The 141,688-nt window shown below is 40.6% G+C and overlaps 10 protein-coding genes and 1 non-coding gene across 17 annotated transcripts in view; 9 read left to right on the plus strand and 2 right to left on the minus strand.

Moving 5' to 3' along the window:
* The window catches only part of tfe3b (transcription factor binding to IGHM enhancer 3b), a 10,459-nt gene extending 9,686 nt beyond the window's left edge, over positions 1-773 (plus strand). The window contains exon 9 of the mRNA XM_003442626.4: positions 1-773. This exon is cut by the window's left edge and continues 1,507 nt beyond it. The gene's annotated coding sequence lies outside the window, so the exon portion shown is untranslated.
* On the minus strand, positions 209-4,393 carry si:dkey-245f22.3 (uncharacterized). Its single transcript, XM_025907457.1, has 5 exons — positions 3,002-4,393; positions 1,684-2,631; positions 1,501-1,605; positions 1,191-1,418; positions 209-1,087 (listed from the first exon to the last, which is right to left on the minus strand). The coding sequence occupies exons 2-5, from the start codon at positions 1,817-1,819 to the stop codon at positions 813-815; spliced, it is 744 nt and encodes a 247-aa protein (XP_025763242.1). The 5' UTR covers positions 1,820-2,631; positions 3,002-4,393; the 3' UTR covers positions 209-812.
* A 2,345-nt stretch (positions 4,394-6,738) lies between these two features.
* cxxc1b (CXXC finger protein 1b) lies at positions 6,739-14,520 on the plus strand. Its single transcript, XM_019358637.2, is given in 15 exon segments — positions 6,739-6,998; positions 8,329-8,444; positions 10,790-10,890; positions 11,010-11,146; positions 11,340-11,495; positions 11,663-11,809; positions 12,059-12,166; positions 12,274-12,336; positions 12,338-12,453; positions 12,571-12,778; positions 12,871-12,981; positions 13,063-13,112; positions 13,196-13,292; positions 13,409-13,561; positions 13,928-14,520. Coding segments are annotated over 15 exon segments (1,713 nt in total). The 5' UTR covers positions 6,739-6,995; the 3' UTR covers positions 14,075-14,520.
* Positions 14,521-15,895: 1,375 nt separating this feature from the next.
* LOC102078851 (uncharacterized) lies at positions 15,896-29,391 on the plus strand. The gene is made up of 17 exons (XR_002062132.2): positions 15,896-16,100; positions 16,606-17,180; positions 18,382-18,522; positions 18,675-18,810; positions 18,910-19,196; positions 19,294-19,376; positions 19,528-19,571; positions 19,777-19,917; positions 20,013-20,093; positions 20,179-20,199; positions 20,292-20,384; positions 22,463-22,624; positions 22,723-22,902; positions 23,039-23,119; positions 23,210-23,293; positions 26,528-26,620; positions 26,701-29,391. It is a non-coding gene; the product is annotated as an uncharacterized LOC102078851 (transcript).
* Positions 29,392-30,408: 1,017 nt separating this feature from the next.
* ccdc120b (coiled-coil domain containing 120b) lies at positions 30,409-45,295 on the plus strand. 2 transcript variants are annotated; one of them, XM_005450175.4, is made up of 10 exons: positions 30,409-30,933; positions 38,286-38,385; positions 38,741-38,871; positions 39,493-39,594; positions 39,744-39,864; positions 40,055-40,114; positions 40,312-40,465; positions 40,610-40,711; positions 41,056-42,093; positions 42,518-42,895. In XM_005450175.4, exons 2-10 carry the CDS (start codon positions 38,337-38,339, stop codon positions 42,606-42,608), a joined length of 1,848 nt encoding a protein of 615 aa, XP_005450232.1. In that variant the 5' UTR covers positions 30,409-30,933; positions 38,286-38,336; the 3' UTR covers positions 42,609-42,895. The 2 variants fall into 2 exon arrangements, with proteins under 2 accessions (XP_005450232.1, XP_003442781.1); XM_003442733.5 differs by lacking the exon at positions 42,518-42,895 and adding an exon at positions 42,914-45,295 and having other exon boundaries at positions 30,411-30,933.
* A 1,240-nt stretch (positions 45,296-46,535) lies between these two features.
* LOC100693513 (SRSF protein kinase 3) lies at positions 46,536-56,361 on the plus strand. 2 transcript variants are annotated; one of them, XM_025907459.1, is made up of 15 exons: positions 46,536-46,694; positions 47,689-47,834; positions 47,916-48,024; positions 48,112-48,199; positions 48,481-48,568; positions 48,723-48,829; positions 48,962-49,127; positions 49,268-49,293; positions 49,400-49,456; positions 50,423-50,756; positions 52,592-52,689; positions 54,489-54,596; positions 54,734-54,803; positions 54,880-54,972; positions 55,147-56,361. In XM_025907459.1, the coding sequence occupies exons 3-15, from the start codon at positions 48,020-48,022 to the stop codon at positions 55,329-55,331; spliced, it is 1,425 nt and encodes a 474-aa protein (XP_025763244.1). In that variant the 5' UTR covers positions 46,536-46,694; positions 47,689-47,834; positions 47,916-48,019; the 3' UTR covers positions 55,332-56,361. The 2 variants fall into 2 exon arrangements, with proteins under 2 accessions (XP_025763244.1, XP_003442672.2); XM_003442624.4 differs by having other exon boundaries at positions 46,537-46,694; positions 47,583-47,834.
* A 101-nt stretch (positions 56,362-56,462) lies between these two features.
* On the plus strand, positions 56,463-63,537 carry comtb (catechol-O-methyltransferase b). Its single transcript, XM_003442623.5, has 6 exons — positions 56,463-56,610; positions 57,738-57,909; positions 62,474-62,591; positions 62,689-62,882; positions 62,979-63,110; positions 63,200-63,537. Exons 2-6 carry the CDS (start codon positions 57,739-57,741, stop codon positions 63,377-63,379), a joined length of 795 nt encoding a protein of 264 aa, XP_003442671.1. The 5' UTR covers positions 56,463-56,610; position 57,738; the 3' UTR covers positions 63,380-63,537.
* A 326-nt stretch (positions 63,538-63,863) lies between these two features.
* grm6b (glutamate receptor, metabotropic 6b) lies at positions 63,864-81,513 on the plus strand. 3 transcript variants are annotated; one of them, XM_005450169.4, is made up of 12 exons: positions 63,864-64,518; positions 65,430-66,022; positions 69,292-69,508; positions 70,978-71,113; positions 71,274-71,428; positions 71,723-71,863; positions 71,950-72,150; positions 72,920-73,059; positions 74,084-74,707; positions 74,775-75,086; positions 79,877-80,154; positions 80,301-81,513. In XM_005450169.4, the coding sequence occupies exons 2-11, from the start codon at positions 65,486-65,488 to the stop codon at positions 80,114-80,116; spliced, it is 2,703 nt and encodes a 900-aa protein (XP_005450226.1). In that variant the 5' UTR covers positions 63,864-64,518; positions 65,430-65,485; the 3' UTR covers positions 80,117-80,154; positions 80,301-81,513. The 3 variants fall into 3 exon arrangements, with proteins under 3 accessions (XP_005450226.1, XP_005450225.1, XP_025763243.1); XM_005450168.4 differs by having other exon boundaries at positions 63,865-64,518; positions 79,877-81,513; XM_025907458.1 differs by lacking the exons at positions 63,864-64,518; positions 65,430-66,022; positions 69,292-69,508 and adding an exon at positions 70,422-70,696 and having other exon boundaries at positions 79,877-81,513.
* On the minus strand, positions 81,226-86,808 carry traip (TRAF-interacting protein). The gene is made up of 16 exons (XM_003442622.4): positions 86,607-86,808; positions 86,254-86,372; positions 86,104-86,161; positions 85,926-86,009; positions 85,742-85,781; positions 85,516-85,643; positions 85,328-85,422; positions 84,982-85,095; positions 83,552-83,639; positions 83,367-83,456; positions 83,191-83,279; positions 82,924-83,085; positions 82,749-82,794; positions 82,533-82,631; positions 82,389-82,439; positions 81,226-82,192 (listed from the first exon to the last, which is right to left on the minus strand). The coding sequence occupies exons 2-16, from the start codon at positions 86,349-86,351 to the stop codon at positions 82,085-82,087; spliced, it is 1,350 nt and encodes a 449-aa protein (XP_003442670.1). The 5' UTR covers positions 86,352-86,372; positions 86,607-86,808; the 3' UTR covers positions 81,226-82,084.
* A 431-nt stretch (positions 86,809-87,239) lies between these two features.
* Positions 87,240-95,291, plus strand: mon1a (MON1 secretory trafficking family member A). Its single transcript, XM_019358636.2, has 6 exons — positions 87,240-87,562; positions 88,048-88,199; positions 91,229-91,612; positions 91,700-92,465; positions 92,774-92,921; positions 94,273-95,291. Exons 2-6 carry the CDS (start codon positions 88,076-88,078, stop codon positions 94,411-94,413), a joined length of 1,563 nt encoding a protein of 520 aa, XP_019214181.1. The 5' UTR covers positions 87,240-87,562; positions 88,048-88,075; the 3' UTR covers positions 94,414-95,291.
* Positions 95,292-95,535: 244 nt separating this feature from the next.
* On the plus strand, positions 95,536-115,666 carry mst1rb (macrophage stimulating 1 receptor b). 3 transcript variants are annotated; one of them, XM_003442620.5, is made up of 21 exons: positions 95,536-95,810; positions 98,322-99,626; positions 104,607-104,783; positions 104,869-104,991; positions 105,891-106,061; positions 106,166-106,326; positions 106,618-106,753; positions 106,846-106,982; positions 107,323-107,502; positions 107,669-107,768; positions 109,005-109,223; positions 109,321-109,467; positions 110,423-110,576; positions 110,754-110,843; positions 110,971-111,186; positions 111,290-111,370; positions 111,563-111,744; positions 111,880-111,989; positions 112,098-112,263; positions 112,426-112,562; positions 113,725-113,956. In XM_003442620.5, the coding sequence occupies exons 2-21, from the start codon at positions 98,421-98,423 to the stop codon at positions 113,954-113,956; spliced, it is 4,125 nt and encodes a 1,374-aa protein (XP_003442668.1). In that variant the 5' UTR covers positions 95,536-95,810; positions 98,322-98,420. The 3 variants fall into 3 exon arrangements, with proteins under 3 accessions (XP_003442668.1, XP_005450224.1, XP_019214178.1); XM_005450167.4 differs by having other exon boundaries at positions 95,537-95,810; positions 110,974-111,186; positions 113,725-115,661; XM_019358633.2 differs by lacking the exon at positions 95,536-95,810 and having other exon boundaries at positions 98,421-99,626; positions 113,725-115,666.
* The last annotated feature ends 26,022 nt before the right edge of the window (positions 115,667-141,688 follow it).

Here is a 141,688-nt window from a genome sequence, read left to right on the forward strand (position 1 = left end):
TTGATAAGTAGTTTCTGCAGACTAATGTGTGTTGTCAGTTTGTCTCCATTAACCTTTGTGATCACTGAATAATTTTTTTAACCAGTTAGCATGTTCTAATAAATATGTGGGGTGTGTTTTTTGTTGTTTTTTTGGATGATGAAAAGTGATATAATCTAATAATGGATTCCTGCTCATTGTAGTCTGAATTCAGTTGGCTCAGACCTCCTTTTTTTTTTTTTTTAAACCAACCACTAGTCTCACTTCTGTTATAACAATGTATGATGTTTTATTGAATGAAATCTCAATGCAATTATTATTCCATTAAATAGTCACAAATGTTAGGTTTTTTTTCATCACATGCTTACTGAACCTTGTGTACAGTTAATGAATGTGTGTTTGAGCATTTTTTTGTTTGTTTTTTCTAACACTGATGCACTGTTTTTAGTTAAAACAGCCAAAAACATATTTAAATCATAGCTTTGAGTGGCATTGATTGGTGGTTACAATTATTTTTTTAAGCTCTCCACTGATCGTTCAGAGCGTTGGAGGTACCTTTCAGCTTAAAGCAGCTCCACTCCGTCACTCAGCGTTGCTCGTCGTGTTCCCGTAAATCACAGAGTAGAACTTCTGTACCTTTTTAGCTTTTACTCTTCTCCACAATATTAACCCTGTCTTAACCAGGCATATACACAGTGACTCATACTCACACTGACTGTTAACTACAAACCAATATGTCTTGTCACTGCAATTTGGCTTTGAGAAGATTTTTAACAAATAAATGATTGCCATCGGTTTGTGTGTGGATGTGCCTTATTTTCTGGCAGTAGGCGTCAGTGGTAAAGCATCTGAGAGATTTCCATAGCGAGGTCCAGGCATTCTGTAGCGTGGAGGCACAAGTCGCACAGTGGACAGTCGCTCTGGAAGCAGCGAGAAACACCCAGACACCCGCACAGGTTGCAGTGGTGCATCACATGCAGGAGAGGCTCGCAGTCGTAGAAGGACGAGCAAAGCCACCAGGCGCACCCGTTAAACCCCCTCAGCGTGGACAGGAGGCAGTCCAGGGGGTGGCAGAAGAGGCAGGCCATGAGGATCGCAGCACAAAGGTCTCCCATAGAAGAGAAGGGTTAGTGAGGAAAGATGCAGAAAGAAAACAGATATATGGGAACAATGAGATGAAATAGGATTTCACTAAAGTCTATTGTCCTTACCCTCTGCGCCTGGGTCGGTGTGAGCAGAAGTGGTTTTAAGGCTTTCTTGGCTCTTGCCCTTTGGTTTGGGTGGATGGCTCAATTCATGGACTGTGCTGACCTCCAGAGAGGACGGCAGCAGGGCACTGCGAGGTTTTGGCTGCTCCTTTTCCACAGATTGTGGACTGCAGTTAGGTACTGCTCTGGTCACTCCTGACTTTGGTATATTTTGCATGTTTTTGGGAGCTTCTGTGTGAGACAGAAGAAATTTGTTGTGGAAACATTTTTCAGAGGAGAAAATTACAAGTAAAGAACTCACAGGTCAGCGTACCTACTGTTCTATGGGGGAAGACATTCGCAGAGAGGTCCACTGAAGATAGTTCAGTGTCCTCAGTGGAAATCTGCTCTGAAAAACTATTGACTTCAGTCAAAGATTCTGAAAGCGCAGAAACAAGGAGAAATCAGGGTACTAAGCATGTGTGTTTTCATTAATACGTGTTTCATGTGAGCATACCTGTAAGGTCTGCAGTGGAATCACGTGTAACAGGCAACTTTGAAGTAGCAGGTAGTGGATCGTGGACCGCTGCTTTGTCAGCATTTCTATCGTACGCTTTTTCAGTCGTATCTGCAGAATTGAGCATGTCATCCATCGTGGCAATCACCTGAATATGTCATCTGCCTCTGTCTTTGTAAAATATGGAAAACAACATTTAAATTACACATTTAATTAAAGATTATAGCAGTGAATATTATGTTTTGATCATTTCTCCTCTTAAACTGGAATAGATGACTTTGTAATGCTGTAATGAAAAGCCATTGCCATCATTTTGTGCCACTACCAGAGAGCCAGAGTCTCTGGCTGAGGTTTTGTAGCTGTCAGTAATGAGTGGACATCTTGGGAAGTTAATCTATTATTTATCTCCATTTTAGATACATTTATAATGTAGATGAAAGCTAGTACACTCATATCCTGACAGCAATATGAGGAAGTGAGATCTTGAGTTTGCACTCATTAAAAATTAATTTCTTGAAGTAGTACTTACCTTCTTTGACATTTTTCATACAGAACATTTTATCCACATTTCTGCTTTTTGATGAAATTTATGAGAGAGACAATCTACAAGGTAAGGTAAGGGGGCGCGAGAATAAATCAAAAACAATGTAGTACCAAAAGTAACATATTTAGATTCGGTATATTTAATCAATTTGAAGGTTTGTAGTCACAAGCCATAAATACTTGAACACTGTGCTTTGGAAATATATCAGCATCTACAAAGTCTGTCCAGTTTATCTCTCCTTATTAGCTTCATAGGAAACAAGGCATACTTACATTTCACAGCATTTTGTAGAGGACAATCCAACACGCAGCCTTAATCACATCTCTCAGTGGTGGAGGTGTAACTGCTGCCATGGTCGTGCACGATCTCTCTCTCTCTCTCTCTCTCTCTCTCTCTTTCCCTCTCTGTGAGTGTGTTTGTGTCGGGTGAGTCGGTGAGACGGACCGAAAATGTAATATATTTGCTTTTGTAAATAACTTTTTACGTCCTACCTAATATTAGTGGTACTTTTATACTACTGTAGTGCCTACATTTACTATTAATAAGCACATCTTAACAAGAAATTGTGAAGCCATATTATTGTGTCAGCCTATCAGTGACTAAATGGTGTGTCAACCAATGACTGAATACATATATATCTCAAAAGAAAGAACAAAAACTCAAAATTTAACACTTGATAGGAAAAGACACACTGCTGGAACATGTTATCATTAGCAGGGATCGTGTTAAGGAATGCAAACAAGGAAAAGAAGAAGCTGAAGTATGCCAACTTACTCAGGTACTGGACGGAAAGTCAGGGGCAAAAGGTTTGATGGAGTGATGACTCCAAATTTAGTCTAAATCATCATCATCATATGCAGAGGAGGTCAGGAGAGCGCTACAGCAGTGAGTGTCTACAGTCGTCTATAAAACATATTGGAGGCTCAAACCAACTGTCAAGCATGCTGGTTTAAGGGTGGTGATTTGAGCTTGTTCTGCAGCCACAAGAGATAGTCACCTTGCAGCTGACAAACTCCTCTGTATGCCAAAGTTTTCTAGAGTCAAATGTGAGGCCGTCTGTCCGACAGCTAAAGCTTCTCCTAAATTAGGCCATGCAACAGGATAATGACCCCAAATACAGCAGCAAATCTACAGCATGGAAGCCCAGACCTCAATCTGACTGAAATGCTGTGTATAAAGGAATGCTTGCAATGCTTGAATTGAAGCAGCAGAAGTTACTGCTGCTAACTGCTGGTTCTGTAAACTACTCAAACATAGAATGATTGCGATATCGAACTAAAACAAATGCCTGAATCCTAAATTGTGGATATCCTATTGTGGTGATCTGAAATGTAACACTAAATGTGATTCAGAAAGTTTTCCTTTGTATATATTACTTTGCATCCAGTGGTTAATATATACTAAAGAGTATATATTTTCATTATAGTCAACAAAAATTGGGACTAAAATCTGGATTTAGATGCATGGAAACCTCTTGTTTTGTGCCATGTACTGTCACATATGCTAAGCCTAATTACACAATGATAGCCTGAGCCTATTCTTGTTAAATGATGAAAAACTCAAAGGGCACGTTTCAGCAGTGGATCTGTGTGAAATCAGCAACTTGCAAAACTAAATCAAAATGTGGACTATTGATTCTAAAAACAGAAATCGCGATAAAGTTCAACATTCACTAAAACCGCAATTCAATCATCTGAGAATCTTTACTCATGAAATTATAACGGTTAGATGAATTTATATGCAGTGATTTACTGATCAATGATCAAAGGGGAGATTTAGGCCACAAAGATTGTCATGAAAAGTAGGGGGCATCTGATCTCCTGTAACCTGTTGAGCTAAGCTGTCTTTCCAGCTCCGCCCTCTGATTTAAAAAACTTATGTTGTCAAAGTTATTTGATTGCAAATGTATTTTGGAAATCTCGCCGTACATTTTTCAATGTCAGCAGTGTGAAAACCTGCACTGATCTGACCTAATTTCTTCCTCCTCTGATTCCTGACCTTGGAAGGGAGAGAAATATATTTTTGTTTTGTTTTTGTTTGTCTTCTTGTTTTATTTAATTCCTCCTGGGATTTGGATCCAACAAGTAAAGAATGCATATTATGCACACACACAAACACACATGCAGCTATTACCCATTTCTTGTATTCTTGAATAAAGACATTGATGTGACACATTTAAAATGCAGTCAATTGTTTTTATTGTTATATTATTAAGAGAAAAAAAAGGTGGGGGTGGTGGGGGAGAAAGGAGTAAAGGGGAAGAAAGGAGGTAAAGAGATAGAGGAGAGAAAACCCCAACAATCCCCTCTGAGCAAGCACTAGGCGACAGTGGATAGGAAAAACTCCCTTTAAAGGAAGAAACCTATGACAGAACCAGGCTCTAGAGGGGGCAGTCAACTGTCGGGACCGGTTGGGGGGTGAGTGTGAAAAGGGGGGGGGGGGGAGAAAGGAGGTAAAGAGATAGAGGAGAGAAAACCCCAACAACAATCCCCTCTGAGCAAGCACTAGGCGACAGTGGATAGGAAAAACTCCCTTTAAAGGATTAAAGGAAGAAACCTATGACAGAACCAGGCTCTAGAGGGGGCAGTCAACTGTCGGGACTGGTTGGGGGGTGAGTGTGAAAAGGGGGGGGGGGGGGGATGGGAGAGGTGTTAGTAATTAAAGGGGGAGGGGGGGATTAAGTTGGAACGGAGGTGGAGGAAGACGAGGTGACATCGGCGGCAGTGAAAGAAGGAGTGTCCCTCCTCCGGAAGAAGCGGAAGAAGCGTCTTTTCTTCTTCTCCAGATGCTTTTCTATGAGCACTTTTTTCTCGAGGATGAGGATTTTCAACTCCTCGATTGTTTCTGTATTTTGCTGCTCCAGTTTATTGCATTTTTTCTCCACTTCTTCTAATTCAGCTTGTTTTTCTTCCAACCTTTCTTTCAGTACTTTAGATGTCGCCTCCTGTTTTTGCAGTTTTTCATTTTCTCCTTCCAGCTCAGTTACTTTGTACTTCATTTTGTTATGAAGTTCTTGCAGCTCTTGATAGTTCTGCAGTGTCTCATCAAACTTTACCTGCAGCATCCTGTCTTTTCCCTCCATGTGCTGGAGTTGGCACTCCATGTCTCCCTGCTTTCTGTCCAGCTGCTTTTTCTCTTGGAGGATTTCTTTATTTTGTCGCAGAGCTTCATCAAGCTTTCCTTGCAAGCTTTCATTTTGTTGCTCGATGCTCTGAAGCTTGCAATCCATTTCCTTTTGTTTGATCTCTTGTTCCCCTTTCTCTTGAAGAAGCTTCTCATTTGCTTGCAGTGTGTCACCAAGCCTTTTTTTCTCAATACTGTACATTAACTCCATGTCTAGGAGATTGCGGTCCATCCCTCTCTTCTTCATGTCCTCATGTTTCTTCCCTTGGACAAGTTTTTTATTTTGTCGCAGAGCTTCATCAAGCTTTCCTTGCAAGCTTTCATTGTGTTGCTTGATGCTCTGAAGCTTGCGATCCATTTCTTTTTGTTTGATCTCCTGTTGCCTTTTCTCTTGTAGAAGCTTTTCATTTGCTTGCAGTGTGTCACCAAGCCTTTTTTTCTCAATACTGTACATTAACTCCATGTCTAGGAGATTGCGGTCCATCCCTCTCTTCTTCATGTCCTCATGTTTCTTCCCTTGGACGAGTTTTTTATTTTGCTGCAGAGCTTGATCAAGCTTTCTTTTAAGCTCCTGGTTCTTTTTGTCCATGTCCCGGAGATCCTGTTGTTTCTCCTCAATAATAGCTTCCTTTTCTTGAAGCTGGTAGGACAACTTTTTTAATTCAGCCCTGTTTCTCTCATTTTCCTCCATCAATAACTTAACCTTCTCTGCGTTCGTGAGCATTTCATCCTCCATTTCTTCCAAGCGCTTTTCCTCTATTTCTACTTGGTCACACCAAGGAAGAGAGGAGAGGTAAGGGTCTAGTGGCTGATCCCAGGGAACAGCGTTGGGGTCAACTTCTTGTCCCTTTGGATATTCTGTTTGAGACATGTTGAGTCTGGAAACAGTGACTATGCAAAGGATCCAAATATTTCAAAAGGCTTTTCTGGCGAACGGTTCAGTGCTGCAAAGATTGCTGCGAGAAACGGACTAAAAGTCATTGCGTTTCACCGCTATTTATGGGTTTTAAGGATCAAAGGACCAAAGGATCAAAGTGGTGGTAAGATTCTACATGTGCGTGACGTCATGATTCTGTAAGGCAATGAGGTTGTCACATGATATTTTTGGAGGAGGGCAACACTTCACTCGTTGCCTACTGGTGGTGGTCAGAGGGCCCGGTGGCGCCAGTGTCCGGCAGCCTCGCCTCTGTCAGTGCGCCCCAGGGTGGCTGTGGCTACAACGTAGCTTGCCATCACCAGTGTGTGAATGTGTGCGTGAATGGGTGAATGACTGGATATGTAAAGCGCTTTGGGGTCCTTAGGGACCATAAGGGCGCTATATAAATACAGGCCATTTACCATTTACCATTTTCAACTTGGACAAATTATCAGTAAAGTTTCAATCTCTGTTATTTTCCCCAAAAAACGTGTTGTCGCAATAATGTTTTCTACGGTCATTGGTGCCAACAGATGGCGGCAGTTTAAAGTTGGGTGTTACTCTGCCCAGGCTGCTACCATAGAAGAAGAATGTAGACCAATAGTACTTTAACGATTTCCGCTGATCGTTTCCGTGTAAATCTTAGCATTGCGTTAGCCGTCAAGCTAAAAGTTTAGCTTCATACAGCCATATTTTCAGAGTAACAAAATATTTAAACGGTCTCAGATCATGGTGAGTATTTTGAAAAAAATATTTATATAATGTGAAGCCTATGATGTGGAAAGGCTAGCGAGCGTAATTTTGCCTATTGTGTTATACACGGGTGCTTACATCCGAGTAGTGTTGATCTTTTCTAAGGTCCATGGGTTTATCCAACAGGCAGCTAAGTCACCGTTATATCTTTAATTTTGTGTGCAACATCTTAATGCAAAAAAACAACAACAAAAAAACAAATCAAAGCAACAAAACAAAAACTAAACAAAAAACACAATGCATTTTTAAGCTCTCTCTGCGTTCACAGCCTCTGCAAGTGTCAAACTTCCTCGCTTTAGCTGATGCTAACCAACATTAGCGCTTACGGTTCGTATATAAACGCAACTGTCAGCCCTTCACTTTTGGTGCCGACAACATTTTAAGCATTTTCTACAGTTTGTGAAATGGTCGTCATTGGCATTACATGCCAGTAGTGTTCGCTAACTGACTTTACCGGGGATTATATTTATTACAACGTTACTGCGTGGAAGTGATCATAGTGTACGCATATGAACGTGAGTGGTAGGTGTTATTAGTGCGACTTTACCCTTAATTAGTTTTCCCAACGAAAGTAGAGTATTTTATGCGACGTGGTTCCTAGACCAGTCCCAAACAATTGATCGCGTTCATTAACAGACCAATTCTCTCCAAAATTTTAGGGTAAGCTAGAATAGGGATATGGTTGCAATAATACGAATAAGAGCACAACAGCATATTGACAATGGCGAGAACTCTAATATTTACATTGTGTTAGTGCACCCATCGCTCCGCGTCCTGACCCTCATCCTTAACGCTACATTGATGTAGAGAGTCTCTGACACAGCTGTGCTCTGCAGCCCAGACACCCTGCTTATCTGTGATTCGGCCAGACTGGTGTTGAACTCCTCCAAAGACATGCGCGGGGTTAGGTTAGTTGGCTGTAGGTGTGAGTGGTTGTCTGCGTCTTTCTAATAATCCTCCGACAGCCTGGCGACCTGTCCAGGGTGTACTTTTGCCCTATGACAGCTGGAATGCACCCTGAATAAAATAAGTAGGAGAAAATGAATGATGTTTATGAACTGCAGTTAATGTAGTCAGACAATAGGCCACAAGTCTTGGTCCAGAAGCGTACTAAGATTTAAAAACTAAAATGTTGGCACTGGTGTTTGAAACAGTATACTGTCAGTAAGACTGGAGCAACTGCACACAACTGGAAACTAATAACTAGAGTAGCTGAGTAACATTTTGTTACTGCATCCATTTAGCCAGGTATAATTAGCATGTCTGCATATATGTCCTTTCTAATGTGGTTCTATGTGGTATGTTGTAGGACAGTGAAGTGTCTGACACGGACCATGTACCAGTGCCTGAGAACACTGGTATGGAGGGGGAGAACGCACCTCTTTACTGTATTTGTCGGAAACCAGACATCAACTGCTTCATGATGTAAGTATATATCAGTTTTATATTTGCAGTACGTGCAGTAGGGCTGGGCGCTAGCTTCATCAATGTTATCAGCGATTTTTTTTCAATGAAGATCTTCTATTTCAAGAAAACTACCAATAATGATATCCAGAGATATAGAAAACAATACCGTAACATTTTATTGATGCTTGCAGTTTGGAGGCAGCAGTATTTGCAAGTGTAACTAAATTCCAGGCATTTTCCATCCTTCTTTTCCCATCAGCTTTTTTCTAATTGTCAGTGTGAACCAAGGTGTCAGCAGCAGCATTATAGTGCAAAAGTAGTGAAGCAGCATATATCAAATATAACCACAAAAGTAGCCAAGTTAGTGTTTTTCCTGGAAATTTTAAGTGAAAGGATAAAGTAACTGCTTAACACTTTAGTTTAACAATGATTAATGAAATGTAACGGTGTAACTCATCAGCAGTCTGCACAGTATGGTCACATATTAAAACTGAAGAATATTTTGTACTTGTTGTACTGTTTCATCATGGGTCCAGTTTTTACTAGAGATGGCACGATACCACTTTTTTATGACCGATACCCATATCATAAATTTGGATATCTGCCGATACCAATATGAATCTCATATAGTGTATTTTATAATCAATAAAACTCGTACTCAAGTTTTAAAAAACAAAACATTAAAGCTATTCTGTTATACCTGCATGCAAAAAATACACCGCACCCAAAATATTTCATAGTTCAGCAATACTAATCAATCTAATAAACTTAAACCTACACCATCCTCCCTATTCTGGTCTTTTAAAGAGTACTTAGGTTGTTTAATATTTCCCCTATCTAAAAGGGTTGCCAATTCGCAGCAAAAAACATAGGGAACCACCCCCCACCCTCCACCTCATAATACTTAATCAACTTTAATTTAATGCACGTGTAAAACAAATGCACAGACATCAATTATATTTCCACAATAATTAAATAGATTCGACATCTTTCCTCAGCAGAATTGCAGACTGCACAGATGGTACTTTCCCAAAGAAAAAAGGACTATAGCCTACCTGCCATTGGTTTCTTCTTTCTGGCGCAAAGTGGGCGATAAACAAACAAGAGAGATGGGATTTAGTAATAATAATAATAATGATAATAATGTATACTTTATTGATCCCCGTGGGGAAATTCCTCTCTGCATTTAACCCATTCACTCAGTGAAGCAGTGGGCTGCCATTGAGCAGTGTGTAGGGACGGTACCTTGCTTAGGGGTACCTCAGGGTAGCCGTTCAGGGGAATCGAACCCCTGACCTTCCAATCACGGGGGCCAAAACTTTACCTACTGAGCTATCCCTGCCCCGAAGACCCATGTTTCCGCCCGGGGACCTTTCGCCTGTGAGGCGAACGTGACAACCACTACACTACGGAAACCCCGAAGTGATGTCAGGAGTGGGATGTTTGCAGGAGTTTGCAACAGAAAAGCCGATTAGCCGATCATTGATCAGTTTTATGATTTCAAGTAACAACAGGAGAGGGAGGGAGAGAAGAAGAGGCGGTCGCTCCATATATCGCTTGTTAAGCTTAGCGTGGGAATGCTATACAAACATTCAGAAATGAACTTACACACTTGCTTTACTTCTCTGGGATAGCTTTCTCGGAGATGAAATGCCGCTTTGGAAGCACATAGCGGCTCCAAATGCTCAACCAGACCGCCGACAGGTCTCACACATCACAGCCGCTCTATCACGTGATGCATACTCCTCCGACGTGCTAAGGTCAGGAGCTGGGTTACGCCATGTTGCAAGTTTTGTGAGATGCTTTTGTGATATTTAATGGATCGGGTTACATTTTTTATTTCTCTCCGATATCCAATCCAGTAATTTAGGTCAGTATTGGACCGATACGTAATATCGGATTGGTCCATCCCTAGTTTTTACCCAGGTGCTTAAAGCCCTTCTTTACCCTCTTGTAACACCAACGGTAATTTCCAACCACTCTTTCCTGTTCCTGTCAGTCGGTACACAACTAGTGAGTGCGTGAGTGAGGCCTGGGGGGAGTAATTTCTTTACATCTGGGCCACACACCACCAGCTGCTAGTATCTCCTCCTCCATAGCCTTGTTGTGATGTGGGTTCTTTTTGCTCTTAAGCGGTGAAAACATGTTTGTTGTTTCCACTTTTATTGGAAAAAGTTTTCTTATGTTTTTTTTGTGTGTGTGTTGCTATCTTGAACATTGTCTTTTTAGATCCAAATTTGTCTTGGTCTCATACATGATATGACATTTTTATGTCACCTCAAAATTTATACCTGTATTGTCATGTTTAATATGGCACAGAAGAAGTATTTCATACATTAAATGCATTTTTTTCTCTGTGACAGTGGCTGTGACAACTGTAATGAGTGGTTCCATGGCCACTGCATTAACATCACTGAGAAAATGGCGAAGGCAATCCAGGAATGGTACTGCGTGAGATGCAGAGGTGATGATAATTATTTTTTTTATTTTTTTTTTGCTTTTTAAAAAAAACAAAAAACAATCTGTTTCTTTATTTGCCTGGAAATTAACAAGATTCCTTTTCCTTGTATTTGTGATCACCAGAAGAAAACCCCTTGTTGGAAGTAAAATACAGATCAAAGAAAAATCGTGACAAGGATCCCGACTCTGACAGAGGTGAAAGACAGTACAGCACTCCAAGTACTCCAGATTATAGAAGTGAAAGGCGGCGTGGATCCAAAGTAAGTTGTATTATTGTGGTCATTATAAGCAGAGATGGATTCGCTACATGCATGGCTGGGGTTAGCTGATCTTCCTCGCATCCTTATGGAGTGATGGATAATTTTGTAAAGTCTGTACATTTTTTGCTTTGAGTTTCATTTTTTATTTTCCAGGATGTCCTGACTCATATTGCCTCTTGTTAATTTCCCCCAGGTAAAGCGTTCAGTGAGGATGTGCGGGGAATGTGAGCCTTGCAGGAGGACTGAAGACTGTGCTCAGTGTGATTTCTGCAAGGACATGAAGAAGTTTGGAGGCCCCAACAAAATCAGACAGAAGTGCAGGTTCAGGCAATGTGAAGTGCGAGCCAGGGTAAGTCCCTTTAGCTCCATAATGTGTTAACAGTGCCTCATATATTGTAATAGTATAGTAATTATACATTAACGTGCAAGGGACATCAAAAGTAGGGTGTAAATCAAAAGGTTGTTTTTTTTGTTTGTTTGTATGCTTTTCTAAATTCCTATCAATCTTGTGTTCAGAAAATGCTGCGTGTGAAGGATGAGGAATTCTCTCTGAGAGAAAGGAGGGACAATTCCCACCACAGACGGAGGCGGTACTCTGAGGACTACGACAGCGAGGCAGAACTCTACCAGCAGTACAAGACGGCAGGACTGGACGACAGCATGGTAGGAGAACGATTCACATTACGCTGTTGCATATTCAATTCAGTTCAACGCCATTTTATTTATATAGTGCCAAAGCACAACAATAGTTGCCTCAAGGCGCTTCATACTGTAAGGTAAATATTAAAGAGAAAACCCCAACAGTTAGATAGCCCCATATGAGCGAGCACTTGGCGACAGTGGGAAGGAAAAACTCACTTATATAAATCCACTGCTTTTACATGCACTCACTCAATCACTCCTCTTATGCAGGCGTGGGCCAGTGAGGACGAAGACGAGGTGCCCTTCAGTCCTGTCATGCGTAAGAAAGCTATAAAGGTGAAGCATGTCAAGAGACGAGAAAAGAAGTTTGAGAAGAAAGTAAGGCTGGTTTTCTCATAGAAAATGTTGATATTTTAAGAGCTGCCGCGTGTTAAAATGGTAACATCTGTTTTTGAAAAAAAACAAACAAACACAACAACATTCAGAAGGAGTCACGTCGCCACAAGCAGAAGCAGAAGCACAAAGACAGAAGCAGGCACAGCGAGAGGGGGGGATTTGCGAGATAGCGGAGGTCAGCGTCAGTGCCTGGGACCGAACTGTGTGGAGGGAGCAAGACCCAACTCCAAATACTGCTCTGAGGACTGCGGCATGAAGTTGGCCGCCAAGTAAGACTTTCTTTTTGCTTTTGTTTTTTTCTCTTAACTTACTGGAAAAGCGTTTGGAATTTTCTTTCACATTTTTACTTCACTTTTTTAAAGTTTTAAAATCTTTGTTCTTGTCAGCCGGATCTATGAGATCCTCCCTCAGCGTATCCAGCAGTGGCAGCAGAGCCCCTGCATTGCCGAGGAACACGGTAAGAAGCAGCTGGAGCGGATACGCCGGGAACAGCAGAACGCCCGGCTCCGCCTCACCGAGATGGAGCGACGCTTCCACGAACTGGAGGGCATCATCGCCAAAGCGAAGCAGCAGGCGGTTCAGCAGGACGAGGAGGTGAGCGCACATCTCAGGCATTGATTGTTAATTTGAAACTGCAGATGAAGAACAGAGGGAACACCTAGATTTGGTTTGGTTCCTGCTTGCAGGTAAATGAAGGCGACAGCGAGGACACAGATCTGCAGATCTTCTGCGTGTCTTGTAGTCACCCGATCAATCCAAAAGTGGCACTCAGACATATGGAGAGATGCTATGCAAAGGTGATCATTTCTTTCATTTCTCTTGATACTGCTGCAAGCACATTCTTTACCTAAACACTTATTTTTCTGATTATTTAACAGTATGAGAGCCAGACCTCCTTCGGGTCAATGTACCCTACAAGGATAGAAGGGTTAGTGAAGTTCATTGCTGCCTTTAAGTTTTTTGAATGTTTCTGTAGTTGGATGATTTACTAAGATGACGTTTGTCTTGCAGCGCAACCAGGCTCTTCTGTGATGTGTACAACCCACAAAGCAAGACATATTGCAAGAGGCTTCAGGTTTTGTGTCCAGAGCATTCCAGAGATCCAAAGGTCAGAAAAACAGCTTTCTTGGTGTAAAAGCAAAGAAGTGGCGGGGGGAAGCCACTAAGCGTAAAGTCCAGTCAATGTGAAGACTTTAATCTGTCTTTCTTTTGATCGATCCACAGGTGCCTGTGGATGAGGTGTGTGGGTGCCCTCTAGTGAAGAATGTGTTTGAGCTGACAGGAGAATATTGCAGAGTCTCCAAAAGGAAGTGCAACAAACATTACAACTGGGAAAAGCTCAGGAGAGCCGAGGTGGACTTGGAGCGTGTCAGGGTGGTGAGTCCAACTTCACGATTGATGCAGTAGTTTGTTTGAACTGTGCAAGCTTTCCAAAGTCAAAGAAAGTAATGTGTCAGATCAGGTGAGATGTTGGGCAGCTTCCTGGGGAATGCAGGTAATGGACCAAAAAGGGTTTGGTTACAGCAGCTTTTTTCAGCTGAGTAGTAGAAATGGGTGGGGGGGTCGCCCAGCCTTTACATTCACCTGTGCAAATTAAAGGACATAAAGTAGGCAGAGCAGTAAAAAGTTGAAGATCCTCAGCTCAATCCCAGGAGACGGAAATCTCTTTGTGACTTTGTCATTTTAAATAACTAACACTGGCTCTTCCACACTGGTCTGTTTCTTTTCCTTCCCCCCACACAGTGGTACAAGCTGGACGAGCTCTTTGAACAGGAACGTAATGTCAGGACTGCTATGACCAACAGAGCTGGTCTCCTCGCTCTGATGTTGCACCAAACTATTCAGCACGACCCGTTGACGACCGATCTCCGTAGCAACAAGGATAGGTAGTCAACTCTGCTACTGTTGGATCTGTGGATCACTGTATATTTGGGATGCACCAATTGTCAAATTTTGGACTTCTTGGTTTTTTTTACGTTTGATTCCATAATGTGTTTCAGGGAAACAAAGAAATCTTCATGATTTCTTTTTCTTTAAATTTTAAACAGAAACATCACCCACCGCAATCAGTAAATGTGTCATTTGCCAGGCAGAACAGCTGGAATTAACATGTTGGTGCACCCGTACTTTACATAACATGAGTTTTGAGAAGTAAGGGGTATAAACATTAACAACCAATTTTTTGGAGGCTGATTTTCTAACTAGATAATTATTTTAAAAATGTGTGTATGATAATATATATTTTCCTGATAGTAGTAGATGAACTACTGCTGATTGAAAACTGCTCTTTTTTTTATGTTTACCCTGAATAAACACCTGAAACCTGTTGTGTATGAGGTGTGTGTGTAAGAGTTATGTGTTACTTGTTCCTTCATTTCTATACTTTCTAAATGTGACTATCAAAGTTTATAAGAATGATATATTAATGCAGCTTCACTGAGAATGTTTATGTAGTGTGAAGTGACACATACATACATAAATAAATGGATATAATGAGAGGAAAAAATAAAAGCTGCAGAAAGACTCCACTGGGAACTGAAACTGAGGGTACTGCAATGCAGATTGTGTCCTTTAAGAAGAGTACTCACACTTAAACACTAAAGACTCACTTCAGTTTTTTACATGTGCCAACCTTTTCACACTGGACAAAAACAAGCACCAGTTTTGTAATTGTACACATTTTATGTTGTATATTTTTTTAAGGGAATACCCTATTTTTTGTGATTGTGTGTATAGCACAATTCCTTTTACAAAGTTTTTGCATTCAGGTTTGCCTTCTAAAATCCTACTTCAGGCCAGAAGATGTTGAAATCCAATCCAACTTTATTTATAGAGCGCTTTAAAAAGAACATGATTGACCAAAGTACTTTCCAAAGAACAATGATAAAAGTTAAAAATGAATAAGATTAATAGTAAAGCATGTATAAAATAGACAATAAAATATCCAATAAATAAAATTAAAGATAGAAAGAAATAGAATATTGTCATACAATAATTAACTAATGATTTTTAAGATGTGCTCTGGTAAATTCCCTGAAAACTCCAAGATTATGTAGCGCCTCAAAAAGACGTCACAATCCTAATATTTAATATTTTAATGGTTTTTAAAATCTGATTTCAGATCGGTCTCAAACGCAGCACAGTTAAAGGGAAAAGACGATGGCTACGAAAATGACACTTTCGGGATAAGAGGGTTCCCTCCCTTCCGTCTTTTGTTCAGTTCTCTATTTAACCCCGCCCCCTAGCCCCACCCGTCCAATAGCGCTTGAGCGAGTCATACTTGAACTAAGGTACAGTTTAATAACGGTGAACAAATGTAAAAAGTGGTAGGTGGTATTACAGCATGGTGCAGTCTATATACAGCTAGCTTAAACTGCTCTGCGGTGATTTGGCACCAATATGGGGTACATTTTTCACTTAGGTGTTACAAATTTAATTAAAAAAATGGAACCGAGTGTTTCTTAAATACGAAGGTATTTTTTAGGTGAGCATTTTTTTTTAAAGTTATATATAAAAAAGCAAATATAAGCCTAAAAACTATGTTCACTTCGGAGAAGACGGAGCGGTGCCAGTTAGTTGCTTTTGCCTTGCTGTTGGCAGTGAACACATACACACGCGTGAAATAACGTTATGTACTCATGAGCGCTTTTTGTCCCGCACCTAATTTATACACACACACACACACAAAGGGGAGACCCCACAGAACACCTTCACCGCATCCAACAAACAGTTCCGTCCTTCCCCCCACAAGCTAGGGGGAGTTATATCTTGAGTGTTCCATCGTCTTTGATTGTGTCCAATGCCACCGTTTCCGTAGTGCTAGGTGCATGGTAGCTAACAACGTTAGCTCTAAGTGAATGGGGAGAGCTACGTGTTGAAATCAGTGTCCCAAACATCTGAGGAATATTACCTAAAGGTGTGTGTGGGTGCGTGTTTTTTTTAAAAACCCAAGTGGCCACAAACCTTTGTAGTCCGGTAGCGACAAACAGCTTCTATAAACATTTATTTCAGTTTATCGGATTAGAAATCATCCATGGAGATATGCGATAGCTAGCGGAGGCTAACGTTGCTCTCGCTTATATTGCTTTCACTTCAGCTAATCTAGCGTTGATGTTACACTGCTGTTTAGTGTCTCGCTAATCTCAGTGTCACCAAAATATCCGTACTGCATGTCAAACAATGAGAGAACTTGAAACAGTAACAAAACTTAGCAGCTTATGTTAGCTAGTGCTAACGTTTTGTTTGCTGGCTAACATTGCTATATTATTGTCCGAGCTAATTAACTGTGAATAGCTTTATTTCGAAACTAACTTTACAATTTCTCAGCCATTTAGCTGTTTTAACTGTACATGCTGTATAGGTCATAAGGCGTACTTAGATCATTTTTATAATCAGCCTCTATCTTTTTTTCTTCACCACAGGCTTTGCCATGATAAATTGACCAGCTTTCAACCACAGCTGCACACCTTAACCTCAGAGGCCAGGACATCCAGGGACAGTGTGAACATACACATCTTTAAATGGGATGCAAGACGAACTATAGACGACCGATAGCTTAAACTTGTGCATCAATGGATGAGGAAACGCTTGAAAGCCCAATCCAGGGCACAGAGACTGTGGAAGAAGATGCAGGACAAAACGCAGAGAAGAACAGCTGTAAAGGAGACACTGCAGAAGAGGATGTAGGACAAAGGTCAGAGAAGAAGAGCAGTGACATAGATGAGACATATGAACCAGCCCCAGAATCCTCAGATGGTGTAAATGCAATAGGAAGCCCCAGCTCTGGTCCCATGAAAGAAAAAGCAACAGAGGAGAAAGAGGAGGCGAAGTCTTCTGGTGGTGAGCCTCCTGTTGACTGGTTTGAGCCACTTGAAGATGATGACGACGATGCTGAAAGCAATGATAGAAATGATCCAGAGGAAGAGAGTCTGGCAGGAGAAAGTGAAAGGAGCGAGAGTGTGGGTGGCAGTGAGAGCACCTTCAAAAAGATATATCAGTAGGTTGAATAATGTTGTTCTTACTATCCTTTGTGGTTTGTGGTCATGGGATGCTGTTGTAATATTTACTCACAAAGTTGCTTTTTCTCTAGCATGGTATGCCCCTGCCAGACAGCAAGGTCCAGGTGATCAGACTGTCACATTACTGCCTAACAGATGTACAGTATTGTGCAGAATTCTTGAGACACGATCATTTTTGATATTTTACAAAAGAAAATAGAAATTAGGTGCAGTGAATTTAGTGAAATGTGCAAATATACATACAGTATTTTAAAACAGAGTTTGTAAAATTCTAACAAGCTTGAAAGTTACAATTTGGTTTGACCGAAAGTTTCAAATTTGGATTCATCACTCCATAAGACTCAAGGTCCACTTCTTGTGTAAATTGGCTTCCACCGTTCCCTTCCTTAAGAATGGCGTCTTGACAGCCCATCTATGTGTGTCTGACAAGACTTCAGCGAACATCACTCAGGTCCTGTTTCAGGTCTTTGCTGAAATTTTTCCTGTTTCTTGAGACCATGATTTTCAGATTCTGTTTATGATTTTTTTTTAGGCTGAGACATCTTTTGTCTTCTGCTTGTCCAGTTTCCTCAAACCACTAGTAACAAATAACTTCCAAAATATACCTGCCATGTTATAGAAAACTCTAACTTGCATTTTATTTTACTTGATTGATTACTTTCCTATTGTGAGTAGGTCTGAAAGAGGTTCAGAGGATCGACATATCTGTGTCACCGTGTAACTGATTGATGAAGCCAGCAATTTGGGAAAGGGTTTAGGTCTTTTGCTGTAATCTGATAATGAGCAGCATTATCTTAAGTATTTTTGGACTAAATTTAGATGCTATGCTGGTGAGCAAGCACAGGGTCCACATTTTTACCATTGTTACTGCAGGGCTGGCAGTGGATATGCATGCGTGCAAAGATGCTGCACAAGCTTTCTGACCATTTTCAGCATAAGTGTATTTTCAGATATTCAGAGGAGCTACCGATGAAAACAGGGCTTTAAATGTCTTATTCATTTGAGCTCATTTGAAACTTCAATGCAACTTTGCCTCTATCTGTGAAAAGAATTTTTATTTATTATATTATTATTATGACTCATCATGTTTCTCAGGGTGATGTATGTGCAGTCTCTTTTCCCTCAATGTGATCTAAACATTTCTAAAATGTTTGAGTGTGTGTCTTCTTTTAAATTCAGGCTTCATGCACCCCGTCGTAAACGATCGCACCCTGATGAGGGATGGGTTGAATGCCCTGCACTGGGGGAGGGCTGGAAGCGCAAAGAGGTCGTTCGGCGCTCAGGATCTAGTATTGGCCAAAAGGATGTATATTACTTAAGGTAAATACGGCCTTGTAGGAATAAAGAATCCACCTGTACAGTTGTTGACATATTAATGGTGCTAATTTTTATACTCCTCCTGAAGCGTGCACTGAATATCAAAAGAACATTTTGGGGTTTTTTGTGGTTGTAATTATTTTTCTCCTTTGCAGTCCTCGTGGTGATCGAGTGAGAAGCAGAGTAGAGCTGATTTCAGTGCTGGAAGGACAGGACTTGTCTAACTTTGAGTACAAGACGGGCAAATTCTACGATGGCGAAACACCGCTCCCAAAAATTCGAAGCAGAAAGGTGTCACCTGGTGTTTTTCTTTGTATTTTAAGCGTGAAAGCACTGAAGATTTGCACTGCATGACTTAGAGTCTGCTCTCCTCACTCTCTCATCCTTTAGAGAAAGGTCCGCGAGCGATCGTCCTCGGAGTCCAGCTGGATGGAGAGGGGAGAGGGGGCAGACACTCCTGACTCCCACCACAGACTAACCCCAAGCCTCGGGTCTAAAAACGCCAACTCCAATCAGTCAAATGCCCCCTTGAACAGTACAGTGGGATCGCCCAATCAAGGGTCTCACAGTGAGGATCCACCTGCCGAGGATAAAATTAAACTCCCTGGTCCGTCATCATCTCAGCCACGTCCGCTCCCTTCCATAAATGGAGAGATCGGGTCAGAGGACAGCATACTGTGAGTCTGTTACTACGTGCAACATAACACCTTAATTACAAGTGTCAGCTTCTTGTGATAACTGGAGAGAGGGGGGGGTCATCATGTGTGTCTGCAGGATCTGTGCCAGATGTGGCATTTCCTTCACAGGCACGTGGTACGACAAACAAAGAAAGAGGCCCTGCTGTCCCTCCTGTTGGGGTACGTTGGTGCATAAGAGTGTAGAATTATAAGTGAGAGGCAAAACTGCATCAGATATATATCTGACATCAAAGGGAAACAGTTGGCTGAAGATGGGGTAAAATATGGATTCTCCTTGTAACATTACTACAATTTTTTTCCCCACTTCCAGCAGCGTCAAAGACAAAAGAACACCCAATGATTCGCTTCAGAAAGGTAATGTGCTGCGTGCAGAAACACATTGTAACTGCCAGACTAATGCTCGAAGGGCGCATAGTAATATTGAAATGCTCTTAAATTCATTTCATTTTTCTTTAAAATTCTGATAAAAACTGTTGCCATGTGTTATAAAATCCACATTTCTCATGAATGTCATTAAATAAGCAAACTGTCTTTCTCCTTGTGTCCATGCCACATGTAGTGGATTCCTTGTGGTCAGTGTGTGGGATGTCATAACACCGTCAATTGTGGGCAGTGTGCCAATTGCAAACATGGGCTGCAGAGCCCAGAATCCCGGAGACGCATATGCCGAAAACGCAAATGTATATGTCCCATTCGCAAGGTAAACAGCTACACGCTGATTTTTATTTATTTATATACTTTTAAATTACTTTAGCATCAATATTGCTTTCTTATGCATTTGTTATGGTCTTCCAGGGCCCTGGAAGTGGAGGCTTCATACAGCAGAGGCCTTACAGTGACGTTTCGGAAACATTTGACGACAGCATGAGTTTCCAGGTACAAAGTCTGTATAGTCTGAATTGTTAACACTTTGATTGGCTTCGTTTCCTGTATTTTCTAAAATGTTCATTTGATTTTGCAGGGTGAAGTTACAGATTCACAGGTAACACTTTTCTGATCTTACTAAATGTGTTATTTATAGCATCGTGCTGAACAATTATTTTCCTTACTCATACTGATGTCGTCTTCACACAGCACCCCAGTCTCAAAAGCAGTGATACGGAGAACTTCTCAGTCAATGTGGATGTTGATGATGAGGATGAATTGTCAACTGATGACGATGATGATGTGAGTGTTTTAGGTTTTTTTCTTTTTTAACATTTGCATAAAGGAATATACCTTTACCACACACAGACGCATGCACAAACACATGCACAGACACACGGTAGTGACGCAATTCATTTAGGCATGTATACATAGTCAAGATGACCGACTGAATTTCAAACCAAGCATGAGAATGGAGACGAAAGGTGACATTAATGATTTTGGACATGGCGTGGTTGTTGGAGCCAGACGGGCTCAACCGAGTATTTCAAAAACTGCTGATCTACTGGGATTTCTCCACACAACACACATCTCTAGATTTTACAGAGAATGTTCCAAAAAAAGAGGAACTATCCAGTATGCGACAGTTCTGTGGGTGAAACTTCCTTGTTGAGAAAAATGGCCGGGATGCCTTGAGCTGAAGGCAAGGAAGCAGTCTGCACAGAGGGAACAGTAACTCCGATGACCACTTGTGACAACCAAGGTATTCAGAAAAGGATCCCACAGCACATCAGTCCTTGAAGTCGATGGCCTACAGCAACATAAAACCACACTGCATGCCTCTCCTCTCAGAACAGGAACATGGAACTGAGGCTCCCCAGTGATTCATAATTTCTGCTACAACATTCAAACAGTAGGGTCAGAATTTGGCTTAAACAGCATGAAAGCATGGATCCATCCTGCCTTGTATCAACGGTTCAGGTTGGAGGTGGTGTTAAAGTGTTATGGGGAATATTTTCGGAGCACACTCTAGGCCCCTTAGTACCAACTGAACACCATATAAATATTGTCAGTGTTTTTTGCTGACTGTTTCCATCCCATTATTACCACATTGTACCCATTTTCTGATGGCTGCTTCCAGGAGGATAATGCACGATGTCACAAAGCTCATATCATCTGAAACTGGTTTTCTTGAGTTCACCGTACCCAAATGACGTCCAGACAGGGCTCCTTTGAGATGTGGTGAGATGAGACATTTACATCAGGAAGGTGCAGTCAATAAATCTGCAGCAACTGTGTGACTAGATCATGTCAATATGGACCAAAATCTCTGAGGAATGTTTCCAGCACCTTGTTGAATCCGTGCCACAAAGAATGAAGGCAGTCCTCAAGGGACAAGGGGGCGCAACACAGTACTAAAAAGTTGTACCTAATGAAGACTTCAAGTTCAAGTAGAGTCGAGTGAAAGTTCGTTAGTGTTACAGTTCTGTTCATGCTGCACAGATCATGCTGAACTGCAACATAACAACTTTTCATGTTAAAAAAGGGACACTTCTTAAAAATACACGCAACAACTCCCAGCTGATGTGAGGACTCCTCTCAGGCTGTGATGGGTGGGAGAGAGGTGAACACATTTTAGGAATATATACTCATTGGTCAAGTTTCCATCCACGTTTAGTACAATTTTTAGCAATATTTCCAGAATGTGTAAATAAATGCAAACATTATTCACAACTGCTATAAAAATATTAGGCTTTAGGTGGATTGTGAACAACAGTTGGGGGCACCAATTCTGCAGACTGGTGTCATTAAACTACTGCAGAAGAAGAAGCACTAGCCAAACCTCAAAGAATGGAAAGCCAATATGGGAAAACACAATGACATTTCTGTTTGTGCTGTTTATTAATTACAGGAAAATTACAGCCTCCACATTGTTCCACATCAGTGGGATTGCTGTTTCACTCAGGCTGATTGCAAACAATAGCTTTTCTCCCATATAGACAACCTCCCCTGTACCCTTAATGATTTTTGACACCTCAGCACTAGTTGGTTAAAGACTATTTAATGTCGAAGTCAACTGCACATGCACCTCCACCGGGGTTTTCTGCTTGCTGTCTTTTTTGCCTTTAGCTTTCTCTTTATTCAACCAGTTAATTAACCACAATGTTTCTTGACATTTAAAAGGGAGACAGTAAACATTGAATTTTACACAACCTTTTTTACATTTTGGAGATTTATCGTGGAAATAGAAGTTGTGTAATTCCTCAGACACCTTTTGCCCATAGTACCCCTTACTTGTCGCACATCTTTGACAAAATTAGTGATTTCTTCACTGTCGTCTTGTTATTTTGACCCAGTTGTGTGAATTTTCTTGTTTTCAGTGGCACAAAAAGCGGAAGCGACGTTCCTGTGGAGAATGCAAGGCCTGTCTCTGCAGGAAAGACTGTGGCACGTGTGATTTCTGTATAGACAAGCCCAAGTTCGGAGGCAGCAACAAGAAAAGGCAGAAATGTCGTTTACGGCAGTGTCAGAGGCAGGCAATGGTAAGACTCCGACAGATGCAATTTTGTAAAATAGTTTTTCAATGACACTGATTCTTCCAGTATTTATTTAAGTAAAATCCTCTGCTTCTGTCTGGCAGAGGCATTTGCTGCCCTTCCAGATGGGACAAGGTGACTACGGACCAGATGGCCCGCTACCGCCAGGCCGGCCTAGACCTCACTACACATACAGTCGCAAGTTAGGTTTAAAGAAAATCAAAGAGTCTCAGATGGGCTATGATTTAAGCGACAATGAAGATGATGACAGTAATTTACAACCAGTGAGTGCCCAAAGCCTTTGGTCATTTATTTTGTTTCCTCTTTGCTCATAATGATTATTTTTGAGGTAAATGGGCAGCGACGACTCGATCACCCCATTAATTGTGAACCTGACCTGGTTTTGCTCTGCTGTTGTAGATTAGTTGGAGCTTGTCACCTGTGAAGTCTAGCAAAAACTTTTTTGACACGAATGTGAGAAACCACCAATCATCTATGCAGGTTTGAAATCAGATCTCAGTCTACACATATTTTGATAAATGCCCCCCATCTCAAACAGAAACATGATTTCAACGTAACGCTGTCTTTCAGCAGTTGAATGATTCCGAGTTTGGAGTGCGGAATGGACTGTCAGACGGCGTCCCTCACATCAGCAACCACAGCAACCCCCACCAAGTAAGTTTAACTTAGACAAACAAAAGCGTTGCTCTTTCTGATCCTCACAAATGGATCCACATGCTCTTTGGAGCGGTTTGCTTTAAATGTCCCACAGCTCTGTTGTAAACTGTTGCACTTTTCTGACTGATTGTGTAAAAAGCTATTGCTGACAAATGCCGAACGATGGCACGATCCTGACTCATCACAAGCCATCAGAATCCTATTTACACTTTCGTATTATGAACACTTACTTACTGGAACCCCGTTTTCTTAAATCTGTGGTCTTCTTCTTTTTAACCTTTGTTTGGTAATGAAGTCTGAACCAGTAAAGTGTTTAATGTAAGGGTTGTTACTTCTTGTTACAGTTCTCGTGGTCCTTCGCTGTTGTTTCAATATTTGACAGCATCACTCAAATGAAGCTTTTGAGCAGTTTGCCTTTATTGCAGTTTTACAGAATAGAAGCATGAAAGACAGAAGGGTTACAAAATGTAACAATGCCTTCAAAATGAATGGATAAACCAGAGATGTTGCAATGATTCGGTTTGTGTCTAAAACACTTGGCACAAGGCCACCCACAAAAGTTAATGTGATCTGTTGTAATGTAATGGCTGCATTTTGCTGCCAAGCTGTTTGTGCTCTCTACTTGTCACCACCCTCTTCTTGGCTGTCCTTCAGTTTGTCCTTGTGGTCACTTGTTTTGCCAGTCAGTTTATGGACAAACATATCTGATTTTCCATGATCTGTTTCAAATATGATAACAGTCAACGTTTGTTTGGCCCTTCCTTATTTAAACTATGTGTAGGGAAGAGTGTAGATTTCCTTTTTTGACACTTCACCAATTGTTAAAAAAGTGGCCCTTTTCATACATGCGTCATTTTGTTCATGGTTTTCGTTGAAGCTATTTGATGTTTTCCAGAGGTGGTGTGGGTGTATACAGATACAGTTGCTAGAAAAAAGAATTTCTGCATTTGTCATAGCTGGTCTGATCTTCTTCTACGTCATAATTATAGACAAACGCAATTTTGCTAAAGTAACAGCATAGTTGTGCACATCGTCGGCGATCGTGGCTCAAGAGTTGGGAGTTCGCCTTGTAATCGGAAGGTTGCCGGTTCGAGCCCCGGCTTGGACAGTCTCGGTTGTTGTGTCCTTGGGCAAGACACTTCACCCGTTGCCTACTGGTGGTGGTCAGAGGGCCCGGTGGCGCCAGTGTCCGGCAGCCTCGCCTCTGTCAGTGCGCCCCAGGGTGGCTGTGGCTGCAATGTAGCTTGCCATTGTTAAGGTTCAAAAATTGGAGAAAAGGAGTACGGAGGGCTCACAAGCAAATAACAACTCTGGTCCAGAAGATGTGATCAAAGCGAAGATTTATTGATTACACGCGTGGAGTGTGACGCTGGGCAAAGTCAGCGATCGAACTGAACTTACAATAATTAGACAAAGGTTTTATATGGGTAAGACAACAAAGCCCCCTCTTTTGCAAAGCAGACACAATACAGCTTACGTCAACCTAAACCACAAAATGTTCCGTTAACTTTTAACATAGTTTTTAAGAACATTACGTCTCATCTCCATCCCGGTGTCGCACCATGAACGCATTCTTATCTCCCAGAACATCAGGTGCACTTCCTGTAACCATCTGACAGTATGCCGGCACAATTTGCAATTGCAGCAAAAACACATCTTAACTTCTTACCTACTATGGTGTGTACGTGTGTGTGTGAGTGTGTGGGTGTCTGCTGTGTATGCTATGTATGTGTCATGACCTGTCCTGCACCCCGGCTCACCTCACACCTCTCGTCCTAGCCAGACATAAGGCCTGCGCTCATACACAGCTGAACTATGTGTGACTTCTAGACTAAATGTCACACTCAAATGATGCTACTCAAACCATGAAGGAAACTTACTTAAACTGAACATAAATGAAACTTAAAACTTACTTCAAAGGATATAAGTGATAAATGATACAAACTTAAATCTTAGCTCTAAAGGATATAAGTAATAAAAGATAAAAATAACTCCAGGCGTATGTCATGCAAGCAGGTGTGTTGCAATTCCTTTCAGAGCTCCTGTCCTCCTCACCGTGTATTGGCTGATCATTAACGCCTGCCAAGAGTTTCTGACCCTCACTTGACCAGGAGCCACAGCTCTTTAATAAGCTCAAATGCAATCATGTATAAAAGATTAAAATCATTTTCATAACAAAGGTTCTTTCTTCTCAGATCTGCCAATATGTTTGCTCGTCTCCATTACAGTTTAATCATTGAAAATTACACTGATCAGCATACTATGTGGAAGTTACAGATTACATAATGGCAAAAGCATTCTGTCAGACCCCTCACCATCACCAGTCTGTGAATGTGTGTGTGAATGGGTGGATGACTGGATATGTAAAGCGCTTTGGGGTCCTTAGGGACTATTAAAGCGCTATATAAATACAGGCCATTTTACCATTTACCATCTTTATATACCACAGTGTTTAATAATTCAATACACAGGCTAAAAAAACCCCTTTAAAACAATAGACTGTAAATAAAAGATGGCACCAAATAGTTTTTAGCAAATTGAATTCTTAAATTTAGCTTCACAACCATCAATATCTTTGTTTGTTCTTATTTATTTTTTAAATTTCTTTTAGCCATAAGTGAGCATATTTGGACAAAAAGTTAGAGTGCTGAATTGTAGTTAGCCCCCGCAAGATGTGCTGGCATGGTGTATGAACTGTATGGATGTGTACAACAGACACAGCTAGCTGCTAAGTAGTACAAAGTAACAGTTTAATAATGTTAAATTATGTAAAATTCACCCACATACAGTTGTAATGAAAGCTAAAATTAGATATAGAGGGGTTTTTTTTGGGGGGGGGGTGTTATTTATTTAATTATTTAACCAGACTTTAACATTTGGGTGTTTTAACATGAGATTCTGTGGGATCTCGCTTGTTTTATGAGCCAGCCTCAAATAGCAACTTGAGGAACTACAATGTGCGGAGTTTCTTTGTGGGCTCCCCAGAGGCTGCTACCCGATACCTCACATAATCTCCATTAGCAGCGTCAGAGGTTTCCTGTAGCTGCAGACTTCTGCAAAGGATTCATTTCTGTCCACAGATGGTTTCAGTTTATTAATAATAAACTGTGTTGTTGGACTCTGACACAATTTGATGTGCAGGTGTGGGCTGGGTGTAGTTTAATATTTATAATTTTGCAGTGAGTTAAAGACTAAGGCGTCACTCTCATGAGACCAACTTTGTCAATACAGGAGCAGCAAAACAGATGGGATGCAGAGAGAGCACAAAGTGGCAGAGAAGCTACAAAGCAAGTTGTTGAAGAAGAGAAAGATGAGTTGCCCATGGTAAGTGTCCTGCTGAGGCTACCCCCGCCCCCCACAGGCAATCATATGCGTATGTATTTTTATTCGTTTGTTGTCTGCAGATTACACAGATCTTCAGTTTGGCTGATAACCCAGTTGGGACTGGTGCAGATGCAGAAAACCACCTCATGAAACTACTAGACTCTTTACGCTCCTCTGTACTGCCCATATTGTGGTATGCTATAATGGTGGAGGGCCCGCAGCTGCAGCTCATCCAGTGTTCTAAGCAGTCCAGCATGACCGACACCATGGTGCTAATCGACCCGGGCTTCTTCTATCAGGTCACCGTCCAAAAGCAACCGCTGCTCCCCACCCACCCGCTGTACGACTGCTACCCAGCACGTCTAACCTCGGTGACTGAGGTGGTTAATTTGCTTTTTGGGTCTGGAGAAGTACTCTGTGTGCCAGGGGGATGCCTCCCAAAGAACCATTACATTATAAAGACCCCATCATACTGGAACGGTCATCAACATGTGATTTCCTGGTTAAGAAGAATGTGGGCATTTGTAATAACTGCAGAGCACTTCAACTTTAACGTCATCACAGACAGAAATGGAAAATAAATGTGAGCAGAGTGGAGACCACTGGTTTTCTAGTGACACTTTGTGCAATTTTATTTTATTTTTTGGTGATGATGTATATCAAAACTTTACAGACTTACCTCTGGACTGTAAATGGTTTATTTTAAGAATCACCAAAGGCATTTCAGGAGTTGTGACATTATAATCCAGGCGTGTTTCTTCTCAGACGTTTTATTATGTAGGTGTAGGGCTTTTCTACTTGACTGTTATGTGTCTTGGCTTTGGCAGTGTGCTGAAGTCAGCCCTCTGTGTGGTTAGTGTGCTGTTGGTTGATTCACACTCTTACTTGAGGAATATCCCTCACCCTCCTTACCACTATTACACATTTTAGTAGCCCTTTCAGACAACTGTACTACTAGAAAATTAGCCCACGTGTTTGATTCCCAGCATTAACACTGTTGTCATGCTACCGGGTTCGTTCATACTATATACAACAAAGTTAATAGAAGATTTGTTTTGGTAAAAACAAGTGTGCACCTCAACTGCTTTCTTTTTTAATTTAATAATATATTCATTAGTGTCATCACTGTTGTCACTAACACTCCATTTATTAGCACTCCATTTATTTGCATTTTTGCATTTGCTCCCAGTGATGATACTAAGGCTGGAAAAATGTGAGGGAATTAGAAAGGGTACCCGGTGGCAAATCAGATGTGTTGATCCATCTGATGTGGTGACCACTTGGGAAATAAGGGAGCTGCCAAAGGTACCTTTCTATTAGAACTAGTTATTTAAATTGAATTATGTGATTATTTCAAATTCATGACCATTCATACTGGATTGTAATGATGACATGTTGATTCTGGGCTGAAATTACAAGCATTTTTTAAATATCTTAATCTGATTGCAAAGTAGACTATCATTTGATTAGCTCTCCCACTGAAGGCAGAATGTGCTCCTAGCATCAGCATGTGTGGTGTGATGAATTTCATACGACCTTTAAAAATGCATTGAAGTTGTCCCATGACAGGAAAAAAAGTACAATTACCTTTTGAGGTTTGTTCTCATAAATAACTAACTTTAATCTCAAAACTTTTTTTTTTTAAACAGCTGTTGGGTAGGTCAGCTTTTTTGTAAACCTAACCTACCCTCCTTTTTTGCTTTCATAGGGTGAGTTTTTGTTATCATATTGCATCAGAAATATCTGAAAAGTGGGAAATATATCATCACAAACTGACCTAGTATGGATATTATGCTAAATTTGTATTCACCCCATTACTATGACAGTCTAAAGTCATTTGAGCAGAACCCACAAGCTATAAGTAGGAGCAAGCCACTGTTTTAAAAAATATCCAAGACATCTGAGATAGTAGTGATTTTCCAGAACATACAGTGACATTACTGGTCAAATATTTAATTGAATATTCCCCAAATAAAGAGACAGTGTGGATGGTTATGCAAAGTAAGTATAAGTAACACTTAAAAAAAGGTACCTTTGTGTAATCCTATGTTGGGGTTGTTGTACTTGTAATTTCTCTCAATTTTAGCCCAATTTGATGTCTAGTGAGAATATTTCACACTATATCTACTGAAAACTTTATTCAATGACCCGGTATTTAGACTTGACACTAAAAACATTGTAACACCTTTTAAGATCTCAAACAAAACAAAAAAAACAGATGAAGATGAATGTAGTTAAACATTCCTCACAAATCTCAAGCTAAAACCCAGCGACAGGATTACAGTTGTTGTGACTGGCACCATGTTAGCTGAGAACAGTAAACTTTCCTTAAAGGTTTAGTTTCGGTTTTTCGAGGTTTTTATTGTTTTTAGAACAACATGCTCTTGTCAAAGTGATGATGTAGCAACAATCATCGTACAGATGACTCTGAAATAATAATATCTGAAATAATAATAAGCACTTAATGAGTCTTCTTCTGTCTCTGTTCTCGAGTAGTATAACACTTGGCCTTTAATTGTATTTTCAGCCATATAATGTGTTTTGTTTTTGTTTTTTAAGTGTATAATAATTCAGTTTTTACCCCCCATTACAAACAACCTCCTGCAAGTTTTAACAATGTGAAATTTTATGCATTCTTGATGTGATTTTTTTTTTAAATGTTGTTTTCCTCAAGTAATTGTGCATATGTTGAAATATTTGGGAACAGTGGGTTATTCCTTTAAAAAATATTGTTATTTAGTCTTTGAATTAAAACATATTTGAAGAACTGACACTGGTTTTCCTCATTTCTGGTCATTTTTGTCTTTGAGTATGTAATGTTTGGTGATAATGTTAGAATATTTTGTATTATTTTACAATTGATCAAATGTGTCCAAATCATCAACTGAGTAGAATTAATTGACTTAAACTTTATATGCAGTAACATCAATTTATGTGGTTGCTGTCTGCTAATTATTGAGTTTATGGTTGAGTCAGTGGAACACACAGCCTAAAGAAAACATATAGCCTATAAAGCTAAGCAAGTCTTAAACATACTTTGATCAGTTAATATAAATCAGACTCTAGAGAGAGTTGATATACATTTGACAAGAAGCAGACTTGACTGCAACAGTGTGATGTTCAGAGTTCAGCTGTGCCTTTAACAAGCAGTTATCACTTTGTCGGTTTTGTTGATCGTTCTCATGAGCGGTCAAAAGCTTTGCTATGAATTCTCTTTTCAAAAAAAGATGCTCCAGCTTGTCCTGTACTGAACAACATAATCAAGGAGGAATCAAAGTGCTGTACTTAGGAACTTTCTGACGTAAAACTGGCCCTTTAACCACAACTTTCAGTTTCTCCTCTATGATGTGTTGCCAGGGCTTTAGTGCAGCTGTTGTTTGAGAATCTCTCGCCTTTAACTTTGTCTTCAGAGAGTGAAATGTGTGCTTCAGTCGGTTGGTAACAGGTGTTTAACTTGCCCTCTTTAAAAAGTCCTTTTTTGTGTGGAGCCACTTTTTTCTCCCGTTATTTGGTGATGTGTTAAAAAATATTTTAATTTGTATAAAGCCGTTTCTGTATCGGATACACTTCTTAATACTTACAGTGAATTTTCTTAAAACATTTGAAGCCCTGAAATTAGTCCAATATTAATCCAATCCGAAACATTAAAAAGTCAGCACTTTAAATGAATTTGAATGCGTTTTTTTACACCAATATACATATACCAATACACGTTTATTACTATTGAAGTTATTGAATTAAGGATGGAAGAACGCAATTAACTTCCCATTAAAAAGCCATGTTGGGCTGCTATAATTTTGTATGGTGCGGTCCAATTTAACTCTGACATAGAAAGCAGTAAAACTAAAACGACTATTTTAGTTTTTTGAGTTGAACGTATCAGTTTTTAAATCTGGAAAAAGTCTCTTGGGGGTTTGGGGAGGGTTACCTTGCTGCACATGAATCCACGCTACTGTGCAACACCTGGGTCATATTCGTATTAGCGGATCGAGTGGCGCACATTGAAGGCATGTACCATCTGGGGAGGGGCATCGTCGCTGTGGTCGTGGTGGAGTCAGCTGGCTGTGTGAAAGAGAGCGTTTTCATGCCGTGCAGAAAGCAGGTCTGTTGAGATGCGCAGAGCTCCGACGCAGCGGAGGTCGCGAGGCTGCTGGTGAATTACAATTGGGATAGTGAAGCATCATGAACGGGCAGCTCTTTTCCGTGGATCTCCGCACATTTTGCCAATAAAAACAAGCAGGAATGATTTTCCTCCCCCTGCTTTCGCTCCAGAGAACCATGGAGACCTCGCAAGGCATCAGTCATGCTCTCTGGTAAGAGGGGATTCTGCTCCAAGATGTCCTTTTCCATCCTAAATGGGCGTATTAATTAATAGCTACCAGTACGGCTTTTAAAAATGATATATTTTCTCTATAAAATGAAATGCATCGGCCTAAACGCGAGTCCGCAAGACGTCCTCGCATCTGTTCACGCATTTAGCTCGTGTGAAAAGACGTTTGTCATCGTGGCGGGCTGTGACACACCTGCGATGTGTTATCGCTTCCATAATGAGTCCGGTGCGTTTCATTATCAGCCGGTGCGCCGCCGTCTGCAACGGCTATGCAGATGCGGGGATCAGCGCAGACTGGATGTGCGAACGCGTGCTTTATGTTGAGCCAAATCACATGTCCGTACGATGAATGCGAGGACCGCATCAAGTGAGAGCCTCGCGTTTGTGTACGCGTTGTGCCAGAAAACAGTGCAACGGGTCGTTTGTGTGGCACGCTCGTCAGGAGGCAGGGGGTGGCAGAACTGCAAGAACGTCTCAAATTCAATTTTTAAAGGAGTGAAAATGTGTGCCAAGCTTCCCGGGAATGCATAACTTCTCCCCTGTTGCTGCATTGTTATGAAGCAAAAAAACAGACCCGAACATCTTGTTACTGCCGTCTCCTGGGCCTTATTGCTTCTCTCCTCTCATTTATTAATACTGCTCGGTCACATGCAGCAGCGTTAAGCTCCTATTATTAACAGATCCCTGAGCGAGCCTGTCCGCCAGGATCCCTTTTGGTGGGGTGGGCTCGTAAAAATGTGTTGGTGCCTTTTACAGTGAGTCACTGTACTCCACCTTTTCGCGTTTCTGGGAAACACCTCTGTTTTTTACTAGAGGGTTTTCCTTTGAAGCCTTATGCTCATTGCTCCTATTTTATTTACAGTTGTTAGTGCAGGGAACACCAGGACATTTACAAGCAAAGGGGTTGGTGTGCTGGGAGACCATTCTCATGCTCAGTTTCCTCTTGATCACAGGGATTAGGATGAAACCAGTCATGTTAGTGTTTCTGTTCACCCGTACAGTACAAAGCACTCCCTTTGGCCTTTGTGTTTCAGTACAGTTCAGTCACATTCCATGGAAGTGGACTTTGACCCAGATAGCTTTGTCACAGTTGCATTTTTTTAATACTTACATTTTTTAACTGGTTGCATCAAGGTTACACTATTTTTTTCCTTCCTTTTAAATGATCCCCTTAAGACATGGGCTGACACAAATTTGAACATGTGGTTCTGTAGTTGGTGAATGACAAAACATGCAGGTAAAGTACAGTGTGAAAAGAAACACTGGCTGCTTGATCTGATTCTAGTCATTTCACTACTTCTTACTAGCACAAAGACATAGAGTTGCAATGAGAAACATTTAGCTTCATCTAAAGTATCTTGTTGCTAGAACCAGGGAATAAAGTCTGATCAAGCGACTGTAGTACTACAGATGGGGGAGCATATTCACCTACTTTTCTTCAAAACACAAAACAATCAGATCAAGGTCCTTTTGTGTGTAAATATTGAATGTAATGGCGTGGCTGCTGTGGCTGCACTTCATAAGTCTGAGCGAAACAAAAGCACTGAACTCTTTCCAGAATCAGCAAAGTGGATTACAGCAAGCCACAGAGCATAAAAACAGCTTTGGACATACAGAAATCCCTCCAGGTGTTACAGAGCAAAGGAAAAATGTATAGCAATAATCCCCTCGGACATTAGAGTCACATTCCTTTCTTTATTACTCCACCCTCCTCTCCTCCAACCTCAGCTTAGCGGAATCCAGGTGGATAGCAGTCACTGGGCTTTGCTTTGTTTTGCCTGTGGTAGTTGTGTCAAATGTAGAAAGGTGAGCATCAAGGCCCGGGGAGGGAGAGAGGACGAGCTATACGATTGGTCAGCCTTGGCTAAGCTGCCCTGCCTTGTGCTGATAAGTGCATTATAAATCAGTATTTCATGGATATAGAGAGCAAAACGAAGAGATCACATTGGTGCGCGGGGTTGGTTGGAGGGTCACCTGACCCCTGCATAAGCCCTCCATCCACAGTTGTAGGGGTTGCCCAGGTGGAGGCAGCTCTGAATCAGCCGTATGTCTGACCTTGTCCAATCTCTTGTTCGTTGAATCATAAATTACATCTTCCTCCTTCTTACATTTCTACTCCCATCCTCACCAGCAAATCTCACCAATGGCTCTACAGTGTCCTTGGGGTCTGATAGTCAATGTTTGGGAGTTGCATTACTGTTCTCCTATAGATTAGATCAGTATGGCTTTAGACATGGAGAAATGCTGTCCTGGTACACCAGTGAAAGCAGTGAGGTACTACTTTGTAACAACTGACACAGACAGTGGTGCAAACTGTAGTTTTTAACTGTCTGCTGCCTATTAACTTCTCAGGAACCAGCGTGGGATCCTCATGCTAGCCTAACAGGAGCTGTGTAGTCGTAACCCTCCTCTGGTTCACATGTGTAAGTTGACAACAGCAGCAGCTGTGTCAACACCAGCGGTCAACATGAGGGCCGCTGGCCTCACCTGCCCATAGCTAGCTGGAGGTGAGGTTTCAGCTGCTCCTTTATACCACAGCTGCCTGTTGAAAGAGACCAATAAACCTGCTGTGCAGCATATGGTGGTGCTGCAAAAGCTCCTGCCGCACCGTATTAAGACATGCAGTTTTAAGTCTTGAATATGTGTATTATAAATTCTCAATAATAGTGTTTCCTGTTCCCAGGACTCTTGGGCCACATGAAAGCTGACAGTAGAGAGAGAGTGAATCTGTTTAAGAGCCAAGAGCCATCGTGTTTATCAAGGGAGACGACGCATAAAACTGTTGCCTGTAGGAATGTAGCTTTGCTGTGAATATTTCAAGCTAATATGCATCACTTCTAAGCTGAAGAGAGAGCATTATAGCTCCTTGTGTGGACACAGGAGGATCAGAGCTACGGTACGGGCTTCAGTGTTTAGCCCGTCTAGAATATTAAACTCCTCCTCGATTTGCATTTGAGTGATACGAGCTGCACTGGGGCAGCTCGCTCTCATTGCACGGCTCATGTTTTAATCTACACGGCTCCTTCAGTGCTATCTGTACCACCATCCACAGCCCGTACGCATGCTCGGCCAGCACGTGTTTGAAGCTGTGGTGTTTAAAATCTATATCTCCTCAGATTCTGTGAGGGCGGCTGTGGTTCAGGAGGTCGTTGTCGTCTGTTAATCAGAAGATCTGTGGTTCAAGTCTGAGCTACTCCAGTCTGCGTGTTAAAGTGTCTTTGGGCAAGATGCTGTACTCCTTTGTGGGTGATAGAAAGTCATCAGAAGTATGTCATGTAGTGAAAAGAGTTCATGTAGTAGTGCATTTACCATCTCACTCATGCTTTCCTCTTAAGTGTGTTGCAGTCTTGTATTGTCACACCTGTGCCTCTGCACAGCAGGTGCTTACAAAGCTGGCACTTAACTTGAAGTAGCGATGCAGCTGATCCCCTCAGGTGTGTTATCTGTTAAGTGTGGCCATGGTGGATCTGTTGCAACTGGTCTTCACCTTTCCTCTAGCTGCTATTGCACAGTGATTACTGCTATGGTGTTTTAACCATAGCCCCATTGTGGTGTCTTTCCATTCTCTTTCTATAGTTATAAACCCTTTTATAATAAGATGCACTGTACGTTCAACTACTGCTGAACAGCAGGAAAATTTAATGGAAAGCAGTAAAATGCTAGTCATACACATGAGGCCCATAGCGACATGAGGCCCATAGCGACAGGAGGCGTAATCGCGTTAGAGTAGTCTGGATGTCTTTGTTGAGGAATTGCTGCAATGCTATGACTTATAGCTGTGACTTTGCCTTTAGATTCTGATGGTATATATTGCCCTAAAGGGGGGTATGAAGAGCAGGATGTAATGCTTTGGAGTTCCTTGCTCAGTGTGCATCAGTAGAATGAATCAAGGGAGACACAGTGGTGCTATTAGAAACTTCTTTCTGAGATGTGATGGTGCCAAGTTCAAACCTTCCGCTTAGCTCAGCGATTCAAAACTGCATCTATGTGTGGATGTGATGGTGGCCTCCACCTCTCACTCAAGACTGCAGGTTTGAAAAGCAGTAGTAATTTGGATTGGTGGATGGAAAATAAATCAAATGTAAAATGGGCTTGAAACTTGCTTTTCTTTTCTTTTTTTCTTTTGAATACTTCACAAATGGATAACTACTTTTAAATTTCATGTCATTTAGGTGGGTAAGGGATGGTGAATAAAGGTCTTTAAAAGGTATTTGTTAGCCATGTCTGCTAACCCTCCCATAATAGGCCGCTTTTACCCAGAAGACAAGTCTAAATAACTGGAGGTTGATAGCAGAAATTCCTTCTACACCTGAAGGTCAGGGTGGCTATCAGGTGGGTTTCACCCTAATGTAATAAGCTGGAATGTACAGTTATTTCTATTATTTCAAAGTAAAGCAAATGTACTAGTTGGCTTGTGGCTTTCTGTGGACGAAACTAATGGTACAGTTACAAAATACAAGCACAAAACACAGAAAGGGGCCATTGCAGAATGATTTTAATTTTCATTCAAAGACATTACTCTGAAGAAACAACCCGACATTAACAATTACAAATAACAGAGAAAATTATCCATTTGTGAAGTAATTACACAAAAAAATGATATTGAAATTTTCAAACCCATTTTCATTACGGTCACTTTGATTGAGGTCTTCAATTTGTCATCATAATGCGCTGCCAAAACACGTGTCTACCATATTTCAGCTACTATTCAACTGCATAACAGAAACAGAACGGATTATTTCACACACTATTTTATGATTTGGTGTCACCAATTTATGCGGCACTGAATTCCTTCTTCAGTACATAAATTAAATGCAGCTTGCTAAGGTATTAAACTTTATCTAAGTAAGAGGAAGAATGTGTTATTTCTTGCTAGGATGCTCATTGTAAGACTATAAAAATGAAGTGTGAGATGTATTGTTATAGTAGCAAAAATGAACCAGTGATATTTGCACTGAGGTTTTAGTTTTTTATGATGACAGAGTGGGCACATTTAGTTTTGTTTAACAAAAACAAAAGGGGGGGATTGCACTGAATTTCCTTGGAAATGTTTTGGTTGCTAGACAAAGCCATTCTTAGGGGCATGGCAGCCTTTTGGCTCCAGCTGCCCAGCGACAGTCCAGATGAATACCAAATGTCTCAGTCTCCTCTCGACTGCTTCTCTCTGTGGGTTTACTGTTCGGCTGTTCAACAAAGAACAGACATGACACTGCCTTGTACACTCCCAGGTGAAAATCCCACTCGGTGTATTAGATTAACTGAAAATTTAATCATCATGATTTTGTGTAACAGGATTCATGTGATGAGCTTTTGTCTGCCACTTGCTTGTGTGAAAGGCTCCTGTTTGTCTGTCAATGGGAGGTCAAGCATGCCGGGGGTTTTCGCATGCACGGGAGCAAACAGCACTTACTGGTTCACTTCCAGAACAGGAGCCAACGCAAACTCTGGAAGTATTTCAAGTATGTCTTCACAGAAAGTGAGTGTTGTGTTGTTTGAGGCAGGAAAACAGAACTCTAATGTTTCTGGCCTGAAAAACCCCCAAAAAGCTGAGCAGAGCTCTGAGACAGCTGCTCAGACTAACTGATAGATAAATGTTTCCTTTTGAAAGATGGGACACTGGCAGAAGCAATCTTTGGAAATGGTAATTCTGATCCAGCCCTTGAGGCCTTCCATCTAGATTTGTGGGCTGAATGGAGCCGTTTTATGATTTACTCGACTGGCAAGAAGACAGCAGGATGCTTATTTACGGCAGCGATTTGTGAGCAACGCCGAGCGAGAGGCTTTTGGCAGAAAACGCGATCGCTATTTTTGGATGTCAAGTCTCTACTGGGCATTACGGAAGAGGCTTTGTTTGTAATGAACCTCCATTATGTAGAAGAGAGTATATGAACCGTGGCTCACCTGCAACAGTTTAGTAAAAACAGTACATGTCTTAGTTTTCCCCCCCCGATTATCTGTTGTTCCTTCTCAACAGATAAATAGATGATTATATGTAGAGGTTTTAAAATGATGTGAGTTTTGTGTGAACCTTGATATTTATGACAGTCGCTTGGAGGAAATGCCACTGATTGCATTCTTCGCCGCCTTTGTTACTTATTCCAACACTTTGCTTCTGGCTCTGTTACTCTTGCTTTTTTTTTGTAATGGTAGCTTTGAGCTTGTGAGGCACGAAACACACAGGGATTAGATTTCTCCCTCTGTATCTGTCCATACATTATTAATGCTACTTATCTCGTCTCATTTTCCTTCCCTTTGCAAATTAATTGGCTACTAATTGCATCCAAGGGCTAATTTTGGAGTATTTAGAGTATTACTCACTCTCAGAATGCCTAATCTGCAAGTAATGTTTGGACTCTAGATGAACTCTCAAAATGTTCTCTAGAACTCATTAAATCCTACATTTATAATCTTGCGTACTGTCATAACGGGGTTTATTGTGGTTTCATCTAAATTGTTGCTATCACCTGGTGTCGTTTTTTCTGATCTAAGACATTTTTTTTCTTTTATCTTTCTGAGTCAAATATTCTCCCACAAGTCTGTCGTTACAGAAACTAACCTGTATTTAGTGATTCAGTTTTTAAATACCTGAGCAGAGGGACAGCAGCGCCCCCTGACGGACCCTTGTGTCATCTGATCAAATGCTTTTTAAAAAAAAAGTTTTTTTAAAAAATAATATATATTATTTGAAACACACACATCAGCCACAACCTCATTAATATTGTGTAGGTTACCAGCCCTGAATTGATGGTGCACTCCTGGCAGGTTGTACTGCATGAGTGCATGTCAAGATATAACAAAACAATCAATGCTATTTACTTCACCTGTTAAGGGTTTCAGTGCTGTGGCTACTACTTTCAGTGCTCAGTTACAGTTACTTCATGTTACTTGAACAGAAAAATTAGTTTCAGTGGTTGGATGTAATGCTTGGGGTGGCTGTAGCTCAGGGGGTAGAGCAGGTCAGTCTACTGATTGGAAGGTTGGTGGTTTGATCCCTGGCTACCCCAGTCTGCATGCCAAATATCCTTGGGCAAGATACTAACCCCAAGTTGCTCTCTGATGCATCCACTGGAGTATGAATGTTAGTTAAAAAGCATAGAAAACAGTGCTTGTGTGAATCGGTGAATGTGGCATGTTGTATAAATGCTCCAGGAGAGTAGAAAAGCGCTATATAAGAATCAGCCCATTTGATTTACTTGACTTCTCACATAAGTCCAGTGTACTGGCTCACATTTGGGTATATTTCAAACAAGTTTTTGGCAGATATCTTGTCTTGTACCTCCAGATAACAGAAAGCTGGCTAATGATACATTTTAAACCTTCATCTCTCTTTCTCAGGTGAGGGTGTGGCTGACAGCGTGAATTGTAAAGTCCCCAGAATTACATCACATGGAGGTCAAAGGACATCTGATCACATCCATGGGTTTGGGGGCTCCTGGTGAGTAATGATGACTTCTCACAGTGTAAGGATTCACACTTCCGTCTGTGGACAAGTCTGAAAAGGCTTGAGGAACCATCAGCTTGCTTGTTTTCCTGACAGTTTTTTCTCTAGGGAACTGCCAGCTGAAAAAACATCTGTGTTTGTGAAGACCTTTTGTTCACATACTGCCACTACAACTGCCAGATAATCTTATCTTAGCACTCTGAGAACAGACGCCTTCAAAAACACGACACTGTGATACAGTATAAACATAACCCACAAGATTGCGTTTTTAATGAAATCACTGCCAGTTTGAGTCCACATCTGAATTTCACCGTGTGTAAAAGTGACTTTCATGCGTTGTGCCTCCTAGATGTTCAAGGCTGCCAGGATGGCAAGCTGCAGGCTGAGAGGATCGCAACTCTGCAAGAGAGGAAGCAGGCCTTGGAGGCTCTCCTCAACGCCAGAGTGGGAGAGCTCAAACAAGTCTGTTTGCAGGAAGCTGTGAGTCGATCTCGCTTCATCTTTGAAACGTAGCTCGGCTTAGATTCTCTCTCCGTACACCTCAAGCGATGAGAGGATAGCTGCAGTGTGGTTTAACAGCAAATTTAAGTCTTCTGTAAAAATTAGAATAAACGTGAACGTCTGAGCTCAGATGCAGCTAACAACTTTTTGGAAATGGGATATTTCTCACAGACAAAATCTTTGCTTGATTGCTTCTGAGTGCCTGTCAGTGCATGTTAATGAATCCGCAGCTGCCTCAGCTTTTCTTTAACAGCTGTTCAACACATCCCTGTTTTCAGCTGGATGGTGACTCATTCTATCTGTGTGTGCCTATTTATGGATTCAGAAGTTGTCTGCTCTGTTGTCAGTGTAGCTTACTTAGACGTCTGAAGCACTTCTCATCTGCAGAGTTATGGTTCTGCTTTAGAGGTAAATGCTAAACGCAGCCAGATTATTGCTGGCATATCTCGGGCCATAACTAGACCATTTAAGGAATTTTTTTTGTTTTTAAAGAGACTTAAAGTAATCCGTTAAATGGTTATCACTTTATGAAACAGTTTCCACCTCAGTTGCCAGTGAGAAGGATTTTAGTAACTGGGGGCTAATCGATGTCCTCTACAGGAGCTGACTGGGAAATTGCCACGTGCTTTCCCATTGGAGACAGGAGAGAAACCCCCACTGGTGCAGCGGAGAGCTGGCCTATCGCCCATAGCCAAGGCAGAGGTAAGTCAACACCTTGAATATCAATTGTGTTTACGCAGTAGCTGTACCATTTTTTGTGTGTGTGTGTGTGTGTGTGTGTGTGTGTGTGTGTGTGTGTGTGTGTGTGTGTGTGTACTCAGTCTAACATGGGTGACTTTCCCTGGCTGCAGGATGAGGCTGCTCAAAGAAAGCAGATGAAAGCCATCTTCACGGGTGCTCTGTACAGACACTCGGAATCAGACCGAAACGTTCCAAATAGCAAAAGAACGGTCCATCGGGGCTGTCACACAGGTACAATACCATGGCAACTAATCCCACACCTGCGCACTTAAAAAACACAAACAAAAAAACCCCAAAAGCTACACAATAATAATAAAAGCATGATGCTGAAAACATCTTCTTTGCACTTTTGCATTTTTGTTTACCTAAGCCACCAGGTGTCATGCTGCTTTGTCTATGACCTATATCCTTTGTGTTTCAGAGGACACTGTCATGTCAGAGAGTACCAGCTCCATGTCAGATTCAACATCCCATGACAATGGTGAGTCAACGGTCTCCGTGTGTATCCACATTCACCAAAGAAATAACTGAACCTCTGACCCAACATCATTCTTAAAACATGAGAATATGCAGTGTTATTAATGCTCTGCACCACAAATTGCACACGTTTTTCACTTTTAAGGCTTTTATTGAAAGTTGACTACATCAAAAGATGATTTGTTGTTCTTCCTCCTACAGAGTCTTCACCGAGCGTGGCTGCTGACCAGCGATCTCTGTCTCAGCCACGACTTACTGCAGGCAGCCCTGACCACAGAATCAGCAGGAAGCTATCCCCGGTGGAGATTTATTACGAGATGAGGACACGGCGCAACTCTGTCACAAGCTCTGTTAGGTGTGTATCTTAAGGTGACCCTGTGCAGCCTGCCTGCTCTGTTACATTCACAGCATAAGTACACAAAAGTAAATCATCAGGATTGTGTGGGTTACAAATGCTAAATGCATCTTGTGATTCTTCCTTTTTTGTTTTCTTCCACAGCCCAACTCACTCTTTACCTAGAAGTGCTTCTAACGTTGAAGGCAGAAGTGTTCCAGCAACTCCTATGTTGGCCCGAACTGCTCCCATCAGCGTTCACGTCAGGTAATCTGTGATGCTGGGCTGCTTCTGTCTGATGCTGCACCGCTCCCTCCTGCTGTGATAACTGTATGGTTGGAAATGGCTTAATGACTTAGCTGAATGAAGACACAGACTTCAGGTTGTAACAGCGATTAGTGTCAAATTCAGCCACCAGCAAAGGTTTTTAATTCTTTGGACTTTAGGCATAAAAATTGTTCCTTTTTTAAAAAGTAACTTTTCTGTGAAATGCAGTTACACGGTTTAGCTTAAAGCTGCTGTCACTCACTCTGCTGTGTCTAAAGTTCTTTAGTTTCCTCTCCGATTATTATGTGCTGCTGCTGTGCTCATTTGCTTTGCTCATTTCTTAGGTCAGATGCATCGGGTGGAAATGGGCTGAAACAGTGGTCTGGCAGCCTGGATGTGCCATATATGATTCCGCTGGCTCAAGAAGGCTCTTCCTCTGACCGCCGCAGCTGTCCGTACAGCTCCCGAGCCAGACGCAGCAACAGCTCTGAGGCCCTGCTGGACAGATCGAGCCTTCCGGACGACCCAGCCCCTAGAAACGGCATGCCGCAGAGGGGAGGGCCCTACAAGAGTTCGGAGACGCTGACAGATGGAAAACTGCGGCATATTCACTTGAGCAGCCCCGAGGGGCATGTGGACAGCTCTGTTGAGCAAGTCAAAATGCGTCTGTCTATGGGTGGCAGGGGAGCAAGCGGTGGCTACAATGAACTTTTGATGGACTATATCTGGGGAAAACAGCAGAGGATGCAAGTGCAGCACCATCTGTACCAGTCCACAGGAAGGATCTGGCAAGACATGTCCTCCCCTCGCTCATCCACTGCAGCAGTGCCTCCCCATGCCAACGGATTTTCCCATTCCCAGGTGCACCTTCCCAGTGCTGCACCTCCCTACAGTCCCATGGTCCTTAGAGGATCCCAAGCTGAACTACGCAGGGTCAAGGTCACCAGAACCAAATCTTGTGGACCTTTTATTCCTTTGCAGCAACATCCCCAAGATGCAATTCTACTATCAGCGTACGAGTCCCCCCTTCCTGTTTCTGGAACCACCACATCGTCCATTCCCAACCTGCACCCTTACCAGACTGATTTGTCTGGTCCCTCCTTCACCCGCAGACCCCCACAGTTTTCTCTTCCTACTCCAGAAGACTCAACAAGAAGCCTGCATAAAGCCCTGGCTCTGGAGGGCCTTAGAGACTGGTACCTGAGGAATGCTCTTGGCTATCCTACTGCTGCCCCAAAGGGCCACGAGGCAGGGATCTCTCGTCTTTCACACCCACACCCACTGGTGCACCAGGCCCAGTCTGTTCAAGGTGAACCAGCCAACCCCCAAAGGCCTCAGATACCCCAGTCAGCCAGCTTCCATGGTCACCCTCTCCATGGAAGGTCAGTATTTTTAAATGTGATTGACTAGCTGATGTTTCAAGTTAGATTTCATACACACTGCAGAAACACAAGCCTAATAAAAGTCAATTTTTCTGTTGGTTTACATTAACACCAGAAAAATGTACCATTATTATTACTGCTGCCTTGTTATATATATACATATATATATAAGTGAGGCTGAAGTATCCCAAAGCACTGGTCAGTCAAGATTATCCATTGCTTCAAAAGGCTCACAGCTAACACACAGATTGCTGCTGACTGCAGGTGTTATTGATCAAAACGTTTTTTGCATGATACTCAGAGAAACTCGCACTTTTCCTAAAGACACAGTTGTTTTCATGCTTTCAGTGGATTTTAAGGTTATGTACAGCATGGATGCATTACTGAAATCTGTGTGTTACAGATGATTTGTCTGTCTTCTTAGATGTTGGCAGCAATGCTTCCAACAGATGCTGGCGCCGTTACACTCACTCTGCCCCCCAGCCAATCCATCTATCATCCTCTTTTACAATTGAGACTGTGTTATTTTCTTTTTATTATTTATTTTTTGGGGCTTGGTCAGCATTATCGCCTGCTGCTGGCAGCCTCATGCCAACACTCTTTGTCGTTCCTGATTGCTTCCAAGGATGGGCCTCTCCAAGCTCTGTTATAGTCTTGCCATGAGTCACACTTTTTTTCCCTTTTTTTTGTGGGCCCTAAGAAAATTAATTTCTTAGTGGTTTTACTGCATGCTTCTTGTGGTGTTTATTTGTTTCCTCTCTTATTTTTTATTTTTTTGGGGGGGGAGTGCAATATTGACTTGTTTTACCTCCCCCCACAGGTCGATGGAGTTCTCTCTCTATCAGGAGACATCTGATCCACAGATGCAAGAGGTGACTCCAAAGGAGCCCAGTGCTGACCCAGGCACCTTGGTCTGAAGCAGCAGCAGACACTCATGCACACATCAATGCACTACATACGCAAAAACAGTGTAGCTTCACATGGACTCCTATATACTACTCCAAAAATTAAGGGAACACTTAAATCACATGCTGTATCTCGATGAGTTAAATATTCAAACTGAAAGTCTTTATGACACACACACTGTGTAATTTGTTGAGAACAAAATAATGGAACAGCCTTCTGAAGGCTGGATTCAAAATGACAACAAAAATCAATGTTATAAATTGATCAAGTGTTCCCTTTATTTCTTTTGAGCAGTTTAATTCCACACACAAGTTGATTATAATGTGACCTCAGCAGCATCGAAAAACATGACAACCTCAGCAGAAAGAGACTGAAGTAAATGACAAACTGTAGCTGTACAGCTGGAAAACGCCTGGGCAAGCTCCCTGTGTTATACCTGATTTTTGCCAATTTCAATGTCAACCCCAGTGTTTTGTGGCTGTACACGGGTGCTGACTTGCAGAGCATCTAATACCAATATGATCATACTCTACTTCACATATAAATATTTCTGGTCCAACGCGAGCAGTAAGATCCTTTCCATTAATCCTGAAAAGTCTGCCGAGATATACTTTTTTACTGAATATATACAGCTGTAAAGTACTATTTTGTATCTTCTGAGATATAAAGAACTGTTATATTAAAGAGGTAATTTATTGCTCATTAACCGTGTTATATTCAAAGATGTTACGAGCTCACATCATTTGAGACGTATTACATGCCAGTGACCGTGTGTTTGTAAATTATATAAACCGCAGAAACATGCTTCAGTCCTCATCTGCCATTAACGTCACAGCCATTTGTATTTTTCATATTTGATAAAAATGAAATGGGCCATGAACTGTAGCGTTATGGTGTAGCAGACAGGAGTGCCTAAATGTTTAATATCAAAACTAAACCTTGGTTAGAAAACTTTAAAGTTGCTAGTTTTAAGACTGTGTGAGATTTAGTTTTTAAAAATCAGACTAAAGTGTATCACAATGTGACTCAGTTAGGGTATTTGGAATGATGTCATATGTATTTTGGTGTTTTGGGGGTTTCAGCTCAGTGCTTTTTGATAAATGTAGCCTTCTGTGTGCTGACCTTAGATCAGTTTTAGGACAAACCTTAGGGCTGTAGTGAGACCTTCTGTATGGCAGTAGCACTTGACTGTGTGACAAGAAATGACTCGTATCAAATGAGTTTTTTTTCTGCATTCACTTGCGGAGGATTTGATTGTCATACAGAGCACTTTATGAACATCTTAAGCCTTAACCCCTATGAAATTGTCACAGAGATAGATAACAGTCAGTAAGAAGGTTTTTCTTTTTCTTTTGGGTCTTCAAACATCTGCTGAAGGTCTGGATGGTGGTCTGTACATAGTGTGGATTGTACTGATGAGTCTCAAGCTAATGTTCTATTCCCATACTAACAATGTAATTTTCCAAACTAACCACATAATAAGTATAATCAAAATAAGATGCCCTACTCCTTCAACCCCACTTCCCCCAAGTGAGAACTATTTAATTGGTTATAAAAATTGAGGGTGACCATGTGACCAGAATAGAGCCGCTGCAGTACTGAATGGTGGTGTGAGCAGGTCTCATACCAGTAAATGTCTTTGTGAGAATACACGCTGTTTGTATTTGTAAAGAATCTGTTTGACATGTTTGCTTTTTATAAAGAGTTTTTTTTAACATTGTGTCATGTATCACTGTATATCAGTAGCATTATTACATGGTTTTCACAATCAGCCTGGGTAGCATTTTGCAATGTACACTACAGAAACCAGAAGAAGTAAACTGAAAATATTTGTATTGTTGTAACAACATAGCATGTTTCTTTCATGGTTTTAATATGATTTTGCCTTTTTTTCTGTATTTGATCTTCAGACTCATCTGAATGCAGTTTTCTTTTGTGTGTGCTTGTGATACGTTTTTGCTCAGTTACAAACTGTAGCACACTGTGGAACATGAACCTCGTGTCTACGCCTGTCTGATGTGTTCACATCCTCTGTTTCCTGCTTCATAGAGCTCCTTCCAGCTTGTTAAAGACTGAAATCAAAGACCAAACTGCTGTGCACTGGGGGTCATAAAGGTATTTTTCATATAATGTACTCTAAGTTCAAAAGAAATAATATAAATTTAGCTCTAAAGCAAATGTATTCAAACTATATTATATTTATGAACCTATAACGTTTTGTAGCCATCTACTGTAGCCCTTTCTCATCAGTGCAGGAATTAGTAATGTATGTTTAAAATTTCATTAAGCCGTGTGATATGTTTAATATTTGGTTATACTTTATATTTTCTTTATTTCTTAAAAAAGAAAAGATATTTAAGTGCAGCTGTTTTCTCTTTTCTTCTCTCTTTATAACCAGGCCTATGAAGTTAGGCTAAACAAGGCCTGCTCTGTTCTGTATGTATGAGATCTAAATAAAGTGTCATGTTGAAATCAAAATTCAAATGTGCCAGATGCTTTTGTACTATATGCAGCAAAGTTGTGCTGAAAATGACCTGTGGTTGTACTCTGTGCTAAACCTACCTCTTCTAAACTATTAATCAGAGTTTATAATGAAGAGGTAGGTGGATTTATCAAAATGGTATAACCTCATCACCAGTGCTGTTCTTGGTAATTGATCTGTGCTAGTGTGATAGGATTTTCTATTCTCAAAGTCCACTGAAATGTCTTAAATTATCTTTTTGGAAATGGAAAAAACATACACACATTCACTGTGAAAAATGAAAACTGACCCAAAATGCTTTGGAGGCACATTTACATTTAATGTCTCAAAAAAAAAAGTTTAAAATAAAGCTGAAAAGAATATTTTGTTGTTTTAATGAAGTATTGTGGAAAGTAAAAATCACACTGATTTCATGGCGCACTGCTCTCCCCTACAAAAGCTGCCTTTTATAGGTTAAAGTATCTGCAATACTGGTCCTTTTTTTTTCTTGCACAGCACAATTGTAATATATATATTTTTTAAATTTCCTGTTGCTCCACTGCAATGATTGTAATCATCAGTTACTTTTTTACTGCATTTTTTTTTTTTTTTACAGGAACATACTGAGTAGCATTCTTCTAAAAATGAAAATTTGTTTGTCAGAAAGTCAAATACAAAGCAATGAGAAAGCCAGCTCCTTACCACCTCTGTAAATCGAGCTAGTCGCTAGATAGCAATAATATTGTCAGAAATGCACGTCTGCTACATGCAGACAGGAGCACTCTCCCAGAATCTTAAGCTTCTGCTCGGCTCTGCTAATGAATCATTAAAGCAATGGTTGGGACTTCCAGTCAGTCAATCAATACATTTAAACACATTAGTATGGATTTCAAAATGTTATTTGGTTTTCATTTGTACCTATTTTTAGTAATATCAACTTTAATATCAGCAGATTAATAGGCATATAATTCTTTTCTTTCTCTCTTTTTTGCCATATTTTTCAAGTAACCTATATTTGACAACAACATAATAAATCAGGAAATTGTGTTTTTGGTGTGCCACCCCTATGAAAAGAAATCCGGATGCGCCCCTGGTAGCAGGAGCAGGCTGCTATTCCTGGAGCTGGGTGTGTTTTTCCAGTCGCACAGAGGAGAGAGGGCTGAGAGTGTCCTCGTGTCAGGCTCGTTCATTTCCCGCGTTACAAATACTAAAAGTGGATACATTGCACACAACGGTAAGTTGCCTCTTCCTTGAACGTGGCTGGGTATTTACAGAGGGTTAACGGTTCCTGAGTTGATGTACTCTCGACGTTTCTTCTGGTCTCCCACGGGAAAAAAGACCCTTCAGAATAAAGCTTTTCGAGGAAGAAATGGCAAATTTAGCATATGTACAATACAAAATACCTTACAAAAGACATCTGTGCATTACAGGGATTGAATGTCACACACTGCAGGAGACTCTTTAGCTAGGCGGCGTAAACAGGAAAGGAGCTCTGTTTAAAGCTCCTTTCCTGTCAGTGAGCCGATGATTTTTTTCATTTAGTTGCTAAAAAAAGCAAAATAAAAAAGAGTAATTTTTAAAGTGACTTTTAAAAATGTCCTCTTGTGTCAGCCAACCAGTTGAAACCTTTATAACCACACACACAACGTTCAGCTATTTGTTGATTGAATGCAATGAGAGCAGTCTAGGCTAGCCTGCATGTGTCTAGTTGTTTTACTGTCTTGCTGAAACTGAAGCGCTGTAACTGTGATACAAATGTGAAGTAAAATGGACTAATTTGCCATCGCTTGTTTACAGCAGTGGCTCCTGCACTGCAGCAGTTCATGCAATATCAGTAAGATTTCAGTTGCAGCTGGCTGGTGTCACGAGCTATTTACGTTGACATGCCATTCATCCAGCTAAAAATAATCATACACATTCACTGGCTCTTTTAAAATGTCATTGCAACAACCTACTGCAGTCAGTAGCTAACAATACAAACCAGCTGCCAGACTCCAGGCCAGTGAACTCTTGCTTTACACATGTGGGAAATGATTTAGGACCTCCTTCCTTCTTGAACGTATGCAGATACATTTTTGTTATAAGCTTCCTGAGTGCTGCTGTCTTCTTGACCCTACTCCAGCTGGGCTCGAGTTCATCAGGCTCCAGATAAACATGTCCTCATCGTATGCTGCAACAATAGCAGCGCTGATTACAACAAACTCTTTTAATCCACCCATCAAAACCAGGACCCACACCACTTCTAACACAGCACGGACTCGTAAGCCTAGCCAGGACCACTGCTGCCCTCAAACTGTACAGAAGAATGCTGTTTCACCTGAGCCTCAGGGGATTTACGATGAGCAACAGGAGAATCCTGCTGACTATTGCATAGGTAGGTAAGACCCCGACCCTGAAATCCAGCCCCGCTGGTTGAGATCTTCAATTTTAACATCTGCTGCGTGTTTCATTGTAGGTGGTTACTACCCTGTAGAGATTGGAGACATTTTTGTTGACCGTTACCAAGTTGTTAAAAAGTTGGGATGGGGTCATTTCTCTACTGTGTGGCTCTGCTGGGATATGGTGTAAGTACAGGTTTGGCCCATTTGACTTTTTACACAACAATTATCAATATGATCCAGTAACTCACTGACATAATTGTTTGCATGCAGGAAAGGGCAATTTGTGGCTCTGAAGGTGGTGAAGAGTGCTCAAACATTCACAGAGACGGCACTGGATGAGATCAAACTTCTGAAATGCGTCAGTGTGGTCACATTGCTGTCAGATTCAAGTCATTTTGGAGTGCTCTTAAAACACTCGTGTAACACAACTGGCTTAGGGTTAGGCTTAGTCTGGCCACGAGCAGAAGTCTTAGTAATCAGCGTGTTTAATGGTGCAATGAACTGCAAAGGTTTTCTGCAATTATTTTGTTAGTTTATTTCCATCACTGTGGAGTCACAATAATGTCACCACGTTATGAAATCATGTGTCCTCTTCATTTTTAGTTTTTTTTGTTTAATACATACTTGTTTAATCATCAGGTAAGAGACAGTGACCCCAAAGATCCTAAACGAGACAGCATAGTCCAGCTCATTGATGACTTCAGGGTGACTGGAATGAATGGAGAGCGTATCCTTTATAAAGATGGTCGATCACAATTATCTGCTCCCCAACTTGTAGTATTTCATTAGAGTGGTGCAGATCTTGTAAGTGTATTCTGGCTTACCCAGGGTATAATATTCAGGGTTTGCAGTATAAAAGCAGGTCCTTAATTGCTCAACAGATGTGTGCATGGTTCTGGAGGTTCTTGGGCACCAGCTGCTGAGGTGGATCATCAAATCTAACTACACAGGCCTCCCTCTTCCCTGCGTTAAGAGCATCCTCAGACAGGTTTTGTGTAATCCTTTATTCCAACCTTTGAAATGGTCCCCTGTCTATGACCACTATTTGAGGTTTTTCTGTAAACAGATGATCTTCTGTTTTTGCCTATGTCAGTGATTTGATTACGGTTCCTTCTCACAGGTTCTTCAGGGTTTAGATTACTTGCACACTAAATGCAAGATCATTCACACAGACATCAAGCCAGAAAACATCCTTCTGAGAGTGGATGAGGTTTATGTTCAAAAGCTCGCGGCCAACACCAAGCTGTGGCAGATGCCCACGTCTCCTGTATTCACCAGCACCTCAGGTTAGCGATGCTGTGCTATTAATCACATCGGGTTGAGATTAGCCTACATACAACTCAGTTATATATGTGTCTCGGGAAGTACCTTAACTGCTGTTCACATTTGTGCCTTTGTCCCCTCCTGATGTTTTTCCATTTGCCAGTGAACACAGTTTCCAGAGAAAAACAGGTGTGCAATATGAAATATATTCCTCTGATATTATTATCTTATTAATACATTTTTATTCAGCTCTAATCTTATTATGACCTTTACTTTTATACTTTGACTTACTTAGAGTTCGTCCAACTTACTCAGAAAGCTGACTGGGGTTTTCCACACTCTTGGGGAGTGGGTAAGATGGAGCTGGTGTTTTGCTTTTATACTGATGCATCTTATAAGCACCTACATCTTTGTCAAACTGTGTAACAACTGGTCTTCTGTACAAGCACACTGCACTGAGACTTCTATTCACAGTGACTGGATATGTTCAAATTTATGTTATATATGTTGTTTTTTATCAGCAGTTGCTGAGTTGCTGAGCAGTTGTGGCCTCTTTACCTCAGTCAGAAAATATGCTCTGCCTATTTTTGCATTTGTAACATTCATATAATCAATAATTATGGCATTCATATTGCAGCATTTTTTTCTTACTACCCACTCAGGTGTGTGTAACTTTTACAGAGAGTTTGGGCAGAGATCTCTTGTAGAGATCGGAGAGCACGTTATATGTGTTCATTCTACTGTATTTTTCTTCCTTTTGCATCCTAAAGAGACGCTAGAAAGAGGAGTTGGCAATATATGTACTGCATTTATAAAAAGTAACTTTGTAAACTCCTATACGCAGTGGAGTACAGACAAGTAAAGAGCAGGTTATCATGTATTTAGAGAGTACAGCTCCTATGGTGTATTACTTATGGTATATATTCTACAGTAAGCAACTTACTGTGACTATCAGCAATGCTGAAACAGTAAGCAGAGACAACTGGTGATTTTGATGTCCTTCCAACAGCCGCTGTTGTGGTTTCACCACAGCTTGTTGTCAGCAACCTGCTCTAAATCATATGGATTAATGTCAAAACTTTATGATTCACTGCTGAGGTATGAAATATAAAAACAATACTAAATATGTCCACTGTTGTCTGCACACTAAAGTACTAATAGAATATGAAACATCACTTGTAGTTGCATTATTCTGCATTATGGCTGGAACTCACAAAGCAGACATGGATTTGTGATAAATCACTAAGCACATTTCTTATTAGTTTCTTCAGTCCATACTCTCTGCTGATTGTTTCCCATGTATGACTGTGCCCTACAGTCCAGCAGGATTTCCAGAAGTCCAATTAAGCGACTGACGAGGAAAGACAGAAGCCGACGAGGCAAGCCCGACGTGTCTGTTTCTGATGTCGGTGCTACCTCTAGCACCCATGGCTCCACTTGTCACTCTAAGCTAACAGGTTCTAACATCACTGTAAGAAGACAGACTCTGCTGTTGGAAGACCGATTGAATTTAGGTGCGCACAGCCTCAGAGACTCCTTCTGCTCGTGTCCAGACCTCAGCACAGATGCTGCTGTCTCTGGATCCAGATCATTGTTATTACATCAGACTGCAGATAGAGATTCTCTTCTACCTTCACCATCATGTCCACAAGGTGAGTCTAAGAAGATTTCTTGGAGGGAAAGTAACTCAAAAGCCAACAGTTTGTTCCTCTTTTTGTGGAAACTTGCATTTTGGCTCAAATCTGTACTTTGGGCTGTGTGTTTACATAAACTGAAAGGCTTCATGGATCGTAAGTAGTAAAAGTACAGGGTGGGCCATTTATATGGATACACCGTAATAAAATGGGAATGGTTGGTGATATTAAAGTCCTGTTTGTGGCACATTAGTGTATGTGAGGGGGCAAACTCCTCAAGATGGGTGGTGACCATGGTGGCCATTTAGAAGTCGGCCATCTTGGATACAACTTTTGTTTTTTCAATAGGAAGAGGGCCATGTGACACATCAAACTTATTGGTAATGTCACAAGAAAAACAATGGTGTGCTTGGTTTCAACGTAACTTTATTCTTTCATGAGTTATTTACAAGTTTCTCTTTGTTCACAGCCATTGACATGTTGAAGAGGTTAACACGTGAGGAGTGGATCGAAATTGTGTTGATATCTGGTGAACGCAGTAACCGGGTCATTGTAGCAGATTTCAATGCAAGACACCCTACGAGACCACCCATCTCCCATGCTACAGTTAGCAAACTGCTTGCTAAGTTTCGTGAAACTGGTTCAGTGTTGGATTTGCCAAAATGTCGATGCAAGAAAACTGTCACTAATGAAGAAACATCAGTGGCTGTCCTAGCTTCATTCAGCAAGGTCCCACAGCGTAGCACTCGCCGCATGTCACTGGTGAGTGGCATTAGTCGAACATCCCTTCGGCGGATATTAGCTACTCACAAATGGCACCCTTACAAACTCCAGCTACTGCAGCATCTCAACGAGGATGACCCAGATCGGTGCACAGAATTTGCAGAATGGGCAAAACAAAAATTGGAACAGGACCCTCAGTTCACGCAGAAGATTTTGTTCAGTGATGAGGCAAACTTTTATGTGAATGGTGAAGTTAACAAACAAAACCACCGCTATTGGTCTGACACTAACCCACATTGGATGGATCCCTCCAAGACTGTTGGAACAACAAAAGTGATGGTTTGGTGTGGTATATGGGGTACAACGATAGTGGGTCCATTCTTCATCAATGGAAACCTCATATTTGAAATTGCTACATGATGATATGTTTCCCTCTTTATGCACTGAAGCTGGCACGTTCCCTGAGTTTTTCCAGCAAGATGGTGCACCACCACATTATGGGTGCCAGGTCCGAGCATTCCTAGATGAACAGTTTCCTGGAAAGTGGATTGGTCGTCGTGGGCCAGTTGAATGGCCCCCAAGGTCTCCCGATCTGACCCCCTTAGACTTTTTCTTTGGGGTCATCTGAAGGCAGTTGTCTATGATGTGAAGATACGAGATGTGCAGCACCTGAAACTACGGATACTGGATGTCTGTGCTGGCATTTCTCCTGCGGTGTTGCTATCAGTGTGTGAAGAGTGGGAGAAGAGGGTTGCATTGACAATCCAATACAATGGGCAGCACATTGAACACATTTTATAAGTGGTCAGAAACTTGTAAATAACTCATGAAAGAATAAAGTTACGTTGAAACCAAGCACACCATTGTTTTTCTTGTGACATTACCAATAGGTTTGATGTGTCACATGGCCCTCTTCCAATTGAAAAAAACAAAAGTTGTATCCAAGATGGCCAACTTCTAAATGACCACCATGGTCACCACCCATCTTGAGGAGTTTGCCCCCTCACATATACTAATGTGCCACAAACAGGACTTTAATATCACCAACCATTCCCATTTTATTACGGTGTATCCATATAAATGGCCCACCCTGTACTTTCTTAGCTGTCATGTTGTTTTATGTACTTAAGGCACCAGTGACTCAGATGTTATTCTGGACCTACTGAAGCCTCACAATGCTGACAAAATCCTCATCAAGATTGCTGATCTTGGCAATGCCTGCTGGGTGGTGAGTGAATTTATTTTTATTATGGAATATGTTTCTGTTTGTTTTTGATTTCTAGAGAAATCTGAATTCCAGATCACACGGTTGTTGCCTTTAGGAGTTTAGAGTTGAGTTGGTCTATGTCATACCATAAATTCAGCTGCAACTGCCCAGGGCTGGCTTTATTAAACCTTTAAGTATTTGATATTGTAGTATTATTCCCACATTTAGTCAAAACACACTCAGAACTTATGAAACAGTGTGCAGTTTGTTTCAAAATGGCCACACGAGTGCATTAAAAATGCTTCTTAGTCATCATCATGATACAATGCGGCAGGTGCACAGCATGAGAGCCATATTTACGGTGCCCTGTGGTGAAAACACAGCTGCCATATGTAGCTTAAGAGAGGCGTATGTAGCAATCTTGTGCAGATCATTACAACTGATGGTTTCCATTTTATTTGTCAGAGTCAGAAAAATAGATCAAGATGCTATTTTCTATGGTAACATTTTAAAAACATGCAATTAACATAAAAATAATTCTGAAGCCTATTATGGTATTTATCCCTGCTGTCAATGAAATGTTTATAGAATAATTATAATCTTTAAGGGTTCTGAATATAAACATATAGCCACAGTGTCACAAGACTATTTTTTTAAATGATATTTGTCAGGGCCTCAGGCGGATTGGATTCAATCGCAGACCTCTTGACTAAAAGTTTTAACAAGTTTATTTACAGCACAAACAAACAAAAATGTCAAAGTTCAGGGTGAATGTTAGAGAAACTCAGGAACAGGATCACTTGCAGGTGCATGGATCCAAAGGGCACGAACCAGGATTAGTCAGAAATCAACATGTCCAATATTCTCAGTTTCAGGTTTTCTTCTTCAGACACAACAACTTAGAACTATTTTACTAGCTGTGCCATTTGACTTTAATATGAAATGTTCTCAAAATTCAACAGCACAAAATGTTGAAAAATAAAAAGTTTTCCACTACAGTAGATTAAAATCTGACTTTAAAAAACAGTCTGCTTTTTCTACTTTTCTGCTGAGTGTTATCAGCAGTGCGGCACCCCTCCTTTATGCACATCTGCAAATCTTTGTACATGGATGGAGGCAACTCCCTTACATTTACTGAGCTCAGCAATTGACTGAGAGTTAATTAATGTGTGAAAATGACTCGGCTCGCTACATTCTGTACAGCATCGTTGATCACCGGTTCTAAGTTGTGATAAAACAAATGACGGTGAGGTTAGGATTGATTTAATCACTCAGGAATGTGGCTGTTTCTCTCTCTCTCAGCCCATCATAACCCTATACAGGAAGGTTGTGGTGGGGAGGTAATAATAATATATTAGAGCAAAGAACATATAGACCAGAGTAGAGGGTAAGTCCCCAAATCTCCAAAGCAAATCCCACCCTGGCTGTACGTATGGCACTGTGCGCAAACTCTGGAAGTACTAAAACCTCTCTACCCTTTGAACGAACTCTAATAACTTGGGTCATTCATGAACTTTTACTCCTATTATTTGATCAAATTATGTTTATAACAAAATACAATAATAAAGACATGCTCATCAACCTCAGTTTCACTCTGTGTTCAATGCCAGTCAGTAAATGTTAGCATGCTAATATATTAAATTCCAGTTGTTCCTAAGAATAGTTATTTATCATAATTATTGAAATAATCTGGTCTGTCGTCATCATCATAACAGTGGCTTAGACAACCATGTGCATATAGATTAAGGGTCACAGGTCTTTAATTTGATATAGAGAGATTTTGTGCAGCCTTGTATGCAGCTCATCTATCTTGTTGACAGCACAAACACTTTACTGAAGACATCCAGACGTGTCAGTATCGTTCTGTGGAGGTCCTGATTGGTGCTGACTATGGCACACCCGCTGACATCTGGAGCACTGCCTGCATGGTGAGCTAAGTACCTGGATATAAGTGTAAAAGCAAAATAAAAAAATAAAAAAAAGAAGAAAGAAATGAAGGTCACACATCTCATTGACATTCATAGATTTGCAACAACCATTTTTATTTTCGTCCCTCTCTGTGTAGGCTTTTGAATTGGCCACAGGGGACTATTTGTTCGACCCACAGTCAGGAGCCACATTTTCTCGCGAGGAAGGTTTGTGGTGTACACAACATGTCTTTTGTCCTTGATTTATGTGCTTATAGTACGGTGTGTACTCATGTCCTTTCAGATCACATTGCCCACATCATTGAGCTACTGGGACCTCTTCCATCACAGTTTGCCCTCTCAGGGAGAAATTCCAAACGATATTTCAACTCTAAGGGTAATTTTGTGTCATTGTGTGATCACTTTGTTTGTTTTTTATTGTAGTTTATAATCATGAAGTCCCTTCATTCTTGGTGACTGACACAGAAAGTTTTACCTATTTAATTAATTCTCTTACGCAGTTCATCTTTTCCGTCCTAAAAGTGTTCTGGTCCGTTTTCCTTTTCTCCAGGACATCTGCGACACATCTCAAAGCTGAAACCATGGGGCCTGTTTGAGATCTTGCTGGACAAATATGAGTGGCCACGGGAGGAAGCTTTACAGTTCAGTTCCTTTCTCTTGACAATGTTGGAACTGCTGCCAGAGAAAAGAGCCACAGCTGCCCAGTGTCTAAATCACCCCTGGATTGCCTTGTAGACACACTGGCTTTGTGACATTTAGAACCCAGTGAACTATCTCTGTGATGGGATTTGGTCAGCGGTGGGAGTAGCCTGGTGCTGGCATCATGAGCACAGCTTTTGATAATGTTTATTAGCCTGACTTGGGTTGTTTGGTCTTTTGTTAGCTGTCTAAGTTAGGCAATGACCAAAGTACAATTTTGTCCTACAAGAAAAGTGCCTCAAACCAAGAGTACAATATCCTTAAGTTTTGATAACAGAACAGAAGATTTGTTTTATTTTTTCTTCTAAAAAAGCAAATGAAGAACCCCCCTTCTTTATACCCAAGTATTGAAATGGGAACAGTGTAAATCAGGATTTATGGTCTCGCAAATATGTCTGCGTACACGTTTCCATTTGGGCAGAGAGGGGAGAAGGGTTTTCACCCACCCCAGATGTGCTCCAGTGCAGTCCTCCAAGATCCTAACTGCACGTCGCTGGAAGCAGATGATGTAAGCAACTGCTGAATGCTGATTGGTAGACAAGTGGGCTGGAAAAGAGAAGGGAGCAACAGCAGAGTTCACCAGGAACAGGAGATAAAAACTTCAAAGATCAAAAAATGCATAATGAAAAGCACAGAGAGTGGCTACAGTGGACATGTTTCATTGCTTTTACTACTCTGTTTCACTTCACCTTTTTGTATGTTGTAACTTTGCTTATCTCTGTGGCTGGTTGATGGAAAAACAACAACAGAGTGACCCACAGACCAGTTGTACCACATATTTGTATACTGCCTCCATCTGGCAACAGAGCTCTCTGCAGGCAGATGGGCAGTCCCTGAACCAGAGTAGACAACAAATGCTACCTCTGCTAGATCATAAATCCCACTTAAGTCTGAGGTGTAAAAGGGGTATCTTCACACAGCTCATGTATCAAATTAAAATTATGACATTTATGAAATGTAAATGAGATAATTACCCACTAAGAATATCAGGGCAAACACCTACAAATGATAAAAGTGATTTAATCAACACACATATTTAACCCTAATAAATGATGAAATGCTATGCACAACAAACAGTGCACCCTGTTTTTGTCAAGACTGAGCAAGTGTGAGTGTGCTGACTGTTGAGATTAGGTCTGCTGTACATTCCTTGCATGCTCACAGCACAGCTCTGAGTAGGGGGTTGGATGGAAGAGGAGGGAGGAGTTAGCCTCATGTAAACGTAGGCATATGTCCGCCTGTTAGGAAACCAACAGATTTTCCTCTAGCGGCAGGGGAAGCGAGAAGAGAGCTGAGAGCGAGCCTGCCTGCACACGTAAGTCTTCTATTCTTCTGTTCCCTGGGATTGTAATAAAAAGTAAGATTTTAAGAATGCAACAGGGTTTTTTTTCCTAAGAAGAATTAGTCCTGCAGTTGCTAAAGAAAAACCACTGCTCAGTCTGGTTTTAATTCATATTATGGACTGAAGAGTTTGCGAAATATTATTGTGAAATAGTGTTGTGAAACTGTGGGCCATCAAAGGTAGTTCCTGTAACTGACGCGGGTTTCAGCCATGCAAAACCAAAAAAGCATTTCACATCTTCCCTTTTTACCAGTTTTGTTGTGCCTTCTCTGTTTTTGCTCCAGTGGAGTTTGAATTCAGGTAGATAGTAGGAAAAGCATGCAACTTCATGCAGCTGTTCATCTGCACAATGATAAACATGCATGTGTGTGTTTATGCAGCCTTTCTAAAATTCCATTTTATTTTCTGAGCCTGTTCTTACATGTTCAGAAGAAGCCAAAGTAAAGGTTAAAGTCCCAAAGCTCTGCCTTTTGTGACACAGCTCTTAACCCCCGGCCAGTTGCCATGCAACTAAAACTCCAAATCAAAAGGAATTACTTCAACAGCCAATGGTCTCTCACAGTTGCATTATTAGTGCAAGGTAGAGTTGTTTCCAGCCATGCTTTTCACTGCTTTCCCACAGAAGCAGCTCTTGTTTAGAATTCTGGCTGTGCTCCCCCTCCCCACACACACCCTTTTCTTACCCATTTTATCTGTGCTGGAGAAATCTAAACAGACTAATTGCTCCTGAGAGGAGGAAGGTTCACACAAAGCACTGTGTGGTGTGCTTTCAACTGTTTATTGGAGTTGATATTAAATGATATCCTTCAGAGATATCATCATATTGAGTTTCGTGTGGGTGTTCATCTTGGACACGGCAGCGGCGGTAACAGCAGCTGATAGTGAAGGAGCAACTGTACACTGCATAAATACCCATCTCATTAACCCAACACAAAGGGAAAGGTAGGGCGAGAGGAGACAGGAGAGGAGCTTTCATTTATCTCATGCAGATTTGCCGTTATTGCACCCTGTCTGGGGTTCATTTATCATTGTCCTTTTCCATAATATAGCACTATACACCATACCTGCACTGAACTGATATTTTTACAATCTGGTTGCAGCATGTGGCTGACTCTTCTCTACAGCTGCACGGGTGGAGCAGCTCTTCTGTATGCTCTGTACAGATGGCTGATTCCCACTGCTGTTCAGTATCATGGAGGACTGGCGCTATTGTGGCACGACATGATTGTGGAGCGAATGCTGGACACACTGACCCAGTCCACACGTCCTCAGGTGCACCATCCACAAACACTCACCTCTCACAGTGTCAACCATCACATACTATGTCGATGTGATTTAGTTTAACAGTGTATAGAAAAGGTATGGCAGAACTAAGATGGGGGAAAAAAGCAAAACATGTTAAAGTCTGATGTCTTGTACATTTTGGAAAACATAGTGACCACTCGCAGTTAGGCTACAACAGCAAAGGTTCACACTGGGCTCCATTCATGTCAGGTAAGGACAGAAATCTGAAGGTTAGTGGATACAGGCTCACCAAAACTGGAAAGCAAACAGCTGAAGAAATGATTGTGAACAATAAACTGTAAAAATATAACTTTAGCAAAGTCTGTGTCACCCACCAAGAATATAGCATACCAGATTCATGGCAATAAATCTACTAGACAAACAGTAATGTCAGGCAATCTGCAAAGTCATTTGTTCCACACAGTAAAAACTACTTTTCACTGAAATTGTCAAAACTTACCTGTGTGCTTTGTTCCAGTTTCTTATGCTTCTCTGATGTTTTCCTTCACCCAGACTTTGGACTGGGTGAAGGACAACGAGCACATAGCCAAGATAACAAAGGAGTGGCTTCAGGACTGCTCTCTGAAAGTCCTTGAGTAACCCAGCCAAAGCCTGGACTTGAACATCTCTAAAGAGATCTGAAAATGGCTGTGCACTGACACTCCCCATCCACCCTGATACAGCTTGTGAGCTTCTGCAAAGAAGAATATGAGAAACTGCCTGAAAATGGACGTGTTGTCATAAAATCAAGGGCATTTTCACACCCATAGTTTGTTTATGCTGGTCCATATCAGTTGATGAATTTGAGTTTTTTCCCATGGTTTGGTTTGTTTTCACACAGAAAAAATGTAAGTGAACTACAAGTGAACCTAAATGTGTCACTACAAACCACATGAGAGCGTTCAGTTTGCTTATTGGCCAGATGTGTCCTTGGGGGGACTATTGGAGAACTATTACAAATTGGAGAACACAGAGAATTTACATTTATTTCACGGCTAGTTGCTAGTCTGTACAGACCTTTGCACATCTATAATACCCTGTCACATCCCAGAATACAAAGTATACATGGCTACGGTAAATTTTTTAGTTTAAACTTGCAGTTTAAAGTGGGTGGTTTGTTTTGGATCAAGGCTTGGATCACGTTCACACCCTAAATGAGCAACACCAGTACATTTGCACATGAGACCACCTACACCAATGTGTCTCGGTGTGGTTGTTTTGGTCTAAACCTGAGTGTGACTACGATATTCTGTACAGTACTGTATACTATACATCCACACAAACCGGAAAAGGGGGATAACGAAACGATTCGATTTAAACAGACTAAACACCACAGGTGTGAAAACACACTAATTAATAATTTAATGAAAACCAAATGACCCTAAAGACACAATTACTTTTAATATCATTTTTTAGTTGTGTATTGGGCTTAGTGTATGCAATAGACTCAAAGGATACTTTATTAAGTATTATAAAGAATAGTCAGAAAGTAGTAGGTCAGATGGCCAGACTGCGTTGAGCCAATAGGAAGACAACAGTGTGTCAACATGCAGAGACTCATTCCTGCAAGGTATCCATAAGAGCATTGGTGATAGGATCACATGATAGGATTATACAGTTGCTGCAGATTTGTTGGCCGCACATCCATGATGCAATCTCCTGTTCAACTAAGGAGCTTGGAAATAAATCTTAAAGATGTCCTATTGGAACGGGTGATAGTGGGGGCCGTTTGAGTATAGAAAATTCATTGTCAAGTTTAATAAACCAGTTTGAAAGGATTGGAGCACTGCAGCCTCCCTGAAAATATTCCTGTAGACTGTGGTGTTTAAAAGATTCTTATTCGGTACAAAAGGGCAAAGGTGTGCCCAGAGAGAATATTGCCCAAACGATTACACCACCACCAGCAGCTGCCTAAACCCTTGATATAAGAAAGGATGGACTTATACTTCTGTATTATTTACACTAAATTCTGGCCCCACTATCTGAATGTCGCAGCAAAAATTGAGACTCACTAGATCAGTCACCATTTTTACAATCTTCTATTTCCAGTTTTGGTGAGCCTGTGTGAATTGTAGCCTCAGTTTCCCAAAAGGAGTGGCGCCTGGTGTGGTCTTCTGTTATTGTAGCCAATCTGCTTCAGGTTTGGATATATGGGTTCAGAAATGCTCTCATACATACCTTGTGGGAATGAGTCTCTGCAAGTTGACACACTGTTGTCTTCCGATTGACTCAAAGCAGTCTGGCCATCTGACCTACTACTGGTACTGTATCATCAAAGCATTTTCTCTCACAAAACTGCCACTCAATGAATATTTTCTCTTTTTCTGACCATTCTTTATAAACTTTATATATGCTTGTGTGTGGAAAATCCCAGCAGATCTACAGTTTCTGAAACACTCAGACTAGCCCATCTGTCACCAACAATTATGCCACAGTAAAGTCACTTAAATCACCCTTCTTCCCCAGTCAGTTTGATCTAAATGCCTAAATGTATTGAATTGCTGCTATGGAATTTGGTGGTTAGATATTTGTAGTGATGGCCCGCTTGAAGCTGACGCTCCGGAGCGTGTGTCGAAAAAAACCAACACACTGGTTCAGAAGCACTGTGTCGAGGCTTGCTTCGTTTGGCAAAAGTCACGTGACCAGTGACGTCCGAAGCTTCATTACGCACGTAATCGCTTCGGTACCTGATTCAAATGGAACGAAGTGAATCATTTGCGGGATTTGTGGAGTGTTTTGATGGTGGCAGATAGCGAACCACTGATCATTCTACTGAGAGATTTGGTTCTGTTGTGTGGGAGTATTTTGAGTTTATTTTGGTCGGTGGGTTTTCCAGCTTTGTGTTCTGGCTATTTGCTTTTGTTTTGTGCGTCTTTATTTTATCTGAAAACGGGACAAACTTAAAATGTAAAAAATCTGCTTTTCATAATGTAAATATCATTAAATAACTTCCATTTGACTCGTAACATTTAATGTTATAAAAAGATGTATTTTATTTAAAAAAAATAATCTTAAAATGTTAGTCTACAAAATGTGCAGCAATTTAATTTATTTATTCTCTTTAGCTGATAGTTTGTGGAGCCATAACTGCATCTCTACCAGTTTTTCTGCACTCCAGCCTCTTCTGTGCCATGTGAAGGGATTTTCCTTAAGGCAGGAGAAATTATCTTAACGAAAAGGAACAGGTTCAGCCATCGCACAGTGGAACAAATTCTCTTCTTGAATAAAAATGAAAAAGGGTTACCTTAAATGCATCATGTTTTTAATTTGCAAGTTCATAAGCATTTCCCTTTCCATTTCACAATCAATTCTACCCCCAGGTCAAAAATACGTATAGGAAAATTTTCCTAATATAATATTATTTATAAATATACCCGTCTAGAGATTAAATGCATAAGTACATGGAGGCAGGACCTCACAGCAGAAGCATACTGCATAATGTGCATTATTATATGCATGTTATATGTAACGTGGTATTTTTCAATTATTGTATTTACCAACATCAAGAAGTCACAAGAAAAGAAAGACCACACCATGGTGCATGTTCAAACAAAGAAAGTTTACTGGTCAAAATAATTTATTAAACAAATAAACTACATTTTTTAACACCAAAAAATACGCGTTCAAAGCAACACAACAGCAGCCCAATATGAGACAGAGTTCCACTCTGTATGTGGAAGCAGTTGGTTTTATTTTGTGGATTCAAGCTGCTCTTCATATTTTTGGCCACCAGATGTCACCAGAGAGGACTGTGTTGAAAAGCTTCGAGTAATGAACCGTTTTTCAATACAAGCTTCAGTGCTTCAGAAAGCTTCATTTGGCCATCACTAGATATTTGCATTAAAAAGCAGTTGAACAGGTGCACCTAAAATATTGTCCAGTGTTTTACAGAGCTTTAGAGCTGAAGCCCAAAAATATGCAAGTAACTCTCCATTCTTTAGCAGACAGCTGTATTAAGGGTCCTGATGGCCCAGTATATTGTGTGTTTGCTCTAATAAAAGTGTAAGGCGACTTAGAAAGGGTGCAGCCTATACGGCACAGCTTAATGAGCTAATGTGAGACAGCTGTGCTGGCTGGAGCGGCTCCTGGGAGTGATTGGTTGATGGGGATCAGGTGTGCAGCGGGAAGAAACCCTGCTTAGGTTGGACTAAAACCTAAGCTGGCTTTCTGAAGTCTGTTTTAATGTAATAACAAGAAACAACACAAGCACAATTTCCCCTTTAACAATATTTTCATAAGAGGGAAAATATCATTTGATTCTGTCTCATGTTGAAAAAATGAGTATCTAGCTCTTATTTATAGTGTGCAGACCACAATTTTCTCTTGTTGGACATCTATGAAATGTGTGAAACACTGGAACCACAATCATAACATGAGAAGTGATTAACAAAACTATATCCATATGTGTTTAAAATTCAACCGTCAGTTGAACCATATCTGTGCCAATCCAAGTATTGTCTGTTATAAGTATTTAATAACTCAGTGATGCTCATAAACTCTTATTGAGGGTTTTATTAAGTGGTGCTTTTTCTCCCCCTGCATCTAACTCCAGCGACTCCTACATGCAGTACAGAAGAACGCCACTAGAGGAGACCCTCGCAGCGTGGTGAAAGCCATCGACAACTTCTGCAGACAGAAGGAGTGGGCCATGAATGTCGGGGATGAGAAAGGTACTGACTTTCTAATGATGTGCTCAATGAGTAAAATCAGTTCCTTATTCGATTTAACTATATATTTTTAATATTGTTTCTTTTTGTTTTGTCATAGGCTGCATTCTTGACTCAGTGGTGTCTGAAGTGAATCCAGTCACTGTGTTAGAGCTGGGAACCTACTGTGGCTACTCTACGGTGCGCATCGCCAGCCTTCTTCCTCCACACGCCAAGCTCATCACTCTTGAATTTAACCCAGACTATGCCAAAATTGCTCGTCAGGTTATTGCTTGGGCAGGACTAGAGGATAAGGTAATGAGGAGCTCTAAAAAGAAATTGATTTCCATAGGGTCAGATTGCAATATCCCTTTTTAATTTTTATTTTCTATTTACTTATTTTTTTAATAGATCCAGTTAGTTGAAGGCCCATCTGGTGAGTGGATCCCCAAAATGAAGGAGCAGTTCGGGGTGAAAACATTTGATTTGGTTTTCTTGGATCACTGGAAAGATCGCTACCTTCCTGACACAAAGCTGCTAGAGGCAAGTCGGTTAGACTCATCCTATACTCATTAAAGTCTTTGCTTTTTCTGCCATGACTCCAATTTTGCCTTTCTTATTTTTTGAATCAGGACTGTGGCCTCCTAAGGAAAGGCAGTATCTTGCTGGCAGACAACGTCATCTGCCCTGGAACCCCTGATTACCTTGAGTATGTTCGAAACAGCCCGAGATACAAAAGCCAGTACTTCAAATCTCATCTGGAGTACACCAAAGTGGAGGATGGCTTGGAGAAATCTGTTTTCTTAGGGTAGTTTTAAAGGGGGAAAAGAACCCCTATTTACACAGGTACTAGTAGACCTCAGACTTTCAGAGTCTTGGGTTTGCAGACTCTGCAAGTGAGGAGGAGAATCTGTTTTGCTTTTTTTAAATGTCATAAAAACTGAAATTAAAAGTGACGTGTAAAAGAAAAGCTGTGTTGTGAGCTTTAATTTTCACTGTATGAAGACTTGATGCACTCTTCGAGATGTCCATACTGATACAGTAGATGGTAGTAATGATACATTCAGTCTTCTAATTTACAGGTGAGCTGCAAACTGATCTGGCAGCTGCATTTTTTTTCCCAGAGCATCAACTCAAATCAATAATAAATCTAATCCAGCTGCATTCTGTGGTGCAGAAACCTATTTTGCGCTCTCATATTCTCCACCATTGTGCCAGTGTTGACAGGTGTGTGAAGGCAAGTGCGTGTGTGTGCGTGCATGTGTGTGTGCTCGCGTATAGGGAGAGTACGAATCAAATCGCTGCTCATCTAATCTCTCAAAGTGACGGAGGTCCATCATCCTGGTGTGTGTGTTGCAGGGGGGAGGGTTCTGAATTTGGTTCAGCTGTATGAAAAAAAGGGCTAGTCCACCTAGTGCTTTCTTCACAGACGCCTGCATGATAATCCCAATCTGTGGCCATTAGAGTGCAGAGAGAACGAGCAAGGAGAGGGTTCATGAGAGAGAGAGAGAGGGAGGGAGGGGGTGCCCAGACAGAGGCGCGCTCAAAGGGAAAAAGAACGAGAGAGAGAGAGGGAGTGTGTGTGAGAGGGCTTTTAAGGGATTTGGCGGTGATTTGTAGAATCTCACTGCTGTAATGTTGCACTTTTCTCTCATTCTCACATGATATTATACCCCCCCCCTCCAAAAAAAAAGCTCCAGAACTCAGTGTTTTCATTTTGTTTTACTAAACCACAACAATTTTTTTTGTTGGACCATTGTTTTTAGAGTGTCTTTGGTTATTTTTGAGAGTGCACACAGACTGACTGAGATGACAGAGGATTTACGATCAGTCAGGAGAGGAGAGCCTTGCTTCCAGATATAATAATCACATTTTGGACCCTGGATGGAGGCCTGCGTGGAAGAGTTTGTGTGATGGACAAAATCAAGGCTGGTCCATGAAGAATGGGCAGGTAAGACTTATCTTCTTCCTTCTTCTCTATGAAGGAGTTAAAAAATGTGATTAATGCAGCTTGTGGAAATTCAAATCATTCTTGTATTGATTGCATGTGTATATATATATATTTTTTTTACTTTATAATCACGGTATAGCAGAGGTATTTTAAATATGAGTTTTTATCATTCTAAGAAAATGAAGTTATCCTGTAATTATTATTTAGAGCCTTGTGAAATTATAATTGTGATTTTTTTAAATGGAACGGGCTCAACTGATCATTGTGGATTTTGGCAGTGATCCTGATGCAGATATAATTAACCTGCTCCGGCTTTTGAAGCATGAAATGCGGTCAGGATTTAGTCAATGTTTTGTTCTGCAAAATTTATAGTGTTTTCCATCATCGCCTCTTTGCTCTTCATGATAAAAGCTTCCACTCTGTGTCATCCTGCATCTTGGCTAAAATCTGCTCTTCAGCCACAGGTTTTTTTTTAAGTGCACCTCCATCTATCGCTTATATTTTGTTCTTTCTCCTACGTTTTCCCAGCTCTGATTCAAAGCACAGGAAACGATGTTAGACTGTAGGTGCTTTTTCTGCATCGTTACACTTTGTTACCTAATAAGGGAATCACTGTTAGCATTGACTCTGCAGCTCTGCAGTTATCGTCCTTAAACATATCATAATTGCCATGAGGAATTAAAGAGAAATATTTATAAAATGATGCACGGGACACAGAATTTTACATTTTTATGCGTTTCAAGTCGGATGCTCTATTTAAATATTCAACCCAGACTGCTTCATGGACGTGGTGGATCCATAAATAGAATAGTTAATAAAGTAAACAGGAGAGGATAAAGTGTATGAAGCTTATACATGCTCTAACTTCAATAATAACCAGATGTTAACACCCCTTTTCTTAACTCCCTCAGGTGTCAAAGGTAGAGGGAGTGGCCCAGTGCTGTCAGTACCTCTGCTGGTCATCATCATGATATCAGAGGTCCTCTCATCCCATCAGTGCTCCTGGTTTGGTACGTCATATGGATACAAACCATGGCTTCGGTTGCTTTGGGTTCTACTGGTGGGTTTCAGTCCAGCCTCACGTGCCCAGCAGGGCACCCAGCCTCAGTCCATCAAAATCGAAGGCGACATCACCCTGGGCGGCCTCTTCCCTGTGCATTCTCGGGGTCCGGCTGGGGTACCCTGCGGAGAGATCAAGAGAGAGAAGGGGATCCATCGACTGGAGGCCATGCTCTATGCCTTGGACCAGATCAACAGCGATCCCGAGCTGCTGCCTAACATCACACTTGGGGCTCGGATCCTCGACACCTGCTCCAGAGACACGTATGCCCTGGAACAGTCGCTCACCTTTGTCCAGGCCCTCATCCAGAAGGACAACTCGGATGTGCGCTGCTCAAACGGAGAGCCTCCGATCATCCCAAAACCGGAGAGGGTGGTCGGGGTGATTGGTGCGTCTGGAAGTTCGGTGTCCATCATGGTGGCCAATGTACTCAGACTGTTTGCGGTGAGATTCCTTTAACCATCCTAGCTTTGTTAATCAGTGAAAGGGCAAAATATTTGGGACAGGGAATGTTTTGAGAATGTAAGCTGATAAAATGATCCCCTCACAATCTCTCCTGAATCTGTTCACAAAGAGGAAGCACAGTAGTTCCCATTCACTGGGTTTGGACTCTCAAGTCAGGAGAGACAATGACAATTAGTCTTAAGAAAACAAGTTTAACCAAACTGTGATCAGCTAACATTTCTTTCAGTCTTGCTTAATATTAACTACTGGAATCTTAAGGCATTTTTTTTTTTAATTTACCGTTTTAGTGTTTCTCCTTTTGTCATACTTGCAAAATAAAGGTGAAAGTTTGACACTTTGAAAGAATTAAGTATTACTAAAGTATTAAAGCATCTAAAATCTTCACTCAGAAAGTGACTGAGGATCACCAACAGCACCGCCACATTTTAATCAGTCAGAAGCAACAAAAGGACCAGAAGCACTATGTTAAAAAAAATGATTTACAGACATCAAGTCCGAGGACACTGTGCCAGAAAATGAGCAACTATATGGAATACATTCCTAATTTTAGGTTTGAGCAGCTTGCAGTGATATCAGTGACCAGCTGTGGCCAATAAACAGACGTACTATGTGCGAGAGCTCGCACTTATGAAGTTAATTTATATAGCTGCACCTTCATTTCCTGCCTTAGTAGAGTTACAGTATTTGTGATTAGGTCACTGCAGATTTAGGTCTTCTTTATTAAAATTTGAGATTGATTAAATCCCTCCTTAGAATATAATGTGGACCTTGGTCATCATTACATTCTGATGGAATTTATACTCTGGGTACTCTGAGCTCCAGGTACTCAAAGAGAAAGACATGAATGTGAGGTTAATTGATTGGATGTTAGGTTGATTGGCCGTAAGTGTTAATATGAGTGTGGATGTTTGTCTGCCCAGGCTGCACCCTGCCTTTGGTATAGCCACCCCAGTACTTCCAGAACCCCTGAATTGGATTAGCAGTTAAGGAAAGGGTTGGACAAATGATAGATGAGGACGTTTGACACCAAAATATTATTGAGACACTTTATGTTTTTACCTAAAGAACTTACTGCTGCTCTACAGAGATAAACATCCCACCTCTTGATGATATTATAAAGCAGTGTAACTGAAACAGCTATGTGACCTGAATGAACCTGTGTATTGCTGCCTGTCAGAACGACACTTTTATAGGGTCGTGAATCCATTGTAATTGTTGGAATCTGCAGGCTAATCCAGGTAATTTTTTTTCTTTGACAGGTGATTGACCTTTAAACACTGATTACATCGATTACACATTGTTTATAGCAATGATGGAACACTGAGTCTGTGCAAATCTAACATTTGAAGCAAGCCAGTAACACATAAAAATTGTAACAACCAGGCTGATGTGTTTGGATGTTTCTGTTTTGGTAAATTCTGCAGTTAGTACCTGCCCTCTATCCAAGTTGCTCCTCCTTCGGCTCAGAATCCACAACTTGGATAGAGGGCAGATATTAACTACAGAATTCACCAACTCCACTAAGCCCCTCTCAGCAGCTCAGGACCCTGGGCTCAAAATAGAGTGTCAGGGTAACAGGATGACAGTGGTTCTAGGATAGCAGCAATTTGTGACCAGTGTGAAGTAGATTTAGCTAAATAGTGCGTTTCCTCCTACCGTCCATATGTGCTGCTTTCCAGACCGCAAATGCTTCTAGTCTGACGTTCTTTACATATTCAACATCTGCTCATAACCAATACACTTTTTGTTGTAACCTGCACCAAATGCATCTTTATTTTAGTTTTTTTCTTTTTGCAATAGGTGAGCATAAACTATAAATTATGTAAGGTATCTTACATGAGACTATTTTTAAATGATACATACAGCTTGCATTCATCGTGTTTTCTTTAATGAAGTTTTTATAAATTTTGCAAATGCCTCTGAAGCAATTAACTCTTTAACTCATTAATGTAACATGGTCATTGACAGTTAATATTTTAGGTCTAAACCTTTAATAATTCAAGGTTGTATAAAATAACTAACCCATTAATATAGCTTTCACAAACCCATTAAGATGCACCTGTAGGCAAATGTTCTATACTGACTCATTCCAGAGGGTCATAATTATATCCATGTTTGTCAGCCTCTTTATTCTATACCCGAGCTCAGTGTCTTGATGATTCAGTCTAGTTTGTTCAAATTACAGTGATAATTTTTTCTCAGCTTCACTTGTTTTGTGACTGTAAGCAGATTTCAGCAAGACTGGACTATAAGAGGACGCTTATGATAAGGCTTATTGATTTTAACAAGTGAATTGGTGCAGATGCTTCTGTGGGATTAATCCGGGAGAGGATTATGTGTTTGTCTTGCGCATTATAATTTGGCATGCAAACATCTGAGTGACTTTTCAGACAATGATACAGACTCCTCTGGACACTGATGATGTCACATGCCAGTCACTCTTACAAGGAGGTAGGAGAGGACAGGAAAGTTCACCAACCTGATTTCAGGATGTGGTCTGGACCACAGAGGCTGACCAGTACATCTGAGACTGATGGGGTTAACGCAGAGCAGCAAATGCAAGCTGCATGTGGCCACTAGAATTAAATGTATTGTATGGCTTACAGCTGAGAAATGCTAACCTTTCTCTAGGCTCCTGATCTCTGTCTCTCCCTCTGTGCTTAACGTAATTTGACTAAAACCACACTAATCCTTGCAGATAATCTGTGAAATGGTTCTCTCGGTCCTCTCTCCTTCTCCCCGTCGCTGCCCCTTGTGAATACCTTTATCTCTCGGTGCTCTCCAGAGAGGGCTGGATGTTAAGCCACGTTTGGGGGGACTGGCATTAGCAGGTTCAGGGTTGAGACTGTCGACATAAACTGTGTCATTAAAGATGTAGCACACCAACAAATTAAGCTTCCCATCCTTTTTTCCCCCCTTTACTCCTCTGGTTCCCACCATCTGTACTCTACTGTGACGTTGGCTGTATCCTTAGCGCAAACCAGCTCTGGGCTTTTCAAGAGATGAACCCTCTATGATAGTCCAATTTTGGGATTTTAATGCACTGTGACTTGCCAGTACTACTGTGGGAGGCATCCATTTAAGGGCTTGCCTGTGAGTAAGTGGTGCATCATGCTCCTGACATGGTTCACTGCCTCTTGTCATCCCTTTTACCTTTGGATTCACATATTGGCCTAATAATCAGCACTGCTCATGTTTTCCATTTGACCCGACACTTTCACCACAAATGACCCATCCCTGTGTCTCAGATCCCCCAGATCAGCTATGCGTCGACTGCCCCAGAGCTGAGCGACAACAGCCGCTACGAGTTCTTCTCCCGTGTGGTGCCTCCTGACTCCTACCAGGCTCAGGCCATGGTGGACATAGTCAAGAACATGGGCTGGAACTATGTGTCCACGCTGGCATCTGAGGGCAACTACGGAGAGAGCGGAGTGGATGCCTTCCTCCAGATCTCCAGAGAAGCAGGTTGTGTGTCTGACTGCACTGACGTGAATCTGCCGTCACGACAATAAGGGATTACTCATTTGTGTTATTCCCCCTCATTAAAAGACAGGAAAGAGCAATGCTTTAATAAAATCATTTGTGCTTTTAAATCTATACGATGGGATGACCTGTTAGTCCTAATGTATTAGTGATCACATTTAATATGATCAAATTCACATACATCAGTGATTGAGAGTATACAGACTCTAACAGCTTTGTCTACTGTCCATTACTTTATCCAGATGGAAATATCTCTATCTCGACTTCTGGATGGTTTGCCATAATATTTTATACATTGTATCTGAATGGTGAATCTAGATAAAATTCAGTCATTTATAATAATTTTAATTGGAGACAGACCATCTCGTGCATTTAGAGATATGGCTGCCCTGAAGAACAAGATTAAACCACAAGGTAACAGAGCTGCCAGAGTGCAGGCTGGTTACAACCATTTCATTCTATTGGGCAGTGAAATAATAATTAATAATAATTGAATGTCTTATGCATCCTTTGTTTGAAATTCACCTTTGCAATGTAAAAGAGAGGAAATGCCATGCAATAACAGGTAATCCATCTTTCAATATTAAAAAATGAATAAATTTTGCATCTCAGCAACATGCAGTTATGTTTACAATGATGCACAGAGGAAGGCAACACTGGAGGTGAGGGCCTCTGTCTCCCTCTACACATCATTCTGCCCGTGGTTGCAGTGATATAACAGAATTTAACCAGGATGGGACAATAAGTTCTAAAGTGTGTGTGACACAGAAGTGCAGGTATAAAAAAAATCTGATTATCGACCCAAGGGAGCTTAGGGGAAAGCAGTGCATTATTATTTATGAGATTAATCATAATTTATATGCAAATTCAGAACACATGTTAATGACCATTGCTTTTTGAAATAATTAGTTAATACAACATAACACACCTTTCAGGTTTCATGTATTTTGAAACTGGGTTTTTTGGAGACCTTTTTCAGTATTTAACACAATTCGGTGAGATACATACTGAACTTGGAGAACAAAAACAAGCTGTCAATCTACTGGTGCTGGTATTGATCTGATACCAATAATAGCATTAATATTGATATTTGGATTGGTCCACCCAACTCTAGCCCAAAACAAAGATCTGATACTGTGTGGTGGGTGCTGGGCTCAGTACAGCAGAACGGTTTGAATGTGTTCTTCCCATTCTGGAATTTACTAGGATTTGGTCACATAATATTGTGTTTACAATAAGGATTTTCATGTTATGATATTATTGCTATTTTGACACATAGGTCTAAGCTCATTAATCTGCATAATTAGCAGACAAAAAAAAACAACAACACCCAGCTAAGGACAAAACTTCCAGGGTCGTGGGAAAACCTAGCTACCTTTGCAACTGAGCTAATGTTGGCATGCTAACACTGCAAACACAAAAAAGGTGATTTTTTTTTGTCTGTGACACAGGAGGACTGTGTATTGCACAGTCCATAAAGATTCCACGAGAGCCCAGACCAGGGGAGTTTGATAAAATCATCAAGAGACTGATGGAGACCTCCAATGCTCGCGGGGTTATCATCTTTGCCAATGAAGACGACATCAAGTGAGTCATGCTCTTCTGCGTGGTGTGTTAGATACATGAAGTCTGCAAGATACTCACGAGGATGCTGTTTTACATTTAACTATGTAGTCTCCTGTTCTAACCACTCTGAGCAAAGAATGAAAGAAGAAATTTCATCATGTTATATAACTGTATCTTTTAGACGGGTGTTGCAGGCTGCCAAAAAGGCCAACCTGACAGGCCACTTCCTATTTGTTGGATCGGATAGTTGGGGATCCAAAAACTCTGCGATTGAAGACCAGGAGGAGGTGGCTGAGGGTGCTGTCACCATCCTGCCTAAAAGAGCCTCCATTGACGGTAGGAAAATGTATTAAATGAGCCTTAAATCTAACTCTGAACAGCTGGATCCAATAAGCGTACCCACAGAACCCTGTGACATTGATAGATGAGTCTAATATCAATGCACCAAATAAAGGAAATTAACGATGGATAAGTCTGATATATCCCGATCTGATATTTCCAGCCTGTATAAATCCTGAAAAGTGACTTAGAGCCATATTTCAAAGGATTTTTTTTTATCATTGTCTCTGCTCCAACATGTCAAGTCCTGTTATTTTAACTGTTTTAAAATTAAATGCGAAAACGATTCAGGGTTCGACCAGTACTTCACTTCGAGGTCGCTGGAGAACAACAGGAGAAACATCTGGTTTGCAGAATTCTGGGAGGATGACTTCAAGTGCAAACTAACTCGCCCTGGGATAAAATACGATCCTGGTAGAAGAAAATGTACAGGTAAGCAGGGAGCAGCAGCACCGAAAATAAAAAGTGTCACCTTATGTATGGTCACTTATGTATTGGTCATTTTTGTTGTCCGGCAGGTGAAGAAAGAATCAGCCGAGACTCTCAGTATGAACAGGAGGGCAAGGTGCAGTTTGTGATTGATGCTGTGTACGCCATGGCCCACGCCTTGCACAGCATGCACCTGGACCTCTGTGCTGGCTCCATGGGTGTGTGCGAAAAGATGGACCCCGTAGATGGACGCATGCTCCTCCAGTACATTCGCTCTGTAAACTTCAATGGTGAGCTTCCAACTTTCAGTCTGTTTTTCTGCACCTACCTTATGATATGTCTAGCTATTTAGATAAAAGGAGAGTTTCATTTCGTTGCTGCTGGGGAGAGAAATGCTGCAAGGAGATCTTTTTGTTAGCAAAAGTCATGCTTTTCTAACTACCGCTCTCTGCCACTGGAGAGGTTTTAAAAAAGAAGCAAATTTAAAAGGGAACGCAGCGGAAGGGAGGTCGTGTTGAAAACTGAAGCTTTGAGATGTTTCTGCTAATGTGCCTAGCTGCAGAACACGACGCATTTCTTCAAAGCACGTCCCCTCCCTTGGGCTGCGTCCTCGCTCTTCTCTATACACAACGAACCTGCTTTTCATCCTCATCTTTCATAAAAAATATTGCAGTTTGGAAAAAGGAAAAAAAAAGTGTCCTGTGAAAGCATCCTATTTATTGCGCTCCTCTTGCTGGATGACCTTGGCTTGTATGGAAGATTTTCTGATTGAGCGCCTGCAGGGACCCGAGAGGAACATTCAATCACGTTAGGGCAACAGAGGAGAGTGCACTGAAAGACTGTACTCGTGGAGGAGAGCGTTCACTAAAGAGCATCCTGCACTCAGCTTTCACATGATTGCACAAGACTGAAGTAAGCAATAAGCTGCATTCAACAGTGTGTGGGTGTTCTCTCTGCCGCTAAAGATGGGGGTGTTTTTCTCTGGCAGTTTGAATGCCTTCTGACTTTTTGCTTTCTTTTGATAGCGCATAGGTCATTTAGACTGTCTCCATCTAACAGGTAGCGCAGGAACTGGAGTGATGTTCAATGAGAATGGAGATGCTCCGGGTCGATATGACATCTTCCAGTACCAGATGTCCAATGTCAGCAATCCTGGCTACAAGAATATCGGCCAGTGGACAAACCATCTTCGCCTCAATGTAAATGTCTATTTTTACTACAGTTGTGGTACAGAGTGATATTCAGAAGTTCATTTCTTCCTGAGAGCTACATGAGAAGATGAGATATTAACTTAGTTTTGCATAAAAACTGGAAACTAAACTCTAGTTTAACAATATGTCTTGTTGTCCTGTTTTCCTCCCCTCACCCCCAAGTGGCTTTGGCAGATGCTGGAGGTTTCTTCGTGCTGAAAGGAAGTTTTTCCTTCCCACTGTTGCCAAATGCTTGCTCATTGGGGGGCATCTAAATGTTGGAGTTTTTGCTCTATTATTGTAGGGTCTTCACCTTAGAATATAAAGCAGCTTGAGGCAACTATTGTTGTGATTTGACACTATATAAATGAAACTGAACTGAAATTGAATTGCTGTGTCCAAAGCAAAACTAGAGAAAATTGCAGAAAGTTAATTCTGTTCATCTGGACTTCTCTGAGTGCTGATTACTGAAGGTGCCAAGCATCCAGTTCCCATGACCATGAAATTATTCAGTGCAAAAGCTGTACGTTTCTGCTAAAGTACAACCCGACACTTTGTTCTTTTTAGATGATATAGATACTTGCCTTTTCCAGTTTCTGTGCTAAACCTTGCATTCAACAGATATGAAAGTGGCAAGAAAGTATAATTTTCAAAATTGCAAACTATCCTTTCATTGTAAGATTCCTTTTACTACAAGCTTTTTGCCAGATGGCTGAAAGCTACCTACAGAATAGATAGCTTCAGACAGAAAAAAGGCATCTTTTCCAAGATTCCCTACCTATCATAGCGTAGCATTTGATTTTCTTGTAGACCAAAACTAAAAATATGGTGACATGTGAGGGAATTTTTATTTGTGAAAGGTAATAAGTTAACAATTTTATTCTTTTTATGCCAGTTTACCTGGCTTTAATAGGCTTTAAGTGGTCGTGGAAGAAGCATTTCTTGAGGAGTTTTGTTTCACAGTTATTAGCCTTTTGTTAAGTCCCAGCCAGCTGTAATGTAGTAACACACTGTGTTTGTGCGTCCATTTCAGCCGGAGGAGATGCAGTGGTCAGGCGGTGACCGTAAAATTCCAGAGTCGGTGTGCAGTTTTCCCTGCGAGTCTGGCGAGAGGAAAAAGATGGTCAAGGGTGTTCCCTGCTGCTGGCACTGCGAGCTCTGTGATGGCTACCAGTATCTGCTGGATGAATTCACCTGTGACATGTGCCCATTCGACATGAGGCCCTTGGAGAACCGCACGGGATGCCGCCCTACACCAATCATCAAGCTGGAGTGGAGCTCCCCCTGGGCCATCATCCCCGTCTTCTTGGCCATCCTGGGCATCTTAGCAACCACCGGAGTCATTGTCACCTTCATCCGCTTCAATGACACACCCATTGTCCGGGCTTCTGGGAGAGAGCTCAGCTATGTGTTGCTGACAGGAATCTTCCTCATCTACCTCATCACCTTCTTCATGATTGCAGAGCCCAGTGTGGCAATATGCGCCTTCCGCCGCCTGTTTTTGGGGCTCGGGATGTGCATCAGCTACGCCGCCATGCTGACGAAGACCAACCGGATCTACCGCATCTTTGAACAGGGCAAGAAGTCGGTCACACCTCCTAAGTTTATCAGCCCCACCTCTCAGCTCATCATTACTTTTATACTCATCTCAGTGCAGGTAAGCTTATCAATGCCATAGACAAGTCAAAGCTCATGCAGCAGTCTAAAGCTCCTTTCCTCTACAGTTACTCGCGGTGTTCATCTGGTTTGGTGTGATGCCCCCACACACCATCATTGACTATGAAGAGCAGAAGCCTCCAAACCCAGAGTTTGCCCGTGGAATTCTCAAGTGCGACATGTCCGACCTTTCCCTCATACTGTGTCTGAGCTACAGTATTGTACTGATGATCACCTGCACGGTGTATGCCATTAAAAGCAGAGGAGTTCCTGAGACCTTCAATGAGGCCAAACCAATCGGCTTCACCATGTACACCACCTGCATCATCTGGCTGGCCTTTGTTCCCATCTTCTTTGGCACAGCGCAGTCTACAGAGAAGGTAGGAAATGTAACAAGGGCAGTGCAGGGTTTCCGAAATTCTGAAAACGTTCATACAAACAGGAAAGGCTAATGTGAATGTGGAGCGCATACACCACCAAACGTCAGGGAAAGTCTGGCAATGGAAAGCAGGCCGGCACAGAGAGAAAATAAACTTTGAGGGGGGGCATTTTACTTCCAAATGACAATGACGTGAAGAATACTGATAAGTGAAATACAAGTGAATTTTACAGGAGGGTTAACTGCAGCCTTAAAACATCCACCACAGGCCAACAAGTTTTATATCCTGAGAGTGAAGTTTTGATTACCTGAGTATTCAATTAACATCACTGGTTAATGAATTGTTACCTGCTTACTTTATGTAAAGCATGTAAGGTGAAAAATTTCCTCTTTTTTCCCTTTTAGATCCTTTCAAATTTATATGGATTTTGGTCCGACAATATAAATCAATTAGGTGAGAAAATGATCTGGTGATTTATTAGAGAATAAAAAAAGAGATTAAAAACTCCACGATATTTAGATCAAATATTGTACCTATAACATCAGTGCTTTTATTTGTCTGCCTTTATTTATTGATTGATTGATTCTGAAATATGAAAAATAAAAATAATGAACATGACGCAATTAGGTTTTCCTGAAATTGAGTACAACAACCTACTCGCACATAACTGCATCACAGGTAATATCATAATTTCTGGGGCCAGCGAGTATTTTTAGATGTGAAATTTTATTTGTGTTGCTGCTATCACTTTGTACATCTACTTAAAGTAAAGTTATGAATTATAATGGAGTATTAACTTGTGGTTTTTTAATTTGATGATACAAATCCAAATGATTTGGTGAGAATTTTCTCTTGCTGTGTTCAATTGGTTGAAGATTCAAGTTGTTTTCGCAGTAGTTCAATCAATAAGCAAATAATGGATTCACAGGTAAGCACAAAAATCAAGTGATGAAATATTATAAGTAGGCCTAAATATAGTCACACTCACACACACACACACACGCATATATGTATGTATATATATATATACCCAGGGGCGCGCTGGGTGTTTTTTTTTTTTATATATATATATATATATATATATATATATATATCTATACATACATACATACATATATACAAATGAATGAATGAATGAATGAATGAATGTATGAAAAACACCCAGCGCGCCCCTGCGGGCGGTTTATCCTTCAAGCTCGGGTCCTCTACCAGAGGCCTGGGAGCTTGAGGGTCCTGCGCAGTATCTTAGCTGTTCCCAGGACTGCGCTCTTCTGGACAGAGATCTCCGATGTTGTTCCCGGGATCTGCTGGAGCCACTCGCCTAGCTTGGGAGTCACCGCACCTAGTGCTCCGATTACCACGGGGACCACCGTTACCTTCACCCTCCACATCCTCTCGAGCTCTTCTCTGAGCCCTTGGTATTTCTCCTGCTTCTCATGTTCCTTCTTCCTGATATTGCTGTCATTCGGAATCGCTACATCGATCACTACGGCCGTCTTCTTCTGTTTGTCTACCACCACTATGTCCGGTTGGTTAGCCACCAACATTTTGTCCGTCTGTATCTGGAAGTCCCACAGGATCTTAGCTCGGTCATTCTCCATCACCCTTGGGGGCATCTCCCATTTTGACCTCGGGACTTCCAGGTTATACTCGGCACAGATGTTCCTGTACACTATGCCGGCCACTTGGTTATGGCGTTCCATGTATGCCTTGCCTGCTAGCATCTTGCACCCTGCTGTTATGTGCTGGATTGTCTCTGGGGCATCTTTACACAGCCTGCACCTGGGGTCTTGCCTGGTGTGATAGACCCCAGCCTCTATGGATCTTGTACTCAGAGCTTGTTCTTGTGCTGCCATGATTAGGGCCTCTGTGCTGTCTTTCAGTCCAGCTTTGTCCAGTCACTGGTAGGATTTCTGGATATCAGCCACCTCCTCTATCTGCCGGTGGTACATACCGTGCAGGGGCCTGTCCTTCCATGATGGTTCCTCGCCTTCCTCCTCTTTCTTGGGTTTCTGCTGCCTGAGGTATTCACTGAGCACTCGGTCAGTTGGGGCCATCTTCGTGATGTATTCGTGGATGTTTCTTGTCTCATCCTGGACTGTGGTGCTGACACTCACCAGTCCCCGGCCCCCTTCCTTCCGCTTAGCGTACAGCCTCAGGGTGCTGGACTTGGGGTGAAACCCTCCATGCATGGTCAGGAGCTTTCTTGTCTTTATGTCAGTGGCTTCTATCTCCTCCTTTGGAGGTGGCTGACAACTGCTCCGTTCCGTAGTCGGTATCCGTAGCCAGTGATATATATGTGTATATATATCTATATATATCTATATATATATCTATATCTATATAGATATAGATATATATACATATTTATTATAAGTAGGCCTAAATATAGTCTCACACACACACACACACACACACACACACACACACACACACACACACACACACACACACACAGTTAACATAGAGAGTAGGTATTGCTGTTCTTAACAGAGCCTATACACTTTAATTATTTATTTCTGGCAATTTATTATTTATAATATTAATAATAATAATGAAAAGTATTTTGATTACAGTTCCGATGATTGTGCTTTCAGGGAATTTTAACAACCTCTTTGGAGTAGGCCAACAGTTTTTGGAGGCAAGAAAAAACAAAAACAAAACCTTTATATGAGACATAGAATGGCAGGAAATTTTCAGATGATGATTTTCAGAGACTGATATAATAGCTTCAGCTCAAAAATAAATCTGTTTAGTAAAAATGTCACTTTTTAAAAGGACAAATGAATAGCTGAATTATTTCTGGCTGCTCTTTGTGTTGGGTTGGGACAAAAAGAGATTAAAAGAAATAATTTGACCCACTAAATGATAGGTCAATAAATTCTTCTGCATAGTCAAATTTGATCTTTTTCAAGAACATAATTAAATCTCGTTACATTACATAAGCAGTCCCTGAGCTCCACTTACAGTTAAAATAAACAGTATGCTGAATCGAGTTACGTAATGCACAGTAACACACTAACTGTAAGAAAGTAAATGAATCCCTCAGATGCTGAAAGTGAAATTTGAGTTTGTTGCCTGTCATATCGTATTTGCTTCCTGCTGTACTCGCAGGACATCCTGCTCCCACTGTACTGAGGGTTTCATTTAGCTTGTGGGCTATTTGCTGCCGTCACAAAGTACAAGACAGTTGGGGGGATATTTGAAAAATGGAGACGTGCTTTGGCTAATAGAGAGCTGTATTATGAACCAGTCAGGCTGAAACAATTACTGCCTGAGGTGCTTTCAAAGTCTTTTCACCTCTTCCAAATGGAAATGAAGTGAATTAAGAAAAGGAAAGGAGGTCAGATGTGCCGAGGGACGATAAGAAGCCCTCCTAGACCAATTCAGCCATCCCATTCAATTAATCATCAGTTAGAAAAAGAGCTAAATATAGACCTTAACTTTTGTCTGGCTCATGAAAGTAGCGGCTGTTATGCTCCCATCACGTGTTGGAGGAGGTGATCTACCTGTGATGACTGTAATTACCTATGAAAGGACCATACAGTGATTCTCAGCTAGTCCTTCTGCTCGGGCCACATAACTACAGTCCACTTCACTCCTAAACAGTAAACAGCTCCTTTCATAAAGGGAGACGTCACTACAGGGACAAAAACATGTGAAAGATGATAAAAGGAGCTGTACTATATGGACATGAGCCAGGATGTGTTGCTGCTGAGGATATTATGCAACTTACGACCTATTTATGGCACAAAACATTTCTTATTTATGATACATGTGGTTTTATTTATTTATGACCTGTTTAGTTTTCTTGAATAATTAGGTTTTTTTTTTATAATTTATTGAAGGCAGATCTCAGAACAAGTCACTCACTGTGATTATTGTCGGATGCGTGCAAAAAAAGAAAAAAGGAAAAAAGGAGGAAGAGCAGCTAGATGTGGTCAAAGCCCATAAATAGAGGCTCTTTTCCTGACTTCATATACTAGATCATAAATCATTCATCAGGGGGAAAACACTGCCTTCCCTGCTTTGAGATGAAAAGGACTGCATTGTGACAGCGGAGATTACATGTACCCTGCCTTCCAAACTATCCTTGCTGCTGCATCCAGTATGCATGAAATTGGGACACACCACCTCCACTGGGCATTCAACTTTGACCCCTTGCTTCCTCTTGTGGGTCAGAATGCCAAAATATAATAAATTAAATAAAATTTTAAAAAGTTCTTGCTCACCTACTGGAAAATGCGAGTAGATGCAATAAGACATCTTGTTGTTTTGCATTTATGTATAAATTATTGTGCCCAACAATACTTTTTGGGTTATTAAAAGAAATTATATTGCGGTATTGGAAATATATTACCATAGACTGTATATAACAGATGGATATAGCCATGGCAAGCTCACCTATGGATTTCTGGACTCTGTGTTTTGACCACACCATGTTGGGCTTTTTGGTGCCAGAATTGATCGTATTTGAACGAGAAGGTGAAGTAGTATCGGCTACAGCTAGCAAGTTTGGTTAGCCAGCAATGCACAGACTTGCGATTCTGTGCTAACTAATATACCCAGTATGTGAGATTTTCCCAATACTTTTTCCATAATTAATGGATCATTATGGGCACTACTTTAACTTACTGGTTGAGGAGGCGCTCTTTCCTGCAAACCGTCAAATAAAGGCTAAAAGCACCAAAACAAAACCAAAAAAATCTATAATTTTCTTGTTTTTAACACACTGTTAAAAACAAGTGTGTGTGGAAGGATGTTTCTGAACTCTTACGTCTCTGTTGCAGATGTTCATCCAAACCACCACTCTGACCGTGTCCATGAGCCTGAGCGCCACCGTATCCTTGGGCATGCTCTATGTCCCCAAAGTCTACGTCATCATCTTCCACCCGGAGCAGAACGTCCAAAAGAGAAAGCGCAGCTTTAAAGCCGTGGTTCAGGCGGCTACCGTGACCACGCACCTGTCCCTGAAGTCCAACGACAAACAGAACGGAGAGTCCAAGGTCGAGCCTGACAGGTCACAGTGACGGGAATCAAAATGACAACTGAAGGCAACAAAGAAATGGTTTGCAAAGAGTGGGAAAAAATAGCATTTAATTAAGCTTTTTGGCTGGATTGTGTGTGTTTCTTTTTTGAATCCCCCCTTTTTATTTTGGATTGAAATACCAGCAAAAACATTTGTGGATTATGTTTCTTTTCACACTTATTTAGATAATCAAGAAAGTGAAAGCGCAAAAGAAACCTGAAAGGCTCACTCTACATCATCATGAGTTTGACAGCTTAGCAGGGGTATGGAAAGGATGCAGAGCCACTTTGAACGGACTTCAGAATGATCTACATATAGATGTGTTGACATGAAAATGGAAGACAATTTAAAAAAAAATGTTAAGCTTAAATGGAGACCTTTGCTTAGCAGTAAGATGTATGCTTATGTCAAACCTCAATGAAACATCGCTGTTCACAGGCTGCATGGGCTATGTGTTTTACGTTTACACGAATGTTATTTATATAGGCTGTTGTGACCTTTTCTTCTGCTTGCACTGGAAGGATGTAACTTTTAAAATGCCCCACCACGTCCTGTCATGACGACCCCCCGGGCTAGATACAACAAACCACAAAACTATAACCACTCACAGCTAAATCAATATCCAGTCACTAAGGAAACACAGCATTTAATTAGTCTTATCACTGCAATTATTTTGGCAGAGAATGGATTGCTTTTATTCTGGAAACTGAGTTCATGAGTGCACAAAGGATGCAAGTGATTGTGAACAGGATGCATTATCTTGTACTTGTTACTTTTCAGTTTTCCACGGTGGAAAACAATGGTTGGCATTTTCCCCAAATTGTTTGTCCAAATATCAAGCAAACTTGTATAAAGGTCAGTTTGTAAGGGCTGCATGCCAAAGCTGTAGACAGGCTACATTTATGTTAATGCATGGGAACTTCACAAGCAAGCTTCACCTCTTGGCTGCGTTCGATGTTGTTCCATGAAAGGTCCTCCATCTTAACCAGTTCTGCATTTCTGCAAACATTAAAATTCATTTGACATTGAAAACGGGGCGGAATGAGCAAAAAGCCCCAATTTTATGTTATTTTATTATTTTTTTGCAAGTATATTATTTGCAGCGTATTGTTTTTTTTGTTACTTGACCATGATGCACAACTCAGGTTTTGACCGATGTTTTTCTTGAGCCTTTTCCTGTTGTTCTGGCTTCTTCAGTATAAATGGATTCAGCATTCCTCACATGCAGGCAGTATCACTCACAACGCAGGCCGGCTGACAGGTTCATACCCTTATGTGAGAAAATTTTGTTTGTACTGCCCTCTGCAGGGCAGTCCAGGTCATTGACATGTTTGTGATTAAAAGTCGAGAGGAAATTGTCGATTGCAAAAGAATCTTAATAAAAAATATTGTTTATTATTTGAGTTGGTTTACATCCAGCATGACAATTAAATCTAAAAGAAAAAATACCTACAGTAACTCCACATGTAGGTTAGTCAGGGAAAACGGTGAAAAATAGCAAAGCATTTCAAAGACTTTTTTTTAAAATGATAAAGATTTTTGTTTGCCACACTGAAAAAGCAAACGGGGAATAAATAACAACAACAACAAAAAAAAAAGCATGGCATTAGACACTGACCCAGAATTTCATAATCATCGCAACCCTCACAGTCGAATTTCTCAAGTAGCTGTTTCTCTCTCACAAACAAATACACACTCCCACAGAACTACGAGGCTTCAAAACCTAAGACACTGCCTACACAAACAAATTCATATCAGCACAAAAAATAAATGTACAGCAGGGTTTGCTGTTCACCCAAATGTGAGCATTTGTCATTTCTTTTAGATAAAAGTTCATTCGCAAATGCTTTTTTGGTGTTGAGTGGCAAAAACAAACAAATTAAAAAACCCACAGCCAGGTTCTCTGTTTTAGAGCAGCATCAACATGCTTCTTTACACAAGTCAGTGTCTTGACCTCTGACACCAAAATTTACTCGAGGAAGTCGTCCAGGGTCAGGCAAGTGGCGGTCTTGGATGGGGGCCGTGTTACCTTTTTCCTTTTAGCTTTCACCAGTGGACGAATCTGTGACAAAGGAGACTGGAGGTGGAGCGCTTGGTTAAGGATCGATGCGACCTACATTTATCTCGTGGTTATAAATAACATCCATCTGAAGCCAGACAGTGCTCCCTGGCTCTTACATATATACAAACACACACATCAAACATTCTTCAGTGTACCTCAAACGCTAGAAGACAAGTAACATCTGCAGAATCACTAATGACAAAAAGGATACAGGCTGGATGAATTTAGTTCGCCCTCCTAATCCATCATAACCAGTTCTGACCTGAAACACAAAAACATTTTTCCCCCTTCAACAAAACACTGATGATGACAAAATGGGACATGGAAACAGTTTGAGAGAGTCGGCTGTGCTTACAGCTCCAGGCTTCCTCTGAGGCTCCAACATGCTGCCAAAGGTTTTCTTCCTGAAGAGGAGGGAGTTCCTTAAAAAAGGGTCCAGATCTTCATCGCGATTCTGAGAAACAAAAAATAAATAAATATAAAACAATAAAATAAATAAATTCACTGAAAAATTAAAACAAATTATATATAGATCAGTTATTTAATGATGTATTTATTAGAAGAAGGCTACCTTGCTTAAAGCTGACGTTTTCTCACTGTGTTTGGATACAGACGTTCTGAAAAATCAACACTTCCAGTTTATACTTTGTCACAAAAACACAATTTTAAGAGGAAAGAGCAGATGGATTTCAAACTACTCTAAAAACAAAAGAAAACATTTCCACACTGAGCGACACGACTCTTACACGGGTGGATCGAGACGCATTTTCTTCAGGGGAACCCGCATTGGTCTCTTGGCCCCGTCGTCTGGCGTAGTGATGTCGTAGGTCATGTTGAGGTCAATGTCCTCGCTATCTGCTGGATGGTGGAGGCGAGGCTGCTTCAGCTCCAGCTCCAGTGGGGCAGGGCTGACGGGAAGGCAGCAACAAGTGCATGAGCGCATAAAGCAAATGCATTCTTAAGCATCCTGTCAAAAGCATGAGGAGACTGAAGTCCCACAGCTGGAGACGCACCTTTCAAAGATGAGCCGACTGACGGCTTCGTTTGTCCTCGTTGGTGTGCTCAGAGATTTCTGAAGAAACTCCACTTTCTTCTTCAGGCTCTGTGGACAGGTTGCACACAGAAATCACAACCACGCACATCCGACATATAAACACAAATAAACACAGATTTGTTTGATCTGCCTTACAGAGATTTCTTTGTCAGCACAGGTCAGATCGCTCTGCAGAGACTTCATGTCCTCTTTGGTCTGATTCACCTCTATTGTAGCTTTTTGTAACTGAAATGACAAACACCAAAGAGCACTTTAACTCAAAGATTCTGCACCGAAGACCCATTTCTTATTGGTGAGGTGATCTGCTTATGTCAAATTACCTTGCTGTTTGAGGACAGCACTTCTCTCTTCAGCTTCTCACACATATCATTTGAAGCCTTCAAAGTTCCTTTGAGGTTATCGTACTCTCTGAGAAAGGAAGAAAGGAGATCAGTAGTAAATACTGGGCAGATGCTGTGGTCATTAGAACTAAATACTTGAACAAACCGCTCCAAAAGAAGTACTTTCAAACACACAAATGTAGTCCTTCTAGGTCAACTTATAAAAAGATTCTGGGACATATTTCACAAAAGCTCAAAGGGAAAAAAAGTGCTAGAAAACCCTTTGGAATTTCCAGAATTTCTGATTATTCATACAAGTGGTATGATCTTCATCTGGGTCACAAATATAGACAAGCATACAATCTGATTAAACTAACACCACAAACAGCTCCATATTTCACATCTTTATAGAACACACTGAGTAATTATTCAAAGTACAGGCAGCAAAAATGTGAGAGAACCCTTGAATTTAATGACTTATAGAAACAACACCTAACAGACATTTTCTGATGCAACACAAGAGACTTTAAGAGAAATATTCAACCCTTCCTCTCTGCAAAACTATTTCAGTATTAACTAAAAAGCCCTCGACAGCAAGGGTCAACACCAAGGGTAAACCTGAAACAACTTATTAAGTATAATTTAACCTGCCTAATTTAACCTTCGAACAAAAAGAAAAATACAATAATTACAATCAAATGTATATTTCATGTAAAAGCTACACAAAACCATTTTTAATCCCGATTTGAAGTAACTAATGGATTCTGCACACTGGAGGTGTGAGGGGAGTTTATTCCACAACACTAAATGCTACCTCACCTTGTTTGGTTCTAGCCCTAGGAATATTAAAGTAAGCCTGTTCCTGAGGACCTAAGAGGTCTAGAAGCCTCATAGCCCTCAAGGAGGTCAGCAATATATTCAGGTTCAAGACCATTCAATGCTTTCTAAACCATTAGCAGAATTTTAAATCAATGCTTTTACACACAGGAAGCCATGCAATGATTTCAAAACTGCTGTAATATGATCCATTTTCCTGGTGCTGGTCAGGACTCTGGCAGCAACCAGTAAAACTTTAGTCTACTGAAAAGAAATGCACAAATAAGCTTTTCAAAATCTTTCTTTGCCACAATTTTTGCAATATTTTTAAGATGGTACTCGGCCGATTTAGTAATAGTCTCTATATGACTATTAAAATTCAGATCAGCGTCCATAACTACGCTGAGATTTTTTAACCTGATTTGTAGTTTCGAGTTTTACTAACTGAAGTTGGGAAAACTTCAAGCCTGAGTGACATCATCAGTGTTCACACATATACACCCCCCCCACCCCCAAAAACCCCCAAACAAACAAACATACAAACAAAAAAACAGAATAAGCAACAAACGCCATCCACTCTAAATAAATAAATAAATAAATAAAATCACACTTACTTTTTCAGAGAGATGCAGTAGATTGAGAGCTGCTCCACTGCTGCCTGGCTGATACCCATATCTGTGATCATGGACTCAACCTCTGCTCTCTGGCCCTGTAACAACACATCCAAGCTGAGGAGAAAACAATGCAGAGTGAATATGATGCTCTTCTACAATGAAGACAATCACAGGACCATATGCACATATTTCATATCATTAGAGCTGTAGTATAAGATTCAGGTTTGCAGTTGTCCAAATGCATTGGTATAAGTTTGCGCACTTGTCAAAGATCATCTTAAACAATCTTTATCTTTTCCTCCACAATCACAGGAACTTGAATATAATAACAATGGGCTGCAGATACCTTTCAAATGTTTTCAACTTGGTCCTCAATCTCCGGACTTCTTCCTTGGCAGCCTGAACTTCATTTTGTTGCGTCTCCAAGTATGACATCTGTGTCTGTGAGACGTTAGAACATAATATTAGTTGCAGTGACGGTGAATCAGTGTGGATATTGCGGATTTTAAACACTGAAGAACAGAGAGCTCATACTTTGAGGGCAGAACAAAGCATATCCTTTTCTTTAATCTCCTTCCGCAAACTGTCTAGGTCTCGCCTCTGCTTGTCCATGGAGTCCTTTAAACTCTCCACCATCTTCTGTTTGTCCCGCAAGTCTCGCTCTACAAATTGACCAGACAGATGATCAATCTAGTGCTGCCTGCTTCCTTACAATCTAGCATAACCTTGTAACAGCTGTACTCAGAATTTAATTTCTCACCTTTAGAGCTCAGAAGTGCCTTCACTCTATCAACCTCATTCTGCAAAATAGAGAAGAAATACAATCAGAAAAAAGATAACGCCCTAAATCAAATCCAAACAATCGCAATAGGAAAGACCACGTGTAGGTTCTGTTTTAGATGCCAGAAGGCATGAAGAGTTTTATATTGCTGTAGGATTGGCACCTGTAAGCTTTCCGGGTCAGCCGTGCTCTCCTCCTCTCCACCAATGTCAAAGAAGAGCTTGCTGATAATGTGCCTGGTGCTGACCTACACACAAACATGAAAATGTCATTGATCTTTCCTTTGTAATTCAACTTGCCACGGTCTGTGCTGGTAGTTTGACAATGTAACGTTACTGTACCTGTTTCCTACACTGTGGGCAGGTTTTTGTAGGGGCTGTCTGAAACCACTGAAGAAGACTAGAAGAAAAAGAGGGGAAAGAAAATAAGTTAAAAGATGCCATGAACTGAAAAAAGTTGTTTTGTTCAGATATGAGTTTGTGCATAGTTACCATTCATAATGGAAAGTGTGTCCGCAGTGAATGGCAGCAACATCTCTGGAGTGATCAAAGAAATCCGAGCAAATAGTGCAATATGCTCGAATAGGCATCTTACCGGCACAACGATCACCCTGTTTTGGAAACAGCGTACGACATTGTTAAAAACAGTGAAATACACATCGTGATATTCACTCCCTGATCATACGCGTTTCGGTAGTGTTACATAATAGTTGTAGGCTAAAACAGTTAGCACTGGCTAATGTCAGTGGGCCTTACTATTCCGCTACCCTCGTTAAGCCTCGTTAAGCAGCTACATGTAGATAACCAATGCTAGCCGTAGCCTTATCGTGAGTTGTCATACTTACCAAACAAAGATATCAAGTTACTGCATAATCCTTCGTTACAAACTGAAGCATCACCAATTGTACATGAAAATTTTCATTGTACACACATAAAGTGAGATAATTTAGACAAGAGCCTTTCAAGCTAACACAAACACAATGGTAACTCCATTGCTGCCCAGTTTCCCCGCTGCACGTTCAAACCAAAGCTCCGCCCCTTACGGCGCATTCGTATACAAACGGAACATAAATGAGCTGTTAGAATCTACACCAACGTATTTTCTATTAAAATTTAGCTCAGTCGCTATAAACGTTTGATATTTAAAACAATTAATACGTTTTCCCTGGAGAAGTTACAATTTAGTGTCACTCAACGAATGTGTCAACACTTTTTTCCCTTGTTTTTTTGCTTTTATCCCTCACATATGCAGAGTCACTGTGAAAACAACAAAAATGTTATTTCACACTCATTGAAATAGTTTGCAAATTTATTCACAAACCTTGCTCGCACAAAAAGATTATTTAATATTTGATATACAATGTTTTCTGTGTGATAAATTAAGTATCAGAGTCTCGTGACAATCGTGTAATTTAATAATCAGGCACAGTTGTTTCATGTCCTGCGTGACCTGAACGCACCAGCAAGATGAAAGATGGCAGTGTGCTATAAGTAACAATAGAACTTGCATGCTGTAATATTCAAAATTAACCCATTAAATTAATTCTTAACTATTTCAAAGCAAATTCTCCGTATTTTATTTTATTCAGATGAACTCGGCTTTTTATCACTCCTGGGAAACGATTGAGTGTATAAACCCTCTGGCAGGGAACTTCATATCCCACAATTCGCACTTCCGCAACCAACCAGGGCATGATTCAAGAAGTTCTTCTGTGCGGTTTCTGCTAGTTAGCTAGCAGCAACTGTGGCAAACGAGTTGGGGAGCATAACATTCAGATGCAGACAGCTGTGGAAATGAAAGGTAATCTTATTGAAGTATTTGAAGTTGTCTTGAGTGCTGTGGTTGAGAGCGAAGGCGATTAAACGTGTCTGAGATAGCGTTTGTTTGACTACATGCTAAAGTCAGCAATCAGAGTAGCTTTTGAAGTCGAACATATGTGACGCCTGTGATAATTCAGGGTGCTAAGCAAGAAAAAAAAGAAGATGTGAATGTAAATATACTGCATGTGAATATGTTATTCTCTCGAGACTTATTTTGTTTCCATAGTTGGTTTCAGCCTTCCTTGGAGCAAGGAGGACATTGCGGTTTAGCTCTGTTTCCCCCCCGCTTGGAATAAATAGTTAAAGTCTTCATGACCTGACTGTAGGGCTTTATTTGCTTTCAGTTGAACCGACTCGTGGTGACCGTGTCATGTCACTATAATGGCACACAACCATAAATCCAAGCCTCAGTCACGAAGTTGTTGACCTTTGGTCCTATAGCCCTTTGTCTGTCTATTTTTCCAGGTGCGTGTCCCAGCCTTAAGTAGCAGTGATGGAAGGTGAAGCCCAAAAGGCGACTGCATCATGGGAAAGTGGAACTCTGGCTCCCGTGGACCGCCTTCGCTCAGTCAGGGCGGACAGCCCCATACCTGGTCTGGTAGAGGGAACTGAACCAGGTAAGTGTTGTGCCGGTTGTCTGTAAACACACAGAGACAAGTATGATTTTAGACATATTTAATATACATCTGCAAAACTGGAACCAATGCATAGTAGTGAACAAACATCAATTATAACGGAAGTGTATTATGTGTGAAGTTCCTCTTGGATTTGTTCCAGTCTAAGGTAATGTTAATGCAAGAAATATTTTCCAGGTAGGTCACTTAGCCACTATCAATGGGATTACATTACTGACTGCGCTCTCATTTTAAAGACTGCAGGTAAGTCTAGGTGTGTTAAAGAAGTTGGTGGGTGAATAGAATTGTGCCACGCTACTTTGTGGCCAATCCCTCATAGGATTGTATTGTAAAACATTGCAGGACATGATCACAACATTTACAGTAGACCATAAAAGCTTCCAGTTGGGCTAAACAAATATCAGGGCAGGGCAGGGACAAGTAATTATCAACTGTTTTCTATTTCAAGTACAAAATCCCTGCAGTATCTTTGCCTGGAATATTGTCTTTTTTATGATTGTACCACAAAGAAAAGACATTAACACTCTTTCAGTAGTGACACTTCTGAAAACTTTCCCATGAATTGGACTTCTCTGTTTCACATTGTTGTAGCTGTGCAGTGTCCGGTGAACGCATGCTGAGTACTCTGTGTGTGAGAGACAGCATGAATATGCACATCCTGTCTATGTAAGAAATGGTGAATATATTTACAGGTTGTCTGCTGTTTTAGAGCTTGTGTTACAGTTGCACAATATTCCCTTCATACGCTGAAGAAGGATCTTGCATTGTATGTTTTGTGGACTGTGACTGTAGACTGTAAGAGTAGCCTTCATGGAGAAAATGCTGCCATGTTTTCTCATGAGAATGTAATGATATGACCATCTGTTGACTGAAAAAAATCTGGGGAAAATATGTCAGTTTGTCACAATGAAAGTTGGCTGCAGCTGCTTTCGTCTGCTGCATCACATCCTGCTTTGAATAAATCCAACAATGACAGGAGAGATGATGTAACACTGTATGGATTTGCTCTTACCAAACTGGAGATAAACAGGACATTTTGAAGTCTTAGCATACTCTTTCGCTATCACAGTTGCCTTATTCTTGTTCTTCTAATTAGATAAGCTTTGGCCAGAGGCTGTTCATTTTGTTCACTGCGACAGCTCTGAAGTGTGATGACCTGAAGTCAAAACATGTGTGACTAATATGATAATAGACTAAATTGAACTTCTGTTTTTTATGGATTGTTCTAGAGTTGCATACCACGTTCAAAATGAATCCGGTTTTTCAAATAAAAGGATAAAATCTTGTCCTGTAACTGTAGATAATTCATCTCTGTCATCTGTCTTGGACGCCTTTTCCAGCTAGTTGGTTCCCACAGGAATGCCCAGGAAAGCAGTTTTGTTCTCCAGCAAAGTTGGGGAATTTAACACATTTTCCAAACCAGCCATTTTTTTTTCCGTTGAAGTCTTTTTTTTTTTTTTTCCTCTTGTAGAAACACAAACTGAAAACCTTTTAAATTATGTATATATCTCCACTTTCCATTGTGTTGAATCTGCCTTGAGCTAAGCAACATTTCGACATTACCTGGCTGTATGTGTGAACGCAAATTAAACGGGCACATTAAACACAAGGCCTGCTTCAGAGCATAAAAAAAATCTGTGTGTTTGATTGTTTGGCAGGTAAGAGTATGAAGAATTCACACTGAGCAAATAGGGTTCATGTCTCTGTCTCCTTCATGCTCCACCCTTACCCCATCACTTAACCAAACACATTATTTTCAGTAGTGAGAATGAGCCTGATACTAACAGTCCACTTTTTTTTTCTACATGGGAAAAATGTTTGATTATGAAAACCTCTATAAATGCTGCAAACTGAAAAAAACACTAAAAGAGGACTTGGTGGTAGAGCAGGGTGATATGACCAAAAATATTTATCACGATACACATTTGAAAATTTGCGATAACGATATAACTGACGATATAATTGACACTAGACAAAATACTTTACAACTCCACAACTTTATTAGTGCAAAAAACCCCATCAATGTATTTTCACTTAAACAAGCAGCTGGTTTTTATGTGCATTAAAGTTATATAAAAATGTAACAGTGCAAATTCCTTGCAGACAGTTTAACCAAAAGGCATTTCCAGTGGAAATTGGCCGACATATCCTCAGCATAACCATGTATAATATCCACAAAACTTAAAAAGAGGTTATACACACACAATACGGTAATATTATGTTGAAGCACAGTACGTATCACTCCGCGAGGCGCCCGCCTACGATAGCCGTAATGCTCCGACAATCCATCAAGCGGTGTGGGTTTGTACCTTAGCAAAGTTGTACTAAAACATTTGACAGATTTTCGAGCGCCTTGTACCACATAAAATCGTTTCGAGGTCAGTAAACACAACCAGAATTCATACATAAGGCCCACGGGATTGTAAGGGGCACTGTCGATTTTCAGAAAAATCAAAGGATTGATTTTAAGTGTGCCGTATTTTCCAAACAACACGGTAATAACGACGGCCCGCTTGCATGCTCTACCAAAAATAGTGCTTTGTTGTGTATCTGACGGACGAAAGCTAAACCAGTTCCACACCACTGAAGTTGCAGCATTTTTACAAACCAATTCTGGTTCATCCGTTTCATTTAACGATCCACTTTCACTCTTCTCATTCTGCGTCGCCGCCATGTGCGTATGTGAACATAGGCACTTCGCATGCGCGTTTTACCCATATTCTATCGCGATATTTCATTTTCCTATCGTTGCCCAAAATTACACCGGTATTACCGTGAACGGTATGATATAGCCCAGCCCTACTTGGTGGTTACTTTGGCAGTTGTATATGTGGTCAGTGGCCCTATGTCCTTTTAGAAAGTAGCTTTCAAACTTCCTGGAGCTTTTTCCAAAGGAACTGTCCGGAAATGTCTGCCATGTGATGTACTGTGCTCATATTTATATAGAGCTTTTCTAGCTTTTTTTAAAATCTTTTTATGGACAACGTTTGTCATCATTTATATTAATACAGGTGCTGGCCAGAAGAGTGCCATGTTCATCCATGCACACTCGTTTGAGGATTTAACTGCTGAGGCTGAAGAAGAAGCCCTGAGGACGGTTGATTCAGGCAGATCAGAAGAGCAGCATGAAGAGGGGCTCAAGGCACTTGTTGCTGAACAAAATATAGATGAACAACACAGCAATGACCTGTCAGATAGCAGGACTAAGGAAGAGGATGTGTCCAGTGAGGCGTGGCGGAGCCACAAAAAACACGTGTTTGTGCTGAGTGAGGCGGGGAAACCAATCTACACTCGCTACGGCACGGAAGAAGCTCTGTCGAGCACCATGGGGGTGATGATGGCTCTCGTGTCATTTGTCGAGGCTGAGAAGAACATCATCCGCTCCATCCATGCAGGTCAGATTATACTTTGGCGGCAACATTTAATCCTCTAAACAGTTATGTCGTACCTTAATGTAAGTGCTGTTAATATGTTTGTGTCAGATGGCTGTAAAGTGGTTTTCCTCACCAAGAGTCCTCTGGTCCTGGTGGGAGTGTCACGCACCTGTCAATCAGACAAAGAGATGCTGCGGGAGCTGCAATACATCTACTACCAGATAGTCAGCCTGCTCACCCTCACCCAGCTCAACCACATCTTCCAACACAAGCAGAACTATGACTTGCGGCGTTTGCTGGCCGGTTCAGAGTATCTCACTGACAACCTGTTGATCCGGCTGGAACGAGACCCCGGCCTGCTGCTCAGTGCCGTCACCTGCCTGCCCCTGGCCAGCTCTTCCAGAGACGTAGTGTCATCGAGCCTACAGGCCGCTAAATCCAAAAACCTTGTGTTCTCCATATTGTTGGCCGGCGATCGCCTGGTCACCCTGGTCAGGAAGAAGGACCAGTTCCTGCACCACATAGACTTGCACCTGGTCTTCAACCTCGTCGGTTCCTCCTCTTCCTTCCGAGAAGGTGAAGGCTGGACGCCGATCTGTCTGCCAAAGTTCAACACCGCAGGATTTTTCCACGCTCACATTTCTTACCTGGAGCCTGCGTCCCAGCTCTGTCTCATTCTGGTCTCAACTGATCGAGAGGACTTTTTTAACATGTCCGACTGCAAGCAGAAGTTTATGGAAAGGCTGAGCAAGCGTAGTGCCTACCAGGCCCTGAAGGAGGCGGTGAAATGTCCCAGTTACTCCGTGGCGCAGGTCGGCATCCCAGAGCTCAGGCACTTCCTGTATAAATCAAAGAGCTCTGGACTGTACACCAGGTGAGTGGTTAGACTGTGTTTGTCAAATTTAGGGATTTTTAGATAAAGATCAGAGTAATTTAACAGTCATTAATCCTGTTAATTCAAGAACTTTTTCCTTTCACTGTATATACACATCTACTCAGATGTTTTAGGTATTATGAAAAATTGACATAAATGACAACTTCATAAGAGCAGATGACACTTGATTTTGTATTTTGTCTGGGCCAGTAAAATGATCATCAGTATACAAAGATTTGCATTCTTATATGTATACATTTTTTTGTCATGAGTGCAAATCCTTGTTCTTGGATATTTTCCACCTTCAGCCCGGAGTTTCCGATGGTCTACCAGTCTGATGAAGAGCAGGAAAGGCTGCTGAGCTTGTATCAGGAACTTCACAGCTGCTTGCACCATCCAACCAGACCTCTCCGTTACTACTACCGCTGCAGGGAAACTGAAAACTTGCTGGCACAGGTGAGTCTGGTGTTGTGATTAAAATGGTTTATTGTTTTTGACCAATTTTTCTTTTAAGCTGACAGCTGTTAAAAGCATTTGGTTTTCTGCCACTATGTACAAAATGAATACTGGACACTGGATTGGTGACATCGTTCATACACATTTAGTTGGCTTACTGTTTTGGGGTTTTTTTGGAGGGGGGGACGACTATTTGCCTTATTAGGGACAATAGTCCATTTAATAAAGTCATACATAATTTTGATTGCTGGCATAATCTTTACATCAGTTTTTCCATTCATAATGCAGTAATTATCAACAGCTGAATGAACATTTTGCAATCAAATAGGTTAGGTGGCAACAGGTCAGTAACATGACTATGTATAAAAAGAGCATCTAAGAGAGACAGAGTTTGTTTCAGGGAAAAAAATCTCTACAAATTCTTGGAAATTTTCAGAATAATATTCTTCAATATAAAAATGTGAAGACTTTGAGTTTCTCATCATCTATAGTACTTAATATGATCAAAACACAAATCTCGGTGGGCAAAGGACAAGGCCAAAAATCAGCATTGGCTGCTGTGAACAGCAATTATTCTGTCATGGAAATCACTGCATGGGCTCAGGAACACTTCGCGTCACTGCCTGTGAACCCAGTTCACTGTGCCACGCACAAATGCAGGTTGAAGCGCTATCATACAGTAAAAAAGCCATATGTGAACATGATCCATACTGGTAAATAATTCCTTTTGGAAAATGCTGCGTCCTCCAGCCAAAAGAAGATGGGGAAGATCCAGCTTGTGTTTTTTAATTTCTATTTTAATTAGTGTGTTAGTTGTTTTTTTTTATCCCCACAACGAGTTTAATTATTGTTTACTGCAATTACCTTTGTTCTTCATTACCAGCTTTGTATTAGCAGCTTTGTGCTCTTGCAGACCCTTGTAATAAGGGTCTGCATTACCATCACATACATATAAAATAACAATAAAAGTAATGTTTGCATTGACAGTTCTGGAAAGTTGTTGACCTCTTTTTTTTTTTTTTTTTTCCCTTTTGAGTTTGTGGTTTTGTTTTGTTTGTTTTTTTCCAAATACAGTGCAACATAAAGATTAGTATCATAAAATTCCCCACAAAGTTAGTAATTCTTTCAAACTCAGCATGAGCGATTCAGAACTGATTTGCTGGTGTGCACTTTGTAGTATACGGCTAAAACTGTTTAAACAGTTTTCATTTTTTCATTGTTTCCAGGTAACAATTCAGCAGGTCAGTTTGGTCCTGTGAGTTTGCACACAGAAACTGAAGAAAAATATCCTGCTACTACACACAGCGTTTTCATGCCCCGTTTGTCTCGTTGTGCCTTCTTTCCTCTGCAGGTGACAAGTGGCTTTGAGCTCTACCTCTGCTTTAGTCCGCTGGTGACCAAGGCCTCAGCGTTCGCCGCTGTCAACAAACTGCTGAAGTGGATCAGGAAGGAGGAGGATCGCCTCTTCATCCTCAGTCCTCTCACATACTGAGCCTCCTGAAACGTAAAGCAGTATTGTGAACACAGACTGGAGTGGTGCTAACAGCAGCTACGCATGATGAACCAGTAGTCTTTAAGAGTGTGATGATTGTCAAAGCCTATGCATTTTCTTTTTTTTGGCTTTTGGAATGCTCTGTTCTAATTCTCTGATTTGTAATGAAGTGTGCTGTGCAATTGAATTAACGCTGTATTTTAGCTGGCGAGATTTTTTATAACTTTTAATTAAAAAAAATGAAGAGCAGATAGAAGCCTCCGCACTTTTGGTAACACAGAAGCTTGCAGTGTTTACCTGTTGTTAAAAAATCTTTCATGGAAGGATGGTTTTACTGTAACGGCTATTATGCATCTCACAACTTAAAATGTATTTTTTATGGTATTAACTCAGTTCTTAGAAATTAAGAATAAACTGGAAATTCCTCGAACTGCAGTAGAATGTATTTTCAAATTAGAAGACATGTTGGCAAAATATGGGTTAACGGCATTCCTGTTGGAAGCATCACCCTTTTACCTCTATGCACTTTGTTTATGTAACGGACACTGAAACAGAAAGCCTGTAACCTGTTTACTGCTGTCAGTAGTTTGTAATAACACGTCTTCTCTTAACACCACTGTAGAGGAATTCCACATGAACTCCATTGTTTTTCCAGTTCATCTGTTTCTTTTCACCCATAATACTCACCTTAACAGATGATACGTTTCTGCATGCCTCTTAAAGCTTTGTTTCCTGGAAACCTGCTATGCTTGAGGAATCCAGCTTTGCCACATTTGCCTCCTCTAATCATGCCTTAACTGTTATTGTGCAAAACAAATATGTAATGCTTTATGGCAGTCCCATGCAAAATTATATGTAAATAAAGAAACGACCTGCAAGCTGATGTGTCATTCTTTTCCCCTCACACTGTAGGCACTTCGTAGATGGCAGTAGCAGCAGCATTTCCGTCTCACAAACGCGGAGCACACTTGCACAACAAAAGGAGTAAGTTTTATGGTGCTGTGAAACAGGCAGGGTAGTGGTGGGGGAGATGAAGAGGAAACGTTTATGGCATTAAAAAGTGACTGAGGCCATCTATAGACGCTGGGCTAATTGGCTTCTGTTCGTGCAGCCGGTGTGTGTCAGTGTGGAGCTGTGAGGGGAGGAGCGAGGACACAGCTGAGGTGCAGAGGACCGATTCAAACCGGGAGTTAAAGTTAAATAAGAAGCGGGCGCTTAACGAAAACAGAAGGGCTTACATTTAAAATATATAAATATATATGTTCGTGTGTTAAGCTAATTGTGTGATATTAACTCTACCTGAGGAAAAACCCGTCATCCCCCGCGCGCTGTTTTACAGTAAGGGCAGAGCTGGCAGTGGCTGCTTCCCTCAAGCGGACTGTGACTGACCTGTACAGGTAAGCTTTTCATCACGCTCTTTCCTTCAGCAGCGTCTGCTCTGATGTTTAGATACAAAACAGAAACCAACTAGTCTTCAGAACACAGGCAATGCTAGAAGACGACTTTAAAAAGAATAGTATGTGTTTATGATCCAAAGTTTGACTTACAGCACCGGCTACAGTGTAAAGATTGTACAGAAAGTTGTGCTGAAACACTCCTTATATTATCACTCACAGCACTTATAACGCGAGGAAGGGTTGCCGGTGTCATCCATTTATAAATGTTTAGAAAAAGCGAGATATTTGCGATTAATATTTATTGTGGGGGTTGTGAAATATAAACTCGGTGTTGCGTTATCTAAACTCGGGTTTTTGAATCAAAATAACATCTTTAACCCGTGGACTGGAGCCAGTGTGCACTCTATTACACTGGAGTGTTTCCAAAGAAGGCAGATTGTAACCACGAATATGGAGACAAAGTAAAAGGAAAAACTTCACCAACCCCCCCCAAACAACAACAAACCCATAAATACAAGCGATCAACTGCAGAGGGCAGATGGATGAAAAGAAATTATGCTGTTCTGTGTTAACATACTCATAATTGGACTGGTTTCTGATCTCACATTGTTTTGAATAAAATCACACAGTAGAATAAAGATCTTTCAAAACAAAGAAAAGCAGACGCAGCTCCTCCTTAAACTGGATATTTCTAGTGAGTCTGTATTGCCTTGGAAATTATTTCCTTCTACTGAGTCAATGAGTCCTTGGGGTCCAATATGTGTTCACTATTGATTGTTCAAACAGCAGCTCAACTCTGCAAATCCCCCTGGATATCTGTGCATTGATTATTGTAAGAGAGGTCTTCGATCTTCTTCTACTCTTGATTAGGACACCAAAGTGCCAGTGAGCAAGGTGCTTTACTGGCAACTCATGCCGGTTCAGTGATGAAGCCTTGGTTGGCCTGAAAATAGCAAAGCGAATGGAAACTCTGTTTCAGCCGTTTGCTTTATTAACCATGAACAAGGAGAAAGTCAATCAGTGCCATTACTATGTGTACCCATGTCCCCAGACCTTAACCTCAGCTTTACAAGGAGCTGCAAATGTTAAAATGTAACAACAGCATCAGCGGGGTTCTATGAATTATTGATGCAAAGACCTGAGACTCTGAACTTTTCCATATGACTGCTTTTAGCAAAAACAAGTGCTTTGTGCTTAAAATCAATTGGCTCACACTGCCGTTTCTGAGACTGTTAAATAAAATGTTCAAAATTGATTAAATTCTCTGACACGAGCCGAAGAGCAGTTTTGCCCTCACCTGGTAGTTTTAAAGGCTACACGACGTCTGACGACCATCAGTCCGTGGACATCTTTTCCCCCTGAAAGGCACGTAGTGGTTGTGACAGGAATGCATAATTGAGAGGCCAGGCTTCTTGAAAAGAGTCATACCGTATGTCCAGTTAATGATCCACCCACTTATGTATGTTCAGGATGAAGACAGGGCTCGGATGCTGTATAGAGCTTGGGGTGGATGAGCAATGGAAAAATGTAGATTTGCTAAATTTGGTTGGTTCATGTTGAGCAAAGGTCATTATCTTGGTTTGTTACCACCAACTCCCTTGCATAAAAGAAGATGATTCATTTGAAGAACTCTGCCTGTGATTAACCAGAGTAAACATGACCAGACAGATATAAATGGTTTATGTACAAAGCCCCAGTAAAAATAGTTAGATCCACATCTACTACCACCACAACTCTGTGTCTGATGATCTAAACATTTCCTGTCAGTGTCTGTGGTGAGTCAGAGAAAGCTTTTATTTTTATGACCACATGTGCTTTTATTATCAGGCCCAGACAAGATGGTGATGATGATTGTTACCTCAGGTCTTTTAGGGTTCCATGTAAAACATAATAAAATATTGTTATATTGATTTTCACTTTCATTAGTAGCAAATCCCATAGGAGGCATCATTTATCATGACAACATGAAACAACAGGCCACTGCTTATCATTTTATGGTCTTAGAGCAGTTTTAGTAGGTTTCAGACACAACAAAACTCTCCTGTCAGCTTTTACCTCTTTATACAAACGGAATTGCAGCTCCTTGTTTGTTCAAAAGGTGGTTCTTTAAACAAAATCCATTCCTGCTAAAGGAACTTTAGATAAGAAATAGGCGATATGCATTTAAAAGCCTTGAATAAAGGTAATATAAGTACTGCTAGTTATATGCTCACTTGATTTCTTGGCCTGAGCTAGATGAGAATATCTGTCTAACACTTATACAGGTCCAATTTAGTATAATGTTGGTCCTAGAGGACATTTAGCTTAAAGCAGGAGAAAGCAGTCAAGTCAGCTAAGATCCCCTTTTCTGTTTCACATCTTTATGCGAAGCTTTCCTGGATCATGTAGCTCATTAAACTGGCATCTTTGTTATTTAACTCTCAAGCAAGAAAATGCTTTAGTCATTCTTGAGTTGCAGCTCATGATTTCTTATCGGTTTAATGAGTTACTTTACTCTTTTTGCTTTATCAGGTGTCACAGGGTGGTTTAAGGATGGTTTTGACCCAGCAGCAGACCTGGAGGTAGCCACACATCGCCTGTGCCTTTGGCCTCCTGGAACCCGGACTGGAGATGGTCCACTGGACCAGACAGTGGTGGGCATGCGTCTGGTTCCAGACTGTGCTGGCCTTTGCCCTGGCCAACTGTGCGTCATTGGCCCCCAACCCTGTCAATTTCTCTGTTGTGTACACAATGCCTTTCTTCCAAGCTGGGGGTCCCATCCAAAACATAGTCAACAACTCATTTTACCAAGAAGTGTACGTGGCCTCTAAGAATGTGATCGAAGCTGTCAACAGAAGCCTGGAGAAGGTGTGGGAGCTCCGCACTGGGCCAGTGGGGGGCTCAGAGTGTCACATATGCAATTTGTGTGAGATTGACAAGAATCACAACTTTCCAGAGGACACAGACAATCAGGTGTTGCTGTTGGATACACTCTTTATGTATTTATATTCTTGTGGAAGTTCTCAGTACGGCGTATGCTATTTCCACCAGCTGAACCCAAATGGAGAGCCACCCTCTCTTTCAAAGTGTTTGTTCAGAAAGGGCTCAAACTCTGCTGCTAACTGTCCTGACTGTGTGGCTAGCCCTCTTGGTACGAAAGTCACAATGGTGGAGGAGGGTCAGACTGTCTATTTCTTTGTCGCGGCCAGTGTTAATGACAGTGTCACTCAGCGTTATGGCAGGAAGTCTTTATCAGTTCGCCGACCACTGGCCACAGAAGATGGTTTCTTCAGTGATGTGCGTGGTCTGACTGTCCTTCCCAGCCTGCGGAAGACGTACCATATTGAATATGTCTACAGCTTCTTCACTCAGGAGTTTGTGTACTTCCTTTCAGTCCAGAGAGAGAGCCCAGATCAGGAATCGTCACCTTTTCAGACTCGTCTGGGACGTCTCCCAAGGAACGAATGGGAAATGAAGCGGTATCGCGAGTTGATCTTGGAGTGTCGCTTTGAACCAAAGCGCAGGAGGAGGAACGTAGCCAGTGAACCTTATAAGGATATTGTGTACAACGTGGTCCAGGCAGCCCATTTTGGCAAAGCAGGCAGGGAGCTGGCAGAGGAGTTAGGAGCGGAGGAGGAGGATGACATCCTGTACGGTGTTTTTGCTGTCACTGATGACAACGGAGTCACGGAGCATGACTCTGCCCTGTGCGCCTTCCCCATGGACAATGTGAACAAGGCAATTGCTGATGGGGTGGATGACTGCTGTGAGTCTGGACCTGAGCAGCTCTCTAGAGGGCTCTGCCATTTCCAACCCTGTGAGAGCTGTCCACATGAGGTGAGCGCATCAGTCTGCAAATACACAACTATGAAAATGCTACTTCTTCTTCTAAATGCTACAGTTGCTTGGTCTGAGCTGGCAAAAAGGAAAGTATGTGGAGATAAGATGAGCAGAAAATTATCTGAACTTGGATAATTTATGGACTAACACAGGTGGCTTGATAAAAATCTTGTCACATGGGTGCAGAGCTTTAAAATATGTCTCTCATCTTCAGCCAGCCTCAGGGCTGAAAACGAATCCATCACGGGAAGCAAAAATTGTTTTTCTTGTAGTGACAGGCTCCAAAAGTGAATCAATCCCTAAAAGACTCCCATGTTAAACCCTAAATTAAAAAGCCCATTTACAGCCTGGTACCAAAAATGGTTTTGGCCAGAATTATGGTTCCTCCTTCCATCTTTTCTATGAATATTTAACTTTGAGATGTCAGACGGTGTCAAGTCTTTGAATCATTGTGGTTTAGTGACAAATAAAACTTAGATAAATACACACTTATACCACATCTGTAAACGATGACATTTCTGACAAAACCTTCACTAGGTTTACAAGAAAATGTTGATCGGACACAACCACACAGTGTTGTCACACAAGCCAAAGCATCACTGACGAGGCAAATCTCCCTGGCTTTATGGCTAGATCACACGTACCTTATATTGAGCAGGGATTTTCCACTCACAGCCGAGAGGTTTGCTGGATGAAGATTTGGGGTTTATTTGCAGTTTTTGCATCAGACACTCTTCAATGGAGCACATTTTTTGAGATGGTTTTGAGAGATATTTACAGACAGTGCAGTTAGGAAAACAAACACTGGAAATTTCAGAACATCTGGTTGTTCTTGAATGCATCATTGCTTGGCTGTTTTGTGCACAGCTGGGATTCTCGGCATATTTGGCCAGCTTTTCCTACTTCTGGCTACTCCTGGCTTCATTGCACACAGTATAAAACCAATGGGAGAGGCCTGGGTGGTAATGACCATCTTTTATATACAGTCTATTGTCTTCACCCTTTTTGTATGAATTTTTATGGTCATTCAGTTGAATTTATTTTCCTCTTAAACCAGAAATGATCCTTTATTCATCATGTATCACCTCCTCTAGATGACACACCAATGAAAAGGAAATTTTTGTGGTTTCTGTGAAGCAATATTAAGGTTTCCATTTCAGTCATATTAGGAATGTGAGCAGAAGCTTTTGCATCAGCAGTCAGTTGTATTGACGTCACTGTTAAATCAGAGAAAACAGGGATGCAGAAAGCTTTTTGGATTGCTAATAGATATGGAAAAAGTCTTGCTACACACTCATCATTATCCAGAAGGACCTGGATGGCAGCCAAGTGGGAGTGAGGGTCAGTTTTTTTTCTATAGGCTGAATGTTCTCAAGAAGGGACTGGAAAGGTTTGCCCCGATCCCTTTTTGTGTGACTTTAGTCAGTGGCCTTTTCAGGCCATGCGTGTGCATTAGGATGTCTAATTTTAAAGGTCTTAGAATATGTTGCTGCTGGTTTCTCATGGGAAAACGCCCGTTTATTCCCAGATCCCATGCATATTTCTCATATTTTTTTGTGTTAAATTATTCAGTTTTGTCTTTTGGGGTAGGTTTTGGGTAGTGGGAGCTGTGGTAAGACATCTGATACCACAGTTACTTTAAGTAAATTCCAGTTTGAGAAACTATGAGAATTCCCACAAGGACTGGTTGCTATTACTGTAATGTTGCTGTGATATGGTAAAGCTGTATAATTAGTATGATTTCAGCTGCTGGGTATCCCAGATGATGGCACTTCAGGAGAAAGTGATTTCATAAAGTTTGGCAGAACTCGAGCTATGTTGTCCCTTCCTCTGCCTTAGGAGGAACACTTTTTGCTTGGACTAGTGAAGTGTTCTTGTAATGGATCTTCTGTTGTTGCTTTTGGCTGCTGGTCTGAATATTGAGTAACGTGACAGTGGGACTGTCCAGTAGACTGAAACCTTGGTTCTTCCACTTCACAGCAGACCAATACATGCCAAAACTGCTGCCAAAACATCATCTGTGTTTAATACATACCACGCTTTTTGGCTTGTTACTACGTCACTGAATTATTTAGCTATTTCTGTGATGACAAATGCACTATTGTTTTAGACTGGCGTACGATAAAATGTTTGATAATACTCTTACAGTTTTCATTTTTACAGCTTTTCAGATAATTAGTTTTATATTTGTATTTAGAGTAGCTGTAATGGAGATTTAGGCTTTAGGAAAGCAATTCATAACCACTGTTTTATACTCCTCTGGGATTAGGAGGTGGATGACTTCAGTCAATAGCAGTGCTGTTTTTGTTTTTTTCTTAAGCTCTGAGGTCACATACAGTCCATATATTTTTAGACACTGACTCATTTTTAGTTTATCTGTATATCACAACATAATTAAGATCTAGTTATATGATTAATATGGTCAGTTCTGAGCAGCTGAACAAGTATATTGGATTAACCACAGAGAAATTACTGCCATTTTTGCACTGGTACTTATTAGCATGGTCTCAAATGTAACTGGATGGGTTCACTTAAGGGTGGGATTTGAATGTGAACAAATGTAACCTTCGGTGTAAAGACATTTCACTTGTTTCATCAAGTGAAACAGGTCATTTTTAGGATTCAAAAACAAACCAAATCTGTCAGAGCGATAGCAGGAAAGAAAACAGTGTGGCACAGTCGGTGAAAAAAATAACACATAAAAAGGCCTGGATGTTTACCGAAGACAATAGAGGTGGATCGCTGCAGGATCCTTTCCAAGGTAAAGAAAAACCTGTTCACAACATTTAAGTTAGGACAACTCCAGGAGGTAAGCATATCATTATCAGAGGTTCACACCAGGGTTTAAACCAGTGATCTGTCTCCGAGTGGCCAGATCAGACTTTACCACATACCTAAAAACAGCACGTAGCCCCTGGAAAAGCAGGTTTTGGACAGATGAAACTTGGATCAACGTATATCAGTGATGAGAAAAAAAACAAAACAGAGGAAATGTGCCACAAAGACATATATGGCTTCCAGTGGCACTAGGCCACTAATGTCAGCCTTCAGTTAACTGGAGGAGACTTCACACTAAGAATGGACATTGACTAGAAAAATATGGCAAATTCAAGCCCGTCTGTAAACACGACAGCTCGGAAGGTTTTAAATAAATTCCATTAAAGCTTTGCAGGGGTGCAGAGTGGGCTCATGTTAACAATCCATGAAAATGTCCCTACATTCACTAAGCTCTTCAAGGTCAACTTAATGACTTACTGACATTCTTACTGACATTGTTTGTATTGACGACATGTAGGCAGTGATGTATGGGGATTCTAAATATCACATTATTTTATTATGAATGTTATGTAAATTATAATAACAGGTCATAATATTCCAGAATTGGTATTTTTTCTTTTGAAAACACTTATGATCAAAACATTTTTTCACTTGATATTTATTGCAAAACATTTAAATTAATTTTACTAAAAATAAAATGCATGCTACACGTGCTCTACACCCAAAAAGTGTAATTAAAATTATGTCAAGTATATTAAAATGGGTTTTAACAGGATCGACTTTGCACTTGTTTTTACTGCACTACAAACTTGGCCAGGTCTCCCTTGAAAAAGAGGTTTTTTAATCTCAATGGGATCTTCCTGGTTAAATAAAGGTCAAATAAAAAAAACAAAAAAACCCCGAACTTTGTAAAGTATGTTTAAAAAGAACAAAACCCCCCAAAATGAATATTCACGAAAGACAATACTATTATTCCATTACAAGTAAGTGCTGCTCAGAGTTTGCTGCCTTGGTGGAGGTTTGTGTTCTCATAGTGCTTCTTGTTCCTTGGTAGAATACTCCCTTAAATCAAACAGTGATCCTCTCTGCTCTGTATCTACAGCTCCAGGGCAGTCCTCCTGTCAGTAATGCAAGGCATAAACATCTATCCAAGGCCTTTAGATTATTAAATAATCATATTATCACAACCGATTCACCTCGGGCTTCTGTTGTGCCAGATACTTTGTTTCTCTTTGTCACCCCGGTGACGAGCTCAACTTATCTCACAAGAAAGCAGCTCAGTCTGTCGAACCACAACTGTACATTTTCCAGAGATCAAATATTACAATCTAATAATATGGAACTGCTCAAGGCATGTAAAACAAACTCTATGCTCCCATGCGGTCGGACAGCTAATAAATCTTCTTTAACATACTATAACGGCTGTGTTCTTGTTTACATCAAAAAGCCTTTATATGTGATTGATGGTGTAGATTTGTTTACATTTCCCATTAAACAGTGACTTTAACAGATTTGTCCAAATCCAAGTCCCCCTTAGTAGTTTATTCTCAAGGACCAACATTCATCACACAGCATACAGCAGATCAGACATTCTCAGACTGTCATAAAGAATCAGAATCAAAATACTTTATTAATCCCAGAGGAAGTTATGTGGTCAAAGTTGCCCCAAGACAGTAAGAACAGTAACGAACAAGTTAAAGTACCCCTCTTATCATACTGACTTTGTTATTTCTGTATAGAGGATGCACAGATATTAAGGGTACACAATTACTGCAGTGTGCACTTGTGTTTTTAGATCAAGGAACTGTACAGAGAGATGGATTTGTTTCATGCTGCCTTTTAAGTTAAACGTATCCCTGCAAATACAGTAATTTACTTTAGAAAATATACCTCAGGGTATACTTAATGAAGTTCTTCTACAGTTAAACCTACATGACTGCCGATCTGCTGCTGAACACAGCGTAATATGATATATCAAGAACAAGTGATCATTTTAATGCTCAGTATAAACTGAAACACATTGACAGCACAACACTGCTGTCAACACTCTTTTTCCAGCATAAAGGTCGAACAACCTGTTGATACCCTGCTGCCACATATATGTGTAATACTGCTTAGCTGCAGCTTGCACTTGAACTGCTTTTTGTCTCACTGTTTCCTGTTGTCTGTGCCCTCTGCTGTCTACGACCTTTGTACTAGAGCATGGAGAATAATGCCACATGCAGAGACCATCCTACGATGGTGTCAAAGCCCTACTACAGAGTGGACCTGTTCAACAGGAAGATGACAAACGTCCTGCTCACATCTCTCCTGGTCACAACTATAGAGAACAAGACCGTGGCCCACATTGGTACCTCAACCGGACGCCTGCTTCAGGTATACCATAATTGATCATCTTTAGCATTTGTCTTCATTTACTTGCTCCTCTACTAATTATCAACACTTCATTTTGTGTTGGCAGCTTGTGCTGACAAGATCCAGCCCTGTCATCTTTGCCAATTACTCCTTGGTAGAAAACCAGAGGGTCTCCTCCATTGCTGCTGTGCATTCTTCAGAATATCTTCTCTTTGTGGTTGGAGACAAGGTACAGCTGCAGTCCCTTTGCACAGTATACCAATCTTATACCAGTCCAAGCTCAGCAGGCTCTGTGGGTAAATTGTCTTCTCACTATTGAAAGACACGGAGATCTGGTCACATTACAGTTACAAAAGAGCTGGGTAATTTTAGCAGTCTTTTTGTGACAATCTAGAGCAGCTGCCCGGGTGTTCTCTTGCCTTAGGGCCAGCGAATGTCTTTCGCTTTCTACACGGTGTCACCCTTGTGACCATGAGAATCAATTAGTGGGTAAGAGCCTTAAACTGAATCAGTAAATCAAACTGGTCACGTGACACTCCCGTGGGACCTTAGAAAATGAAGCTCCTCTGAACATGTTTGTAATATTTTAATGACACTAGATAAGAGTCGTTTCAGAACTAGGAGCTGTCCAGCTGACCTCTTAAACAGACTGTTGCTGACTGAGACCAAGTATCAGCTTACACGTCTCTCTCCATGAACAGGATCAATTATTAACCAGCAAATAAAATTATTCTACAGTAGTCTACAGTAGTTTTATGAAACAAGCAGTGTCCAGAGTGCCAGTGTAAAAACTGAAGATTAAACATCATTTTATGCACACCTATTTCATTTACATTATCGCGTACATCTTGTTTAAATCGTGCATTTAAGATTTTTACACGTGTCCTGCTAACATGCTATGAAAGGGATGATCTATTCAGGTGTTTAAATACAAGAAACAAGTTATAATGCAGACAAACATGTCAGGCAGAATACTTTTCATATTTAATGTGAGAAATCATTATGTGGTTTTGAAAAGAACATTTCTTATGCTGGTTATAGGCTTCATTATATGAAAAATAAAACGAAGATTTCTTTTTCCCCTAACAATAAGTGTGTGAGATGAAAACGGTTATTACTTTGTTTTAGATGATCCAGGTGCCCCAAAGAGGACCAGGCTGTCAACACTTCCTGACTTGTGCCATGTGCCTGACTGCCCCAAAATTCATGGGCTGTGGCTGGTGCTCTGGAGTGTGCTCGTGGGAGAGCGAGTGCCACAATCGCTGGAGAAACGAGTCCTGCCCACCTGGGATCTCCGGAGTGAGATTTAGTCTAATAATCCACAATCTCTGAATCAGAAATTTACAACTTATGACAGCATTCATTTTCAATGGTGAACTATACATTGTCTTTTATTAACACAGTTCTTTCCACGGACTGCTCCCCCTGATGGTCAAACAGAGCTAACGCTGACTGGGTGGGAGTTCCAGTCGCCTTTGAGACCCGCTATCACCTCCAGAACCCACCAGATCCGACTGGGACAGACGTCCTGCACTGTGATTCCAGCCAAAAGCAACATCACGCAGTGAGTAACTTTGCAAGGCTTGTTTTGGTTCTAAGAACAAGGTGTTTGTGTTGTCATCATTATCAGCAATTCCATCAGTATTTTTTTTATATCTTTGCTGCACTGTGATATGCCCTATTTATATTAATGCTTGCTCATTATTCTATAATGGTCTTTGGAAACAGCAAAGATAAGTCACCGAAGGTAATTTTGTCTCCTGTTGTAGTCAGACAGTTTTAATTCACCATGAAATTAAATTGTTAGTAGTTTTGTGGTTAATGTCTAATGCAAGTGTTTTCTTCTGATACTCAGCTTGGTGTGTAAGATTCGCTCTGGGGCCACTGAGCTGTTCAAACCAGTCAACATTACAGTGGAAGTGCATGAGGGCAAAGTGGAGGGACGCTACTCTATTGAAGGGAAGGCAGAAATGCCAGGATTCACGTTTGTGGTAACCTTTGTTAATATCTTGCAATTCATTTTTCCCTTGTCTATGAAGAGGGTTTGCTTTACCACAATATCAAAATAAACTGACTTCTTCAGGTTCCCAACATCACAGAAATCCAGCCCAACTACGGCCCTCGTGTTGGGGGCACACTTATCACAGTGAGTGGGCCTCACTTGGATGCTGGAAAGACCAGGAGAGTCACTCTTAACGATGTGGCCTGCGACATAAAAAGGTACACAAATACAAAACCTTACGTGCCTTGTAGCACAATCACTTACTCAGTTTCTCAAGTGTTTTGTCTTAGAGCTCGTAAAGTTGTCTTGGTTTTCAGAGGTTAAGAAAATGACAGTGTTGTTACTGACATGATGTTTTAAGTAAACATGTTCAGGCTTGTTTGGAGAACAATGTGGAAAAGTACTGGCTAAGTGTTAAAAGACTGACTCACAAGTGAACTATTTTCTGCTCCAGTTCTTGATGATAACAGTAATATATTTTAGAGCATGAAGCCTTTCGATTTGCTCCAGTTTGTCTGTTGTGATGTGTCACTCACACATAGCTTTGTCTCTCTGCAGGGTCACAGTGCCTAAAGGCAACGTGTCTTCCATCATTTGTTTGTCCAAAGAAATCTCAGAGGTGAGAGATGTTCCTCTGAGTGTGTTCATTGACAAGTCTCCTGTTCTCACAACAAAGGTGTTTTACTACAAGGAAAACCCAAAGATAACAGACGTCCGGCCTGACTGTAGCTTTGACAGGTAGGCCACAGAGACCTCAGCACAAAAACAGCTGCTGTGTGTACATACTTTGAGGGCATGATCAGAACATTTTGCATTTGCACTTCACTTTTGTGTATTTCTCATTTTTCTGAAATGGCAGATTCATTAAAAAAATGGAATTTAAACATCTGTCTTTTTGTTGCAGAGGTTCAAAGATTGTCATTGAAGGGGAGAACCTGGATTCTGTTTACCGCACCATCATCCACTTTAAACCCAATGAGAGCCACCTGAAATCTGTGTCAACGGTACAGTTTCATCATCAATCATTGTAAATATACAGTGCTCAAAAAAAATTAACAACAGATGCACTAATGGCACCAATGAGGCAACCATCAAAACGGGAATGGTTTTACAGCTGGAGTTCACTGATATTTTTCCCTTCTGAGGTTTTCTTACTGTTTTTTTTTTTAACTCGTTTTCCATTTGGGTAGGCTCAGTGTCACTACTAGTAGAATGAGGTGATCCCTGCACCCTACAGAGGTTGCACAGGTAGTCCAACTCCTACAGGGTGGCACATACATGCACATACATTTGCAGTATTTCCTAGCATAGTCTCAAGAGCATGGAGGAGATTCCAGGACCCAGACAGTTTCTCTAGAAGACTTGGACAAGGCCTTAACCAATCAGCTGGACAGGTGTCTACTCCTTTGTGCAAGGAGGAACAGGATGAAATCTGCCAAAACTACAAAATGACCTCCAGCAGGACACTGGTGGAGGACAGACTGAAGAGGCCCGACATCCTCAGTGTGCTCTGTTCTCACTGCCTGACACTGCTGAACTGCGTCACCATGAGCACATGAGAACATGTAACCAACATGAAAGGGTCTAGAGAAAGTAATCCTGCCTGTAACATCGTTTAGCATGGCTGCTTTAGCGGTCAGTCAGTGAAGGTTTCCAGGTCAGGCAGTTCCCAAGGATGAAGGAACTGATACCATTGACTGGTCCCCATGCTCGCCCATACTTAAACCGAATAGGACACCTCTGAGAAATTATATTTCCATCCAGAGCCACCAGGTTGCACTTCAGGCTGTACAGGCTTAGTCTAGATCTGGAAAGAGATACCTCCCAGATACCGAGGAGTATTCCACAACATTGTCAGGCATGCGTAAAAGCATGTGGGGTCCACGCAAACAACTGAGGTACATTTTGAGTTGCTGCAATGAAATTTCTTTTGCAAAAAGGACTATTCTGCTGCATCATTTTTTCAGGGTGTCTTTGAATTCAACTCTCTGTATTTTAACTCTGATAATTTTCATGCCCACAAAATGCGGCGACATCCTTTCATTCCTAACACATTACCCAGTACATGTCATTATAAATATCAAACATGATTTTTCTCCCTTTGAGATCCAATATGATTTTAGTTTTTTTTTTTTAAGCAGTATATTAAATTGTAGAGTTTCTCTATTGCCTCTCTGGGTGATGTGCTTATACTTTATTGTACAGAAGCATTAAAATTTTATTACACTGTTTTGTTTAAGGAGTGCCTCGGCAAGTCTTTACCCACACGGATGGAATGCATGACCCCTGTTTTCCACAGGGATGAAACTGTGGAAGGATCGCTATCTTTTGATATGGATGGAGCATCAAGCCTGTGGAGCAAAGAGTTCTCCTATCACCCCTACGGCGAGCCCATACCTTTTGAAACAGAAGGACATGTTCTAAATTTGTACCCTGGGTTTGATGAGGTGTCACTACATGTAAGCTGTTGTGTAACTTCATTCTTACTTAAATCAATTCGAATGTGTGGAATGTATTGGAAATTTTAAATATCACACGTTTTGATTCTGTTCTTAGCACCAAAAGCTGAACCTGGTGAGCTCCTGCATGACCATCATTATGACGGTGGCAGGTGTTGATTGTGGTGCTAAAGTCCTGGATAATGAGATAACCTGCAGGATCCCCAAAAACATGACCATTCCTAGTGAGGGACTACCAGTGAAGGTTTGCACTAATGTGTCGTATACAGTGTTGGGGTCAATACTAAACAAAAACTCATGCATCACACATTACTCACTTCTTTTCTTAAAACTAATGCAGTACGTGATTTAATTACTCCCCGTAGAAAGTAATTTCTTACACTACTCGTTACTTTCATGTAACATGACCTAAAATGCATTGCCACATAAATACTGGTTAACAATGTTAACCTTCGGCTGCATTTCCACACGCTGATACAAATCAGTACTTTAATGAGGACATACACGATGGCTTTCTTTTTAACGCATGAACAAAGACCACTACACAAAGCAAGGCAAGTTAAAAGTGATCATCGGAGTGATTCTACTGCAGAAACACGTGCAGGTATAAAAGAGAAGCTACAATGCTACATGTCTGAATGCTCATCACAGCCACCTGCAGAAGGCTTTGGCTGCTGGGTTGTATGCACTCAATATTAACGTCAGCATGCTGTGAGCACAGATGCTTGTACTGAGCTGATGTAGCGTTAGCAGTATTTGTGTCAGCAGCTGTTTCTGTCTTGGATGCACTTTGACTCTTAAAGATAAAAGTAGCGTCCATATCTCCAACACTGTCCTCCTCCTTCTTGCTGTCCACCAGGCATGCAGATCCTCTAAAATGTATAATTAGAATACTATAGAAAAATTATGGATCTATTAGAGATGTTTGTTTAAAGTGTTGAGCCATCCACCATAAAATCAACATTTAACGTACAAATTAATATTATTATTAATTTCTTTCTTTCTTTCTTTCTTTCTTTCTTTCTTTCTTTCTTTCTTTCTTTTTTTTTTTTTTTTTACAGCTGAGCTCATACAAAATTAGATTTTTACTAACTAACATGGGTTAGAGCATATGTGGCAAAAACTTTTACATAAATGAATGGTTTCCTCCAGATCTACAGAAATACTAAACTTGTGATTTATGGACTTTATTATTTTAGATCTCCATCAACGGACAGGTTCACAACGTTGGCACAGTGGTGAGGGTCAGCAACCATTACATGGTGGGCATTGTTTTGGGGATCCTGGCAGCTCTGGTGGCCGGGGCAGTGCTGGCCTTTGTTGTCATGAAACACTTAAGGAAGAAGAAGAAAGGTGAGCGCCACTTTCATGTGTGGACCTTGATGAGTCATGTTTATACAACTGCTAGCGGATGTCAGTGTGATGAATTACTAAAGTCTTTCAAGTAGAACATCTCAGGTTTTGTATAGGATGTAAATGTGTTCCGCTGTTAGGGTTGATGATTGAACACTATTGTGAAATGTTTTTCAGCCTCCATGGTAGAGTCACATTTAACCCACAGCGCCAACCGCTGTGGTACAAATAATGTGGAGATGTCACCTGTTGGAGACTACAGAAGAGGTGGCTATCTAAGCACATATATAATATTCTTTACTCTAATTATTGCTAATTTTCCTTTGACAAAGACACCTTCATAACCTTAATAGCTTCATGCCTCTCTTTTTCTTTCTCTGTGAACTTTTACTAGTAGTATCGCTGAGTCCTCCCACCCCCTTGGTTGGGCCGGTAGCATTCCCCAGCCTGACCTATGCTGGAGGTCGCATAGATCCGACCCTCACTCCCCTCCTTCCTACAGAAAAGATCCCTATCACCAGTTTTAGGCCAGAGCTGCTGGAAGAGGTGAAAGATGTTCTTATTCCTGCAGAGATGCTTGTTGTCCAGAAACATCGGATTATCGGAAAAGGTAAGGAATTGTGCACGTGAAACAAAAAAACTTGCTATGGAACCCAAGCATTACATAATATTTTGAAGGAACTCTGTAATTCTGTCTCTCATTTTTGTTGCAGGTCATTTTGGAACCGTCTATCACGGCTACTTCACAGACTCCAACAACAGAGAAATCCACTGTGCTGTCAAGTCTTTGAATAGTTGAGTAATGTCTGCTTCTTGAGGTTTGATTTATATGTTTGACGACAGAACCCGAGCGTCTCTGCTGTGGAACAAAGTGCTAAGAGTATCTATGATGTCCTATGAGTACCTTTCAGAAGAGGTTCTCTCTGTAATTCCACTGTCTTCTCAGAGTCCATCAGAAAAAAATCTTTACATGTGTGTGTCATCAGGAATAACAGATGTGGAAGAGGTGGAGCAGTTTCTGAAGGAAGGCATCATAATGAAGGGCTTCCATCACAGCAACGTGCTTTCTCTGTTGGGCGTCCTCCTGCCACAGGAAGGGCTCCCTCTTGTGGTTCTGCCATACATGAAACACGGGGACTTGCGGCATTTCATACGCTGCGAGAAGAGGGTGTGATAACTATATTAAAATATTGAAAATTCATCACCTCGTTTATGAGGAACCATCTGTTAAATACCTAATGAACTATCATTTCCTTTTGTTTAATGAGGTGTGTCTTGTTGTGTGTTTATGGGATTTCTTTAGAACCCCACTGTAAAGGATCTGATTGGCTTTGGGCTGCAAGTTGCCAAGGGGATGGAGTATTTGGCCCAGAAGAAGTTTGTGCACAGAGATCTCGCTGCACGCAACTGCATGTGAGTTTCCAAGACATGCAGAGAATTTAGCAAATGTTTCAGTGTCTCTGTTAGACTTAAAGCATTTGGTTTCAAGAGAATCCTTCAGTTGGCTTTTCCTTTCTTCAGGCTGGATGAGTCGTACACGGTGAAGGTGGCGGACTTTGGCATGGCCAGAGATGTTTTCGATAAGGAATATTACAGTGTTCAGGACCACAGGAAGGCTAAACTGCCTGTCAAGTGGATGGCCATCGAGAGTCTGCAAACACAAAAATTTACCTCCAAGTCAGACGTGGTACGCATATAAAGATTTACTGCAGTAAAATAAATTAATAGTTGCATTTAAAATGTATTTTACTTGATTTCCATTACACTGTTTGCATTATAAAGTTGTATTTGAGTGTTTTATACACATTTGCTGGTATGTCGCGTATATTTTTTGTGTCTTCGGATACAGTGGTCCTTTGGTGTTCTGATGTGGGAAATGCTGACCAGAGGAGCAAGCCCCTACCCAGAGGTGGACCCATACGATATAACGCACTATTTACTGAAGGGCAGGAGGCTTCCTCAGCCACAGTACTGCCCTGACCCTTTGTAAGTAGCAAGAATGAAGTCATTTTATGGCTAAAAATTTCTGATTCACTCCAAAAGTTATTGCAAAAATACACTGTTGTGTATGTGTTGATGTGGATCCTACCAATGCTTAAGTAGTTCTGGTACAAATTAACAGCTGCAGGGTAAAAGAGAACACAAAAAAAAAAAATCATGACTCAAAGTCCAGATAATAATGACAAGATGTTCAAGTGGAGTGATACCTGTAAATTCTCCACTACTTTGTATTTTAACATGGTTATGCAACACTGTCTTGGAGTTAATGTTTATGTGTTTCGCACTCACACAGATACACTAACACACAACTGACAATCTCCCCCCCCACACACACTCTAGTGTGACCGTACTTTTGCCTTTCAATGATAAACTGCTTAGGTGGTGATCTCTTGCTCAACAACTAAAAAGTAACCATGCATGCCCCGTGTCCACTGAGGCCTGGCAACACATTCAACGTGGTCTGAGGACTCATGGAAGGGAGTCACCTGGACCACCTAGATCAGAGCAAATCAGAGGAACAATACTTTTTAATTATATAATCGCTTTCTTGGTGGTCCATTCACTTTTAGAAGCTAAATTCTGGGGATGGTGAAACAAACCTAATCTGGCTTGACCCAAATGTAACAAAATTTACATGTCATTAATTAAATATTTTCAAAATATTTTTTGCCAGCGTGAACCATGAACCTCTTGGGATCTCATCTGGTTGCCTATGTGAGCTTCCTGGGCGCTGGATTCTCTTACAGCTGTACACAGCTTGGCAAGCTGTTTCACTCGCTCTAGTCTTTGTGCTAATGAGCTGCTGGGTACAGATATATGCTTAGTGTTCAGACACAGGAGAGCTATCAGTCTCATTATCCAACTCTCAGCATACAAATCTATGCCATCTTCTCAAATTGTTGTGCTTCACGGCCCTGTAAACCCTGGTTCAATAAAACAAGTGTATGAGACGCATGCCAATCAAAATCGTTCCTACATGCCATGCAGTCATCAGGAGAGGATTAACCAGCTGCAGCTATTAACACATACACAGTGCTTCTGTGTGAGTCTGCTGTAAGTCTGAAATTTTTCAGGGCCTGGTAAAATTTACGTGAAAATGTCTAATTCCTTACACAGTATTTTAATTGTGCCTGTATTTTTTCCCCAGGTATAGCATTATGCTCCAGTGCTGGGACCCAGATCCAGAGTTGAGGCCCAGCTTTGCTACACTGGTGTCAGCTGTCTCCACCATACTGTCTGGCCTGGAAGGAGAGCACTACATCAGTCTGAATGTCACCTACGTCAACCTTGACCAGCCTCATCCCTATCCTGCCCTGACTGAATCCGCTGATGAGTATGACTCCACAGACGTTGAAGACTCAGGCTCAATGTCTTCTTGATTCACCTCCCCCTACTTTAAACTGGTTCTGGTGCTAATAGCAGGCGCACAAAAAAGGGAAAAAACAAACTTCCGTCTCATCACACCAGTGTCTTTTACCTCAGTGGATTTGAATCAGAAAAGCTGCTTTTCACCGGAACAGCATAAGTAGTTGGAAAAAGTGAGAAGGCCCAACTGTGGGCTTCAGGTTTGTGAGCCAAAGGAAAAAGAAAGACAGAGATAGAAAGATATTCTTCATCATAGTGCATTAGGTGAGTAAAAAGTACCTTCAAATTACGAACACCTACAGAAGTGCAGGCACTACAGCTCACAGATGCTGGGCGCTGAAGAAGAAAAGTGTGCTTTTTGGTGAGCGAGGCATTGATGAGAGGGGAGCTCAAGTGCTTATTTCTGACAGTGGATTAAGGGGCTGGTACTGCATTAGTTCTGGATTGGTGCTGCGCAGAGCTTTTGCAGATGCACATGTTCTTGCTGTGTGTGTCACCACATGAGTGCAAAAACATTTGGAACAACTCATGTAGGCTATTCTCATTCATGTTTGCGTTAATCCTTTAGCTGTAATGGAGATTTAACAGTGGAGAAGGAAAAGTCCAGTTTTGTTTTCTTTTGTGTCTTCCTTCCAATTGAAGGCAGCATTTCAAACAATCAGCATTTGACATATGCTATTAGTTTGTTTGGGAACTGCATGCAAGTAGACTCTACATTGGTTGAATTCCTGCAATTCTCTAAAGCACTTTCGGATATAAAATATAGTACTGGAAATGTCAAATGGGATAAAAATAGCATAATTGTCACACCTCTTTTTGGATTCTACAATTTTACATACAATTTTACATATTAGGACATAATAAAAATAATTTGGTCTCCAGCTGGTCCTGAAATTAAATAAATCCAGTCTCAGATTAAGTATAAAACATGACATATTATCTCATGTCTTTATTTATTTAACAAAATTAAGCCAAAATGCAGAAGCGGTTGGTGAAAAACTAAGTACACCCTGACTATTTCCATAGAAATTTAGAGGGTAAACAGCAGCCAGGTGCTGTTAAATAAAAGCACTTTATTAACTGATCATCAGCGAGTGTGAGCGCCTCAATAAAACTAAAGTTTTGGCAATATGCCGGTCTCGCGCATTCAGGCGTTTGTTACCCCAATGCGAAAGAAAGATGTTGATGTCCATCAGTCTGGGAAGGGTTATAAGATTATTATAAGGTAAATATAATTCTACAGTGAGAAAGATCATTACAAGCCCAGGAGTGGATGTCCCAGCAAATTCACCCCAATTGTAAAGTTGAAAGCTACATCTTTACAGGCCTCAGTTATCATGTTAAATATTAAAGTTCATGTCAGTACATTTAGAAAAAGAATGACTGAGTACGGCTTGTTTAAGGGTTGCCAAGAGAAAAGCTCCCCTCTCTCTAAAAAGAACATGACAGGGTGGCTTTGGTTTGCAAAGTTGTATCTGAACAAACCACAAGACTTCTGGAACAAAGTCCTTTAGATTTAGATTTAGATGAGACAAAGTGGACATGTGTGGCCATGATGCAACGCAGCACATCAGCACAAACACGTCATACCAACTGTCAAGCACAGTGGTGGAAGGATGATGATTTGTTTTTTATTTTTTATTCACTGCTTACTGTTCTAATGTTGGACTGTCAAATTGATTTGCTTATTGTGGGCTAAATAAAGTTTTGTGAATTGATTCAGATTCAGATTTGGGTTTTTTTTACACTCACTGGACGTGGACACCTTGGAGTCATTGAGTTGAATACAAACTCCTCTGTATACCAAAGTATTGTAGAGTCAAATGTGAGGTCATGTGTGAGAGCTAAAGCTTGGCCCAAACTGGTTCATGCAGCAAATCTGCAACAGAATGTGTGAAAAAGAAAAGAATCATCGAGGTGTTCAAGTCCAGACTTCTGATTGTAATGTTATGGTGGTGACTAAAGAGAGGTGTGCATGAATGAATGAACTAAAGTAGCATTGTGAAGAACAGAGGCCAAAAATATCTCCACAATGATGTGAAAGACTGATGCAGCATCAAATCAAAAACAATTCAAGCTATTGTTGCTAAAAATGACTCTACAAGCTACTGAATTACAGGGTGTAATTACTTTTTCACACACTGCTTATGTATTTTGGCTTGGTTTTTAATGAATAATGACATCATAATCTTAATAAACTTGTTCACCTGTGGTCGTATTTACCTAATTCTAAGACCTACCGGCAAGTTCTGTTCCACAAAACCTTATAACTGACAGAGAGTGCACGGTCTTCAACCATAACTGTGTGTCTGTTAGCAGCTAATTTATTACAGAGTCATTAAGTTAGCCTTAATGTTAGCTAGCTAGCTACAAATTACACAAAACAGCTTTGCCAGGTTGGACGAAGTAAAGCGCTTCCGGTCCAGGGATTCTTTAAATAAAAAACACAGTTTGGGGCTAAAAGGGTAGCAGAGTAACCCATATCCAGCAGTGCTGCTTTTAATTCTTTTGCTGTATAATGATTCCTCTGCATATTTTGTATCAAACTATAAAGTCTCAACATCGACCACAACTCTGACATCACCCCATTGCTCTTATTTCTAACTAGATGTGTGCATGAGATAGTGTAATTAAGTATTTATTGGTTTATAGCTGTGTTCTCATGCTGTGGAACATGAGTAAATATTTGTGCAAGCTGCCTTTTGCACGCCACTCAATCATTTTTTCTTTCTTCTTTTTTTTCTGTGTACCATTCCTCTGTTACTGAATGAGTCACTTGTTGCAGTTCTCCACTAGGGGTCAGTATTCTTTTAGAAGTCATACTCACTGGCACTGATTTGCTCCTTCCCTGTCAGTGGATCCACATATATTTAGTGGTTTCATTATTTTTGGAGCTGCAAAACCGCATGACTGACCAAACAGCTTCCAACTCCAGCCTATCCTTACAAAGATGCCACATAAAATTGTAAAAACTGGCAACAGACCTGCTACAACAGACCAAAAATATTTTTCCCCTTCTCTTCCTCTTTCACTTGTTCTTCCCATAAACACTTGGCTGGAGCAAATGACTGCATTTTCAATTAAATGAGCTGAAGAAACAGCCAACCGAGACATCTGTCAATCTCCCGAATAAACCAAACAAGTGTCTCACCAGCATACAGTAGCGACTCCCTGGGCTGGAAACAGGCGACACACACAACAAGCACACTTTCCCCACAACAGAGCTGGAGCCAAATAAAACCAGAGGGAAACAGACATCACAAAGTTTTCCCTTTTTTCATGCTGCCAAGAACAAAAGTCAATCCCCGCATGGTGGGGCCTTTGATATAGATGGAGAGAGCGAGCCCAGCTTATGTTGTCAAAATGTGAGTGTGTGCGTGTGCTTAGTGTGTGTGTTTGCAAAGCCACATTTTGCACAGCAGAATGCACAAAATCCACAGTGGTGAAAAATCAAGATAGCGATGATCCTCTGTTTCCCTCTCTCCTGTTTTTGTCCGTCTCTTCTTCCCTCTTGTTTTGTCTTGGCTACAAAAGAACCTGTGAATAGAGTTGCTGCTGCCAGCTGTATGACCATTTCAAGCCTCATCCTTTTCTCTGAGATAAGTTTATCATTAGGTCCCCTAGTATAAAGCTATTGAAGTGCATCTCATTTCTCCTTTCCTATTTACTAATACAAACTTGACAACACACACAGTCTATTAAAAATAAAACCTCAACGCTGATTGATGTGATGTACCGAGGGTGTGTGATCTGTGTCCATATCCCATACGTGCCCTATGGCAGGCTTACCAGAGGGATCAAGAATAACCGGTGCTTCAGTGCTGTGTCATATTTGGAGAGAGGAAATGCAATCTGTGGAATTGGCCATCTGAACGAGACTTATGAAATTAGTAGGCTAATTATTTCCATTTCTTTGTGAAGATGGCAGATTCACAAGTGCTAGAGGCAAATTGGGAGCTCACGGATTCTTTTCCATCTGGTTTATTTTTTAAAAAGTGCAGTGAAAAACCCTATGGAACCAGCGAAGCAAAGCGCTCATTATATGCACAGCCGGAAACGATGAAAATGACAAAGAAAAAGGTCCTTGTGCGCACATTCGGAATTTGCATTCAAACAAGCTTATTTTGTGTGAGCAATTTTGCCCTCATGAGCCGTTGAAGCTCAGCCAGGATATTGTCAGCCTTTCTGTTTTTTTGTTTTCTTTTTACAATCTACACGGAATCCTTCCATCTTCTGCAGAAAGATAAAAATTTATATGGAACGCTCAAATAGCACTTTCCTCTATATTGCACTGTACACCCCACATATCACAAGCTTTAGATATGAACACATTTTCCAGTTCTAGCAAAAAGAAAATAACTTTGCACCATGTTGGACTGTAATTGGTCCCATTTCTTTGTCACCACTCTTAGTACTTATTGCAACATCTCAGTTTATTACTTCTTGTGTGGTGAGGATTTTCTCTGACCATACACTGTACACCATAAATGATGCTGGCTAAATTAGGTTAATGTCCTGTCCCTGCTGTTGGGTGTGGGTGGCCTACATTTATTTTCTTTAGCAATTTAAAAACAGAAATGAAAGAAGATGAGGAAGAGCAAGATATGGTTGGGTTTCTGCTAAGAAAAAAAACCTTTTACTGACATATTCAGCAGCCTTACAAATCTTTAAAGCAATTCCTATGTCGTCACTGTCACTTTAGCAGGACTACACCAGACAAAATTAGTGCTAAAATAACTTATTCATGAGAGACTTGTACAACAGAAATTTATCATGTAAACAGCATTTGAAACATGTTTACCTAGAGCAGGGGTGTCCAACTCCAGGCCTCAAGCGTCCGTGTCCTGCAGGTTTTAGATATCACCCTGGGTCAACACACCTGATGATTAGTTCATTACCAGGCCTCTGGAGAACTTCAAGACATGTTGAGGAGGTAATTTAGCCATTTAAATCAGCTGTGATGGATCAAGGACACATCTAAAACCTGCAGGACACCGGCCCTTGAGGCCTGGAGTTGGACAATCCCTGGCCTAGAGGGACGTCAAAGGCTACGTCCACACTAATTAGTTTTCGTTTGAAAACGCATCGTGTTCTCTCCGTTTTGGCCTCCCGTCCACACTGAGACGGCGTTTTCCCCAAGGAAAAACGCGGCGTTTTGAAAACGCTCTCGAAAACAAATACATTTGAAGATGGTGTGTTTACGTTGCAGTGTGGACAGTGAAAACGGAGACTTTCGAAAATGATGACGCATTTTAGTCATGTGATGCAGTCATGTGACCAATTAAACTAAGATAGCGGAGGGCATTATACAGCAGGTGTTTTGTTTGCTCTCAATTTTGACAGCCCTATTAAAGATTCAGTTTGTACATGCTCCAGATAGCTTTTCTTCAAATTATTTAATTCTCACTCGATTTTGCAACTTTGTACTTTTGTGTTACTCGCAGTCGCAGCAACAACTCCACCTCATTGTTAGTCCATTTAAAAAACTCGGTGCTTTTCCTCAACATTTTGCGGCGATGTTTTAACGAGGCGGAAAGTAAATAAACGGCTGACAGAAATGAGGCAGGCCGAATCTTCTTGCATTTCACACATGCGCAGTACTGGAACGTAAGCGTTTTCGGCCGTTTCAATGTGGACGCACAACTCTGTGAAAACGACTGAAAACGATAGTGTGGACGCGGAGCGTTTTCAGATGAAAACGCCGTTTTCAAATCTATCCGGGCTAGTGTGGACGTAGCCACAGTGACACATGTCAGCGGTGTGCATATAATACAGTCCCGATCAAAAGTCTAAGACCACTTGAAAAGTGCCAAAAAATCATATTTTGCATGGTTGGATCTTAACAAGGTTCCAAGTAGAGCTTCAACATGGATCCAGAAGAAATGCGAGTGAGACAAAACATTTTTTGAGAATGCAATTTACTGAAAACAACCTGTAAACCCCCCCAAAACAGAAATCAAAGTTCCAAACATGAACTCAGTAATGAGTTGCACTGTTATTGTTGATTACTTCAAAAATTCATTGCAGCATGCTTGATGCAAGCGTTTCCATGAGGTGAGTGGGTACATTTCTCCAATTTGTGAAGACGGCTGCAGGAAGGATGGATGGAAACTTCCCTTGCCATCCATCCCCAAAGGTTCTTAATTGGATCTAGATCAGGGGAATACACGGGATGTTCCAAAAGAATCATGTTATTATCCTGGAAGAAGTCCCTTGTCCTGTGGGCATTGTGTACTGTAGCATTGTCCTGTTGAAAAACCCAGTCGTTAAGACAACGGCCATCAGTCATGAGGGATGCTCTCTGCAACATCTGGACATAGCCAGCGGCTATGACGGCTAAGACGCCCCTGCACCTCCAGAAGCTCCGTTGTTCCACTGAAGGAAAAAGAAACCAAAGCCTATTATGGCGCCCCCTATACTGTTATGTATACTGTGGCGCGTAGAAAACATCTCAGGTGGGATCTGCTTGTCATGCCGGTAACGATGTACCCTTTTCTGTATTTATATTTGAAAAATCCTGCCCATTAAGGTGTGCACACATTTTCTTTCCTTGCATCCTTTGCAAACATTTATTGAGACAGTTTCAAAGTGTGCCGACGGACTGCGCTAGTTGTCTCTTGACTTTCGTTGCTGCCTCTAAATTTCACTGTTGTTCCACTGCTCCTCCTGCCCCCCTTTTTTTGATCTGTTTGTTGTATGCTTGTGGAACAATCACATTGAGTCAGGGACTTAGCACTACAGTCTCACACTGTAGAGCCATCCATCAACAGCCTCGGTCTCAGAACAGTCATCGCTGGCTCTGCTGAACAGGAACCTGCGAGCCCTGGACAGCAGTTGTTGAGTTGACGTCAGTTCTCCATCAGGAAGAAAAACGTACTTAGATTTTTAATACAAGTTATCAATGATTCACACAGCTTCTCCCACCCCGCCCCTTTTTGGTTTTTGTATGAGAAAAAAGAATCCAATGTTTTTTTTTTCTTACACTGACAGCAGAAAGATGTGCTCCTTGAGCTCCTTGAGCCTGGCCCAGCAGCCAGGCTTGAACTACAGTGTTAAAACTATTGATTTTACAACACCAAGCTTGACTTATTTTACCCAGGAGGTAAAGTATGAAGTCAAGATGTACAGCTGATGTGTTTGGAGTTTTTTTAACTGAGGAAACTTGCAAAGACCTGAAGAAAAGAAGTAGGTGGAAGGAGATGAAAAACAACAACAAAAAACCAAGTATGAAAAATGTGAACACCCATCACTTCAAATAACTTTTGTCTACCTACCTCATTAAAACGTGACATATTAGACGAATGCAAAACTAGGCAGATTCAGCACAGCCAATTTTACAGTAAATGAAAAAGTAAATGACTTATTGTGGCCATTCATATATTTAAAGATTGGCCCTAAGTCACATTCACCTTATGTACTGTGCAAAGTTTCCTTAGCTGTTCAACAGACTGTGTCTTTGTTTTATTAAAAGACACAATAATAAGAAATAAAATTGGATCTTCCCTTCAGGCTTTGTCCAGATTGAAAATGGAAGGGAGGGGATTAATAATTTCCTGCTGTTACTGATCTTTATCTACCGTGGGATGTCTAAGTTGTCCTTAGAATGTAATAAACTATAAAAGGGAAGCTAAAGAAATGAGCACTCAAAGTCCATTCACAGGTCTAAGAGGCCTGGACAGCATTTTAAATCACTGAGCTGTGTTCTGTTCTTTAAAGACGTTTGACAAATGCGGCCTGGGATTACTTTTGATCAGCTGGGTTCCAACAATAAATTGTGTGTATCTTGCTTAATTTGCATTAATTGCCTGAATTAAAAAGTTGAGGAAAATGAAACTTTTCAGCCAGTAGTGTTGGTGCAAGAAGAGTGCGCTGGGTGCTGCTGTAGCTTGTTATTTGATCTCACGATGGAGGAAGTAATTACCATGTTTTATATGGTCAAAGTGGGTCACAATCAGCTAGCTAAATTCAACCTAATTATTTTGTGAGTACATTAGTTATCCCCATCATAATCATACCAGCAAAGACATCCCCCTAAACATCAAGCACACACAGTGTTAAGCATTGACCAGCACGTATAACTGAGTGCTGCCAAGTGGAACGTGTCCACAGCTAAGACAGCTTCTGCTGTGGCCTCGGAGGCACCATGGGTGAGGTAGTGTTGCAATAAATGATTGACAGGTGTTTTCCTGCAGTTTCCTTCATACAAATGACTTACAGATTCTCTGCACTCAGATTTTCAATCCAGGCAAAAAATTGCAAAACTTTCTCTTATGTTACATAAATGCTTTACAAAATGTGTTTTGAAAAACATTTGAGGCTAAGTTGAGCCTCATAACTGCTAAATGAAAGTACAGTGTAATGTACCAGGAAAAGAAGAGAAGTTTGGTTGACCTGAAATTGGAATTATGAGCCTGATATCAGGTTAATGCTTCAGGAGGTGGACCAGTTTGACTATTTTCCTGTCCCAGTAAAAGTTAAAGTAAAGTTTTCCTTAATCTACATTCTGCACTTACATACATTTACGTATTTACACCATGGATTTTGTTGACTGTGAGATACTGATATCTGAAAATCTCAGATATAGGTGTATCTCATATCCTGTTCCCAGTATTCCTGCTCACATAAGAGCTGATGAATATTAACCTTGTCGGCTTTTTTCAGGTAATTTATTCTTGGTGAATCATCTTTGAAATAGTAGTCTGACTGACACACCATGCTGATCATTTAGCAGAGACAAACCTAATGACCCGAGGATTTTTCAAGAGAAAAATGCAAATGACATAAGATCAATGAACGCTTGAACATTTGGTGATTAGGTGACTTTCTGAGTGACTTTGGACAGGTGTTTCTTGTGAAGATGGTAAAACAGTTGTGTTTACCTATTCTTACTATTGCTATAGAAATGTCGGCTACTGTAGGGTTGGCAAAGTCACCAAGTGTTTAAGTTAAAATGCATATTAGTTGAATAATTCATCGACCCAAACAGAATGCGTATTGAATCTGATCTTGATTAGTGACTTCTCCTCTCCATTAGTCCATTCATGCAATATTCAAAAAGGCATTAAAGCTGTCCAAAGGAAATTATCTTGAGGAATACTGCAGAGGGAAACACTGGGATGTGTTCATATATGCAGAGACACAGAAAGTCTCCCTGTCCCTGCGTCTGAACAATGTGGGACCAGTCTAGGGGGAAAAGTGGCGAGACGTTTGCAGAAAATCTGCATCAGCTATTAGACCAACCTGTCTTGGTGGACTGAAAGTCACTATAGTAGATTCCTAGTATCTCACTGAATACATGTTTTCAATAATTTAGTGGTTTCTGGAGGCAAAAGAAGTCTCTCCTACTACCACCATGAAGGTAATAAAGTGAAGCTCGCTGCAGCGCGAGAACACTGAACTATGGTCGGAGGGGAACTTCTTGCTGGGTAATTAACATCATGTCTTGCTCAGTGGGTAAACCCACTGCTGACCTGAGTGGTACATTCTTTAAAAGTTAAATGCGAGAACTCAAAGAGATTCTTCTATGGCAAAAATAAAAAAAAACCCTACATTAAATCTTCCCTTAGTACAAAAATATTGAGAAAAGTTTTCGCATAATACATCACAATCTTCTCATCATACTGAAGCAATGATACCTTGCCCCAAGCAGAGGAAATTTAGAGAGTTCACTTATCAACAATACCTTTACCGGCTTGAATTTTGCTTAAGGCTAATCTTTTCATTTCATTTGAGTGTTTTATCATGTGATCAGCTCTGAAACATGAGGGATCCTTCTTATAGAATACAAAATCAAGGTCTACATATCAGTTATAGAAATACAACGTCACATGGTATAGCACTGATCAACTTACAGTAAATACAGATATTTATTAATTGGGACTGCCAGATTTTTTTTTCAATACAGTCATGTCAAAGGTCAAGAAAAGCCCAGCATTTTCCTATAAATCAGAATACTTTATTAATCCAAGAGAATTGTATCTTCATGAGGTATTGTATCCACATAAACTATAACAGAGGTCCTTCCTCCTAATGCACTCCTTTTACTAATCTTCTCATGAAATCTCTGCCTCTGTAAGAGCTGAATTTCAAGTTGCACAATATTCATATTCCTTGTATTAAACAACAAGCTATCTTCATCTCACCAGTATTTTTGTTAACTTACATGGCTAAGACGTGCTTTGTGTGGCCATCAGTACAGGAATGAGTCATCGAGAATAGCCTCCGGTGGGACAATTGTCTGGTACGAGCAGCAGGAAGCAGAGCTCAATTATAGCAAGCTTTGTGAGAGTCCTATTCCTTGGGTCATGCATTGTACTTCTTCAGTACATAGCTAAATTAATGATAAACCCACTCTTTTGGACATCTGTGTCACTAATTTGTGCTCAGGGGTGTACACTGTGATAACACAGGAGCACAATAGCAAGCAGGAGCGCGCACATTTAGCTCGTCTGTGTAACTGCTATTCTGCCTCTTCACCTGCTTTGACAGAATTTTCTTTTCAGAGTGTATCTCATGTCTTAAAAGATACTGATGAGGTGATAGACTGGACAGTTTTCTTCAGTAATCAGCAACAGCAGATTGGGGTTGTAGTTTATTTAAATTGCTGTCGTAAGTCAAAAATCTAGAGTTCATATTAACATGACAGCATCACACAGTTGTTGTAGAATTGTCAGCTACACATCCATGATCCCGAAAGGTTGATTCTGTTCATCTGAATGTAACGTTTTCAGTGGGAGAAATGTTTCGTCACTCATCCAAGTGACTTCTTCAGTCTCAGCTGATCTCAGCAGGTTTCCCCAATCTTATAAACAGTACATGTGCACAATGACTGAAACTAGACCACTGAATGAGCAAGGGGCTGTGAGGTCAGTTTGTTAATCATCCAGGTAAGTAAATAATGATTGAGCATGCATCAAGACATCCATGATCTAAATCGTCCTTTCAGTAACACATGAAAGATGGCCCTGTTCTTGTGATAATCACCAGGAAATGTGGCATAAAAAAGAGATGAAAGAGTCAAAACCGTGTGCCACAGTCAGGGATTAAAATGGATCATTTATTTATTATTATTATTATTATTATTGTCATTATTATTATTATTATTATCATTATTATTATTATTATTATTATTATTATTTGGCAGAACACCAGAACGACTGCAGGTGTCCATAAGTTGTGGTTGTGGTGCTTCAGCATCTAGCTACACTCAGAGAAGACGTGCGAGTATAAAGGGAGTAACAATTTTTAAGTGACAGGTAATTTCACTGCAAAAACTCAAAATCTTACCAAGAGTATTTGTCTTATTTCTAGTCAAAATTATCTCATTACACTTAAAATAAGACAGAATCAGCTAAAGGGCAACATTTCAGTAAGCTAAAGGAACTTGTTCCCAGACAGTAAATCTTAAAACTAGACAATTTTCACTTGTTCCATTGGCAGATTTTTTTTTACTTAATACAAGATATTTTAGCTTGAAATAAGTGAAAAATCTGCCAATGGAACAAGTGAAAATTGTCTAGTTTTAAGATTTACTGTCTGGGAACAAGTTCCTTTAGCTTACTGAAATGTTGCCCTTTAGCTGATTCTGTCTTATTTTAAGTGTAATGAGATAATTTTGACTAGAAATAAAACAAATACTCTTGGTAAGATTTTGAGTTTTTGCAGTGTTGAAATGTAACGTTTCTATCTGCTCAAACTATTTGTGCAGTTTGTCTCACAGTGTGTTGCTAGCTAAAGGTCCAGCTGCTGTCTTTCACAGGGGGCGAAGAGAAAGAGAGCTAATTTCACTCAGAGATGTAGATAGATAAGAAAGATGGGACAGGAGAGGAAAAAGAGAGATCTAAAGGTAAGAAATGCACAGTGGTGTTTGATACACTGTAAATTTAACTTTCTATTGAGAGTTAACTGAGGTAGAGTAACTTTGTTATTTAAAGGTTAGTGCGGGTTAGTGTAGGATAAACAGGTTAGTTTGCTGTGCTGTGATGGATTTAAAGTAAAGAACAGTCTGTGACTGGTGGACAGTGGCTGTGGTTTCATGGTCAGAGTAAGGTTACATCAAGGGTAACAGAGATAAATTTGAAGTTAAGCTGATGATTATTAGTTTCATTCACTGAATTCCACCTTTATACAACCTTTATATCATCTAGAAAAAAAGACTAAACTAAAGCATAAACAGTGTACTGTCAGTGTAGAGGATAGAAATCAGCCAGGACAACTGGTTGAATTTAGTTATGCACATCCACAAAGAGCAGCAGGTTAGCTGATCACAGCCTGTACATTATGAAAATCTACCAGAGCTCTCAATAGAAATTATTGTGAGTTATGATTCTTTTCCCCACACTGAGCCATTACAACCAATTTTAGGGTTCCTCCACCTGCTCAATCCACTTTAACCCCTGACTGTACATATTTTTGTGTTTAGAGACAAAGTCACCCTCCACAATTTAGGCAACAGAAAATAGAGCTATTTTTATTTTCCCTTTTTTTCTCTGCTCATGTTCTACTTAACTGATTCAAGCTGCGTACCTTTACTATAATTAAAATGAACTGAAATAAGATTTTGTATTCCTATCTTCCTGTATTATTTTATTATTTCATAATATATAAACGGTTCAGTTAGCTTTGCACAAAAATAGGTGGTACAAATGTTCTTCTAGGAGCTACATTTACTTTCTTGCCTAAAGCACATTTAAGAGCCCGCAGTTTTTCACTTTTACTCGAGTAAAGAAGTTGAACCAGTACTTCAACTTTTACTGGAATATTTTTCAAAACACTAGTATCTGTTCTTCTACTTAAGTACAGAATGTCCATACTTTTGCCACCTCTGCTTAAAATGTTAACGTGGACTAAGAAAATATCCCCCACACTCTTACATCACCATCAGCAACCTGAACTATTCAGATAGGGCAGGGTGGATCCATACTTCATGTTTTTGATACCAAATATTACAACAGAAACTGAGACTCATCAGACCAGGGAAAAGTTTCTAATCCTCTACTATTCAAATGTTTAGTGGTCTAAGTTTCATGCTCTTAACTGACAGCAGTGACACCCTGTTTGTTATGTTGCCCATCTGCTTCAAGGCTCAATGTGTCCTGTGTTCAGAGATGCTCTTCTGCATACCTTGGTTGTAACACGTGGCTATTTGTTAGGTATTAATGCCTTCATATCAGCTTCAAGCAGTCTGGCCATTCTCATCTAACTTCAGAGGAGCATTGTTTTCAAGAGAACTGCCTCTCACTCATATTTTCTCTTTTTTGGACCATTGTCTGATGGATGTGTTGGAAAAATCATCAAATTCTGAAGCATTCAGACCATTCAGACCAACTATGCCATGTTCAATTCAATTCAATTCAACTCAATTCAATTCAATTCAATTCAATTCAACTCAATTCAATTGTATAAATATAGCATCAAATCATAAGAACAGTTGCCTCAAGGCATTTTATATTGTAAAGACCCTACAATAACACAAAGATACAGAGAAAACCCCAACAGTCATATGACCCCTATGAGCAAGTGGTTTGGCAACAGTGGGAAGGAAAAACTCCCTTTTAACAGGAAGAAACCTCCAGCAGAACCAGGCTCAGGGAGGAGCGGCCATCTGCAACAACTGGCTGGGGTTAGGGAAGGAAGACAGGACAAAGACACATTGTGGAAGAGAGCCGGAGATTAATAATAACTAACAATTAAAGGCAGACAGGTATATCAACACATAGTGAGCGAAAAAAGTGACTGAAGATAAAACACTCATGGGACACATCATGGGAATCCCCCAGCAGCCAAGACCTATTGCAGAGTAACTAAGGGGGGATTCAGTATCACCTGATTCAGCCCTAACTATATGCTTTATCAAAAAGGGAAGTTTTAAGCCAAATCTTACAAGTAGAGATAGTTTTCTGTCTCCCGAATCCAAACTACAGCTGGTTTAAATACTCTAGGAACCACAAGTAGGCCTGCAGTCTGAGAGCAAAGTGGTCTAGTGGGGTGATATGGCACTATAAGGTCATTAAGATAACATGGGGTCTGATTATTCAACACCATGTATGTGAGGAGCAGAATTTTTGCATAACCACAATATTCGTATGTATAACAAAGCACTTAAATCACCTTATTTCCCATTCTGATGCTCTGTTTGAACTTCAGCAGGCTGTCTTCACCATTTCTAGAAGCCTAAATGAGCTGTTGCTATGTGAGTGACTGGATGGTTTCATTAAGAAGCATTTCTACATATATTTATGTTCAACAAAGTGGCTGGTGAGTGTATGTATATACTTGTCACAACTGAGTGTATATTAAAGATGTAGTTAGTGAAGTACGTTTTAGATGTCTCAAACTAACCGGTTTCACCATCGCCATCCTGGTGTTTTGAAACTGGACATTAACGGGACTGCATAACCAAAGGAAACCACATGTTCCTAGGTACAGACAGAAAGTAACAATGAAGGCTTGCCCTAAAGCGTTTCCTCTTTAATTATCCTTATTAACTCTAATGAGGACCAGAGTGTACAGAAAGAACATTATGTTGTATTCAGTAAGACTGAATAAAAGCATCAGAAAAGTACAAAAGCATGAGACAAAGAGTGGAGTTTTATAAAATCAGACTTTTTTTGCAATCAGATGAGTCACCTCCTAGTGTTTTGGACTTCAGATGTAGAAGACTGCAGTGATTAAAAAAAAGATTAACTTAAGAAGTGTAGTCTACAATACTTCATGTGCTTTTATTTATTTTTTAGTTGAGATTACTTTTTAGGGTTTTAAATTGTTATCTAAATTATTATTCATTCCCATGCATATGAAATATAAGAAATATTTAACTTTAGTCACACCTATAATGAAATATTTAATGCAGTTAGTGTGTGCCATGGCTTCTCCCTACAGTTTAAAGATATACTACTTAGACTGCTGACTTAGATTACTTGTAAATAGGCTTTAGTGATGGAAGGGTGTGTGGCTGTATGTTTGTTTACTTTATCCAGACAGACAGACATACAGACAGACAGACAGACAGACAGGTGGTCTGTGTAGCCTGCTTCTCATACAGTGTCAGCCAGGATAAGCTTCAGCCTCCTCATGAACCTAAAAAGCAACTCTGAGATAATTTCATTTTTTAAATGCTGCACTCTGCTGCGTTTACTCATAAACACTTGGTTACGGTTCTTGGGGATTATTGATACTTATATAAAAAAAGAATGATCTTATAGAGATGCAGTGTTCGTCTGTAGCCTGGTTGCTTCTTAAAGCTAGCACCTATGAACATAATATACAGAAGCATACAGTTGACAAGGAAAGTGAATATAATATAATAATGCCTATAGTAAAAATAGCTATATGCTATATGCTATATAGCATATAGCTATATGGTGAATATACCACAGGCGCTCAGGCTTGCTGGCATTTCTTTCTGGAGGTCACTCAAAGTTTTACAATAAAAGCCCAAAAGCCTTTTCCACATAGACTCCATCTGTAAAACAAAGGTCCTCTGTCTTTGAATAACTGAGATTATATGTTTGTAAAACTTTTCCAACACCTTGAAAAGTGTTTCACGAAAAGTTTTACACCTTGTCCCAATTTAAAGTCTATGACCTGAGTGGGAACCCACAGATAGGGCCAGCAACAGAAGAAATGCTAATGTGCATGCACAAGTATTAAGCAAACGCTTAATGCTTCAACAATCCAACAGTGTTACCAGTGTGTACACCTGTGTCAGGTTGGAGGAAGTATTTTCCTGAGCACAGGTTAAAATATGTCAGACCAATTAAATCAGCTCAGTAATACTGGGGGCAGTCATTCTCTGTGTTTGACATTACATGCCACAACAGAACATTTGTTCTCTTAATATTATGAACATTGTGTTTAAAGCCACCTTTTTCCTGATAGTACTCTTGGAGTATTACATTCTACTAACGCTTTTACTTAGAAAGGCGAGGGATGTCTTCCCGCTGGATGTGTCTGTTTGTTATGATTTGTTTCTGTACGAGGGCAGTGCTGCAAATACCATATAACTCTGGAAATACGACTAATTCTCATCTGAGTCAGCACTGCACCACATTTCCTCATGCTGCCTCTAATCAGAAGGACTCAGTGCGAGAATGTGAGATCGGCATACACAAACAGGCAGAGTCAACCGTACTTCTCATACAGCTAAAGCTGTACTCTGGCCAGACCTCATACTAGTTTCATACCGGGGAATTATTTCCTGTTCATGCTGTTATCTACTCCACGTGGGTCCACAGGCATTCAATATTTTAGAGATCACATCTCAACAAGTTCCCATTTATCATCAGGTACAGCATGTGTCTTTTTTTCTGCTGAGCACACTAATTGACAAACTCAGGATAGGAGCCTCGTAAAGAAAGCACCAGCCACGCAAATCTCCGGATATCAGCCTGTCTCCAAGTGCAATCTGCTCACTCGCCATAATCAATAACACACCAATAAGGACCACATCGAGAGACGAGCAATCTGATGCCTGTTTTATATGAGTGTGTTATGGCAGCATCATGCTGACATTCTCTCTCGCATAAGCATCCATTTTTAATCACAGTATCTGGCCTCGCTGCTGCTCGTCAAGTGCCTCAGCCTCCTGTCAGAGTGTGGGTTTGCAGAGAGGGATAAGAGCTCTTATTGCTGCTATGTGGAAATAGATGTGCTGGTACAACTGCCTACCTCTCCTGGACCATCTGTGGAGTGGCAGTGCTGGGTGACTATTACATAAAGCATTCACAACAGGCCCTCTCTTTCCCACATTATGCTAACAAGTCCTTCACATAATTTGAATTTGTGTCTCGAAACGTCTTTAACTGTGTTTTGTTGTTCAGACGCCAGCTCTCATAATGGAAACTGTACCCTTTCTTTTACTTTTAATCCGGGCTGTGTTAGTTTTTAGCATAGAGTTAGCTCAAATTTTAAACTGCACATGCTGTATAGAGTAGAGCTTGCATTTAAAAAAGCTATTTTACATTAATTGGATGCTTAGGCTAAGCCTTTAGAGTAAAAATCAAATAAGGTATTTTAAATCAAATGCTAAACAGTCTACAGTTTGAACAATGCACCATGTAGCAGCAGTTATATACAGAGTGTTAAGTAAAAAAGACATTGTGATGCTATTTGAAATGTATATTAAGTTGTGTTGACCTGGGAAAACAGTAACATGACATATTGTAAAATTAGCTGTACAGTCAATCTCTTTTCTCTGTGTTCATCACAACTGACCACTGTCACATACAAGTCCTCTGTTATACTTTTTTAAATACAAAAGTATTGATGATTGCTATTAGTTGTGGCAGCTGTATCTTTGATTTTGCTAAGCTAGATTTAACTTAAACAAGTGGTTTGATATTCTCTTGTAACTCATATTAAGACAGAAAATGAGTGACTGGTGCAACACGTGGTAATATTCTATTTTTGCATCAGCAATGGTTCAGTGTTTATCGGTTCCACATTTTGAAACCCTGATAATACAAGTTATAACTTGTTTGCTGTATTGTCACTGACATCTGTCCCTAATTACTTTAGTAATAAGTAGAACATAGAGAGCCATTTGAGGGCAGGCAATGTCAATTAATCATATGTGTGTCTGTGTGTGTGTGTACTGTATCATTTATAAACCTTTATAAACCTTACACTTGGGGTGATCTCAATGTCCATTGCTAACTATTAAGCATGGTGGCGCAGCTGTACTGATCTGGGAAGCAATCTAGCGAGTCATTTTGTCTGATAATTATTGTGCCTAGCTGCATATTAGCCAAGGAATATGAGGCTATTCTGCATCACCAGGAGCACCCTAGTGTGCAAACATTGTCCCATCCTTCCGATGAAAAGCCACCATACAAACTGCAAGAGTGTTTTTTTCCGGGAACACCACAGAGATGGTCCTCGTGGGTTTTCGTTTTGATGAAAAGTCCGGCATTCACAACATAAAATTCAGGATGTTGTACAACAGCTGCACCATCTGAAAGCAAATAGAGGTCCTTCTCTTCTTCCTGTGCTGTAACATATTTTTAGTTTTAATTCATTCAGGCAAAGGTCAAATATGATTTCAGGTTTTAATAGATAATACATTTTTTATACTCCTTTGAGCTCCTATATTTGGAAAATTTGCCACAATTTATTGTCTTTTCACAATAAAATAAACAAGTTGATGATGGAAAAATGAGATTTCCACAGAGTGAGTTGGTTATTTAGGACTGGATACTGATTACATATCTTGAGTAATAAGTCTGCGAAGGAAAAGCAATTTTATTGCTGCTCATACGGAGATGATTGCAGGGATCGTAAAACAAAGCTAAGAAAATGAAATATGGGTGTAATCATTAGCACCATATAAATCAACAGATATTTAGACACATTAAGGCTTGTGTTAAACTCTAGCCTGAAGCGGGCTCACTCTGACACTTTTCCAACAAATTCCTCTGGGAGAGAAGATAGTTACAAAACAGAGAGTGTAATTAAAAAGACTATCTTTCAAGCATAGGCGCCAGCCAGTGCAGTGAAAATAAGAGATGTTAATTCGAGTCATGGTGAGAGCTTATGGATGGAGAGAGACTGCAAGAATGGGAGGACAGAGACAATGACCCGTCAAAGGACCCAGAGTGTTTGCTCTCCTCCTGCCTCCCATTAAAGTGGACAACAGCAACAATTACATGCAACCAGGGGCCAAACGCTGACATCAGCGTTTACAAAAAGCTTTTCACCATAAAGCTGCCGTGACTCATGACCTCAAAATAATTACAGACTGCATCACCAAATTTGGTACCGTACAAGAACATGAGGGCCTGTCAATGAGAGTGGTTTGAAGGATTTCACGCTAGACCCTCCAAACATATCAAACACTGCCTTGCTTTACTATTGTAACTCTTTGACATGTTTTTTATGAATGAATCAAATGAAGCAGCAGTTTTAAGAGCACATATAAATAGCTATCAAATTTGACAGATGTGCTACTCGTAAACAGCCCTAGAAAAACACATGTGAGCAAACTTCAAAGGGATTTATGCTAAGAATACCAATGCAGTCTTGTATGAGGCCCATTGTCAGGCTGAATAACACAGAACTGTCAGTTTAGTCTAATAACGGAGCTTGTTGCTTTGTGCTGGTGTACTTTGGCTGGCAAATGTGGATGACATACTGTCAGGCCCACATATTTCTTACTGAGAGAACAATAACTCTCAACAAGAGGAAAACAGAATACCACCTTGAAGACGACCTATTATGCTCACATACTCCATATATTTATCCTTGGTCTCGAGCAGAGTCACTTTGCATTTTTCACAGTTCAAAATATTTACTTTGTACTGGGCTTTGGCGGGTTGTCACTCTGTCACTCCGTGTTAGCCCTGTGACAGACTGGCTACCCTACCTTAGACTGAGATTGGCTTGAGGGATTCTCATAAACTTATAATTTATGTAAAATTACATAGGATTGGGTTTGAGGTTTATGGAGGCCCCCATGTTCATATGTTTAACAGCTAAGGTGGAGGAGAAGAGAACAAGTTTTACATATTTGCATGCTGCATGATCACCTTTTACAAAAACATCATCTTTACTCACTATAAAGATTTTTCTTATTTTCTCTGCTGAGGAGGGGCCCCCTTCATCTTTCGCTCAAAATGCGAAGGGAAGACACAACACTATGGACATTTTAATAAAATGTGGTCCTCTTCCTCCTCACTTTAAGCCTCATCTTTCCAAACTGAAGTCAGTGCTTTAACACAAATGAACATGTGCATCAACATGCTTATTTATTCCCAATTATTGCTTATTATTATCGTAACATTTTCTTATTGCCAGCAGGTTAGACATGTGACCTCCCATCTCAGCTGACAAGAGCCAGCTAAATGCCAACAACAGCTGGTTATAAGCTAATATTATCATAGATAATGTTAGGCTCATGTGTTTCAAAAATCACATTTTCTCTCTGATGAACAGTTTGATTACATTCATACATCGTATAAGAATGCATTCACCAAGCACAGACTCCAGCATTAGATCCACTTCAAATACAGTTACACTAATTCCCCCTAACAGCAGCTAACAGAGGGTAACGGTGCCACTGTTCAGCTAATCCTCAACAACTGACCTCAGTATTGCTGTCATTGATAAGAAATGAGCTTCACCTACTCATTGAATCCTTTGACAAAGTTCTACGGCCTCTCCCAGAGTAAATAAAGGTGGGCACTTCTGAAGTAAACAGTAGACTGATAGACTATACAAAAAAATTAAAAATAAAAAATAAAAAAAAATAGAAAATCATTGGGCAATCTGGTCTGGAGCTACTATTTGAGTACACTCAATACTGATAAATGGAGGCCAGACTTTTTAAGGTGAATCTGGAATAAAAATGAAAAATATTGCAAAGCATTTAACTTCTTGTTAATTTACCTTATCTGTTTATTTACATTTAGGTTTATTGGTAAGCATTGTTATTTTTCAAACATGTTAAAATATAGTGTATACAAAATGTATTTTTTACACAAAAAGTTGTGGAAACACGGTGACCAGCCTGTGCCATTTTGGGGTAAGTTCTGAATGTAATGTTTTTGAACTCTCTTGGCTTGTTTGTGCTACAGCAGCCACCGTAGCTAGGATAATGCACTTGAATTGGGAGCATAACTCAGCTGACTGCAATCTGCAGGGAACTTTAAATATATTTGTTGTGCTTTTTTGGCCCTTATTGTTAATGGATAATAGAAAGAAGAAAGGGAAGCTCAAAGAAAGACCAGGGGGAAGTTACACACTAAAAATCTCAGGTCAAATTTAAACCCTGGCCTTAGAGCTTATGGGTTGCTTGCTCAGCCCAGCGAGCTAAACTGGTGCACAAAAGCCATGTGCTGGAAAATTTTACAGCTATTTCCACTCTAAAGAAAGAAGAGCAGAAAAAAACTATCTGCAACCAAGTGTTTAGAGCAATTTGATGCCCGAGCTTTTGCCCCATAGGGATTACTTCTAACCTTTGGCCACACTCCCCTATATAACATTTTGATAAAACATAAGGAAAAATAGAATAGCTCTTCTTTGAACATTAAGAGTAAATGTCAGGTTTTATCAGTAACTTCTCCGCTTACCACCGCCTCTGTGGTAATCACTGTTGTAGCGGGAGAGGCTACAAATCAAATTCTACTGTTTAACATCTGATCTGCAGTGGTCTTTAAAGGGCACAGCTACAGTCAGAAGAGTCGATGTGCTGTCATACTGTGTGCTGCTTTTGGGTCACCGACAACTCCGTGAATCTATTATGTACATGTGCTCCGCCCTCTGGTCCCACATTTACTGACCATGAGAATTTATCATTTCATGCATTTATGCAGTCAGCTGGCATTAACGTCAAACTGCAGATGACACCAGATGGTTTCACAGTAATTGGTGATGAACATCACCTATTTAACGGCACAGCACGACTGACAGACACTCCAGCTGTGCTTTCATTCTGAGTGCTGTGTTGGCCGTGTTGCCTCTCATGGTTTTGTTGGACTCGGTGTTCCAGCTCCATTGACACCTTGCTTCACACAATCTCACCTCTTATTACTAAAGAGAAAAAAAAAGAAAAGAAAAAAAATCACCCGTCAATCATCGAGTAGGCATACATTCACTTGAAATCCATTATCACTTCTTCCATTATTTTAATTTTGTTGTTTCCTTTTTACCAAATTTAAGAAAAAATGTATTTGATTTCTTAGGCCATAGTCATTGCAGAATATTTCCCTCATTGATTGATTTTTATCCATAACTTATTTGGTTTATTTCTTCATCCTTAGACCTGTTTATATTATACAACAAAGTGACAAGAAAGTACATGAAGAATGGAAGCTATAATTTAATAGTGGACAAGTAAATATCCCTCTAAGCATCAGTGATTTTACTAATACATTTAAGAGTGACAGGAAAGACAAAGGCATGCAAGTGAAACTTGCAAGCTTTGGAGTGAGGAGATAGCTGAAACTATTATTAATTTATTACATAATTTTCTGTAAACATTTTGAGAGCTGCACTCTGATTTTTTAAATAGTGTCAGCTAGTTACATTGCTACAAAAGCTTGAAGTGACAAACCCACTGGGAATAATAAACTCTATGGAAATGACATAAGCAACGAGCGACTGACAGTAGCATTAAGGGAAATGCATTACAAATATGTAAATAAATAAATGCATAATATTGAGGTCTGGGATCTGGGGAGGCCAATCCACGACTGACAGTGTTTCACTGTGTGTTTTCTCTCCATGTATGTTTTTACTGCTCTGCTAGAGTGTTTGGGATCATTGTCAAGCTGGTGAACAATAGATGGACCAACTGAAGGGCCTCTTAGGTCCTGCGTCAGGTCTAGTTTTTTAAGGACACACTTGCTGAGATATACCAAGTTTTCGGCGAAAGAAATGAGGAGCGGCTCAAGCTGTTTGGGGTGGCTGTAGCACAGGCAATACAGCAGGTTGTTTACTAATTGGAAGTTTGGTGGTTTGATCCATGGCTACTCGAGTGTGCATGCCAAATATCCTTGTGCACAGTACTAACCCCAAGTTGCTCTCTGATGCATAAATGTGTCAATACTAGATAGAAAACACTTCTGCATAGAAATAGTTCTTGTATGAATTGGTGAATGAGGCATATTGTATAAAGTGCTTTGAGTGCTTTGGGAGAGTAGGAAAGTGCATTATAAGAATCAGTCCATTTATGTTAGCACAATATTCTAAATAAAACATCCAACAAGAGAAACACATACAAAACGAAACATGTGACAGGAGGTAAAAGACCTGATTTGGAATGATTGTGCTCTGAGTTGCTTTTTCCCAGTACTGCTATTATATCACTACAGTTTCTTATTTTGTTCATAAAGTTAGCCATATGAGCATTTGGACCCTGACAGAGGTTTTATAGTTTTCCTTTTATACAACTTCACAGTGGATTTTAAATCAAACAGTCAAACTTTCAGCTTTGATTCAAGGACGTTTGCAAAAATATTACATTTTCTGCTTTTGGATTACACCCATTTTTATATATAGTCCCCCATTTCAGAGGCTCAAAAGTAATGCCAGCATGCTTGATATAGATTTTTGAGTTGAGTGTGCCACTTTTTTAGTTTGAGTCAAAGCTTTTTGCCTGCTGTTGAACTGCATATAGACCACTCCGCTTCTGTTCGTGTTCTGCATTTATTTTTTTGGGGTGGACATTGAGGATGCTTTCACTCTTATCTGTATTTTTGTACCCGCTGAATTTCTGCATTTGGGCCTGTTTCGCTTAAGCTTTGCATATACCTGTCCTCAGGGATGGGGGATGGGGGTGTTGCTGTTAGTTTCTCTCAGCTCTAGAAGCATTTTAGTGTCTTTCAGACTCTCTGCATTCATTAGCCTCACCTGAAGCAGCAGATCAATGTTTTAAACCATTTAGAAACAAACAACAGACGTGCATACAGCAGGTGCAAACAGTGCAGCATTTAACAGCTGAAAGAGGAGCCAGATCTGTTCCTCTGGAATTGCAGGAGACCTCAACAGAGATAAAAGCTAAAAAAAAAGGTCGCCTAAGAGAAACAATAGCAGTATCTGATGCTGATTTTTTTTAAACACTGACTTTACTCACTGTTACATCCTCGATGGTGTACTTTTAAAGCTACATGCAGTAATTATCGCCTCCACTGCTGGCTCTTGCTTTTACACAATAGGCTATGTTTCTTGAAATAAAGTCTTAAAAATACCTTGAAAATGCTCTCATTTCAACACATAGATTCAGACACTTGGGCTTTAACAGTGTGAACAGAGAGTCGGGTCATAACGTATTTTTGTTGAATCACAAAGGTATGAAAAAATGATGAAATTGCGAGATAATATGCTCTGCTGCAGAAGCTCCCCTCTCATTAACAACGCATTACTGTTTCCTGATCGTAAGCGCACATATCGCCAAGACAGATATGCATTTAGTTGCTAGTTCATAAGCTACTCCTAGCTACAACCAGTGCAATCTAATGCAACAGCTCTGCAACACACATCATCGACTTTTGCTCCTTCGCAATCATCAGCCTACTGCTATGTCTGCCACATCCGACACTGATGGTCACAGCTCTGCTTTAAACTGAGGTGCAAGACAGTAAACAATGATTTTACTGAGTCTACACAAGACAACAGGCATGTAGACTTGGCAGAGCAACCTGTCCTTCTTGTTTATTCAAGAATGCCTTAAGCAATTTGTGAATCTGGCTTCTGGTACTGTGAGATGGGAGTTTTGTGTTCATTTACTTGGCTTCTTCTCTCGCACAAAAAAAGAGAAACAAAAATAAATAAAAAAGAAACAAAAAACAATAACAATAATGGAATATAGCTCTGTATCCCCAGATTTTTGCAAAAATAAAATCAAAGTGCAAGTGCAGATTTGACTTTGCGAGGACGTTTGTCCCCTCCAGCTGGATAGATTTTTGTCTCACATTTGTCTACCTCTGTCTCCCGATATTTGTTTTTAATATAGTTTTGCTTTCATAGGAGCTCATCGGCTCTGGAGAACAGCAGCACAGATGAATGATAATTCTGCAGTAACACACATATGATTCATACGGTAATAATTTCACAAAAAGACATGCTGAAGCAGAGAAAAGACACTGCATTGTTTCTCTGTCGAAAGATTGCCTTTGCTGGAGACGAGCTCATCTCAAGTACATTTCAAAAGATACATGTTTGTATTTGTGCTGTGGTACAGTAGCTGGCTGCTGGTTCCGCTTTTACAAAGGAGAACGTGTTGTACACAGCAGCCTGAGAAATTCTGCTTCCGGGAACTGAGAATCAAAGAGCCGGGAAACATGCATTTTTCAAGACAGGAAAAAGAAGGACTGCCTTCAGAAGGTATACCACTGTTGAATATGAGCACTTGCTTGTCTGTCTCTGTGTTTTTGTCCTGCACCTTTTTAGCTGTGGATTCTCTCGATGAACCATTTAGTCAGCTAATCAATAAACCCCCTCAGGTGTATGTTTAACCATCTTTTGCTTGATCATTCTGGTTTAACCGGTTTAACTCTTGTTGTTCTGACTCAAATTTGCAGATGCAGGGGGCAGATTTCTTAAAAAAAAATGAAAAAAGCAATAAAAAAATGAATAATACATTTATTTTTCTAATAAATCAAAACCAAAAAGGCACATGAATGTGAGAGACTGTTTGACTTATAACTGTTTGCACACACCTGACACTTTAGCATTTTAGTAGCTCAGCATGATAAGCCTTTCCAAATGGTAGTTAAAGCATCCGCGTGTCAGTTGATCTGAGGGTTCGTGGAGGTCGGAGACACAGCGTTTTCAAAGTTCCCTACTCCCAGTGTGCTAAGCTGTTAAAGTTTGCCACTGATACCACCCTAATTTCTAACAATGAGCTTAATCCAGCAGGAAAAATATTTTTCACTGTATGATCAGACATTTGTAATAAAGTTTGTGTTACTTTTAAGAAAACAACAAATAAAAAAGCTTAGGAAAAATGTAACACTGACAACAAATTTAAATAAAGTCAATGTCTTTTTACACTGATATTAATATGGATTTTATTCATTTCCTGAACCAATCATTTTTTAAATTACATTTATGTAATAATTGTTATACTGCCTTACTACAAGTTAATAAATGCTGATTATATTATAAGGCATTTACAGAAATATATACATATACATTTATGTCCTATTCATGGTTGATGGGACTGTCTAAATCAGGCATAATTTTGGTATTGAATTAAGGTATTGAACCTTGAATCATGTTCCCAACACCCCTAAATAAAAAGCGTAAACAACATATTCTACTTTCTGGTACACAACACTGATACACAATGCCAGACTAAAAATATCTAATAATCTCAAAATTATCCTGACTTGTTGCTTGTCTCGTGGGATTCCCAATGAAAAACTCAGTTTCACTTGCATAGGAAGTTTTCAGGAATAAATCAGGTGGCAAAGTGAAGAAGGCTGAGCTTCGTTTGAACATTGCAGTTCTCTAAATAATCCTTCCCAGTAATAACTATGTGCGGTGCATAATGAATTTCAAAGAACCTTAAAAATATTTCATATCACACACTGCATACTAAGGCAACCTGAGGCAACCTGGAAGAATCATTCCTAATAATAAATAAAAAGTACATTTTGACATCTGCAATCTGATACTGTTTTATTATCGTGAATCATATTTTATCTTTGCATAACAGAGTGTGGTTACAGCTCATCTAGCATGCCACCGTGTGTCCTATATTCTCTAATGATTACAGTAAATGCAGATACTTAGTGCAGACTAATGCCAGAAAATCTGGTTCATTAACCACAGTGAGAATGAGACTTCATTTCCTGATGCTGCTAGACAGACAAAACCCAGTCACTGTGAAACGACATTTCCATGATAAACTGATAAATTAAATCCAAAAGCTTTTCCGCAAAACTCATGAGAATAATTTTAGGATTTCAGGATGGATGGGAAGATTGGATGAGGGAACGCTTGTCTCCTGTCACCACTGAAAAGATCTACGGGAGAAACCTCTCAAATTGCTTTGGACATTTGGACATTTCAGTACCACGAGGGCTCTCCTAGAAATGCCCTGCAATTGTGAAATCATCTCAAAATATTTTAAAAACCTGCTCACTGATGTCTGTCTCTGTAGGTTTATATATGTCTTTTCATCTTTAGAATAATACTATTCTTACTTTTTAACAATGCTGGGGGCATGGCTCTGGGGTTAGGTGGTCACAGGCAGCTAAAAGGTAGACTGGCATCAAAATTTATGCAGACTTCATTTGATGAATCTTAATTACCTGATTACTTGTACTCTCAAGACTTGTCCTCTGGCCAGACTTTGTCTTTCTTATTTATTTTTAAGATTCAATATCGTGACCATCTCATGATGACTAAGGATGTTCCCATCCTTTGTACACAACATGTATAAATACTTTCATGACCTCCATGAAGATTCTGCATTGGCTTCACTTTTCAGAGCTGAATGTTATTTAATCCTTTACACCAGTTGGACATAAGATTCACATTTTGTCCTCAGAACTATCCTGTTAAAATTCACCATTGAGCACATATAGCTATGCATAATGAACTACATGCGTAGCAGCAGCTGTATCCAAACTCAGAAACGGTATAATTCTTGTTAAGTTCAGAACATCAATATTCAAAGACTTTTTCTAAATGGTCAGCTTTTGGACAGCCGCTTCATTAAGTTCTCTTTGTTGGCATTCATTTATCTTCTTTCCACTGATCAGTTATCACTTGTATTTTCTGTTCTCTTATTCTTCTCGGCCTCATCATTCTCTTATTTTGAATCTTCTTTTTTTTAGTGAATTATGGTAGCATTGAAGTTCACAACTTCTTCTATTAAAAAGAGTTTGTCTCCTCAGGGAGTTTAGAGGACATAGAGTAAGGTTGTTCATCTGTTCTCCATTGAAACGGTTCCCAATAATAAAGCAAAAATCTGGACAAGCAAAGACTTGAACATGTAGTCCAAGTCTCAAAATTCTATATTCAGAACCCATCTGTTGTTCTTAGCTTAGCTTATAATCTATTTGAGTTGCTTCTAAATTTATTTTGCACTATAAATATTTCATCAATAAAACTTTCATGCAGTCTCAGATGCTCACTGCTTGGCTGAGCCTAATTCAAGAAGCCATCATATCATGCAAACACTGCAGTATGCCGTAGCTGTAACTCGTAGCTGCTCAGGTGATTATTGAGACGCTCGCCCTCAGAAAGAAAGGAATGTTAAGTAGCCCACACACACAGCCTGTGGTGGGGCTAATGAATGA

Source organism: Oreochromis niloticus, linkage group LG5, assembly GCF_001858045.2.
Source record: "Oreochromis niloticus isolate F11D_XX linkage group LG5, O_niloticus_UMD_NMBU, whole genome shotgun sequence".
Lineage (NCBI taxonomy): Eukaryota > Metazoa > Chordata > Actinopteri > Cichliformes > Cichlidae > Oreochromis > Oreochromis niloticus.

Bases quoted from the DNA above. Each gene is read 5' to 3' on its own strand.
- si:dkey-245f22.3 (XM_025907457.1), bottom strand. From the start codon at position 1,819: ATGGATGACATGCTCAATTCTGCAGATACGACTGAAAAAGCGTACGAT. The intron at 1,606-1,683 runs GTATGCTCACAT...CTGCGCTTTCAG, and splicing joins TTCCACTGCAGACCTTACAG to AATCTTTGACTGAAGTCAAT. The intron at 1,088-1,190 runs GTAAGGACAATA...CTTCTATGGGAG, and splicing joins CACCGACCCAGGCGCAGAGG to ACCTTTGTGCTGCGATCCTC.
- ccdc120b (XM_003442733.5), top strand. From the start codon at position 38,337: ATGGAGGTCAAAGGACATCTGATCACATCCATGGGTTTGGGGGCTCCT. The intron at 39,865-40,054 runs GTACAATACCAT...TTTGTGTTTCAG, and splicing joins CCATCGGGGCTGTCACACAG to AGGACACTGTCATGTCAGAG. The intron at 40,466-40,609 runs GTGTGTATCTTA...TTTCTTCCACAG, and splicing joins TCTGTCACAAGCTCTGTTAG to CCCAACTCACTCTTTACCTA.
- LOC100693513 (XM_003442624.4), top strand. From the start codon at position 47,615: ATGTCCTCATCGTATGCTGCAACAATAGCAGCGCTGATTACAACAAAC. The intron at 47,835-47,915 runs GTAGGTAAGACC...GTTTCATTGTAG, and splicing joins TCCTGCTGACTATTGCATAG to GTGGTTACTACCCTGTAGAG. The intron at 50,757-52,591 runs GTGAGTCTAAGA...TATGTACTTAAG, and splicing joins TTCACCATCATGTCCACAAG to GCACCAGTGACTCAGATGTT.
- comtb (XM_003442623.5), top strand. From the start codon at position 57,739: ATGTGGCTGACTCTTCTCTACAGCTGCACGGGTGGAGCAGCTCTTCTG. The intron at 57,910-62,473 runs GTGCACCATCCA...ATCTAACTCCAG, and splicing joins CCCAGTCCACACGTCCTCAG to CGACTCCTACATGCAGTACA. The intron at 63,111-63,199 runs GCAAGTCGGTTA...TTTTTGAATCAG, and splicing joins CTGACACAAAGCTGCTAGAG to GACTGTGGCCTCCTAAGGAA.
- grm6b (XM_005450169.4), top strand. From the start codon at position 65,486: ATGATATCAGAGGTCCTCTCATCCCATCAGTGCTCCTGGTTTGGTACG. The intron at 71,864-71,949 runs GTAAGCAGGGAG...GTTGTCCGGCAG, and splicing joins TGGTAGAAGAAAATGTACAG to GTGAAGAAAGAATCAGCCGA. The intron at 75,087-79,876 runs GTAGGAAATGTA...TCTCTGTTGCAG, and splicing joins CAGCGCAGTCTACAGAGAAG to ATGTTCATCCAAACCACCAC.
- traip (XM_003442622.4), bottom strand. From the start codon at position 86,351: ATGCCTATTCGAGCATATTGCACTATTTGCTCGGATTTCTTTGATCAC. The intron at 85,423-85,515 runs GTATGAGCTCTC...AACGTCTCACAG, and splicing joins TGCTTTGTTCTGCCCTCAAA to ACACAGATGTCATACTTGGA. The intron at 82,440-82,532 runs GTAAGCACAGCC...TTTGTGTTTCAG, and splicing joins CTCAGAGGAAGCCTGGAGCT to GTCAGAACTGGTTATGATGG.
- mon1a (XM_019358636.2), top strand. From the start codon at position 88,076: ATGGAAGGTGAAGCCCAAAAGGCGACTGCATCATGGGAAAGTGGAACT. The intron at 92,466-92,773 runs GTGAGTGGTTAG...TTCCACCTTCAG, and splicing joins AGCTCTGGACTGTACACCAG to CCCGGAGTTTCCGATGGTCT. The intron at 92,922-94,272 runs GTGAGTCTGGTG...TTTCCTCTGCAG, and splicing joins CTGAAAACTTGCTGGCACAG to GTGACAAGTGGCTTTGAGCT.
- mst1rb (XM_003442620.5), top strand. From the start codon at position 98,421: ATGGTCCACTGGACCAGACAGTGGTGGGCATGCGTCTGGTTCCAGACT. The intron at 106,983-107,322 runs GTACACAAATAC...GTCTCTCTGCAG, and splicing joins GTGGCCTGCGACATAAAAAG to GGTCACAGTGCCTAAAGGCA. The intron at 112,264-112,425 runs GTACGCATATAA...CTTCGGATACAG, and splicing joins TTACCTCCAAGTCAGACGTG to TGGTCCTTTGGTGTTCTGAT.